Source organism: Grampus griseus (genome assembly GCF_964374135.1).
Source record: "Grampus griseus genome assembly, chromosome: 8".
Taxonomy (NCBI): Eukaryota; Metazoa; Chordata; class Mammalia; order Artiodactyla; family Delphinidae; genus Grampus; species Grampus griseus.
The window spans coordinates 102,157,990-102,279,885 of NC_139002.1; the positions used below are offsets into that span (position 1 = coordinate 102,157,990).

The window sequence follows — 121,896 nt, forward strand, 5'->3', positions numbered from 1 at the left end:
CATTGTACATCTTGTTTCTGTTTCTCCAAGCACAGTGAGACCATCTGATTTGCTGCTGATGGCTGCAAACATGCATTTGAGATCTTTGAGGCAACACAGCCCACCAGGGAGACTGCGATGATGACTCCTGGGGGATAATACCAAAAGACTGAAGTACACTCCTTAGCCAGGGCCCCCATAAACCAAACCAGTTGGTATCAAGTAAATCAAAGAATGTACCTGATGTGGTACCAATGTGTACCTGATGTTTTAGCCAAGTAGCTTGTTTGTTCATTTCTTGTATTCGAGTTTTTACAACACCAGAGGTGTTAATTCAGGTACAGCAGGAGGTGTTAGCTATGGCACAGACCCCTTGTCCAGCCAGCAAATCATCTAAAGCAATTTTACTATCTAAAACCCCCTTAGCTAGAGAGCCTAGGTACTTCTGTTGTGCACCCAAGGCCTTAGCAGTAGACTCAGCTATGGCTGCCAGCGTTAAGAAGTTTCTAAGCATATGTTTGTTTGTACTAACTCCAAGCCAAGGAAGAAGGGACCGCCCAAATGATGCCCATCCAGAGGTGTTAACATCTCCTGACAAACTTCTTTTTGCTCCATGGTATAAATTCAAGGGTGTGGCCAACATTGAGTTTCTGAGGTATCATGAAGGGACAATGGAACACTAAATGCAGCAAGAGCACAGTGCCCTGGGACTTCCCTGATGGTCCAGTGGTAAAGAATCCGCCTTCTAATGCCGGGGACACAGGTTTGATCCCTGGTCAGGGAACTAAGATCCCACATGCCGCGGGGCAACTAAGCCCGCGCGACACAACTAGAAAACCCACGTGCCACAACTAGAGAGAAGCCCGCGCACCACAGCTAGAGAGAAGCCCGTGCGCCCCAACGAAAGATCCCGCATACCGCAACGAAGATCCCACAAGCTGCAACTAAGACCTGACGTAGCCAAAAATAAAAATAAATAAAATATTTTCTAAATAAAAGAGCACAGTGCCCTTTCATCCGCCAGCTGTCAAGACAATGAGTTGCTCAAGCATAGAGGCCAATACCAAAGCGTCCACATATAAAGCCACAGCCAGGAAGGGTACATAGGGCTCCCTCGTAAGTATTAGCATCTGTGGGCTCATTGGTTGGTACAGAGGTGTTAGCATCATCCTACCAAGTCCACCTAAATACATGGGCCCGTCAGCAAGCCTATAAATGGTCTGACTTACATTGGCTGCTCTGCAGTGTTCTTTTTTTTTTTTTTTTTTTTGCGGTACGCGGGCCTCTCACTGTTGTGGCCTCTCCCATTGCGGAGCACAGGCTCCGGACGTGCAGGCTCAGCGGCCATGGCTCACGGGCCCAGCCGCTCCGCGGCATGTGGGATCTTCCCGTACCGGGGCACAAACCCGTGTCCCCTGCATCGGCAGGCGGACTCTCAACCTCTGCACCACCAGGGAAGCCCTGCAGTGTTTTTTATATATATATATTGAGTGAATCTCATTTTCCCATCCCAGGGTTGGATTAAATTGAAGCAAGGAATGGGGATGTGTAGATTTAGTATTTTTACCTTTATAAAAGGGAGCTGCCGAACAATTTAGGCACACAGTGGCATTTGGGATTTCAGTGAAATTACTTATAGGGTAAACTAAAGGGTCTCTCCCTTCATGTACTGATTTCGGTTTAGCATGACCAATCCAGCAGTTAGTTAAGTTTCCCGCAGTAGCTATTGTTTGTGAAATCCTCATTATAGTGTTATCTTTCCATGCATTAATGAAGAGAAAAAGCAGATAGCAAGGAGGTGAAAGGGATAAAGATTTCATATTGGAGATAAAGACCTTGACCTGTGACCTTGAGAGAGCTGTCCACCTCAAGATGCCATTTGTTTCTGGGGAGGAATCTCCCAACTCTAACTTTAGATTTCTGGCTAGTATGCCGTTCCAAGAGTTTGGAGGAGCCCTTTACAACTGGGAGATGTGGACCCAAGGTTTAATCTCTGAAGTTTGGCTGCTATCTGGGTAGTCAGGAGAACCTGAATGGTCCCTTCTAACGAGGTTCAAGGGCAGTCTTTCTCAGGTGTCGTTTCCTGAGAAGAAGACCCACTGTCCAGGTTCTAAGTTGTAGAAGGCTCGACGATCTGTAGGAGGGTCATGAAAAGCTCTTTTACCTGGTGGAAATATACTTTAGCGTAATACGTTAAAGCTTTACAATATTGAATCATATCAGAATTTGAGTACAGGAGACAGATGTGGTTCTATCACCAAGGGCACAGGTTTTCCTGTCACTATTTCATAAAGTATTACTTTATCTTTTCCCATAGGTGTTGATCTAATCACCATTAAAACGAATAGTAGAACTGCAGGCCAGGGCAGTCCAGTTGATTCTGTTAATTTAGCTAGCTTTAGTTTCAAGTTACCATTTGTCTGTTCAACTTGACCAGCTGACTAAGGACAACAGTAATGCCATTGAGTCAGCAGTGCTTTATTTGTTTAATTTTTTTGTCTGGTGAAATGAGTTCCCCTATCATTGAAGATTTCTCTGGGGAAGCGCCATGAAGGAAATATATTTTCTAAAAGTTTCTCAGCCACAGTTGTGGCATCAGCCTTTCTGCATAGGAAGGCTTCAATCAATCCTGAGAACATACAAGCAATTACAAGAACATATCCGTAACCCATTGAGGGAGGCAAGTGAATGAAATCCATCTGTAAGTGTCCAAATGGCCTGCCCAGTAGGTGGTGGGAATGCTCCACCTAATACCTTAATAGTCTTTCCAGGGTTCCGGGTTTGACAAATCAGGTATCGGTGGTAAACCAAATTTGTGACCTTGGAGTAGTCATTCCACCAATACTTCTTCATAATTTGGATCGTTTTATCTGTGCCATGATGAGTTGCAGAATGTAGAGCTTTCAGTAATGGCATTTTCAAGGATTCAGGAAGAACCAGGCGACTGTCCTGGCTCTCAGTGAATTGTTTAATATGAAATTTGCACCCTTGTTTGTCCCAACATTGTTGCTCCAGCTCAGATGCCTGATTTCGTCTTTTATGTAAATTATCATAAATAATTTGGTTAGAATCAGTCTTACGGAGTTCATTCAAGTTGCGTATTGGTACAACTTTAGTGCTGGCTGACTTAGCATGGAAGTCTGCTAGAGCATTTCCCTGATACTCACGTTCTGTCTTTCTAGTGTGAGCTTCAGTTTTAATAACTGCAATTCAGTTAGACAATAGAATAGAATGACAGAGAGCTGTTCATTTACTTGGGGCCGCAGTTTATTTTTTTCTTTTTTTTTTGCCCACCCTGAGCAGCATGTGGAAATTTCCCGACCAGGGATAGAACCTGCACCCCCTGCAGTGGAAGCACAGAGCCCTAACTACTGGACCACTGGGGGAGTGCTACTTGGGGCCCATTTTTTTTTTTAAGATTTTTATTTTATTTATTTATTTTTGGCTGCGTTGGGTCTTTGTTGCTGCGCGCGGGCTTTCTCTAGTTGCGGCGAGCGGGGGCTACTATTCGTTGCAGTGCATGGGCTTCTTACTGCTGTGGCTTCTCTTGTTGCAGAGCACGGGCTCTAGGCGTGCAGGCTTCAGTAGTTGTGGCACACAGGCTCAGTAGTTGTGGCTCACGGGCTCTAGAACGCAGGCTCAGTAGTTGTGGCACACGGGCTTAGTTGCTCCGTGGCATGTGGAATCTTCCCGGACCAGGGCTCGAACCTGTGTCCCCTGAATTGGCAGGTGGATTCTTAACCACTGCACCACCAGCAAAGCCCTGGGGCCCATTTTTGATCAGCCTTCCACCAGCAGTGAGAAACCTCTCTGTTTCCATAATATACCAAAGTCATGGACCACCCCAAAGGCATATTTACTATCTGTATAAAGGTTTACTGATTTTCCTTTGAATAGCTGACAACTCCGAGCGAGAGCATATTGTTCTGCTGGTTGAGCAAAGTTAAACTGGGGAAGGCTTCACCTTTCCAATAATTCCTATTGAGCTGTCATAGCATATCCTGATTGATTTTTCCCTTCCGCATTCTTAGCATAGGACCCAGCGACAAAGAGTATCAAATCTCGGTTTTCTAACGATGTGTCCTGTACGTCAATGCAAGGGGTCAATAACCATGACACCACGTCTACACAGTTACAGTGATCTGTACCACTGTCTGCAAGGGCAGCAGTGTTGAGAAAGTTGCAGCGCTCAAGAAGCTTAGATGTATAGCACAGGGAGAACAGCTCGATGATATGTGACGATATAGAGGAGTGGGATAGGGAGGGTGGGAGGGAGGTTCAAGAGGGAGGGGATATGGGGATATATGTATACATAGAGCTGATTCACTTTGTTGTCCAGTGGAAACTAACACAACGTTGTAAAGCAATTATATTCCAATAAAGATGTAAAAAAAATGTATATATATACACACACATATATGGGAATGAAATAAAACTATAAAATGAAAAAAAAAAATGATGGAGCTTAGAAAGTGAAAGCAGGGACTTCCCTGGCGATCCAGTGCTTAAGACTCTGCGCTTCCACTTCAGGGGGGATGGGTTTGATCCCTGGTCAGGGAACTATAAAATCCCACATGCTGTGCAGCTAGGCCAAAAAAAAAAAAAAAAGGGAAAGGAGAAGGATCTCAGTTAGTCGGCTTGCTGAAAAATGGTGAGTCTGTTGGGAGTTTAATAGACTCTCAACAGCATGAGGTATAAGTATAAGTCATATCCTAACATGAAATGGACAAATTCTTAGAAAAGTACAACCTTCCAAGACTGAACCAGGAAGAAATAGAAAATATGAACAGACCAATCACAAGTAATGCAATTGAAACTGTGATTTAAAATCTTCCAACAGGGACTTCCCTGGTGGCACAGCAGTTAGGAATGCACCTGCCAATGCAGGGAACAGGGGTTCAAACCCTAGTCCAGGAAGATCCTACATGCCACGGAGCAACTAAGCCCGTGCACCACAGCTACTGAGCCTGCGTGCTGCAACTACTGAAGCCCATGCGCCTAGAGCCTGTGCTTTGCAACAAGAGAAGCCACCACAATGAGAAGCCCATGAACCACAAAGAAGAGTAGCCCCCACTCGCCGCAACTAGAGAAAGCCCTTGCGCAGCAGTGAAGACCCAATGCAGCCAAAAAAACCTTCCAACAAACAAAAATTCAGAACCAGGTGGCTTCACAGGCAAATTCTAGCAAACATTTAGACAAGAGCGAACACCCATCCTTCTCAAACTGTTCCAAAAAATTACAAAGGGAGGAACACTCCCAAGCTCAGTCTATGAGGCCACCATCACCCTGATACCAAAACCAGACAACGATATCACAAAAAAAGAAAATTACAGACCAATATCACTGATGGACATAGAAGCAAAAATCCTCAACAAAATACTAGCAAACAATCCAACAACACATTAAAAGGGTCATACATCATGATCAAGTGGGATTTATCCCAGGGATGCAAGGATTCTTCAGTATATGCAAATCAATCCTTGTGATACACCATGTTAACAAATTGAAGAATAAAAACCATACGATCATCTCAATAGATGCAGAAAAAGGCTTTGACAAAATTCAACACCCATTTATTATTAAAAAAAAAACTCTGCAGAAAGTGGGCATAGAGGGAACCTACCTCAACGTAATAAAGGCCATATACAACAAACTCACAGCAAACATCATTCTCAATGGTGAAAAACTGAAAGCATTTCCTCTAAGATCGGAACAAGACAAGGATGTCCGCTCTTGCCACTATTATTCAGCATAGTTTTGGAAGTTCTAGCCATGGCAATTAGAGAAGAAAAAGAAATAGAAGGAATCCAAATTGGAAAAGAAGAAGTAAAACTGTCACTGCTTGCAGATGACATGATACTATACATAGAAAATTCTAAAGATGCCACCAGAAAACTACTAGAGCTAATCAGTGAATTTGGTAAAGCTGGAGGATGTAAGATTAATACACAGAAATCTCTTGCATTCCTATACACTAACAATGAAAAATCAGAAAGAGAAATTAAGGAAACAGTCCCATTTACCATTGCAACAAAAAGAATAAAATACCTAGGAATAAACCTACCTAAGGAGGCAAAAGACCTGTACTCAGAAAACTATAAGATACTGATGAAAGAAATCAAAGATGACACAAACAGATAGAGAGATATACCATGTTCTTGGATTGGAAGAATCAATATTGTATGGGACTTCCCAGGTGGTCCAGTGGATAAGACTCCACGCTCCCAATGCAGGGGGGCCAGGTTCGATCCCTGGTGAGGGAACTAGATCCCACATGCATGCTGCAACTAAGAGTTTGCATGCCACAACTATGGAGCCCTCCTGCCGCAACTAAGGAGCCCACCTGCCACAACTAAAGAGCCCACATGCTGCAACTAAGGAGCCAATGAGCTGCAACTAAGGAGCCCACCTACTGCAACTAAGACCTGGTGCAACCAAATAAATAAATAAATAAATATTAAAAAAAAAAAAAGAATCAGCATTGTGAAAATGACTATACTACCCAAAGCAATCTACAGATTCAATGCAATCTCTAGCATATTACCAATGGCATTTTTCACAGAATTAGAACAAAAAATTTTATGATTTGCATGGAAACACAAAAGACCCCAAGTGGTCAAAGCAATTTCTTTTTTTTTTTTTTTTGGCTGCGTTGGGTCTTTGTTGCTGTGCGTGGGCTTTCTCTAGTTGCGGCGAGTTGGGGCCTAGTCTTCGTTGCAGTGCACAGGCTTCTCATTGCGGTGGCTTCTCTTGTGTGGAGCACAGGCTCTAGGCATGCGGGCTTCAGTAGTTGTGGCTCGTGGGCTCTAGAGTGCAGGTTCAGTAGTTGTGGCACATGGGCTTAGATGCTCTGCGGCATGTGGGATCTTCCTGGACCAGGGCTTGAACCCGTGTCCCTTGCACTGGCAGGTGAATTCTCATCCACTGCGCCACCAGGGAAGTCCAGCATTCACGCACTCTGAGAGTTAAGAGCTTTCATACTTTAGAGTCTCAATTTCATCAATTCCTGCTTGCAGAGAGCAGAACACCTCAGGTTCAGGAGGGTCAGGAAATTCCTTCTGAGTTAAATTTTATGTAACTCTTTATTTTAGAATGCAAATCTCATCCTAACAGGCTTACTGGGGCCACGTCACACAGAAGGAAAGTATGGTTTCCCCAAAATGGCCCTAGTGTCATCTGGGCTAGTTTAGTTTAGACACAAATACCCTTTGCCTTTGGCTAGAAACTCCCAGTATGGGAATACTTTACTCCAAGGGCTTCGCTGTTTTGTGAAAGTGGGTTTTAATATAGATAAAGTGATAATAGTAAACCCCAATACTGTGCCACATTCTGCATTGTTTATCTTAGTTTCCCTTTTCTCATTTAGAGGAATCCTGGGGAGCAACTTACCAAAGGATCCCTCAGAGCCCCATCGATGCTTATTATTTCAGTAATCAAATTGTTTGACTTCCCCCAATGGAAAGGCAGTCTGGACTAATAGGTGGAGGTCTCTTAAACGATGGGTTCAGCAGGGGGCATTGCTTTTTTCAGTACCCCACTCGTGTACAGCAAAGGCAGACACTTCAGGGCACAGTATTCCTGAGTGAAGAATCTCTAGGTTCTAGCTTGAAATGTGTTCGTGGAGGTCCCCTTGGCCCTTGGAACTATTGTAACTTCAGGGCCGTAAGTTGGTTGGCTTTTTGAATTTCAGCTTGCTCCAAGGTTTTTTCAAAATGCTTAGCTAGGGCTATTAATCCAGCAAGAAAGTGGCTTCCCAGCACAGCTTGTGTCTCTTTATTAGGCTACTTAGTTCAGCCAGAGGTTGCTAATGAATAAGGAAGTGAAGGTGTTTTCTGAGCCTTCATTTAATAAAGAAAGCCCGAAATTTCACAGAGTTTCCAATTTTGTCTTATGATCTGAGACTGCTTTATTCTTTTTGTGTTGTTTGCAAGATTGACTGATAGACCAGTCAGTCTTCTGAGGAAATACCTTATCAATACTTTCAAATAGGCACTTCCCTGGTGGCTCAGTGGTTAAGAATCCGCCTGCCAATGCAGTGGACACAGGTTCGAGCCCTGGTCCGGAAAGATCCCACATGCCGTGGAGCAACAAAGCCTGTGTGCCACAACTACTGAGCCTGCGCTCTAGATCCCGTGAGCCACAACTACTGAGCCTGCACGCCTAGAGCCCATGCTCTGCAATGTGAGACGCCACCGCAATGAGAGGCCTGCGCACCTCAACAAAGAGTAGCCCCTGCTGCCGCCACAACTAGAGAAAGCCTGCACGCAGCAGCAAAGAGCCAACGCAGCCATAAATAAATTAATTAATTAAAAAATTTTTTTTCACGTAGGTCTTGGGCTATTTTTCTAGAGCCTTTTGGGCCATCCCTGGCAGAGCAGTTTGCATGTGGGTCTTTAATATCACTCTTGGGGGCTTCCCACTGGGCTTCAGTCATTTATTTTTGGGCATTGCTAGGTCCTAACGTCATAGGAATAAACTGGCAGCGATCTGGGAGCCCATATCGTAGGCTGCAATTAGAATTCTAAATTCCTCATAAATCTTTTGAGGATTCTCTTGAGGATTTGGAGAATCTTTTATGATGGCCCTAATTCAGCCTTTGACCATGAGAAAAGATGGCTACATTTAGTATTCAAGGCTCAGCAGAGGGCCTCACTTTAAAAGGCAATTGAGTGGGACTTCCCTGGTAGAGCAGCGGTGAAGACTCCACACTCCCAAGGCAGGGGGCCTGGGTTTGATCCCTGGTCAGGGAACTAGATCCCACATGCATGCCACAACTAAGAGTTCACATGCCTCAACTAAGGAGCCCATGAGCCGCAACTAAGGAGCCCATGAGTCGCAACTAAGGAGCCCACCTGCTGCAACTAAGTAGCCCGCCTGCCTCAACAAAGACCCAGCACAACCAATAAATAAATAAATTTTTAAAATAAAATAAAAGGTGTAAAGGGATTGGTAGGTTCAGAAAATTTAGGGAGGGGAGGTTTAAGGGAAGGAGCAGTTGGAGTCAAGTTAGTCAGTGTGCACTTCTTAGAGTTTTTTAGATTGACTGTCAATTTGTTGCTTAAACTTTTCATTTGTGTTTTGTAAAGAATCTTTTAAAGAAGCAATTTTCGATTCATTGTGTTTCTAAGATGCTTCAGCATACCAGTAAAAAAAAAAATGCACCCCATTGTTTTGGGGAGATTTGGGACCCTTTTTTTCTCTAGAGCACCTTGTAAAGATATGCTTGTCTAGGTTAAAAGTTCCCTATTGTGACCACTGCAATTTAAGGTTATCTTTGGTAAGTTTAACCCACTGGTTCAGAAAAACACAGATTCTGGGCCCATAATTTTATACATATAGTTAGCCAGGGTCCCAGACAGAGGAGTCCCAGATTTTTTGGACTCAGGGAACCAATTTTTCTCTTTTTTTCCCCCTTATTACCTGAGGCCTCACACTGGACCTGTTGCAGGAAGGGAGACACCTTCCAGGGCCCGAGAGTGGGCTCTTGTCTAACACTTGGAAATGAATTGTCCAAGGAGACACACGTGCTGACAAAGCAGGAGACTTTATTGGGAAGCGGTACCCGGGTGGAGAGCAGGAGGGTTAGGGAATCCAGGAGGACTGCTTTGCCACGTGGCTTGCAGTCTCGGGTTTTATGGGAATGGGGTTAGTTTCCGGGTTGTCTCTGGCCAATCATTCTGACTCAGGGTCCTTCCTGGTGGTACGTGCATCACTCAGCCAAGATGGATTCCAGTGAGAAGGATTCTGGGAGGTTGGAAGGAGAAATGGACTGGCATCTCCTCTCTCATTTTGACCTTTCCTGAATTCTTCCAGTTGGTGGTAGCTTGTTAGTTCTGTGTTCCTTACCAGGACCTCCTGTTTAAAATAACTCATGCAAGTGGTTACTATGTTGCCTGGTCAGGGCGGGCAGTTTCAGTCAGTATTTCCCCTAACAGACCCAGTCCAGCTTAAGTCAGACCTAATCTGACCCTGGACCCAGTCCAGTTTCTTTTCTTTTTTTTTTTTTTTTTACATCTTTATTGGGGTATAATTGCTTTACAATGGTGTGTTAGTTTCTGCTTTATAACAAAGTGAATCAGTTATACATATACATATGTTCCCATCCCAGTCCAGTTTCTTTTAAGTCAGCTGGCCCCCCAGACCCAGTCTAGAGAAAGAAATACTTGAATAAATTCAGGGAACTCTTTCAAACACAAAACCTGCAAACCTCAGACATGAAAGGAACTTACCCCCCTTTCAGATGTAGCAAGAAAGCAGTGAGCTCAATGGGCTCAGCAGGTACCTCTGCCTGGTTGCTTGTTGCTTCTGAGGGCCGTTTGGCATCTCTTTTGGATCCCACTTCTGACACCAGAACCGTTAAAAGATGAACTGAGGCCTACTAAATTTTTAGGGAATTTATTTGAGCAAAAATCAATTCAAATAAAGCAGTGCCAAACTGGACGTGGTTAGAAGTGCTCTGTTGATGGGAGCTGAAGAAAACTTTTATATGGAAAAACTGGAAGCAAAGTAAGGAAAGTATTGATTGGCTATAGCTTAAATCCTAGTTGGCTCTTTGTGGTTGTTTGTCTTTAGGTTTTGCTTTCATAACCTTGAGATATTCGCAGGCTTAGATTTTGGTTTGCTTCCATAGGTGATGTAGCATTAGAGCCCCCTCAGGCTAATGGCCTCCTTGCTTAATTAATTTCACACCATCATCTCTCCTGCACCACTGCATCAGCCTCCTCCTCTATCTCCCTGCCCCAGTCTTGTCCCCTGCAATCCATTCTACACACAGCACTAGAATGATCTTTCTAAAGAAAATCTGGTGCAGTACCTCCCTTGCTTAAAGCCCTCTGGCTTCTCATTGCCCTCAGAATCAGAATCCGTTCCTTCACAGCCCAGCTTACCCCTTATCCTCATCTCTAACTGCTAGCACTCCAGGACGCCTCAAGGAGGAGGCTGTACACATACAGCACCTGGAATGCATTTCTCCCTCTGCTCCTGGTTCAATTGTCCTCATACTTTAGGTTTCCTGTAGGCATTTCAAGGACCTATGGTGGTCTGCTGCAAAACCCAGTCAGGAAAACACAAGAATGTAATTACCTTCTTATCTGTATGTCAGAATAATGTACTGAAATGTTAATTTGTCTTCTGTTCTCACTGCAGTGGAAGAATTAGCAGGTCATTGATTTGAAAGCCTGGGTTCACAGAAGCAAAGCAGCTGGATTGTTCCAGAGGGGAAGGATCTCAGCAATTGAAGGTAATCCTGGCGGGATTCCAGGGGAGGCAGGGAAGAGATACCTGTGGACATCTCCTAGGTCTTGAGAGCAATAGAGAGGGTCTCTGTGGACAGGAAAAGGCTCACCTGAGAAAGCCAGGGTAAAGGAAAGATCTGAAGGCAGAGCAGGAGTGCGTCAGGGGAGTGAAGGTGGGGAACATCATTCTAGGCATTCCAGCATGTGCAAAGTCCTGTGGTGGAAGGAAACAGACTCATATAAAGAGGAAAGTGGCATGGATGAGATATGGCTTGAGGCAGGGCCAAGCATGAAGGGTTTTAAAGGCTTTGTTAAGGATTTTTGTCTTTTTTCTAAGAGTAAGAGGAGGTAACCGAAGGGTGTTTAAACATTGTGGGGGATGTTGACATTATCAGATTTATATTTTGAAAAGATAACTGTGGAAAGATATTGCAGGGGAACAAAGAGTAGAGGCTTTGTTGGAGATGGATAGAAAGCCTTTGAACTGGACCAGGAGAGAAAAGAGGAGCTGCTAGGAATACGACAGTGGACGTGGAAATGTAGAATGCAGGCAGATTCCAGAGTCACTGAGGAAGTTCAACAGAAATGGGGGAGGGACAGTGGGAGGAGAGGGAGGCTCCAGTGATGACGGTGAAGTTTTGATTTGCATGAAAGGAAAGGTGATGGTGTTAATTATTGAGCTGTGGGACGTTGGGAGAAAAGCAGGCTGAGGGGAGGGAGCAGATGAGCTGGGGAGCATGTGGCTGCAAGTACCAGAAGGCATAGGCTAAACTATAAGAGGCTGTTTATTGTTTACAGATGAAGCCTGGAGGTTGGAGTTTCCAGAGTTTTCTCAGACTCTTTCCACTCTACAGCCCCGTCATTTTTTGCATGCTGGCTTTTTACTCCTGTGTTTGTTGTCTCCTGACAGACATAGCTCCATATATCATGTGCTCACACCAGCGTTCCAAGTAAAAAGTAGGGTGCAGGGGCACAAGGTCCTTCCCTTCAGGGGCTCTGTCTTTTTATCTGGGAAGCAAAATCCTCTCCAGAAACTCCCCAGCAAATTTCCCCTTGCCTCTCATGGGCCGGAACTGGCTGCATGACCATACCTGGACACAGAGGAAGCTCGGAAGATCTGTATCAGTGACAAAGATTCTTCCTTGGCAAACTCCAGTCAGGCTGCTTTGAACTCTATTCTCATCTGTGCCCTGACTTTTGGGCTTCTGTATTCATCTCTGCATCATTCAGTTTTAGCAAGACTCTGTTAGGTCGGTTTAGCCACAATCCCGCCCTCACCCCTGAGGTTTCCATTTAGTAAATTTCCATCCACTGACCCCCACCCTGCTCCTTGACTATAAATCCCCACTTTTCCTTATTGTGTTCGAAGTTGATCCAGATCTCCCTCCCCGAATACAAACCCTCATTGTAGTAGCCCCTTGAATAAAGTCTACCTGACCATCGTCAACAATTGTCATGAATAATTTTCTCTTTAACACCAGTCATTTGGCAAAAAAGAAAAGGATTATCATTGGTAGTTTAGAGTAATCATAATGTATCCCCCGGGGCTGAGGGCAGAGCCTATATTCCTAAAATCAAGGGAGTGCTATCTGCTTCCTGTACCAAATGGGGATCTCTCAGCAGGGATAAAGGAGATGGGGAAGGGCTAATGGGTTGCAATGAACTGGGTGTGCACAGAGAGTATCAAGGTCAACTGTCATTTGTGCAGTCCACGTCCATGCTTCTTTCTGGAAACAGCACCTCCGTTTTTCCTTTTGGAATTGTGCTTCTCACACTTACACCAAGTGGTCTGGGTGTGGCTGATCTCATCCCCCACGTTGTGGGACTGGTGCGTGGCCCAGCTAATGTTGCCAGATAAAGTACAGGATGCCTACTTGGGACATAGGGATCTTCACATTTTATTCATTATTTATCTGAAATTCAAATGAAACTGAATGTCTCGTATTTTTATTCATTAAATCTGGCAACTCCAGATCCAGGCCTACCAATAGGACACAGACATTGGTTTGGAAAAGGCCATGAGTCCTAAGCCAGGCGGATGAGAACCCCCTTCAAACATTCGATGGAGCGCTCAGGAAAGAGGCTTTCTTATTTCACTGGGTTGCAAATCTAGCAGAACATAACTTCAGCTGCAGGAGTCAGCCTAAGACCTAGACCTGGCTCATCCAAAGATTCCTTCTCCAAATTACAAGGACTGGTTCATAGCAAGGCACAAAACCCAAGCAAAGTCAGCAAGACTCAAGCCTGGAGCTGATGATGGAATTATTGGTAAAACAGAATCTCTGTCTGTCTGCTGGAGTCACTGAGCTGGAAGCATGTAAGCCTGTTGGTGCTGGTGACCATCTCACCCTAATGTGAGGAGGGTAAGCCTAGAAGTTAAGTCAGCAGAGGGAATTCCCTGCCAGTCCCGTGGTTAGGACTCCACGCTTTCACTGCCGAGGGCCTGGGTTTAATCCCTGGCGGGGGAACCAAGATCCCACAAAGTAAGTCGGCAGAGAAAAAAGCAGAAGCAAGAGATGGAAAAACAGATGCTGCGTCTTGTCAATATCATTGAGCCTCTAATATCAATCAGCCAGGCCTGAAGTCATCCTACCCCTGGACTTTTCAGTTAACTAAACCAATAATTTTGCTTTACGGCTTAAACCAGTTTGACTTGGAGTTCTGCCCCTTGCCACCAAGGGAATACTGATTAGGGAAAGATCCCTGGTTCAGTTTTGGACATGTTGAGTTTGAGATGCCTCTGATGTCAAGTAGGCTGTTGCATGTGTGAATCTGAGCTAGAGGTTTAAATTATTAAGCCTCCTTTGTATAGTTGGTGATTGAATTTCCCACGCCTAGAACCCAGCCTGGCATGAGGTAGGCATTCAATGAATATTTGATGAATACGTGAAAGAATGAATATAACAGTCTGATAAATTCTTAGTAGCCCTTCAGAACCAGAAGTGCTGATCAGTCCAGGTAGATGGGATAAATAAAATGAATACAGCTGAAGAAAATGTTAGTGAACTGGAAGACCAAATTGAATAACTTTCCCAGTCGGAAGTTTCAAAAATAATTAGAAAATATAAAAGAAATAATACGAGTTACAGAGTATTAAAGTAGAAGTAAAAATATCCAGATATAAGACTTCAGAAAGAGAAACGAAGTTGGAGAGGAGAAAATATTTGAAGAAATAATGAAAGTAAATTATACAGAATTTAAGAAAAGATCAAAAAACTTCTGTTTCCAACCAGGATATAGAGGTTTTCAGCAGACCAATGCTCCCACTGCAGAAGTTAGAAGAAAAACAAAAAAATTGCAAGAATCATCTTTTTAAAGTCAGCAGAGAGCTCTGACTGAATGAGATGAACTAAAATTCCAAAGAGAGAAGAGCCTTCTTCCCTGAATAAGCTGAGGATCACTGGTCAAATATTTTTCTCTGGAGGCATTTGCCAATTCTGGACACAAAGGCTTAGCTCAGGCAAAGGAACATGACTGGGAGAAAGAGAAACCAGCCAAGATTTTGGTGGTCCTGAGGAGCTGGAGGCTCCTGGAAGCCCCTGAAAGCTGGAGGGAGCAAAATCTTCTGCAGTCGCGTGGTGTTTAGGAGCCAAAGTCCAATTACAGAAAGAGGGCCTGCCTGAAACAAAGGGGCTTTTGAAGATATGTGGGGCGGGAGGTGGGAGAGTTAAACTCAAAACCTCCGAAACACAGAATAAAACCTCCCACAGCCCACAGGCTGAGACAGAGAATGTTTAGGCTCTCATTCAAAAGCCCAGAAGGCTCATGCCTGAGAAATGAGGATGAAACAAAGGTAGATAGAGTATTCATAAAACTGGAACTTATCCCCAATCCAGCTCAGTCCCTAACTTGACGTGATCAAGTTCTCAGCGCAGGAGCCCAAAGAGTAAACGTAGAACATCCTCTGGTGAAAGATTAAAGTCATCCGGATAAAAGATAATGGTCGGGCTTCCCTGGTGGCGCAGTGGTTGAGAGTCCGCCTGCCGATGCAGGGGACACGGGTTCGTGCCCCGGTCCGGGAAGATCCCACATGCCGCGGAGCGGCTGGGCCCGTGAGCCATGGCCGCTGAGCCTGCACGTCCGGAGCCTGTGCTCCGCAACGGGAGAGGCCACAACAGTGAGAGGCCAGCGTACAGCAAAAAAAAGGTGAACAAACTGAAAACTCAGCAACTCTTCTTGATGTGTAAGAGAAGTGAGGTCACAAGTGACAGAAGGTCACAGAGAGCCAGGGACCTGTGACAGTGAGATTCACGGAAGTGAGGGCAGCAAACTGCCACGCCCCAAATTGGAGAGACAGACAGGCAAATATGGAGAATCAGATCTACCCAAGCAGAAGCCCACAAGATGAAACGTCCATGGGCACCAGTGCTGGGTAGGGAAACCCGAATTATAGTTGATGAATTGCTTGCAGCTCAGAGTGGACACTCCGAGTTAAAATCTCTAGGGGGACCCTGTCATAGGAGGATCCACTTATGGGAGATTTACCTCCAAGGGCTCCACCTGGTTCTCACAGTGAATAGCAGAGAAAAAGCCCTTATGCTCTGGCAAGGGGAGGGGAAAGGAACCATTCTGAAATATGCCAAATATTCTGTTCTTAACAAGGCTCGCCTTCAGGAGAAAATGTTGGACCAGAGCCTAACCTGCTGGGGTTTTATCAGAACCTAATTGACCTTGAGGAAGGGAAGTACCCAACTCCAGACAATTCTAGCCATCCTGTCCCACCCTAGAGGGGTGAAACAACGAAGAAACACGTGTGAAGTTCACAGTCCAGAGGCACAGGCTCACTAAAAGAGTGAGACCTAATCATGGGACTGTAGAATGCTTCCCCCCCCCCACTTTATCACCACATTACTGAAGGCTGATTTACAGCAGTTCCTTTTACCTAGTACATTATGCCTGTCTATCAAGAAAAAATGACAAGACATGCTAAAAGGAAAAAACAAAACCAAAACAAACAAAGAAACCCCATTACAGTTTGAAGAGACAGAGCAAGCATCAGAACCACTTGGCAGGGATGTTGGAAAGATCAGACCAGGAATTTGAAACAACTATGATTAATATGCTAATATGATGTCCAAAAGGGCTCTAAAGGATAAAGTAGACAGCATGCAAGAACAGATGGGCAGGGCTTCCCTGGTGGCGCAGTGGTTGAGAGTCCGCCTGCCGACGCAGGGGACGTGGGTTCGTGCCCCAGTCCGGGAAGATCCCACATGCCGCGGAGCGGCTAGGCCTGTGAGCCATGGCCGCTGAGCCTGCGCGTCCGGAGCCTGTGCTCCGCAGCGGGAGAGGCCACAGCAGTGAGAGGCCCGCGTACCGCAAAAAAAAAAAAAAAAAAGGTAAGCGGATTGAGAAAGATATTCCATGTTAACACTAATTAAAAGAAAGTAGTAGTAGCTATATTAATTTTAGACAAAGCAGGGATAAAGAGGGGCATTACATAATGATAACATAATATTGTACATTAACAACATTTCAATTTTTAAAAATTAACACAAAACGAATCAAAGACAAGTGTAAGACCTAAAACTATAAAACTCTTAGAGGAAAATATAGGGCAAAATTTTCATGACATGGCATTTGGCATGATTTCTTGGATATATCCAAAGTCACAGGCAACAAAAGAAAAAAAAAGACAAATTGGACTTTACAAAAATTAAACATTTTGTGCACCAAAAGCCAATATCAACAGAGTAAAAAGGCAACCCACAGAATGGGAGAAAACATTTGCACATCATATATCTGATAAGGGATTAATATTCAGACTATAATAGAGAACTCCTAAATCTCAACAACAAAAAAACTAAACAACCCAATTCAAAAATGGGCAAAGGACTTGAATAGACATTTCTCCAAAAAAGATATACAAATGGCCAAAAAACACATGAAAAAAATGTTCATTGTCATTGCTAAGTAGGTAAATGCAAATCAAAACCACAATAAGATACCACTTCACATCCACTAGAATGACTATAATCATAAATACAGAAAACAGCCAAGTGTTGGCTGGGATGCAAAGAAATTAAAACCGTTCTGCATTGCTGGTGGGGGTATAAAATGGTGCAGCCACTGTGGAAAACACTTTGGCAATTCCTCAGTAAGTTAAACACAGAAGTACCATATGGTTCCACTCCTAGGCATATACTCAAAAGTGAAAACAGGTGTTCAAAGGAAAACTCGTACATGAATGTTCATAGCAGTATTATCCACAATAGCCAAAAGGTGGAAACAACCCAAATGTCCATCGCTGATGAACGGGTAAATAAAATGTGGTATGTCCATACAGTGGAATATTATTCAGCCTCAAAAAGAAATGAAGTACTGATACAAGTTGCAACATAGATGAACCTTGAAAACATTATGCTAAGAAGCCAGATACGAAAGGCCACATACTGTCTAATGATTCTATTTATTTGAAATATTCAGAATAGGCAAATGCAGAAAATAGAGCAGGGATGGCCAGAGGCTGGGGCGAGGAGAATTGGGATTTCCTTTTGGAGTGATGAAAATATTCTGGAACTAGATAGTGGTAATGGTTTCATACATGGTGAACATACCAAATACCACCGAGTTATACACTTTAAAGTGGTTAGAAGGTCCCTGCTGGAGTGCCCCTGTGCCCCTGACCCAGCTTCCGGGAGCTTGGCAGACACAGATGAGAGACATCACGAGAGCTTCATGGTTGTGCTTCTGGGGACTTGTTCCCAAGAGAGCAGAGCCCTTGAGGAAGAGTAGGAGAAGCAGGAGAAGGAGGAAGAGGAGGAAGAAGGAGAAGGAGCAAAAGAAGGAGAAGAAAAATCCAAACAAAAGGCCAAGCCGCCAAGGACCGCTTGAAGAAAAGGATGCCACGACGGCCGCGAGCTAATTCCCCTCAAGGATTTTATCACGCCTGTGAAGTTCCCGGGGAAGGTGAGACACCGGCCTGCGGTGCAGCTCCCCTTGGAGGAGAGCGAGCAGAGAGCTCTGCTTCTGAAGAAGTGGTCGCTCTACAATATGGAATTGGAGAAGGACGCTGTCAGGTCCATGCTTGAGGCCCGGCAGGGAGTCTGCAGGAGCTGCGGCTCACATCCCCGGAACGCCACGAGGCAGCCACCGAGCGGGACCGCAGTCTATTCCCCTTTGAGAGACAGGGGTAGAGTACACGCCGCCGATCTCCAACTACCAGCCCCCGGAAGGCAGGTACCACGACATCACCAAGGTGTACACACAGGTGGAGTTCAAGAGTTAGAGCTGCAGGCAGCTGTCCACAGAACACACTGGCCCTGAGAGCCGGAATGACCAGGGCTCAATGCTTGACTTGGGCCATTTGGACATCTCAGAACATATTGATCTATTATAAGGGAGTCATTCTGATTGCACAGGAGGAGCAAGAAAAGTCTAGTACATTGGAAGCGTGGTAAGATGCGTGCAGTTTTTGTTGTTTTTTAATGGAGGTATAGTTGATGTACCATATTGCGTGGGTTGCAGGTGTACAGTATAGTGATTCACAATTTTTAGAGGTTGTGCACCATTTATAGTTATTGTAGAATATTGGCCGTGTTCCCTGTCTTGTACAGTATATCCTGTGGCTTTCTTTTTCTCTTTTTTCTTCTTTTGGCCGCACCACGTGAGTTGTGGGGTCTTAGGTCCCCGTCCAGGAATTGAACCCGAGCCCTCGGTAGTGAAAGAGCTACATCCTAACTACTGAACTGCCAGGGAATTCCCTTCATCTATTTTTTTAAATTGAAGTATAGTTGATTTACAATGTTGTCTTAGTTTCTGGTGTACAGCAAAGTGATTCAGTTATATACGTATATTATATACACACACACACACACACACACACATATATACATATTCTTTTTCAGATTCTTTTCCATTATAGTTTATTACAAGATATCGAATATAGTTCCCTGTGCTATACAGTGGAACCTTGTTTTCTAATCTCTTTTATATATAGTAGTGTGTATCTGCTAATCCCAAACTAATTTACCCCTCCTGTCCCCTTTCCCCTTTAGTAACCAAGACATGAAAGCAACCTAAGTGTCCACCGACAGATGAATGGATAAAGAAAATGTGAGATATATATATATATATATATATAATGGAATATTACTCAGCCATAAAAAAGAATGAAATAATGTCATTTGCAGCAACATGGATGGACCTAAAGATTATCATGCTAAGTGAAGGAAGTCTGACAAAGACAAATATCATATATCACTTATATGTGTAATCTAAAAAAATGATACCAATGAACTTATTTACAAAACAGAAACAGACTCACAAACATAGAAAACAAACCTTGTAGCTTATTTTATACATAATGGTTTGTACCTCTTGATCCCCTGCCTCTGTGTTGCCCTTCCCCACTTCCCTCTCCCCACGGGTAGCCATGGGTTTGTTCTCTATATCTGTGAGTCTGTTTCTTTTTTGTTGTGTTCACCAGTTTGTTTGTTTTAGATTCCACATATGGGTGATACCATACAGTAAAAACAAACAAACAAAAACAAATAAATAAAATAAATTGGTTAAAACGGTGAATTTGATGTTTTGTGTATTTTAGCACAATTTTTTTTTTAAGTCAAGAGAAGGTACTATAAGTTTAGATAATTCAGCTTCTCAACTAAGGCAGATTGATGCATTGGCTTCTCTGTGAATCTCACTTTCTCTTCATGGTTTCAAGAAGCTTTAAGCTTCTCATCTTCCCATGACAATATCCAAAGAATGTAGGCAGAGGCTTCTCCTTGATGTCCTCACTTATTTTCTCAGGGAGGAAAATATTTCCCAGGAGCCTTCCAGCAGCCTGCCCCTTAGATTCTCATTGGCTAGAGCCAGGTCACATGCAGACCCACAAACCAATCACTATAATAGGAATGGGATTCCAGGCCTTGGGTTAAACCAATTATGATTCATCCCGAGGCTGAGTGAGGGGCTCTCCTTCCCTTACCATCTAAAGAAATTTGGACTCTGTTAGCAAGGAAGAAGAGGAACACAGCTGGGACTTCCCTGGTGGCGCGGTGGTTGAGAATCCGCCTGCAACTGCTAGAGGACGCAGGTTCGAGCCCTGCGTCGGGAAGATCCCACATGCCCTGAAGCAACTAAGCCCGTGCGCCACAACTACTGAGCCTGTGCTCTAGAGCCCGCAAGCCACAACTACTGAAGCCCACACGCCTAGAGCCCGAGGTCTGAAACAAGAGAAGCCACCACAATGAGAAGCCGGTGCACCGCATCGAAGAGTAGCCCCCGCTCTCCGCAACTAGAGAAAGCCCGTGCGCAGCAACGAAGACCCAACAATGAAGACCCAATGCAGCCAAAAAAATTAATTAATTTTTAAAAAAGAGGAACACAGCTATTTGTTAGGCGATGGTGTATGCCACATCCTCCTCTTAAAATAATATCATCTCAAATATCCTTTGGAAATACCCATACATCACTCTCAAAAAAGTCGTTCATTTGGGGTGATCCCACCCGCAAAGCAGCAGAAGTGGACAGTGAGCCAAAAGGGTGGTCCAAGGACGGGTGTACGACCTGGCCTCACTAATAATAGGCATCCTCTGAACTTTCCTAGAATTTGCTGGACAAGTTGCATTCACTCCCTGCTGAGCTTGATAAACTACCAGATTATAAACCTGAAGTCACTATGTGTTCGTCTCTGCCACCACATAGCGGATTCTCCCTGAAAATGAAGCCAATACAGAGGACAGAGCCTGGAGATGGTGAGAAATGACATTCCCCAAAATAGGTGTGCTTCTGAATCCAGCTGTGCCTGAAGCCAGTGTAGCTCAGGACTTTTCGTATATATGGGCAAATACTTGCTCTTTTTCACTTGACCCAGTTTGCACTTGGTTTTTTTATCATGTGCAGTTGAAGAGTCCTTAATAATACAGGCGACCAGCAGGGACAAGATCATAAAAGGCTTGAAAGTGAGGCTAATCATTTTGGACTTTATCCTTGAGTAACTGGGAACCATGGATGAATTTTAAGTAAGGGGAAGACATGACCAGATATATGAGACATGGTCCTCATTGTGGAAATGGGGAGTCCTTCCCTCTGCCCTAGAATAAGCCAAAGCCAGATCGGCCACATGTTGTACTGTTTAAATCAGGAAGAATTACCAAATCCCCCAACGCCACCACTATCAACTTTATCAGAGGGAGACTCTAAATCAAAAGAACTTAATGAAAACTACTCCCTGGGTCGTAAGTCAAGCAGCCACTGAAAGTGGGTATGGATTGGGGCTTCCCTGGCCGTCCAGTGGTTGGGACTCCGCATTTCCACTGCAGGGGGTGCGGGTTCGATCCCTGGTCGGGGAACTAAGATCCCACAGACTGTGCAGCGTGGCCATAAACAAACAAACAAATAAATAAAAGTGGGTATGGATTAATGATGCCCCCAAGACCCAAGCAGTGCAGGAAGGAATACGTTCTGAAAAGAGAGAGAGCCATGCAAATGGGGAAAACATTTTCCTAGACATTTATCCTTACTGCTTCCAGAAAATTTTGGGGGGTGTTTGAAAGATGTGCTTACCTAGGAATGAAATCTAATAAGGGAACCAGTAGGCCCTGCAGCTTTCACTCTTCCAGCCGAGCTAATAAAATTGGTGGCTCCACCATAGGCATCCTCGCTCTGGGTCCTAGAGGCCGTTCATCACCCATAGTTGCTGGGCTGGCAGGAAGCGAACATCAGTGCCCTTCCGGCTGAAGCCCAGGACCCTGCTCTCTTTAGACAACAGGATGCAGGAAGGAACCCAGAAGGAAAACCTCCTCCTGTGGAAGAGGGCTGGAGCCTTCCTTAGGAAGACAGAAGTCGTCTTACATAGAGACTAAGAAGGAAGTTCATGTACACTTGCTCCGTGCATCTGAGGACGGGAATGCCAAGTCAGAAGAGGAAACATCCATGAAGATGGAGATAGAGACAGACAGTCATACAGTGCTTTTCTGTGTGATGCAAGGGAATGTTCAAGTGTGCCAGGGCTGTAATCTCTGCTCCTCTTATGATGTAAATTCCTTCAGAAAACACCCTAATTCAGTGTTTTGCAAACTTGTTTAGTGTGCATAGGAGTCACCTATAGGGCTTGTTACACGTATAGATTCCTGGAATCCTTCTATAGATTCTTTTTTAGTAGAAAAAGTGGGTAGCTGTTGTTTATACCTGTTCAGCATCCTTCACCCCTTCTTTTGGTATCTTTGGGGAAACAAAGTGAAGGACAGATGTGTAAGCACTTATTCATTAGCTCCCATCCCTTTTGGTCAACGATGGCCCCAGGGGCATTCATTCCACCCTCTTCTAGGGTGCGCATATATTAGTGCGGAGTGGGTCTCCAAGCATCCCACACTGAGGGGTCAGAGAAGCCCCAGAGCAAGAAGTGAGAGCTGCAAAGTATGGGCAAAATGCAGTCGGGCTGTACCTGTGCGAAGCTGGCAACAGTGGCTAGTAAAGAGGCGTGCGCCTGAGAAATGTGACGTAATGCACCAGAGTCTCCCGTGTGGTCCACATCCTGACTCTCAGATCTGCTCGGGCCCTCCATTAAGGCCAATCCATTACGAGGGCATGTACGAGATAAGCTATATTAATTATCCTACTGGTCTATACCCATCCTTGATTTCTCTCGCCTCCACCCAGCATTGTGCTCACCTGGCAAGTGACCCTCAGGTGAAGAAAACACCACCATTAAGTGGTAGCACTAGTGGGGTTTTGAACCCACACAGTTTGTCTCCAGAGCTTGGGCTTTTAACCACTACAATGCCTATAGCACAGTGTTGAGGAAAGTTTCAAGGTAGGTGGCATCCAGTTTCGGTGAGAAAAAAATGCCATAACTGCTTCGGGATGTCGGCCACGAACAAGGAGGCTGGTAGACACACCACCAAAAGCAAAAGTGACCAAAGAAAAATAAATTGGACTACATCAAAATTTAAAACTTTTGTGCTGCAAATTAATTCTATTCCACAGAATAGAAAATATTTACAAATCATATATCAGAGAAGGGTCTAGGTTCCAGACTGTATAATGAACACTTACAACTCAACCATACAAAGAGTAATAACCTAATTTTAAAACAAGCAAAGAATTTCAATAGACATTTTTCCAAAGAACATACACAAATGGGGAAAGAGCACATGAAAAGATGTTCAACATCATTAGTCATTAGGGAAATGCAAATCAAAACCACTATGATATACCACTGTGCACCCACTAGGATGGCTGTAATATAAAAGATGGACAATAACAAGTGTTGGCAAGGATGTGGAGAAATTGGATTCCTCTTACACTGCTGGTAGGAATGTACCGTGCAGCAGCTGTGGGAAACAGTTTGGCAGCTCCTCAGTAAGTTAAACATAGAATTACCGTATCACTCAGCAATTCCACTCCTAGGCATACACCCAAAAGAACTGAAAACAGATGTGCAAACAAAAACTTGTACATAAATGTTCATAGCAGCACTATTCACAGTAGCCCAAAAGTGGAAACAACCCAAATGTCCACTACTGATGAAGGGATGAGTAAAATGTGGTCTATATATACAACTGAATATTGTCCAGCAATGAAAGAAATGGAGCTCTGATACATGTTACAACAAGGATGAACCTAGGAAACATGCTAATTAAAAGAAATCAGCCACAAAAGGCCATACTGTATGATTGCATTTATATGAAATGTCCAAAATATGCAAATGTATAGACAGGATGTAGATTAGTGGTTGCTGTGGGATGGGGGGGTGGGGACAATGGCTAGTGACTGCTGATGAGTCTGGAGCCTCTTTTAGGAGGGACAAAAGTGTTCTAAGATTAGATTGTTGTGACGGTTGTACAACTCTGTGACTATACTAAAAAAACATTGAATTGTACACTGTAAATGAGTGAATTGTATGGAATGTAAATTATATCTCAATAAAGCTTTTTTTTTTTTTTTTGCGGTACGCGTGCCTTTCACCGCTGCGGCCTCTCCCGTTGTGGAGCACAAGCTCCAGACGCACAGGCCCAGCGGCCATGGCTCACGGGCCCAGCCACTCCGCGGCATGCGGGATCCTCCCAGACCGGGGCACGAACCCGTGTCTCCTGCATCGGCAGGCGGACTCTCAACCACTGCGCCACCAGGGAAGCCCTCAATAAAGCTATTTTTAAAAACCTGCAAGTCCCATGTCCTAGGAAACCCCTCAATCATTCAGGCAAACCAAGAGGGTTTGTCCCCCTAATGCCACCCTCAGCTATATAAAATTTTTTTCAAAAAAGAACAAGGGGATTGGGGAGAAAATGCAGGATCTGGAGTGTTATTCAGCTTCTTGCTGTGGCAAGGCTGTGTAACAAACAACCCCAAAATGCAGTTGTTTAGAAAAACAAACACTGGGGACTTCCCTGGCAGTCCAGTGGTTAAGACTCCTCGCTTCCACTGCAGAGGGCTCGGGTTTGATCCCTGGTTGGAGAACTGTGATCCTGCATGCCGCGTGGTGCAGCCAAAAAAAAAAAAAAAAAAGAAAAGCAAACATTTATTTCTTGCTCACAGGTCTGTGGGTCAACTGTGCCTCTACCGGGCCAGCTGGACTTGGGTGTCTCCCATTCTAGGACCCAGGCTGAAGAAACAGCGTTTCCCTGGGGCATGCTCTTCTCATGGTGGGTGGCACAAACAGGAAAGGCCAAGGCAGGTCACACAAACATGCATGAGGCCTCAGCTAGGATATAGCTTACCTCATGCCCGCTTACACTCCATTGGACAAGGCAAGTCTGCCAAGCCCAAAGTCAGTGGGATGGATAAATATTCGTTGCCTAATGAGAGGCACTAAAAAGTCTCAAGGCAGCGGGGCTGGGCCTGTAATCTTATGGGGGGAGTGGAATAGTTGGAAATAAGCCAATCTACCACAGCCAATGGGCCAAATACTTGCCATTCCTGCACTATGAGACATTTGTCTAATGTCTGCTGCATTGGGAGCCTTTTTTCTTTAATAGAAATGACTGTATATTAAATTCTGATTGTAAAAGTAAAAAGAATCAGACAATACAGAAAACTTAAAAATGTAAAAGCTATAATCCCACCATTAAGGGTTAACCAACAATAACAGCTTAGTGTTTATTGTTATATAATTTCTTACATATATATATATAATCACACTGATGTTATTTTTAACATAATTAGGATTACGATCTACATACCGTTTTGTAATCTCTATTGTCAGTTAAAATTTCATGAATACCTTTCTATATAAAAATGTCATCGCAATTTTTAAAATAAACTTATTTATTATTTATTTATGGCTGCATTGGGTGTTCGTTGCTGCGCGGGGGCTTTCTCTAGTTGCGGCGAGCAGGGGCTGCTCTTCGTTGCAGCATGCAGGCTTCTCACTACGGTGTCTTCTCTTGTTGCAGAGCATGGGCTCTAGGCACACGGGCTCAGTAGTTGTGGCTCACGGGCTCAGTTGCTCCGCGGCATGTGGGATCTTCCCAGACCAGGGCTCAAACCCGTGTCTCCTGCATTGGCAGGTGGATTCTTAACCACTGCGCCACCAGGGAAGTTCCTATCATCGCTATTTTCAATGTTTATATTTTTTCACCAATAATTCTGCCATCATAACAGACTTATTTCCATTTCTCATGTTTACTTCCAATCTGTAGCAATGTTATTCAATTTTTTGCTTCAACGTAATCATAGTGTACAGGTGGTCCCTGGCTCACGATCGTTTGACTTATGATTTTCGACTTTATGATGGGTGGAAAATGATATACATTCAGTAGAAACCATACTTTGAATTTTGATCCTTTCCCAGGCTAGCAATATGCAGCCTCTCTCGTGATGCTGGGCGGCGGTAGCCACAGCTCCCGGTCAGCCACATAATCACAAGGGTAAACAACCATTCTGTACTCAGACAACCATTCTGCTTTTCACTTTCAGTACAGTAGTCAATAAAACATGAGATATTCAACATTTTATTTTATTTAGTTATTTATTTTTTCCGGTATGTGGGCCGCCCACCGCTGCCCGCTCCACGGCACGCGGGATCTCCCCCGGACCGGGGCATGAACCCGCGTCCCCTGCATCGGCAGGTGGACTCCCAACCACTGAGCCACCAGGGAAGCCCAACATTTTATTATTAAATAGGCTTTGTGTTAAATGATTTTGCCCAACTGTAGGCTAATGTTTAAGAAAGGCTAGGCTAGGATACGATGATCAGTAGGTTAGGTGTATTAAATGCATTTTCTACTTACAATACTTTCAACTTGAAACAGGAAGGAAGGGAGCATGGCGTGATCTTTAAAAGAATGACATAGCCATAGGACATAACAAAAACTGGTTAGAACCAACTAGGTCCAAGATGGAGGAAGATTCGACTTCCAGTAGACCTTGAGCCTCACTACGTGCTCATTGTAATACATTAGCATATGCTAAATGACACCCCCACCAGTGCCATGGCAGTTCTAAGGCTAACCATAAAAGGTCGAAAAGTGGGCGATGTCCCAATCCCTGGGAATCTCTGCCCCTTCCCCAAAATAGTTGGAATAATCCTCCCACTCGTTAGCCTATGAAATTACCCAGCCCATAAAAACTAACCACAGCATAAATATTTTGGGGCCTCTTGCCTTCTGAGATGGCCCACACTCTGTGACGTGTGTTTCTCCCAAGGCCCTTCTCACCTTTTGAGACAGACCGCGTTCGTCTATGGAATGTGCATCTCTCTAAATAAGTCCACTTCTTAATAATCGCTTTGTCTCTCACTGAATTCTTTCTGTGATGAGACATAAAAACCCTGAGCTTCATTAAGTCCTGAGGCCAGCTGTGTGATCTCAATTAAAAGACCGTGGGTTCAAGTCCGAATCTGAGTTGCACCGTTTCAAACTTAAGAAGGGTTTATGGGGATGTAAATCGAGGAAGATCTGTGTATGTTTGTGGGTTTGCACACTTAACATTATTCCATAAATGATCTTCCATGTTGTTACAATCTGGAAATTTGTTCTTTGTGGTGCTATCACACCACCATTTAATTAGCCAATTCCTATTATTGGGCGTTGTGGCTATTCCTAGTATTTTACTATTATATTAATTCATTCCAAAAATTCCTGTTGCATTCGATTGGCTGAGTTTTTTCTCCCTTCTTTTCCACCATTCTTCCCCTCATGTCAAGTGGAGGAGGGATGGCCACTGGCAGTTCCCAACTGTTGAGTTCAGTAGCGGTGTAGTAGTTCGGTAGCAGGGGCTTACTGGTATAGTGTGTATCGTTCGTAGCCACTTCCCTATACAGTTACTGACAGCTGTCCTGAGTAGGCATGGCTTCCAGAAACTCTCCTACTGCCCACTAAGCTGACTCAGGTCACTTTGTGACACCAAAGTGCGAGGCCAGAAGTCATCTGGTGATAGGAGTGTGGTCTACAGCGCCTGGCACCCAAGGCCCATGTGGGCAGTGGACGAGAAACAAGGTTTGAAATGTACTGAGCTAGAAGCTAGTGGATGGGAAATGGTGGGAAATCTCCTGCTAAATGGGGAAAAAAAATAACCATCTAACAAGGAGAGAATAAGGCTGATGGACAGAAAGAGGCAGAGACTAAGATGGAAAGATCGTACTGGTGGCGTTTGCATCCTGCCTGTCTCCCTGCCCTCCCCATGATCAGGCACTCAGCCCTTCCCTGAATTCATGAGCCAATAAATCCATTTTGTTTGAACAAGATCTTTGCGGTGTAGACACCATAGCTCCTGGAACAGTGCTGGAACTAGAAAGGTGCATGAGAAATAAACCTGCCCTCTGGGAACCCACAAACTGAGGGACTGGGAGATGCTGACAAGTGATTATAGCACGAGTTACACAGTAGAGGTGTTGAAACTGACTCAGGAACCAAGAGAAGGGGACCCCGGGCTACATGCAAGAACTGAATAAGATTTCAGCAAGGAATGACAGTCTAAGTTCTAGGGAATGAATAGTTCAAGCAGTGACCACTATGACATCTTTGTTAGGTTATCATTTTTCTGCTTTCAGATGACTTTAAGGTAACCTATGGTAATAGGATTATTGAGCTAAAGAGCATGGACATATATTTATTATGGCTTTTGTAGGCAGCTACAAAATGCCGAGGAAGTTAGGAGTGAAGCCACACCCCTCCTCTTAGCCTTCAAACAGCCCTCTCATCATCTAGCTTCATTTCCCACAGCAGCCCACCCCACCCGCCCCATCTCATCACCAAGACCCCCAATGCCAACAGCAAGAGCTGTATCAAAAGGAAATGCTTCCATTCCACGTCTGGTAACAACCTATCATGGAAAAGTATATAAATGTATATATATAGGGGCTTCCCTGGTGACACATGCCAACGCAGGGGAGACGGGTTCGAGCCCTGGTCTGGGAAGATCCCACATGCCGCGGAACAACTAAGCCTGTGCACCACAACTACTGAAGCCTGCACACCTACAGCCTGTGCTCAGCAACAAGAGAAGCCACCGCAAAGAGAAGCTCGCGCAGGGCAACGAAGAGTAGCCCCCAGTCACCGCAACTAGAGAAAGCCCACGTGCAGCAACGAAGACCCAACACAGCCAAAAATAAAATAAAATAAATTTATTTTTAAAAATAAATAAATATATAAAAGTCAACAACGATACCCATTTTAAAAAATATATACTGAACAATAAAATTTGAAACAGTTTGAATCACTTTGCTGTACACCTGAAGCTAACAACATTGTAAATTAAGTACAATTTTTTTTTTTTTAATGTTAAAAAAAAAAAAGGCAATGCTTCATCCCAGCTTGGGCCTCCAACCCAGGGGATGATGCGGGGAATGGGCTGGAGCAGCTAATTACTGGAACAGAGGCCATTGTTTTCAACTCTCCGATCTCCAGTCTGTCCTTCCCCTGTTTTAGGAATCTGATAATCCAAGGCCAAACTCCCAAGTTGCAGACATACCTGTCTAGTAAATCTCGACCCTCTCTCCTCCACATGGGGCTAGCTCAGCAATTAAAATTCCAATTCCTTCAAAAAGGACTCAGCACGGACTACGTAGCTGGGATGGGAACTGGTAACAACTCCATCTAAGATGGTCCAGAGTTTCCCCTCGGATGCTTGGTGCAGAGAGGGCTCCCTCAGCAGCAGGCATGATGGAAAAGAGCCGAAGCTTTGCAGTCAGAATCGCGCTGTGACTTGCAAGTCGTTTGATCTCAAATGACTCCTCTCGGATTCTGTTTCTCTCTGTGTGTGTGTGTGTGTGTGTGTGTGTGTGTGTGTGTGTGTGTGTGTAAAAGCTAATAATATCTACTTTTTTATTCATTTAGCAACTATTTAAAGTTCACTGTGAGGCAGCGTGGTGGTGCTGTAGTGGAAAGAGCAAGGCCAGGGAACTGGCAGAACCAGAGTTGAGTCTTGCTTTTGCAACTGATTGGATTTCATTCTATCTAGGGAAAGATGCAACATGAACCATTATTTTAGGCAACCCTAACAAAAAACGCTGCCAAGTTCTGACACAATGATTTCTTATCTCTTGGAATTGGATTTTATAGTCATTAAAAGAGGTCTTTAGACTTACTGATATCTTGAGGTAGATTTTTATCATATATCATTCTTCATATATCTAAAAATAGAAAATGTAAGCAAAATAAATTGGTTAAGGTTGTCAAAGCCCTTGACCAAAGACCACCAGAAACACACTCATAGTCAAAAAAAGTCAGGTTTATTTAACTTGAAGCAGTAAGGAGAGTGCATCCTGGGGACACCCTTGTGTGTATCTCCTTAAATCTGGGTTTTTGTTCCACGGTTCTGCGGAGGGATTAGGAAAGTAGGGACCAGTTCTGGATTAAATGCTGTCAAGAAGAAGAGGCAATTCAGACTGGGTATCTTTATAATGCTTACCTAGGAGGCAGGAGGATTCACAGAGGGCTAGAGTTGTATCTTTGGTAAAGAAGCACCAATCGGGAATTCCCTGGTGGCCTAGTGGTTAGGATTCCGGGGGGGCCCAGGTTCAATCTCTGGTCAGGGAACATCCCACAAGCTGCGTGGTGTGGCCAAAAAAAAAAAGGACCGGGCTTCCCTGGTGGCACAGTGGTTGAGAGTCCACCTGCCGATGCAGGGGACACAGGTTCGTGCCCCAGTCCAGAAGGATCCCACATGTCGCGGAGTGGCTGGGCCCGTGAGCCATGGCCACTGAGCCTGCGCGTCCGGAGCCTGTGCTCCGCAACGGGAGAGGCCACAGCAGTGAGAGGCCCGCGTACCACAGAAAAAGACCCAGTCACTCAGAGAAAGGCCAAGTCATTTTTGTGGTCACAAAGTGGCCCCACCTGAGCATCTAAGCATGTCTCATTCTAAGCACTGATAAATAAAAAAATTCAACTGAATAAATCTGAAGATTTAATTGGCTTTATTTAATGATTCAGCATCCTATCCAGTAAACAGAAAAGTGCTCTGCGGAACTGTACAAAATGGAAGGGTTTTACAGAAGGAAGGACGGATGGGTAGGGAAGTTATTAGCAAGAGGAAAGAACTGTTTCAGACCAGGTCATATTCTTTTTGGGGGGAAGGGAACGGAAGGGGTCTTTATGCAGATTACCTCACTCGTGCTGATCAGGAAATTTCAGATTATCTGTTCATAGGTCACATTCCTGGGAGAGGTTGAAAATGCAATTAAGTCTTGGTTTGCTGTCATGGGGGCAAATGACTCTGTTCTGGGGCCTGTTGTTTCTTCTTCTTCTTCTTTTTTAACAGCATGGTTTATGTTCTGCTGGTATCATCACTATCTGAATATCAGAAGGGCCATCTTACACTTTCTTAGTTCTGGACCAGGGATCCAACCCACGCCCCTTGCAGTGGAAGCACAGAGCCCTAACCACTGGCCTGCCAGGGAAGTCCCCATCTTACACCTTTTTGATAGTCTTAAAACTTCACGTTGATGTCCATTAGAGGAAAAGCACCCCCATTTCAAAGATGTTAACATGTAGGGAAAAATGCTCATGCTAGATTTGATGAAATAGGATTCATGCTGTATTGCCCTGGGGAAGTAATTTAACCCTCTAAGGCTCAACTTCCTGCTCTGTAAAATGAGACCACAGTCTACTACATAAGACTTGTGAGGTCTAAGAAATAATGTCTACAAAGTGCCTGGTACAATACTGGCTGCATCGCTCAGGGTCCAACCACACAAGCAGGAACCACTCTAAGAATGTAAAAACAGAGAACTTAATGCAGGGGATTGGTGACACGGGTGATGGAAGGGCTGAGAAACCCCACAGCAGACAATGAGGCAACCCAGAGATTAGCAAAAACCAGAAGCTGCCCACACTCCTTAACTGGAGGGACAAACAGAGGAGATGGAATCAGTGGAGCCTGGCGGGGAGGACCACCATGGGAAGTTGGAACCACAGCAGCCTATCCAGTAGGAGGTGGCACCGCAGGGGAGCCTCGCCTGCTGCTGGAGACCTGCCAGAGCCCGAGCAAGAGAGAGAAAGAGAAGAAATAACCTGGCTTTTTCATCCCTCCTAACTTCCAGTCTCCTGCCACTGTCTCCCATTGGCCAAACCCAAGCCTGAAAGGCAGCTGTCCTGGAAGCCTGAGAAACTGCACCCTCCAAGGCAATACAGAGCAGAGCAGAAGCGCAAGGAAGGGGTCTGTAGCAAAAGGGTAGAGAACAACCATTAGATAGAAATAGGTTAAACAGGCTTGGTAATACCTTTATTTGTAAAACCTTTAAAGTACTGGATACACGTGAAAGTAACAAAATCATTCACTTAAAACCATACTGTAGTCCACATAAACTAGTTCACATCTCCCCTCCCACCCCAACCTACTACATTATTCTGATTACTACTGTGTCTGGTCTAATACAGTGGCATTTTAAGACGGATTTTTAGTGTCAGGCATGTTCTCCACTGAAATTTCATGAGGGCTTCTACAGCAGAGGGAGATGCCCATTCTATGTCACAGAGGTCAAAGCTCAGCCACAACAGAATTATGCAGCAGCGTCATGGCAACTGGACGCTGGTCTTGGCGCTCTCAAGGACTTCTGCGTGACCTGTGGGGAGGGTCACAATCTCTGGATTCACTTTTAAAAAATGTAAATCACAACCCTCGGGGTGGTTTACGCGCGCCCCCAACACTCCACTTGGCTCTTCATCTTTCCATTCCCTTGTCCAGAAGGCTCCACAATGTTTTTTGAAATAAAGGATGAAATTGTCTAAGAAAACAGATAACGTACCCAAGATCACAGCGCTAGCAAATCGGAAGGAATTCATTCTCTACTCTTCCCACGCCAAGGCGCTTTCCGCTCCCCCACCGGTTCTTTTCGCGCCCCGTACATCCTCTGGCGGAGGAAGGCTTGTTCAGGGAAAGGCAAGAGAGACCCCGCTCAAAATCCTGGGGCACTTGGTAGCGCTCTTCGTGCAGCCAACGTGCCCAACTGGCGTCTCAATAAACGGCGACCCGCCAGGCTCGGCCGGCCGACTCAGGACGCTCCCGACTCGGGGTAGCGCAGGGTCCTCTCCCGCTGGCCCGAGACCCCCCCACCCCCGCGCCGGGGTGCAGCCGGAAGCAAGCTGCCCTGCCCGCCCCCTGCGGGTCGCGGGGTTTCTAACGGAGCCGCGTGCCCGGGGCGGGGCCACGCGCGATTGGCCGCTCGGAGTCGGGGGCGGGCCCGCAGCGGGCAGGCCGGGCGGGCGCCGACAATGAGCCTCCATAAAAGGGAGCGGCGGGGGGCTAGAGCCCCGGATTGAGCCCTCCCCGCCCGGGGTCCCGACGCTCTAGGTCTCGGGGAGGCCGAGACGCGCCCGTCGCAGGCCGGGCCGGCGAGCGGCGGGCGGCGGGCGGCGGGGAGGGGGCTGCACGGGGCGGGAGGCGGCCGCCGGCTTGCGCGCAGGCCTGCGCGCCAGTCCTCCGGCGTCCGGTCACCGAGAGCCCCCCAGGCCGCGCCATGGCCCTGAAGGCCGAGGGCGCCGCGCTCGACTGCTTCGAGGTGACACTCAAATGCGAGGAAGGGGAGGACGACGAGGAGGCCATGGTGGTGGCCGTAATCCCGCGGCCCGAGCCGATGCTCAGAGGTGAGAATGGGAGGGGAATCCCACTTCCGCGTCACGGTCCGGGGCTCGGGCTTCCCCCGCCACACCAGTCGGGGGTCCGGGTACCCCCTCCCGCGCCTCCAGTCAGGGGCCCAAGCGCCCCCACTCCACTCCGGCCTGGTGCCCGGGCGCCCCCTTCCCCCTTCTGTCTGAGGTACTGGCGCTCTCTTGTTCCACCCCCAGCGGGGTTTGGAATCTCAGGCCTCCCCGAATTCCCCCTCCCCCGCCCAGGGTCTGGAGCCTTCGATCCACGCCCCGCGAGCTCCGGATCTTCCGGTGCCCGAGCGCCCCCTCGCCCGGGCCCAGCACGACGGCTTCGAGGTGACGCTGGCGGGTCCCACCCCTCCCCCCTCCCCCTTCCCTCTACCCCCACGCCGCGGAGGCAGAGACAGAGGCAGGCCCAGGGGCCTGGCCGTGTTCTCGGCCGAGGGCCGAGGGGCGGCAGGGCCTCCACGCCGGAGCTAGGGGCCCCGCACCTTGGTGTCAGGAGTGATTCGGTGGGTGGAGGCAGGCGCCGCTGCAGCCCGCCAAAAGGTGGATTTTAAGGGCGCTCTGTGCAGAATGCTTTCCTACGCCCCCCTCACCATCCCCGGGCCTTGCGCTTGCATAAGCCACAGGTGTCAGATTCTCGCGCTGCAAGGGTGAAAGGGGTTGCATAGGACACCTAGTTTTGGAAAAGGAGTGCTTGCTACGGGCGCCCTCAGCCACTCTAGAAGGGGATTGGCCTCGGGAAGGGGTTTGAGGAGCAGTCTGGGAGCACTCGCTTTCCCCTCCTCCCTCACCGATTTCTCCAGTCCTCAGGATCTTGCAAACTCTAAGAAAACAAAGAGCCACCTTAGTGGAAGACACACTATTCATGAAAATGCAAAATCTTTTCATTCCTAGATACCCCGTCCCTCAGGGGGACAGTACCCAAAAGGTTGAGAGCAAGGCCATTCTTTAGCCTCAGCAGGACATGGTGATGTCTCCCTGCACTGCCTCTCCTTTTTGGAATCAAGAGTGCTATAAAATGAGGGAAATAAAGGCCACTACCTTTCTCAGAGCTTTCAATCCAAAAGAGAGGTTCTTTCTGTACTTCTGCTAATATTTCTCGAGTGCTCAGTGCCAGGCTGTCTCAGTTAACCCTCTCAACAACCCTGCGAGAGCATCCTCCTTCCCCAGAGAAGTGAATTCATTCAGCAAGTATGTGGGGGCACCTCTTATATGTCAGGCACTGTTTCAGGCTAGGCATGCTAATAGCTATAAAGAAAGTCGAAACTTTGCTCTTCTGAAACATAGATGTAGATACTAATGACCAAAGATAAATGAAGATAAATAAATGTATAGCATGTCAGGTGGTTCAGAGAACAGGAAATCAAAGTAAGGAGAAAAGAGTGAGGGTGTTTCATTTGGAATATCAAGTGGTCGGGAAGGCCTTCTCTAATAAGGTGAATTTTGAACACAGACCAAAGGAAGCGAGGGAGAGAACCCTGTAGATAATTGGAGGTTAAGAATTTTCGGCAGAGAGAATAGTAAGTACAAAGGTCCTGAAGCAGAAGCTTCTTGAAAGATTTGGGGTGGGAAAGAAAAACAGACGAATTCAAGGTTTTTGGCCTGAGCGACTGGAAGGATGGACTTCCCATTTGCCGAGATGGAAAGACTGGAGTGCAGGCCTGTGGGAGATGGGGAGTTAAGGTTTGAACATGGCAAGTTTGAGAAGTTTATGACACATTCAAGCACAGATGTCAGATGGTAAGTAAGGCATGTGAATCTAAATTTCCTGGGAGAGTCTGGTTAGAGGTATAGACATGGGAGTTGTCAGCAGGCGGGCCCTGGGATGAGACCACCAGAGGAAGGAGGTAGATATAGATGGGGTCCCAGGACCGCTGTGGAATGCTCCAGTGATTCCAGTTTAGAGACTGAGTCATTCCTCATCAAACACTGCTGAATGCCACTACATGCCAGGCACCGTGCCGAGTGCTGGAGATACAGTTGTGAAGGATCAAAAATCCATGCTGTCTTGGACCTACAGTGCAGTCAGGAGACAAAGGGAACGAGTAGGAAATGAAGCAGTGAGGGGAGCAGGGAGCTCAGGTGGGGCAGATGGCAGCTTTCTAAGGGATGGCAGACAAGCCTTGGGTGAGAAGACGGCTCTGTTCCGGAGAAGGGACTGGCACGGGTGCCCGAAAAATAGCTCCAGTGAAGTAAGAGAAGAACCAATAGAAGGTGGTGCCCTGGAGTCCAAGGGACAAAAATCAAGATGGAAGAAGCCATCTGTCAAAGGACAAAGTTGAAGAGCTGACCGCTGGGTTTAACATTGGTGACCTTGACAAAAGCTGTTTTCGAGGAGTGGTGGGAAGGAAAGCCCACCTGCAACCAAGGGATTCCTGCCCACAGTCACATCTGAGCGGGGTGCAGCCCAGCCTTGGAGCTAGACCTGAGACCAAGCCGGTTCTCAGACCCAGTGCAAATGCCACCTCTTCCAGGTAGTCCCCAGGGGTTAGGGTCTCCCATGTTTGTCTTTCGCTCCATCTTCTCAGGTGGGAGGGAGGTGCAGCCACAAGGGATCAGAAACCCTGAGCTGCCAGGCTAACGTGGGTCTGAGCCTGCATCCTTTGCTGAGCTGAGAAGGGTTCCCATCCTGTCGGAGCTTATGGGCCATGTGCACAGGGAACAGGTGCTGAGTCGACCAGTAGGGACGAGCTAGGTTACTGCTGTAAAGGCTTTGGGAGGGGAGGCTGTTTCCGACAGGATGGGAGGCCTCTTGAAGGGACCTCAGCAAGTGGAGGAACAGGCATGGATGCCATTCACTGACCCAAGAAGGCTCATTGAGCGTCTCCTCTCCTACGTGCCAGGCCCTGCGGGGACAGTAAGATGACAAAATTTACCATTCTTGTCCTCAAGGAAGTGCTTCGCTGCCGTGGCCTGGTTAGTCGCATATGGATATAATCACCTGCCAGGGGTGGGAGGTCAGGAAGGCTTCACAGGGCTGAGGTTTTGAGCAGGGCCATGAAGGAAGTAGAGGACTTTGCCAGACTGGTGGGCTGCCAAGGCCGTAGACATGCAGGAACGCAGTCTGTGGAAATGCCTGTTGGACCTGTGGTCGGAGACTAGATTGAGGTAGCAGGATGCCGAGGCATGTAGGCTGTGTTTATCGCGGCTAGTGCCTTGTGGGCTTCAGGGAGAGGGAGAAAGAGACTCTCGGTGGGAAAGTTCCTTCCCTACATATGCCACCAGGTTTGGGGAATCCTGTTGTCTGTATTGTTGGTTGTGGGCACCTTTACTGACAGTACCCGCCCCCTCCTCTCCCTCCGTAGTGGCCCAGCAGGAGAAGACCCCACCGCCAAGGCCCAGCCTGCTAGAGGCAGGCAGCGATGGCTGTGAGGAGCCCAGGCAGCAGGTGTCTTGGGAGCAGGAGTTCCTGGTGGGGAACAGCCCGGGAGGCAGCGGGCGGGCACTGTGCATGGTGTGTGGGGCCGAGATCCGGGCCCCCTCGGCGGACACGGCACGCACCCACATCCTGGAGCAGCACCCTCACACCCTGGACCTGAGCCCTTCCGAGAAGAGCAATATCCTGGAGGCCTGGAGTGAGGGGGTGGCCCTTTTGCAGGACTTCAGGGCCGAGCAGCCGTCCCCGCCCCATTCAGGTAGCTGGGCTGGGGGAGGGGAGGAGGGGGAAGGAACAGTCAGGACTCTTGTTGCTCACTGGCGTCTGCCCCCTTCAGACTCAGGCCAGGAGGTCGAAGTGGACCCAGACTCCGACCCGGACCCCGAAATGCCAGCAGAGATTGTCGTTCTCCTCGACTCCGAGGACAACCCTTCCCTCCCTAGAAGGAGCCGGCCCAGGGGACTCCGCCCTCTGGAGCTTCCTGGTCAGTCATCCCAAAGCCTCAGAGGCTGAGTTGGGGGGAGGGGAAGCATGGGCCTTGCCATCTGGGTGGAGAGAGGCTGCTGGGCAGGTACCCTCAGCAGCCCTGTGGTTACGGCAATCAGGCCTCTTAAAAAGGTCTTGTCTTTTGCAGCGGCCCCTGTCCCAGAGCCGGTAAGCAAGAAGCCACGTGGTCAGAGATGGAAGGAGCCCCCTGGGGAGGAGCCGGTCAGAAAGAAAAGAGGCAGACCCATGACCAAAACCCTGGACCTGGACCCGGACCCGGACCCAGGTGAAGGCGAGGAAGGTGTGGGCTCCAGGAGGAAAGCTAGGCCCCTGGGGGGGGTGGAGGGATGCGTGGCAGAGGGCACCTGCACCTCAGCTGAGGCCATGGGCTCAGCCCTTGGGAGTCTGACCTCACAGTTCCATCCTGTCCTCCCTTCCAGATCCCCCCTCACCCGGCTCACCCACCGAGACTTTTGCGGCTCCCGCCGAGGTCCGACACTTCACCGACGGCAGCTTCCCCGCTGGCTTCGTCCTCCAGCTCTTCTCCCACACCCAGCTCAGGGCCTCAGACAGCAAGGACTCGCCCAAAGAGGGGAGAGTAGCAGAAGGAGGTCTTCTCCAGCCGGAAAGCCCCTCCCCAGGTGAGCTCGTGAGAGGGGCTGACAAGTGCGGGGTCAGGAAGGCCGCATCCCTGGGGTCTGGCCTCCACGAGGCTGCTTGGCAGCAGAGCCCAGGCTAGAGGTGGCTGGTGCTCCAGTCCCCTGGGAGAGGGGCCGAGGGCAGGTGGATTTAAATACAGTAGCCAGCCAGAGAGCTGAGTTTTTTGTGAGCTCCTTGGGAGTGTCCTGGCTGGTTGGTAGGTTGGGTTAGGCCAGTGCTCCCCAAAAGCCCAACACCCATCACCGCAGTTAAGGTTGATTCCAGCTGGAGCCTGAGGTGCCCACCTTGGCCCCGGTGGACCAGGGGCCTAGATGGGACCGATAGCAGAATAGACGGGGCGAGCACTCAGCAGACACCTCAGCTCAGTTTACGTCTAATAATAGCAGTAAGTGCTTGTGTTTTTATCATGTTCTCAGATTTTAAGAAACTCATATGCAGCTCATCTGGCCCTTATAAAAGTATCTTTTCCAGATGGACCGACTGAGTCTCAGAGAGATGGTTCCTCCTCTACGGTCCTTGTATTCATTTCCTGAGACTGCTGTAACAAACTACCACAAACTTCGTGGCTTACAACAACACAGATATACTATTTTCTAGTCCCGGAGGTCAGAGGACTGGAATGGGTCTCACTGGGCTACAGTCAGGGTGTCAGTAGGGCTGGGTCCCTTTCTGGCTCCTAAAGGAGGAAGTCTTGCCTCTGCCAGCTTCTAGCAGCCACCTGTGTTCCTTGGCTTGTGCCCTCCTTCCATCTTCAAAGCAGGCCGTGGCCAGTGCAGTCTTTCTCAGGATGCCACGTTTGGGTCTGACTCTTCTGCCTTCTCCTTCCCCTTTAAAGGCCCTTGCGATTACACTGAGCCCACCCAGACCATCCAGATCTCTGTTTTATTTTAAAGTTGGCTGATTAACAATGTCAGTTCCATCTGTGGTCTTAATTCTCCCTTGCCGTGTAAGATACCGTACTCACAGGTCCTGGGGATTAGGACTTGAACGTCTTTGGGGGACCGGTATACTGCTACCACAGTCACGTAACCTAGCAGTAGCAGAATTGAGATGAGACTGGCCTGTGTTCCAGCAGGGCAGGGCTGAGCCTGGTTCCTCTCTCTCTTCATCTCGCCAGGCCAGGCCCTGCTTGCAGCATCTCAGACGCAAAAAATGTTTTTTCTTTTTTTTTCTTTCTTTTTTGGCTGTGTTGGATCGTCGTTGCTGCGCACGGGCTTTCTCTAGTTGTGGTGAGCAGGGGCTAGTCTTCATTGCGGTGGCTTCTCTTGTTGCGGAGCACAGGCTCTAGGTGCGCGGGCTTCAGTAGTTGTGGCTCGTGGGCTCAGTAGTTGTGGCTCGTGGGCTGTAGAGCGCAGGCTCAGTAATTGTGGCACACAGGCCTAGTTGCTTCACCGCGTGTGGGATCTTCCCGGACCAGGGCTCGAACCCGCGTCCCCTGCATTGGCAGGCAGACTCTTAACCACTGCGCCACCAGGGAAGCCCCAGAAAGTGATTCTTGAGGGAGTGAATGTGTGACGCAGAGAGTGCCTCGTCCCGCCTGCCTGAAATGGGCATTTGGAGTTGGAGCCCTGAGAAAGATGGCGCACGGGGTGCTGGAGGCTCCCCAGAGCAGGGCTCTCAAAAAGGAGGTGTACTTTTTGCCTAAAGAAAAAGGCAAACCTGTCACTTCAGCCCACATCACTCAGTGGTGACCACTGTCAAAAGTTGGGCTTGCGTCCGTCGGACCTTTTCCGAAGCTCTGTGCACGTCTCTGCACGTGTGCTTTCATGTATTTATTCTTCACCACTTTTTCTAGTCTGGAGGCAGGCCTCACCCCTGTGAGGTTGTAACTGTCTCAGGTTTCAGCTTGAGTCACCTTCCAGTCCTGCTTCCCCAGGACTGTGCTCGGCCTGGACTTGAGGGTTTCCCGGGCCCCCTCGTATTGTCAGTGGACCCCTGCTCTAAATGGCTGACCTCTTCCACTGGCTGATGAGTCCTCTGGTTTCATTCTTGAAAGTGGGGGCTTTATTTTGACCCCTGGGGTACCCTGTGCCCAAACCCCACCTGTGTGGAGTGAGCAATAGGTGAGAAGGGCATCCTTGAGATCTCAGGTTTATTTGGGCTGAGTGGGCAAAGCCTGAGATTTGGGGTTCAGCAAGCTGATTGAATGAGTGAGAGGGATGGAGAGGGCTGAGAGGTGTTCCCGGCAGAGGCTGGGACCTGTGGAGGTTGGAGACAGTCCAGAAACTGCAGGAGGCACTAAGTGACACAGCAGCAAGTGTTCTGCAGCCCAGCTATGGGAAATGACAGGAGTGCCACAGCCTTTGTCCCCACGAAACTCACAGTCTGCCTAAGGGTACAAGTCAGCAAATAGAGAATAGTGTGGTGCCCACGATGGTTCTGTGCCGAGCACAGGCTCCAGACCAGTGGTTTCAGGTCGGTTTGGGGTTTTAAGTCCCCAAAGCTCAGATTTCCCAGAAACCTGTGAGGCTTCAACCAGAATGTCTCTACTTTGAGTTGTTTTATTTATTGAAACTCTCCAAGGATCTTATTTGAGTAAAGGTCCTACCACTTTAAATCAAGGATATAAGAGTTGGGGGGCGGGGAGTCACTGTGGTCAGGTCAGCTGACCTGGTGGATATGTGTGTCAAGCAGTCAGGGACGACTTGCTGGACTTTCAGGGGCCTCCCAGGCTGAAGGTGGGGACCTGGCCAGGAGAGGAGGTGAGCCCTGAGGGCCCACTTGCACACAGTGGAAAAAAGCCTCCTGCTGGGGGGGTGGGGTGTGTGTGTGTGTGTGTGTGTGTGTGTGTGTGTGTGTGTGTGTGTGTGTGTGTGTGTGTGTGTGTGTGTGTGTGTGCGTGCGTGCGCGCGCACGCGCGCGCGCGTGCAGATAGTGGGAAAAAGCCTCTTTGTCCTGCTGGGGTGTGGAGGGGGGGGTGTGGGGGTGGGAGGTGTCAGCACCTAGAACAGGGCCTGGTTGTGTGTGTGTGTGTGTGTGTGTGTGTGTGAGTGTGTGAGTGAGAGAGAGAACACCTAGAACAGGGCCTGGGTGTGTGTGTGTGTGTCAGCACCTAGAACAGGGCCTGGTTGTGGTGTGTGTGTGTGTGTGTGTGTGTGTGTGTGTGTGTGTGAGTGAGAGAGAGAACACCTAGAACAGGGCCTGGCACCAAGAAAGCCCTCAGGGAAGATTTTTTGACAGATGAGTGGATGGCGGCTGCCTTCACTCGTCATCCTGGTGGTGACATGTCCAGAGTCTCTGCTCAGAGACAAGCCTTAGTGAGAAACGAGAGAAGTGGGCCCAGCCACCCCCTGGAGAAGGCGTACACATTCACACACATGCACACGTGTGGAGGAAGGGGAGGGGAGGGAGTGGGGAAGCAGAGCAGTTTGGGCCAGGAGAGAAGTCGGGGCGGTTCTGGGGTGGGGGTGCTGCTGCTTGTCCCAGGGACAGAGAAGTCCTCTTGGCTTGCTCTCTGACGGCCTGGGGCTCTGCTCACGCACTGCTTTTGAAAGGAGATCTCTCTACCGCACCTCAGGCCTCGCTCTCCTGAAACACCCCTCCCCACCACCCACCCCTTTGCCCTCCCTGCTGTCAGGAAGAATTGGCACTTAATTCCAATGTACTGAGTTCTTTGAATGTATTTTTTCCTGAAATCCACAGGACCACCTTATAAAGGATTATTATGTCCACTTTACAGAAGAGGAAACTGAGCCTTGGGCAGGTGTGTTTCACCCGTGCGACTCCCCGCCTGCAACGAGGGCCAGGAATCAGTTCTCTTGTCAGACCAGGAGCTGTTCTTTTCTCTGGGTCTTCCCCATCAGCCTACGCAAAGCTGCTCTTTCTCCCTTCTTGGCCCCTCATCCCGTCGTAGCCACCGTCCCGTTTATCCCCGAGCCTTTGCAGCAGAGCTGGAGCACTCTTCTGCACTGTCTCCAGTCTGTCTTTAGAAGCCACTTGAGTCAAACTCATGCTCACCACCCTACACTAAAATGGCCTTTTTGGCAACATTGCCATTGACTTCCGTAAAGTTAGATCTGGTGGTCATTTCTCAGTCCTTATCTTTCCTGACCTGGCAAAAACAAGGAACCCCTCCCTCCTTCCCTCCTTCCTGGAGACCCTTTCTGCCCTTGGCCTCTCGGGCAGCAGCATGCCTGGGTTGCACCTGCCTCTCTTGCTTGTTCTTTCCTAGCTCCCCAAGTGGGATCCTATGGTTGTTTTTCTTCCCATTTCTGGAACATATGTTCCTTTGGGTCAGGATGTTTGCCTGTTTCATTTACTGTGATATCCGCAGTGCCCAGCACAGAATAGGTACTGCTGCTGTATTTGGTGGATGAATGAATGACCCAACCGTGGGTCAGGGTCTGCACTCAGCGCCCTGGGTGATCCCGTCCAGGCTCACAGCTTGAAGGACAGTTCCTGGGCTCACAGTCCCGCCTTTCTCCTCCACCCCAGACCTCTCCCTTCGGTTCCAGCCTCTCTCTTACCCGTATGACGTGTCTGATTGGTTGCCTAAAAGATCCCCCAAACTCGGAGTTTCTGACGGCGTTTCTGAACAGAACCCCCAGTCTCCTCCCCTCCCCTCCAGCCACTCTATTCGCCCCCAGTCTTCCCTTACGCAGGAAGCTGGCAGCCCCGTTCTTCAGTTTGCTTGGACCAAACCCTCAGAGTCATCATCTTCTGTCTCTCTCAGACCCCACATCCGTCCATCAGCAAATCCTGTTAGCCCCACCTCCAAGATGCTCAGAATTGACCCCCTGTCACTACCCCTACTGCTGCTACTTTCATCCAAGCTTCCTTAACAACCTTTGAACTTGTCTCCTAGCTTCTGAGCTTTGCCCTCTGTGGTCGGTCTCATACAGCAGCCAGAGCCCCTGTTGAAACACAAGTGGGATCCTGGCACTGCTCTGCTCAGAGCTCTCCAGCACCGTCGCTGTCGCACTTCAGATAAAAGTCAGAGTCCTCGTGGAGACCAGTGGTCCTCAAACCAGGATCTTCACCTCTTCTGCCCACCAGGGCATCTGCATTTGCTCTTCCTCCCGTCAGGAATGCTGTTCCCCAGCTAGACACGCCGCTGACTCCTCGCTTCCTGTATGTTTTGCTCGCGCACCAGCTCTGTGAGGCCCTCCCTGCTACCCCGTCCCCTTCCCTGGTGTACTTTACTTTGCTTCTGTCTGTATATGTCACACTGCATTCTTGCTTTGTTCATCCTGTTTATTGGCTCTCACCACTGGAATGTAAATTCCAGGAAGGCCACTTGGCCTGCTCCATGTTCTGGGGAACCCCCAGCAACTGGACTAGTGTTGGGCACAGTATAGTTGCCCAGTAAGTTATTGTTGAATTAAGGAGCCAGTGAGTAGGCTCCACTTGCCCTCGAGGAGCTTAGAGTTTGTCAGGGAGACAAACCAGCTCACGTGACTACAAAGCAGAACTTGTTCAGTCGCACGACCCAGTGGCAGCCATTGAGTCATTGTAAATCCCGGCAAACAGTACAGCAGAATTGTACCTGTTTTCTCTGCCAGATTTTAAATCACTGGGTCTCTAGAAACAGTGCAGAAGAAAACCACAAATAATACAGACGCCGCAACAGTTACAGTCACCGTTTTCTGGCTTTGTTTTTTGATGTAACTTTTGCGTGTGCCCGTGCCAAACCGGACATTTTGGTACCTGAACAGTGGCTGTCAGCAGTTCATGTTCCCTGTCCTAAGGCCTGGTTTTGTCCATTGTGAGTAGCTCCTCCACGCTGCTAAGTTGGACATCTGACCCCTGCGTGGTAGGTATTGACTCGGAGATGAAGAGCCTGGTTGAGCTTCCAGAGCAGAGCTGAACGTTAACCCAGGACTCTCTGTCCAGTGCTCTCTCCTCCGCCCTGCATATTCACCTGGTTGCTCCTTTGTGGGCACAGTCATGTCTTTTTCTGCTTTGGGGTGTTCCCCACCCCACCACCTCTGCCCACACAAGGCAGAACCCATCAGGCTAGGGTGCCCAGTACGTCCTAGATGAAACGGAGTCAGCTGAAGGTAGTTGAGGGGAGCGGAGTACAGCACTAAGCGTCCGTGTGCCACAATACTTGAGGGAGGAAGGCTGCAGAGGGCCTGCACTGATGCCTGCGGAGGCGCGATGCCCTTGCGGTTGGTGCTGGTCCTTGGATGATCCAGGAGCACAGCCTCCCACTGTCCCCAGGCTTCTCCTCAGACCACAGGTCCTGGGCTATGGAACTGAAGGCCGGGAAATGGGGGTGTGGTTTACAGAGACCCTCAGGGGACATCCTCAAGGTGCGTTGTCTGGAGGTCCCTGACTCTCTCTCTGCTCCCATCCTTGCCCAGCTCCCCCTCCGGGGCTTCGCGGGACGCTGGATCTCCAGGTTATCCGCGTGCGGCTGGAGGAGCCCCCGGCAGTCAGCCTCCTGCAAGACTGGTCCAAGCATCCCCAGGGCACCAAGGGTGTGGGAGCAGGTGACAGCCCAGAATGGCCCGCGGTTCTGTCGGAATCCAGCACCACTGTCGGGGGGCAGCCAGAGGCAGGGAGTGGCCTGTAGGTTCTTGCTCTTCAGGGCGGGGAGAGGAGGCATCGTCACCCTTCGGCTCATCACTCAGAGCTGCCCAGCTCGGCCACCTGATGGAGAGTAAAACCAGGTGCCAAGGCAGGATGGAGAAGAGGAAGGTGGGCAGCATCCGCTATGACTCGGGGACGCTGGAAAATGTCTCCCCGAGTGAGGCGTGAGGCCAGGCCCTGAGGGGGACGGGGTGCCGAGGGCTGTCGTGCGGTAGGGCATTGGGCCTTTGGAGAACACCCACCCGATCCTTTTGCTGACCCAGACCTCTCTGTCCCCCTGACCTCCTCCCACCTTCTCAGCCCCCCACCATTCTCCCTTGGCACAGTGCCTTACGCAAGAGGTGGTCGTGACGGTGTTGAACTGAGTCCCACTACCTCGGGGGACGCCTCTCCTCCCCCACCCGTTTCGGCTCCTAAACCAGGAGGCCTCCATTACCTCTTCTTCCTGCTCCATCCCTGCAGGTGGCTGAAGTAGCCTACCTGGGGGCTCCGTCACTCACACTCTCCTCTTCACCCCTTTTCCTGTTGTATATATCTCCTTTGTTGACAATAAATTATTTTTTTTTATTAAGAGAGTTCCGTCTGGGCCGTCATTGGGGGAAGGGGTTTGCTAGCAGGATATCCGGCCTCCTGGAGCGACCTTGAGGAGGGCTAAGAGGTGGTCCTGGGTGTGAGCCAGAAAGCTGCTGCCCCAGAGGCTGGAACAGGGTCAGGGCAGGCTTTGTTGGGCCAGCAGACCGAGGCCGAGTCAGTGAGCAGGGCACCTCGCCCCCTCCCCTTACCCGTGCCCTCCAAATGGGGTCGGAAACACCTTTAACAGGTACCTTCTGACTCACTTGGTAAGCCTCTGTCCAAGACAGGCCGCACTGGGGGGCCCAGGGGAGGAGCTGAGACTTAACATGGCCTTTACAAAGTGCCCTGGCTGTGCCCAGTGTGCAGGGGCAGAGAAGCCTCCCCTCCCCCTGCCCCAGGAAAGGAAGGCAGGCGGTGGGGTCCTGAACGCCCCCAGCCTTTCAGCGCTGAACGTTCAGCCTCATGGTCTGCCCGCCCTCTCCTCGGCTTAATTACACCGAGCCTTTGGCTGGTTTTCCTGTTCCCCAGACCCAGAGGTGTGAACGTTCAGCCTCATGGTCTGCCCGCCCTCCCCTCGGCTTAATTACACCGAGCCTTTGGCTGGTTTTCCTGTTCCCCAGACCCAGAGGTGTGAACGTTCAGCCTCATGGTCTGCCCGCCCTCTCCTCGGCTTAATTACACCGAGCCTTTGGCTGGTTTTCCTGTTCCCCAGACCCAGAGGTGTGAACGTTCAGCCTCATGGTCTGCCCGCCCTCTCGGCTTAATTACACCGAGCCTTTGGCTGGTTTTCCTGTTCCCCAGACCCAGAGGTGTGAACGTTCAGCCTCATGGTCTGCCCGCCCTCTCCTCGGCTTAATTACACCGAGCCTTTGGCTGGTTTTCCTGTTCCCCAGACCCAGAGGTGTGAACGTTCAGCCTCATGGTCTGCCCGCCCTCTCCTCGGCTTAATTACACCGAGCCTTTGGCTGGTTTTCCTGTTCCCCAGACCCAGAGGTGTGAACGTTCAGCCTCATGGTCTGCCCGCCCTCTCCTCGGCTTAATTACACCGAGCCTTTGGCTGGTTTTCCTGTTCCCCAGACCCAGAGGTGTGAACGTTCAGCCTCATGGTCTGCCCGCCCTCTCCTCGGCTTAATTACACCAGGCCTTTGGCTGGTTTTCCTGTTCCCCAGACCCAGAGGTGTGAACGTTCAGCCTCATGGTCTGCCCGCCCTCTCCTCGGCTTAATTACACCAGGCCTTTGGCTGGTTTTCCTGTTCCCCAGACCCAGAGGTGTGAACGTTCAGCCTCATGGTCTGCCCGCCCTCTCCTCGGCTTAATTACACCGAGCCTTTGGCTGGTTTTCCTGTTCCCCAGACCCAGAGGTGTGAACGTTCAGCCTCATGGTCTGCCCGCCCTCTCCTCGGCTTAATTACACCAGGCCTTTGGCTGGTTTTCCTGTTCCCCAGACCCAGAGGTGTGAACGTTCAGCCTCATGGTCTGCCCGCCCTCTCCTCGGCTTAATTACACCGAGCCTTTGGCTGGTTTTCCTGTTCCCCAGACCCAGAGGTGTGAACGTTCAGCCTCATGGTCTGCCCGCCCTCTCCTCGGCTTAATTACACCAGGCCTTTGGCTGGTTTTCCTGTTCCCCAGACCCAGAGGTGTGAACGTTCAGCCTCATGGTCTGCCCGCCCTCTCCTCGGCTTAATTACACCGAGCCTTTGGCTGGTTTTCCTGTTCCCCAGACCCAGAGGTGTGAACGTTCAGCCTCATGGTCTGCCCGCCCTCTCCTCGGCTTAATTACACCGAGCCTTTGGCTGGTTTTCCTGTTCCCCAGACCCAGAGGTGTGAACGTTCAGCCTCATGGTCTGCCCGCCCTCTCCTCGGCTTAATTACACCGAGCCTTTGGCTGGTTTTCCTGTTCCCCAGACCCAGAGGTGTGTCCACTTGGATCTCTTCAGCAGATCCCTAACCCCTTATCCTCCTAAATTAACCGTCACCAACCGAATCTGTGTAGGGTTGTGTTTTTCCTCTTTGGTGAAGGGGGCTCTCAAGAGAGGCACAGAGGGCTCTCAGATCCCAAACTTCACTGTCCCGTTCAGAATCCGGGGGTGAGTGGGATAAATAGGGCCATCCACCCTCTGCACCTGTACTGCTGATGGATCCCGTGCAGCCGGGGAGGGGCGGGGCGGAGGCAGGGCTCACAGGGCAGTTGTTCCTGTGTGACACCAACCCCATCAGGTTTTGAGACTGACCAGAGAGCTGGTCCCTAAATAAGGAAGGGTGTGGGCTTGAGCGCGCTGTGCTGTGTGCCCGTCTGAGCTGGTGTCACCCGTGGGCTCAACCAGGTGTGAGTGATCTCAGCGTGGTTGACTCATGGGAAGTGGTCCTTTCTCCCCATCTGACGAGCTCGGGAGAAAGAGCCCAGGGACATCTGGGGCCCTCTTCCAGGGGAGACCAGAAGATTTGTGGTGTGGTGGGGGGAAGAGGGCAAGGATTCAGGACCCCTCGTGTCGAGGGCGGCTGCACCAGCGCGTGATGTCAGGGGGCCATAGAACTACCCTGTATCTCTACCACCATTTCGGCAAATTGGCAAAACTTGTATCCTTCCTAATAGGAAGAAATAAGTAATGCTGAAAGTTTGGCTCTGAAACACAGACTGAATTGTCACAGGTGGTCGCTGTCCGTCCTTTCAATCGTGTGACTGTGTTTACATTTATGCCAATGTGCTTTTAAAACAATGTGGCTGTGTTGCTGGGTGTTGACAGTTGGGAGAACTTACATAAAAGCTCCTCGTGCAATTGTGAAGCTAAGTGCACCTTTGCGGCTGTTAATTATGATTGAAGGTTTGGCCCGCTAGACTGTGAGCTCCTTCCGGGCGAGGGCTGGATTGCATTGACTCCATTTTCCTAGCGCCCTGCATAGGGTCCGGTGCACAGTAGGTGCTTAATAAATGTTTGTCTGCTGACCTCTTGGTGCGTATTCCTGTGCGACGTTTGTGCAGTGCAGGCCGGTCCCTGCAGTGTGGTCCTCGGCATGAGGTGGCTGCCATGGTGACTGCTGGTGACATGGTTGTTCCACGGCTTAAGCCCCACATCCTGGGTGGCAGGGATCTGCCCAGCCTCGGCCAGGACCCCAGGGACTGCGTGAGCATGTGTGGCTGGGAGCTGCCTGTGGGCACCTCTGGGCTTCCAGGGAGAGGTGGAGAGAGTGGAGCCCGGGGAATGGCTCCACCCAGAGTGCAGAAGGGAGTTTCTGAACGTAGGGGTCTGCCACCTGGGCCAGAGCCACAGTCCTAGAGCCTGTGACACCAAGAAAGCCTCCTTTGCAAATATCAGCGACCCGAGTGGCTGATGGTGGTGACGTTCTCCAGGTGTGATGCTGGAGTCCAGCCACGACCAGGTGAAGGAGCTGGGGAAGAGGATGCCGCCGCCCGACCCCTGAGCCGTACCCCCGCCCCTAGTCCCCAGTACTCCTTTGTGCTCTGAAGGCGGCCACCTGCCACCCTTCACAACTGCCCTCCTTGGGGTCCAGTCAGGGAGCTCTTTTTGGAGACCAGTAACAGCCCTGAGGGCAAAGGCAGTCCGAGACCAGGGAAGAAGCAGCCCCTTCCCTCCTTGAAGAGAAACTGCAGTGTGTACGGCCGTGGTTGCAAAGGGGGGAGCGCGGTTGGAAAAGGGGGAGGGTCACCGGCTGGGCCCCCGTGCAGCACCCAGTCCCGTCACTGCTCTGGTCCGGACTCCGCGGCTCCTCCAACCCGCTCTCCCTTTCCAGGGCCCCCCCCACCCCATTCCTCACACACACAGCCAGGCTGCAGAGCGGCTGGAATGAGACTGCCTTCACGGTGTGAAGTCCTGCACACCCCTGAGGTGTGGAGGAGGCTGGGGGCTGGGGTGCGAGAGCGTCTCTGAGGGGATTGCAGCCTCTGCGTCTGTCCCCACGGAGGGTCTTTGGGAAGGGGGCACCCAGCTGACCTCCCCAAGGCAGGGTGGGGGCTGCTGCTTGCAGGTGTGACAGGTAAGGTGACTCCACAGCACACCAGTGTGTCTGTTTCCCACCTTCCTGGAACCAGGTGCCTTCATATCACCGAATCTGGCCAGTCCCTCTCTTACCTCGAGCAAATAGCCTCGCTCCGTGGACAGAGTACACCACGAGAAAGGAAGAGAAAGGAAACAGAGCCACCTTTCTGGCCTCCCTAACACCAGCAGCAAAGCCTCAGGTCTCCTCAGGCCCCGCACCTAGGAGGCCCGGGGAAGCAGAGGCTGGGACGAGCACCCTGCAGGGCCAGCTTGCACAGCCGTGGATGAAGGCCCCTGGGCAGCCACGGTGCTGGGAACTGTGGGGTGCAGACAGGACACCTGCCCTGGTCTCCACTGTGGGTCACCCGACCTTGTGCCCATGATACAGGTGAGGAAGCTGAGGCACCTTGAGCTGCATGTGGTACCTTGCCTGCCATCCCAGAGCGGCTAAAGGAGCAGAACCTGGCTGAGCCCAGGTCTGTCTGACTGCAGAGCTGTTGTCTCCGGCACGCCATGGCCTGTTTGTGCTTTAGGAAGACCCTGGCACACCTTCCCTCCAGAGCCTGGGGACCCACGGTGGGTTCAGGGGTTGGGGCTGGAGTGGACGCAGATGGGAGTCAGGAAGCTCGTTCGAGACAAGTGCTCACACCTCCTTTGCTCGGGAGCATGATAGTGGTGCCCAGTGCCCCTGCCTTGCCAACTTCCAGAGCCCTCCAGGGCCTGGCCCCTGCTGGGATCATGCCCTGTGCCTGGCAGCACCCACTGGAGGGGCTCACAGCAATGTGGAGGGGTGCTCATCACACCTGTCTCAGGTGATGATGTTTGGGAACCAAGCTGAGGGTTTTGAGGGTGTTGGGAGCCCTGTCCCTCACCTGCCTTTCTCCTGAAAGGCTCCTGGGCCCCTGCTGGGTCCCGCCTGCTGGCCCTGGCCTCCCTCAGCGACCTCTGACCCTGGCTCAGGCTGGACTTGGTATTCGGAGGCTACAAAAGCAGTGCCAGGTACAATGATGTCCACATGAGCTCGGGCTGCCCTAGGGGACAGGGCAGAGGGAAGGGCTTCTCCTTTCCAGACCCTGCCCTGTCCCTTCCACTCCCTCTCCTTAACCCAACCACTTGCCCACCATGGCACCCACATCTTCCTGGGTGAGCAGTTGGCCTCAGAGAGACTAACCCATGGCCCTCCAAGGTTAAGATCACTGTGCTGTTCAAAGCTCAGGCTCCAGGGGCCACGCAGACCCGGGCTCACAGCTGCCAGCCGGACGAGAGGCGTTCACGGTTCAGGTGTTTTGAATATAGCTGTGAACAAGCGAGAGAGCACCCCGGCTCTCCCCACACCCCCATTCCAGGGGAGGCAGACGGCAAACTAGGGGCTTCTCAGTGTGTCCAGCAGGGAAGAGTACTGGGCGTGACGGAAGGGCACTATTCTTTTTTCTTTTCTTTCTCTTTCGATCATGGACTTTTTTTTCCCACACTGCGCGACTTGTGAGATCTTAGTTCCCCGACCAGGGATCAAACCCCCGGGCCCTCGGCAGTAGAAACACGGAGTCCTAACCACTGTACTGCCAGGGAATTCCCAATGGTGGACATTTTCAAACACACCCAAAAGAAGAGGGAGAGAGAGAGAGAGAGAGAGAGAGAGAAACAGTGAACACTGATGTATCCCAGCTTCAACAAATATGGCCAATTTTGGTTTATCTTTATCTCCCCACATCGCCTTCTCTTCTGGATTATTTAAAAGCAAATCCCAGACATTGTATCAGTTCATCTGTAAATAGGTCTGTTTGTATCTCTAGGAAATTCAGACTCTTTTCAGTAAAATATATATCACACTTTAAAAACTAATAATCCCTTAATGTCGTTTAATATCCACACAGTGTTCACATCCCCCAGTTGGTCCATGAATATCTTTAAAAAAACCTTTTTTTAATTGTGGGAAAATACACATAACATGAAATTTACCATTTTCAAGTGTCCAGTTTAATAGTAAGTACATTCACATTGTTGTGCAACCGATCTCCAGAACTCTGCCATGAATCTTTATACAACTGATTTCTTTGAATCGGGGTCTAAGTACATTCCACACACTGCATTTGGTTGATGGATTTCAACCTGTAACAGCCTTTCTTTCCTCTTTGTCCATATTTCTTTTCTTTTTTCTTAAGAACACAGTGGCTTGTTCTGTGGACAGAATTTCCTCCGTTCTGGACTTGGCTGATTGCATTCCCATGATATCCTTGCCTGTTCATTCGTCAAGGGATGCAGTTTTGAGTTGGGGGCTAGAGAGGGCTTCCTCTGGAGACATTTAAGCACAGAGAGAGCCATGCAGTTACATAGGGGAAGGGAGTTGAGGGCAAAGGGAACAAGGAGGGCCAAAGTCCTGTGGCTTTCTTTCCCCAGGGATTCACAGCCTGCTATGTGCCCAGCACTGTTGGAACTACTAAGGACACCGCCAGGGCCAGAAAATGTCCCTGCTGTCCTTGGGGCTAGGGACCTCAGGCACTGTCCTCCCTAGGGAGGATGGTGAGGTGGTAGGGAAAGTGGGAGTGTTCCCCCAGACACACCTGCTGCCGGCCAGCCAGGAGCAACCATGCAGCTTTGGGTACGCGGGGACATCATCTCAGACACTGATGAGTCATTGGCCGGCCTCCCCCGCCCCTCATCCTCCAGGAAGCCAGTTACAGCCAGCTGGTACCGACTCCCCTCTGCCAGCTCCAAGTCTGAGGCTGCTCTTGGCCCATCCCTGTGAGATGGGAACTCCTTGAGAGCGGCCTCCTTCATGCCTCCACGGGCTGCTCCTATTTCTGCCAGGCCTCGCAGTCCTTTGCTTATCCTTGGGGTCTGACTCTGCATCACCTCCTCTAAGAAGCCTTCCTTGCTGCTTCTTCCAGTCCCCATGCTCCCACGGGCCCCAGATCATCCACTTTGGGTATCCCCCTCTGAGCCCCAGTAAAAACCGCCCACTTCTGCTTTCCCCTTCGCCTCCCACCGACGTTGCTTCTGCCAACGTGGCAGCCTGGCTTTCCATCCAGAATGCCCAACCTTAGCGATGGAGGTGGCAGAACTCTGCCTGTAGACAGTGGCCCAGTATGGGAATGTGAGCCGGTCCAAATAGCACCTCCTCCCAGGAGAACAGACACTGAAGGTGGCCTCCCTGCCTGATGCCCCTTCCTCTCCCCCTCTCCTCTCCTCCCCCCTTCCCCCCAAGTCGGTATACAGTGACCTCCGTGGGCAGCTGGACTTTCCTGCTGCGCTAGGCACATATGAGCAAGGCTGGCAGGAACACTGTCTCCTCCACCCCAGGCACAGTGCCAAGTCATGGGCGAAGAAGGACAAGAGTGACATTGTCACTGGCTTAGGGTTTGGGAGATTATCTTAGTCTGTCCGGGCTGCCGTCACAAAATACCATAGACTCATGGTTTATAAACAACAAAAACTTATTCCTCATATCTCTAGAGGTTGAGAAGTCCAAGATCAAGGTGCCACCAGATTCAATGTCTGGTGAAAGTCCACTTCCTGGTTCATAGACAGCTGTCTTCTTGCTGTGTCCTCACTCGGTGAAGGGACCGGAGAGCTCTGTGGGGTCTCTTTTATAAGGGTCCTCATCCCCTTCATGAGGGCTCTGCCTTCATGACATAATCACCTCCCAGAGGCGCCACCTCCAAATACCATCAGCTCGGGGGGATTAGGATTTCCACATATGAATCTTGGGGGGCAGACACACATTCAGTCGACAGCATTATGGAAGACCACACAGACAGCAAAGAAGAAGCCTGAGGCCCCAAGTGGGCGAGGGAGTTACCTAATGGCTCACATGATCTATTAGTGACAGAGCTGGGGCCAGGATGGACTCTCACATCTGATCCAGGGCTGTGCTTCTGGGACGTGGGGAGGATATAGTAGAGAGACTTAAAAGAAGCCTCAGGGAGGCTGGCTAGTCTGCCTAATAATAACAGCAGCCCGGACAAAGCGCTGGCTGTCCACCAGGCTCTGTCCTGGCCTGTTTCATGTATCGTCTCATTATAGCCTCACAAATCAGCCCTGTGAGGTAGGTACTTTTATTATCCCCATTTAACAGATGGGGAAATTAAGGCAGAGAGACGTTAAGAGGCTTACTTAAGATCACATAGCTGCTAAGGAGCAGCCTGGCAGCAGGGTCTGTGTGTTTGCCCACCACTCTACGCAACCCACCTCTCGTGGGCGGAGAAGCCCAAAGTTCATTCCCCTGTTCCCACTCCCACTGGCAAGGGACCAGGCTTCTCTATGCTTCAGTTTCCTTCTGAGAAAAATGAGGGAAATAACAATGCCTTCCACTTGTGAGTGTGAGTATATCCACATAGGATGCAGCTCTCCATGTGGGTTAGCCCTGAGAAAAGGGAAGGAGCCTGGGAGTTCCTGTCCTAGTGTAGCTCACATCCTGGTGGAATAATAAACATATTCTAGTCCATCAGTTCTAAGATGCACATCTGCCCACACTCTAGCATCTCTGAAATGTCCTCAATTCAATATGATGTATGGTAATGGCGATAAAGTGCATGATGGGGCTTGCCTGGTGGCACAGTGGCTAAGAATCCGCCTGCCAACGCAAGGGACACGGATTCGAGCCCTGGTCCGGGAAGATCCCACATGCTGCGGAGCAACTAAGCCTGTGCGCCACAACTACTGAGCCTGTGCTCCAGAGCCCGCGAGCCACAACTGAAGCCCGGGCGCCTAGAGCCCGTGCTCTGCAACAAGAGAAGCCACTGCAATGAGAAGCCTGCGCACTGCAGCGAAGAGCAGCCCCTGCTCGCCGCAACTAGAGAAAAGCCCGGGCACAGCAACAAAGACCCAATGCAGCCAAAAATAAATAAATAAAATAAATAAAATTTAAAAATAAATAAATAAAATGCATGATGAGAGTTCAGAGACATGAAGAGAGAGCAAAGCTCAGCGAGATGGGAGGGTCTCTGTGAGTCAGAGGGCATGTGTGGGTTTGCCACACCCTGTTACCTGACTCTTGATCAGAGGGCAATTCTGGACCACTCTCCTTACCCCCCGGCCTCGCCTGCCTGAGCAGCCTTTCTGGCTTCACTGGTTGGGAGGAGAAAGATGGAGAAGAGTTGCAATGGTTCACAGGGGTGAGAATGAAGGTGTCTTCCATCCAGCACCTTGGGCTCCCTTTGGCTTTTCCCCTCCTGGCCCATCCATGCAGGGGACTGCTCTCCTAAGGCCCCTGTGCCTCTGGTGCTGGGGATCTGTAACCCCTGCCTTCCCTGATTCCAGTGGGCAACATGGCTGCCCTGGACCACAGGTCCTATCCATTGGTTTCTACCTGGTCTGGGGCTTGTGGTAGAGCCTTTACTTTTGTGTTTGTTTTGTTTTCAGTTATTCAGGTTGGAAAGCTTGGAATTATCCTTAGCTCTTCTCTCTCACATAACTCCTAAACCAATCCATCAAGAAATCCTGTCGGGGGCTTCCCTGGTGGCACAGTGGTTAAGAATCCGCCTGCCGGGACTTCCCTGGTGGTGCAGTGGCTAAGAATTCGCCTGCCAATGCAGGGGACACAGGTTCGAGCCCTGGTCTGGGAAGATCCCACATGCTGCAGAGCAACTAAGCCCGCGAGCCACAACTACTGAGCCCACGTGCCACAACTACTGAAGCCCGTGCGCCTAGAGCCCATGCTTCGCAACAAGAGGAGCCACTGCAACGAAAGGCTCGCGTGCCATAACGAAGAGTAGTTCCCACTCGCCGCAACTAGAGAAAGCCGGTGTGCAGCAATGAAGACCCAACGCAACCAAAAGTAAATAAATAAAATAAATAAATTTATTAAAAAAAAAAAGAATCCGCCTGCCAATGCAGGGAACATGGGTTCAAGCCCTGGTCCAGGAAGATACCACATGCCGCAGAGCAACTAAGCCCATGCGCCACAACTACTGAGCCTGCTCTCTAGAGCCCACAAACCACAACTACTGAGCCCGTGTGCCACAACTACTGAAGCCCGCGTGCCTAGAGCCCGTGCTCTGCAAGAGAAGCCACTGCAATGAGAAGTCCGCGCACCTCAACGAAGAGTAGCCCCCGCTCACCACAACTAGAGAAAGCCCCTAAGAAGCAAGGAAGACCCAATGCAGCCAAAAATAAATAAACAAATTTATATATTAAAAAGAAAAGAAAAGAAAAGAAAGCCTGTCCGGGGACTTCCCTGGTGGCACAATGGATAAGAATCCGCCTACCAATGCAGGGGACACGGGTTCGAGCCCTGGACCGAGAAGATCCCACATGTCACAGAGCAACTAAGCCCATGCACCACAACTACTGAGCCTGCGCTCTAGAGCCCGTGAGCCACAACTACTGAGTCTGCGTGCCGCAACTACTGAAGCCCGCGTGCCTAGAGCCCGTGCTCCGCAGCAAGAGAAGCCACCGCAGTGAGAAGCCCGCGCACCGCAACAAAGAGTTGCCCCCACTCGCTGCAGCTAGAGAAAGCCCATGCGCAGCAACGAAGACCCAACGCAGCCAAAAATAAATAAATAAATTGATTTTTTAAAAAAAGAAAGAAAGAAATCCTGTTGGCTGTATCTATCACAAATCTGACCAGTTCTCACTACTTCCACCACTGCTGCCTTGCTCTGAGCCATGGTCATCTCTCACTTGAATTGTCATAAAAGCCTCCTCAGGGTTTCCAGAAGGAAACCCTGCCCTGCCCCTTCACTCTATTCTCAGCCAGTCAGGTCACGTCACTACAGTGGCTCCCCACCTCACTACAAGAAAAAGCCAAAGCAGCGGTCCGCCAGGCCTGACTCCACATCACCTTTCTGCCCTCTTCCCCTACTGTTTACCCCCACACTCTCAAACAGCCAGGCCCGCACCTGCCTCAGGACCTTTGTACTGGCCGCACCCTCTGCCTAGAATGCTCTTCCCCCAGACAGCGGCAGAGCTCACTCCCTCATCTCCTTCAAGTCTTTGCTCAAGTGTCACCTTCTCAGTGAAGCCTGCACTGACCAGCCTAAAACTGCAACTTGTTTTGCATCCCTTCACCTCACTTCTGCAATCCTGACCCCCCTTAGCTGACTAGCTTTTCCCCATGGCACTTAATATTTACTATCATGTATTATGTTTGTTGCCTGTCTTTCCCCAGTCGAGATGTAAGTTCCCCAACGGCAGAGATCTTTTGTTCACTGATATATCTGAAGAGCTTAGAACAGTGCCTTGCACATAGTAGATGCTCAACAGAGATTTATGAATGAATGAGTTTGCAGATTAGAGAGAGGTAAATGTGTGGTAATAATTAATCTTTGAAGAGGACTAGGTGGGTATGAGAAGACGATATTTGAACTGGATCTTGAAGGACATCTAGAATTCCAGGTGAGGGAGGTGACTGGCAATCGATCAGCCTGAACAAAAGCGTGAAGGTGAGAGAGCTTGGTGGCAGGGCACAAACTGCAGGGAGGTGTCAACCAGTGATACCTAGTTGGAGAGGATATTCACAAGGTAAGTTGAGGCCAGACTGTGCAAAGGTTTCAATGCAGGCCAAAGTCTTTTCCTAGCACCAGGACCAGGTACAAAATTTGTGGGGCCCAGTGCAAAATGAAAATGCAGGGCCCCCTTGGTAAAAATTTCAAGAGGGGTGACAGTAGAGCATTAAATCAAGCTCAAAGCCCTTCTTAAGTGTGGGGCTTTTATGTGACTGCACAGGTCACAGGCCCATGAAATCAGCCTGCCTAACCCACAAGGGAGCTGGTGAGAGCCTTCTAGCAGGGCAGAGATGTAACTGGGGCTGGACTTTAGGAAGATTATTCTGGCATGGCTGGTGGGGCAGGTTGGAGGGACTCTAGGCAGGGAGACCTGTTAGACAGCCTTGTGAGGAAGAGGAGAGAACAGGTAGGATGGAGGCAGGGACTAAGGGGCAGAGTGCAGGGATGAGAACTTGAGTGAGTAGAAGCATAGAGGATGTAGAGTTTGCTTAGTCAAGTTTGCTTAGACAGGGGCCGGGGAAGACCCCTGAGTGCACCTTCCTTTGCTCCTCCAACCCCCTCCCCTTTTCCCTTATTCCAGGGACCCAAGCCTTGGAGGTTACACGGGGCACAGGAATCACCAGTGAGTCTCCCTTTGGCCACCAGAGGGCACATCATTCTCATGGATTTTTCCGGATGAATTTGGGGTCGGGGAATGTCCTCTGGCTTCACCTCTTCCTCTTTTTTCCCCTCTCACCTCCTTCTGTGTTCTTTCACCGACTTCTTCCTCAAGGGCTGGATGCCTGAATGGAGCTGAGGTGGGGCATGAGGAGGTGTCATGGAGTCCCGAGCATTTACTAGGACTGTAGGTCATACCTGTTGCCTTAGGAAGTATGTTCATACCATCCTCTCGTTGCTTCTGTCTGGCTGCCTATTTCTCTGGTTGACTTAGCCAAGGGCTCTGCTCCATAAGCTGTAGCTGGAGTTGGAAGTCAAGTGGCAGAGGTCCAACCAGCACTTTCCCCACAAGCCCTTGGGCCTCTCTCCTCCTGTACCTTTGGGAACTTGTTACTTGAGCTTGGTCTCTGGCTCTTGTGGGGACTCTGGCTTCTGCCTACCTTATCTGCTGTTGAACTTAGGGTAGGTTTGGGAGTGGTGGTTTTTCAACATGTCCAGGATACAATGGGTGGGGGCAGCTTAGAGCCCGAGGAATCAGACCAGTCAGCCTACTGCCCCTCCCTGGTGAGACAGTCTAGGAGGAAGTGAAGAGTGAACTCAGGTTGCCACATGGACTTCCTGTTAAAGTCAGGGGCTCTCCAGAGATGAGAGGGACCTCAGAGCTCATGAATCTAGTGACCTCAATTCATTGATGGGGAAACTGAGGCCAGAGAAGAAAAGGAACCTCTCTAGGTGTCCATTCTTTGTGCCATCTTGAGGAATCCTCATTTTCAACCAGTTTCTCTTTTCTTTCCCATGAGTTCCTTGTCTTAGAAGCGATAACTGAAATGTGAATTAAGATAATGTCTCTCCTGCTCTACCTCACAGGGATAGTTAAAAGGGAACTGGTGAGACTCATTGCCATAGTGCAATGCCGTTTTGTGCTGTTTTGAACAAGCAAAAGACTTTTTCTGAAAGAAAAAAAAGGTAACAAATTCAAAGATGTTATTTAGAATGTCATCACTGGAACAAAGGCATGGATTCTGTCAATATAGGAACGTTGAGGAGTCTAAACAGAGATGTTATGTGATTTTTCCAAGATCACACAGCATTTTCACTACACACAGCTGGAGGTGGAATGCAGGGCTGGGGTATCCGTGCAGGTCCGGCAGCTGGAAGCCAAGGACGTTTACCTGGTGCTTGCCTGGTACCTTGAGGAGCCCTGTGGACTAGATGTGGGGTGCATGGATAGATAAATAGAAGCCAAGATAGATGACAGCAGGTGATGAACAGTAGGTAGACAGGTAATAGACTAACGCTGCATCTGACAGGTGACACACTTGTTGATAGACAGGCTGGATGATAAACAAGATGTATTTAATGAGCTAGCTGAGAGACGAAAGGACACACAGACAGGAAGTTGCCTTAGAACCAAAGGATGCCAACAGCAGGGATGGCTAACAGCCTTATTTTCTGTTTAGTCAAATGGTAATACGCACACGTGATCCACGCTCCCTGTTCAAGGTTTGAAAATACCCGAAAACTGACGGAAAGAAACGAAGAGTCAGACTTTGGGTACCACCCGAGGGAATGACCCGACGCTCGCCCGGCCTCGGGTGTTGCCGGAAATGGCCGACGACCGCCGGCGGTCGGCGGGGCGGGATGCGGGCGGGGCCGGCTCAAGGCAAGCGGGGCGGCTTCGGGTGTTTCCGGAAACTGCCGAGAGCCAGTTGGAAGTGGGCGGGGAAAGGCCTGTGGGCGTGGCTGGAGTACCCGGAGTCCCTTCGTGGATTTCCGCAAACAGAGCCGAAGCTTGGTCTTCGGAATCGAGGAGGCGCGCGCGTCCCCGGGATTACCTTCTTCGGGTGTTTCCGGAATTCACCAGTAGTCCGTGGCCGGGAGGAGAAGGCGCGCCCCCCTCCCGTTTCTAGCGGCTTCGGATGTTTCCGGCTGCTGCCGGCGGAAAGAGCCGAGGGCCGGCGGTGGTGGCGGCCATGTTGGGAGCAGCAGGTCCGGCGGCGGCTGCCTGTGTGCCGGGCGCGGAGCAGTGCCGCTGAGGGCAGGGGAGGAGCGAGGCAGGCGGCCGGCTGCGGCGGCAGAGAGTAGGCGGAGCGGCGCGGCCCGGGCGAAAGGCGGCACAGCCCAGCCGGGGGTCGGGGGGGTGCGGTCCGGAGCCGCTCGGAGCCGGCGCGGCCTAGCCCGAGCGGCGCATCCCCGGGCTGGCGTGAGCGGCAGTCCGGCCTCCCCGCACCCCCGGCCGGGGCCCATGCGGCGGGTGCCCCTGCTGTGAGAAGCCCCGCCCGGCCGGGCTCCGCGCCTTCCCTTCCCTCCCTTCCTCCGAGCTTCTCGGTTCCCTCCCCTGAGATACCGGCGCCATGTCCAGCGCCCGGACCCCCCTACCCACGCTGAACGAGAGGGACACCGAGCAGGTAAGGAGCCCTAAGGGCTCCCCGAATTCTCTGGCTGGGCCCCTGCACCTTGCAGAGCCTCCTCCCTCCTCAGCTCCCCTCGTGCCCCTGCTGCCATCCTGTAAGCCTCGGCTGCCCTGTCATCTGGCTCCTGGCCCCGTACATCTCCCTTCCGAGTCCTCTCCTGGGACCCACCTCGTCCAGACTCCAGGCTGTACACTTGTCTTTCTGCCGACCCCCCCGCCTTCTCCCCTCACCGCCCTCCTGCGCTCTTCCGTGTTACCTCCCCAGCTTCCTCTTCTCTTCCCTTTTTCTCTCGGGGGCCTTTCTGGTCTTCCTCCACCCACGCTTAAAGCAGCCACTCTCCTGTTCCTCGACTGGCACCCTGCGATTTGCCCCAGGTCGTTGTCCTCCTCCTCCTCCTCCATCCCTCCAGCCTCGCTTCCCCTCCGCCCGCACCGGTTCTCCCAGTCCCAGCTTTCACCCTCAGGGTCCTTGCCCCGGAGTGTGTTCTCGATGCCTGTCCCCTTTCAGTTCCCCGGCTTTCTACCCTGCCTCTTGCATTTTCCAGATTGTGCTCTCCCTCTTGCTTGCAACCCACCAGCTCCACCCTCATCACCTTTCCAAATCTTTCGCCTACTCTTTGCTCATCACTTTCCCTTCTCTTCTCCAGGAGCTCCCTGGTGCCTCGCGCTGGCATTTGTTGCTTCCGTGTTTTCCCGTAGAGCTGTCATGAGCATAGTTTTCCCACAGGTTGTCTTTGGGGTTCCAGTCTTCACGCCCTTCAGAGTCTTTGGTTCCCTCACGTTCTCTTCCTCTGGGGTTTGTGTTTTTGAGTCTTGGCCTCCTGTTTCTCACTGTGAGTGCTGTACCAGCCTTCTCCCTGGGCTCTCCCTACCGAGGGAAAGACAGTCACTATTTCAGCCCCACTTCGTTTACACAACCTGTTGCTCGGTCCTTTCCCCGGCCTTGCCGCATCCCCGGCCTTGCCGCATCCCCGGCCTTGCCTTTCTGTCCTCTTGCACCGCAACACAAACCGTGAGGCTTTCTTGTTTCTTCACTCCTGGATCTGTCACTTTACATCGTTTTTCCCCCTTGCTTGTTGCCTTCTGGTTTCTCTGCCCTCACCCCATCTTACTTACTATGCCTCTTAATTAGGATTGCCTTTAATCTTCATGTTAGTTTCCTGCCTTCTTCACTTCATGTTTATTTTTCCCATATATGCCCCTATCCATGCCCTTGTGATTGGCTAGTCTTTGTAACCCCCCGGGCCGGGAACTTTGCACGCTAGTTTCTTGAGCTACACACTTCCCCCTCATCCTGGCAATCACTGCTATCATCTGTCACCCAAGCCTTAGCCTTTTCTGTGTCATCTCACCTCTTAGCCGAGAGGCGTCCACTTTCCACCCCTCCCCTTTCTTTCACCATCTCTAGTGTCCCTTGCTGCCTGCTCTGTGGAGAGTCTCCTGCCTGTCATACCTTGGTGGAGAACTTTACTAGGCCAAAAAAACTTGGTGGAGAACTTTACTAGGCCAAAAAAACTTGACCTGAAAAAAGAGCTCTTCTCCTGTGGGGCTTGAAGTGCTTTTTGCATCCTTCTCCCTCACTACATTATTTATGTTTTCATCTTGTTTCCTTCTTTCTCCTTAGTGCAATAGAACTGTTGTTATATTCTCTTGCATATTAACACCTTTCTCTGAAAAATCCACCCTCTTTTCATTTCTCTGATGTTTTTCTCTTTTGTTACCCCCTCACTCTCTGTCATCTGGGCAGTCAGGAACTCAAGAGGAGTTCTGGATAAGTTTTTCTGCAGTGGTTGACCCTTTCGTTACTGATGGATTGACTGCTTGCTTCTGGGGTTGAGATGGGTTGAGAGGGAGTGATGGTTGATTTCCGTTTCATCAGCGGGTTTGGCAGCTGCTTCTGTATGGGACTGAGGTGTTTGGAAACTGGAGCATGGTCTGTATCTCACCGTCTTTCCCTCCAGTGCCAGCTGTTTCTCTCCTTACTGGGAACCACTTTCTCGAGGCCCTCTTGAGGTTGCCTGTTCCATTCCTTTTCCTATCACAGCCTTTATTTAGCAGGTAAACCCTGCTTAACCAGAGGACTTTCCCAGGCTGTTGATTCTGAGCTGGTAGGAGGAGGCCAAGTGACTGACTGGCACCCTCAGGCATCTGGGGAGTGGCGGTGGAGTGCCTACTCTCTCAGCAAGGCTGTGGGGGGCATTGTATTCAGCAAAGTAGAGTAACAGAGTGCCTCAATGTGGTTTCTTTGTGCTCTTTACTCCATGGAAATGTATTCTTGCCTTGGTCTTTTTCTTGTGATGTGTGCATTGATTTCCTCTCTTCCCTACAAGCCTCACATAATGCTGAGCGCATAGTAGGAACCCAGTGCACGCCTACTGATTTTGTGATAGCAGAACTCTGTGAACCATTTGGGAACGTAAGCTGCTCCTGATAACTTTGTCCAGAGCACTGGCTGCATACATTGTCACCCTGTTCCAAATTATGAATTACTCATCCTGTTTCCACTCCATGGATTTAGGTTCCCCTGAGCCGCTTCATTGGTCCTTCTGTCGTTCTCAGGGTAGCCACACCATTGACTTGATATTAAGTCTCATTCCAGTAAAAGCGTGGATTTCGAAAAACATAATGGGCAGATGCAGTATTTTTTAAAACAAGAAAAGAGACAAGTAGCACCTCCTCTGGTCATACGGCTAGAGAGGCCTGAAGCACTGGTCTCCTTTGGGCTAGATCATGCCACCAGGTGAGACCAGAAAGCTCTTCTCGGTCCTGTTGCGATTCTAGCTAAAATGGTCATTGCATAAGCCTTAATGTTGTGAAATAAAAAGGGGATTTGGTTGGTTTGGTTTCTTTCCCCCAAAGGCCCTCTATTATCTGGGCTTGCCTGGTGGCGCAGTGGTTGAGAGTCCACCTGCCGATGCAGGGGACGTGGGTTTGTGCCCTGATCCAGGCAGATCCCACATGCCGCGGAGCGGCTGGGCCCGTGAGCTATGGGCGCTGAGCCTGCGCGTCCGGAGCCTGCGCTCCGCAGCGGGAGAGGCCACAACAGTGAGAGGCCCGCGTACCGCAAAAAAAAAAAAAATAATAATAAAATAAAAATAACAAAGTTCCTCTATTATCTTATTTAGATTTAAATTATTTTAATTGGTTTCACAAGAAAATAGGTAAACAAACTGTTGGTTGTCTTCGAGCTCCAATCTCTTGCTCTTTCTCTCTCCCTTTCTTTAAAACATGTGGCTGATGAGAAGCTGTTTCTAGGAGCTCTTTGATCACATCTGAATTAAACAGACATACACACACACAAAATGTTGAAGCATAAAAATAAACCTAGTGTTGCAGAGAGATTGCCTGTTTGCTGTCGACTCTGCTTCTAACAGTGAAAGTAGGAGATAAAAAGAAAGTTAAGCCCTGTCTTTATTGTGATTTTTGTGACACCTGATTGCAGATGTGCTTTTTCACAGTCGTAGACTCTTCCTTTTGCAGAAAGAGGGTTGTGACCTGGGGCTGGTAGTTTTGAGCATTCTTAATCTGAGAGCTGAGCTTTCTGTTCACTTTTCCAAATGGCTCTGTTGGCCTGGAGGCTTGGCAGTGGTGAAAGCAATCAGCAAGATGACTGTTTGTCTTCCAGCCAGCAGCAGCAGTAATAGGCAAGTGGAGAGGGGTCCAACTTGCGGAGTCCACCTGCCGCTGGCGAAAGCTTCCTGTAACACCTGGTAGAGGGCCTACATTGGCTTCATACCTGCCCCACCTCTGGGCCTCAGGAACCACAAGAGAGGGCTCCTGAGAGAAAGCACCTGAGAGAAAGCAAGAGGCTTTCACTGCCCACCTGCCTCTGCCTCTGCTGCAGTGGGCCAGGGAGGGGTCTGCTGTTGTCCTTCCAGGGAGTGAGTGGCATTGTTTCTTCTCTCAGATGATTCTGGGAAGAGGAGTTTGGAAGTGTGGGTGAGAGCAAATCTAACTTTTAGAATCCCGTACAGAACCACTGAGCCGCTCCAAACACACATATCCCTGGATCCCAGTGTTGATTCTGGCTGAATGTTTCACTGAGTGATCTGGTTTTAGTGTTGTCTTGTAGAGAGCTCGGTTCGCTCTCCCTTCACTCCCTGTCCTGCAGGCTGTGCAGCAAGCCCCATGCTCTGGGTGCTGACTCCGACCTCTGCCCTTTGACCCTGGCCAGGGGCTCCTTGGTGGTGCTGCCTTCTAGTCAGGGGTGTGGGTGAATGTCAGACCATATAGTCTTACTTTCTGCTTCACCCTCGAAACAGGGAAGAGGTATTGTTAGACCAGGGGCTCCTAGAGTTGCCATACTACAACCTTTGAACCTGGTAAAGGTAGCTACCTAGTAAATTGTAACAATTTCTCTCTAGTCTGTGGACTTTGGGAAGTAGCTAAACAGATGGATACAAGGCAGTCATTGAAATTCGGCCTGCTTCAGATTAAAATCAAGTTTGCACGGGGATAACTGAATCTTTCGGATGGCGACCAAAGATTGGGCTTGAGTTTTCTTCAGCATAAATGTCTTAAACAGAGTTGATGCCTGTGAGGCAGGAAAAGACTGAGAATTTGTTTTCTGAGAGGTTTGCATGGTTAGAGCTCTTGGGAGTCAAAAACATCTCAGACTAGACTGCTTCCCCTTTGGACAGAACAGCCTAATTCTCAGTGGGCATTTGACCAGGACTAACCCATGCCTTCATGAACTCTTTCCCATTGAGCACTTAGCCACCTGGCTGGCATTCCTCTTCTCCCAGGAGCTTCCATGACTTTCCTCATATGTACTATGTCGACTTAAATGAATATTTTATGCCTAGAGTGCAGCTAAGCGTTGGACCTTGTGGCCCATTATCGACAAGCGAGGTGGGGGCTGGACGCCACCCTTGGCCCCAAGATAGCGTCTCTGCTAAATGGACTCCCCCCAGCAGCACTTTGAAGGTCATTAATGGATTGGGATGAAGTAACCTCAGCAGATGGAAAGGGCAAGGAGGGTGGTCATCCTTCCTTCCCTAAGGCTGCCTGATGAGGCTTTCCTGCAGTAACCAGGTCCAGCCCCAGCTCCTTGCGCTGGGTTAAGCTGTAGACTGACCACTAGGCCTCTGCTTTGGGAGGAGACGTGGAAAGGGTTTGGTTCTCTCTTAGCCATGGTGACGCTGCCACATTTGCCACTTTCCTGCATCAAAGCAAAAATTGAGAGGGCTATGGAAAGGGTGGGTGGAGCTTAAACCTGGCCCTTCCTCCTTCAGCGGAAGTTCAGCAAAATGACAAACCAGATAGGTGGCTGGGTTTCCTTTTCTTGATGGTAGATTCCAGTATTTGTACATTTTGCACCTGAAGCTTGGATTCTCCAGGCTTTCTCCCAGCCTTCATCAAGTATGAGTCACTGAAGTGTTATCTATGCATTTTCCCCTTCTGTCTCAGCAAAGGGAAGAGTAAGGCTTTACAAACCTTGTGGGGGAGGAAACACCCATTTCCCACTTGTGGCATGGGAAGAGGCTGTCTATTGCCATGTTAACTCTGAAAGTTCTAGCTCTCGGAGCAGAGCGTCACTACCCCGCCACAGCCCTTTTAGTGCGGACTGTTGAATGTCTTTGCTGTTTCTTAGACTTTGAGATGGTACATCTGGTTCTGAAAAGGCACCAAGAGAACATCTGGCCCCCTTGGCTTCCAGTTCTCCCTCAGAGGAGGGGTCCCAGGGCCTTCTCTGGCCCACTCGACCTGCTTCTCCTTTGCCGGGTATAAATAGGCTAGATCCCTTCATCTGAATGTCCGTTTTGTCTAGAGTGTTTGAAGTTTTTTTGGTCCCTTTGGGGAGTTCTTTCCACAGATGTCTGTCTTTGGGTTGGCACTCATTCCCCCTTACTTTCATTTATTCCTTCTCATTGGAAAAGGGCAAAAAACAAATATAATTCCTCTTGTGCAGCAAATGATTGACTTTAGGCTTATGAAGTCATAGTATCACAAGTAGGAGGGAGGGTTAGATGGACACTGGTCTTGGTGGCTAGGTGGATCCTGTGGGACAGTGAAGTGGGGGAGGGAGAAGGGGGGTTCAACGTCTGGCTCCAAGCCACCTTTTTCTTTTTAACATAAGGAAGGCGGAGCAGACCAGCGGCTTCTCTGTAGAACCAGTCAAGCTAGTTTTGAGCTGCCTCGGCCTCTTTTCCTCTGTGCTCTTTGGGAAATTGGCAATACAGAGATCTGCCTCCTCTGGGGCTCTGCTCATTGAGGCATGAGTTTGGAGGAGGTCTGTAAACAACCACCTTCCCTCCTAATTCTGGATGGGTCTCTGACCTGGGCCTCTCCAGTGAGTGGGCTTTCTCCACACCTCATGCTACTCAAAGCAACTTGGTCTTACACACCTTTCACTGGAAGCTCTAAGATAGAGCTCCTTTTCTTTGCAGTTCACAGCTTGGCAAAAGGCCCTTCGTCTGGCCAGGAGGTCTGTGCTTGGCTCCCCACGTGTGGATCTGGAAGGGAATCGGGACTCCTGACTCCTGGCTGTCGTGATCTGGCTGCTAAATCCAACCAGACCCCAGACCTTTTGGATCGGTACATAGGTACTGTCTGTCCAGGCCTGCTGGCTGTCCAGGCCCGCTGGAGAAGAAAAAAGGAGAGAGAATAGTTTTTGATCTTTGGCAGTTCAACAGGTACTTCAGCCATGGGGAACAGTTTGAGTGTCCCTGATCAAGGGACCCGTAGGGAAGGTGGGAGCCTTCAGTCACCACGTACTGGCACTTCCTGAACACAGTAGGGAATCTTTCTCAGGGAGGGGACAGAGCAGGGTTCTGAGCCCCCTGCAACTGGACTGCAGGTGCTGCTGACGTAGCCGGATTGTTTTCTCAGTCTCCCACTAAGCAGAAAGCTCCCAAGTCCAGAAGCTTGGTGATTAATGAGTGCAGCTACCTGCAGGCAGAGCTCTAGCTTATGTCCTTGTTGCTGCTACCGTGGTTTACTCATTGCTTCTCCTGAGGACCATTTTACTGAAGGTTTTGTTTTGGTTACTCATATCCTATATGCAGGGTGGCCCCCTTTTTCCTTCACCTTCTTTAGACCCGAGTGTCTGCTGGTTTTCCCTTACCCCATCACTTCCTCACCTCCTCTCCACAGATGGCCATCTTTTGACTGCCTTTGCACATAGCATTGGCAGCATTTTTGGCTTCTTGCTTTGTTTTTGCCCAAAAGAGTTTGAATTACTGGTTCTCCAGTCACAGGAAGTGGGGTCCCTTAGGCCCTCTTGGTCTAGCATAGCATTCTGATTGAGTTGAGCTTATGGCAGAGTTGAAAGGAGATCCCAGCACTTTCGGACTTCCAATAAATGGTGTCACTGTGGTCAGAGCAGGCTCTGCAGCTAGAGTCCCTGTATTGGAATCTTGGGTCAGCCCCTACTGTGACCTTGGGCTTATTTTATCCCTCTAGGCCTGTAAAGAAAAAGGAGCAATAATAATACCTATCTTAGAGATATAGTTGTTGTGAGTATTAAAAGGATTAATGAATATAAAGCGCTTACATTAGTGCTGGCAGGACGTAATAATTATCGTCATCGTTGTTTCAGTTGAGCAACTTAGTGAATTTTCTCTGAGCACCACACAACTCCAGGTCAGTATAAGGGACGTAGTTTGGAATGTCTCTGTAATGACTGGAAGAATCTTGGCCTCTTCCAGCCATTGGGGTTCCATAGGTGCTTTTCCTAGCATTTCTGGGTTTTTTAATTTGTTTGTTTATTTTAGCTTTCTTTTTTAATCAGATATCTGAAAGAAAATAGGATGCTGTTGGAGAGGTTTATGTACTTTTGAAAGCACTTTTTAAAAAATACTTCGTTTATTTATTTACAAGATATCAATATTAGGCAACTTTATTGATTAAAGGGGAAAAAAAAACACACCACCCTCTGCCTGCCCATTATTTCTGTGGTGTGAATGGTGGTGGTGTTGGTGGTGGATGTGCAGTCTCTTCATTGGCTGGAAGGCCAAATCCAAAGTTACTGGAGCATGGGCTTTTCCCAGCTGTTGGGATCCGGGTGTTAGAGGAGGCCCCACCTAGTGCCAGGATTTCTTTCATTGTGTTCCTTTATTCACGTGCAGTATTTACCCTTTGGCAACAGGAGAAAGCTCCCTGTTTCTCTTAAAGACCACATGGGAACTTAGCAGCTGATGATTTTAGGTTCCTTTTTCACTAGCAGAGGGGCCTTCAGGGCAGGTTCTTGTTACCTTTGTTGGCTTTTCTGAAGTGAAAAGAAAGCCTCCCCTTTGTGAGGCCTGGGAGGGAGGGTGACAGTCATTTCTCAGCGGCTCCTGTGGATTTGTGGACTTTGAATCTTGGGCCGAGATTTTGGTCTCAGTTGGTTCCTGTTGATGTTCCTTGCTTGCCACTTCTAGAGCCTGAATGCCTTATCAGAACAGCAAGTAAGTTGCTCAGTTTTTTTTCACACTGCCACTGTGGCCAGGGAGAAAGGTAACAGTGTCGCCGCAGAGCTCATCAGGGAATGTTTCTGTCAGTGTACTTTCCTCTTCCTTTTGACCCCTCTGCTGACTTGTGTCTCACTTCCTTTTTTTTCTCTGTTTGGTTTCTTTGAACTCTGTTCCTTCCTTTTCACTGTCCATCTTGGGTTTTCATCTCCATGTACCACTGCCTTACCTGTTTGTATGCCTGTGTGCCTCTTTTTTTTTTTTTTAAGGGAACTTCTAAAATTATTGATTGATTGATTGATTTTTGGCTGCATTGGGTCTTCGTTGATGCGCGGGCTTTCTTTAATTGCGTCGAGTGGGGGCTACTCTTTGTTGCGGTGGGCGGGCTTCTCGTTGCGGTGGCTTCTCTTTCTGCGGAGCATGGGCTCTAGGCACGCGGGCCCAGTAGTTGTGGCTTGCGGGCTCTAGAGCACAGGCTCAGTAGTTGTGGCACACGGGCTTAGTTGCTCCGTGGCGTGTGGGATCTTCCTGGACCAGGGCTCGAAGCTGTGTCCCCTACATTGACAGGCGGATTCTTAACCACTGTGCCATCAGGGAAGCCCTGTAAGCCTCTTTTGTGGCATGGCTCAGGAGAGGAATTTTGCTAGTCTGAGATCGCCTTCATGTATAAAATCCCAGAACCACCCAGTCCTTTCTTTCTCCTATTCCTCTGATTTCTGTAAAGTTAAGGACTCACTGCTTTAGAAAGCATTTTATTTTTGTGTCTCTGGAGCCACGTTCCTCAGTAAATCCAGGCTTGGCAACTTGACAACTTATTAGGGATGGCATTCCAGTTTCCCTGGTGACAGGGTCTAAGCTAGTTCTAGGCTGTTTCCTCTGACCAATCAGGAATGCCATAACTCTAGATCCTGTCTTGGGAGAGATCTGGGGAGGCACTTGTTAATTTTGGTAGCACAATATTGAACTTGGTTCTCAAAGTGTAGTCTGGGGACCCTTGGGGTCCCTAAGACCTGTTTGGTGCTATACAAAGTCAAAATAATTTTCATTGTAACATTAATGCAGTATTTGCCTATTTCACTCTCATTCTCTCACCAGTGTACAGTGGAGTTTTCCAGAGGCTAAATGATGTGTGTTGACGTCATCACTCTTGGCCAGTGGAATGTGTACTTCTTTATTTTTGTGTTTCCTAGAATTTTTAAGGTAGTACTTTAAGGCATAAATATGGAAGTTTTCTGGGACTTCCCTAGTGGCGCAGTGGTTAAGAATCTGCCTGCCAATGCAGGGGACACAGGTTCGAGCCCTGGTCCGGGAACACCCACATGCCGCGGAGCAACTAAGCCCATGTGTCACAACTACTGAGCCCGAGCTCTAGAGCCCAAGGGCCACAACTACTGAGCCTGTGTGCCACAACTACTGAAGCCCACGCACCTAGAGCCCGTGCTCCACAACAAGAGAAGCCATTGCAATGAGAAGCGCACGCACCACAACAAAGAGTAGCCCCCGCTCGCCACAACTAGAGGAAGCCCGTGTGCAGCAACAAAGACCCAACGCAGCCAAAAGTAAATAATATAAATAAAAATAAATTTATAAAAAAATATGGAAGTTTTCAGTGATGAACTCGATTTGTTCTCAGTACTTCTGCTGTGCTCTTACTAGTTTTCTTCGGTTATACCTGCTAATCTCTGTAAACCTCATTGTTGTACAATAAGTAGTTATTTTAAAATCCCAGCATTTTCCTTCACCTTTGAAGAAACACAAGAAGTAAGTACAGCCTGCAACACTTACTTGTAAAAACTTTTTGGAAAACTAATAATTTTTAAAATTTTATTTATAGTTTATTTTAGCACTTAATTCTGTTTTATTCTAAAATAGAAGGAAGTTTATAGTATTTCTCTTATATTTAAGGATTAATTGTTGGCTTAAAAAAGGGAGGTTGGAAGTCTTGCTTTCTCAACGTACCTGCCAGCTCTGTTTACTGCAACTGGACATATCAACAAGTGAAAGGGAGGGATCTACTCTGAAGAAACTGGGCGAAACTGTAGACAAGAACTGAAAAAAATAATTAAAAGAAATGAAAATCATAATGAAAGTTATCTTCTCAGCTTTATAGATGCAAATAATGTACTTTATTGTATCTTATGCAACAGAGCGTTTTCATGTAGTATTAGGATGCCAGTTAGGTTGAAGCATCATTTCAAGACCAGTCAGTCAGAGTTTAAAGAAGAAGGAATTACATGTTTTAAGCGTACACACCATGGTCTCTTTCAAAGCCAAAATTTGTTCCAGCTTTTCCACCTAGAAATGACAAAGTCACTGAAGCCTCTTACAGGATGAGTTATTGCTTTGGCTAGAATAGCCCACCCAGTAGCTGAGCGACTAATGACGTTTTGAACAGCTGACGTTCCTGAATGCCCACTGAATGAAAAGTCAGTAAAGTTCAGGGTAGTGCCACTTCATATGTTACCGTGACTTGTCGAATTAAAGATTTAGCTGCAAACATGAAGACTGAGGTAATATTTATAAAATTTTACTTTCACCTTACAAATGAGCGGATTTATAGACATGGCTCAAGTTGTATCAGCACCAGGTATGCTTCAAAAAATATTTTCTTTTGTGTGAATGCTCAACAACAAACACAAGTTGTGATAAATATGCATAGGGTTGAATAACTTTTTTGACTCTCATGGTTTATCCTGAAACAATTTCATTTCCATTTGCACTGTTGGTGCAGAAGCAGTGACAGTGAAAACTGCTGGTGCCATAACATGGATCAGGGCAGTGGCACAAAACTGCTGGTGGTCGTAGTCATGGACTTTCCTGCTACACACTTGTGGTTTAAAAAAAAGCCATTTTCACTTAAGAATGCCTTGGATGAAGCACTAAAAATTATTATTTTTGTAATTAAATCTCAACCCTCCGATAATAAAGGTCTTTGATGCTCCAAGTGAAGAAATGCAAAGTATCCATGGAGCACTGCTGCTGTGTATACCGTAGTCCAGGTGCCTGGAGAAGATGCACTTGCGCGTTGGAGCCGAACCGTCTACGTGGGTCATCATTTTTACTTGAAATAACAGTTGATGGACAGACTATAGTTGTTCGTACTGCAGTATTTAGTGGACGTTTTATTGAAATTGAACAAAGCCTGTCACCATTGCCGGTGATAAAATTCAAGTTTTCAAGCAAAATTTAGAATTTTGGAAAACTTGTATTTGTCAGACTTTTTTGATGAGATCGGTGATAAGATTGATGGAATGTGATTTTTCTGATGTTGTATGAAATGCCAGTATTTGGAAATTCTGCATAATTCGGTGAAGGAATGTTTCCTAGATTGTCAGTGGGTAAAAGAGCCATTCAAAGTGCAGGATGACCAGTGGAGTTTAATGTAAAAGTACACAAGAGGTTCATTGATAAAATTTCAGATTGCACATGGCAACTAGTCCTTAAAAACTGCTACTTGTGGAGTTTTGGTCTAGTATCAAAGAAGAAAATCCTCAATATTTGAAAGGCTATTAAACTCCATTTTCCAACTACACATCTGCGTGAAATGAGATTTTCTTTATATCTTTCAACCAAAATAGCATGTGGAAACACACTGAATGCAGAAGCAGATATGAGAAGTTGGCCCTCTTCCATTAAGCTAAACATTAAAGAGATGTACAAGAATATAAAGCATGTAACTCTTGTTGCAAATTTCATTTTGTTTTAGAAATAGTTTCTTTGTTTAAAAAATGGGTTAGTTGTGTAAACAGGTAATAGGTTTATTGTTGTTTTGAATGAATAAAAATAATTTTAAAAATTATCAGTTTCAATTTCTAATAAGGTAAACTGTTGATATCTATGACCCACATAAACAAAAGATCTTCATAGTCCTTGATAAATTTTTTAAGAGTTTGAAGAGTTCTTGAGACCGAAAAGTGAGAAAACCTTTGTTGTAGACAAAACCTGAGTTGATTTTCCTCAGTCTTGGGCTGGTTACCTGTGATGACTTCACAGGGAGCCCTTGTTTGCAGTTCCCAGCCCTTGTAATAATCCCTGCCTGGGCCTCAGAGACTTTGACCCGAGTGAGCTTATTTCCTTCTTCTAATACATATAGCATTGGCCTTGTGAGGTTTTTTGTTGTTGTTTTATCTGTGGTTTATTTCCCCCGTTTTTTCTCTTTATTCCCTAATTTTTCTTTTTCTCATTTTCCCTTTCTCTTTATTCTTTTATTTTTCTCATTTTTTCATTCTTTAGTTTGTTAGGTTTTTTTGGTGGGGGGGTCTGGCATTGTGTTTTAATTACATGATAAAAATCAGTTCATCAGGTGGACTTCCTTTAGTATGTGTGAAGTTGTGGTTTGGAAAATATAGTTTCTTCACTAAAAATAAGTAACATGTTTATATGTAATGGGTTTATTAATGTTCTTTTAAATGAATGGAGACACTGATGGATATAACCCATATAAACAAAAGCTTTTGGGGAGCTCAGTTATTTTTAATACTGCAAAGGCTTTCTGAAACCAAAAAGTGTAATAAGAACCACAGCTGTAGACAAAACCTGGGTTAATTCTCCCTGGCTTTGTTTGGTTGATTTCTTGGTAATTTCATTAAAAAAAAAAAAAAAAAAAAAAAGAAAGTTTTGCAGGTCCCAGCCCCTATTTAGTCCTGGCTGGGCCTCAAGAAGGCACTTGCTACCTTGGTTTGCTGTTGTTCTAGCCGAGGAAGCTGGTTCTCAGTGACCAGAGGGACTTTGACCAAAGTTGGCTCGTTTCCTCCTCTGAATACATAGCATTGACCTTGCGAGTTTTTTTTTAAACAGTTAAATTTGATTTTTTTAAATGTTGAGATAATTTTAAGCTTAGATAAGTTGCAAAAATAGTCCAAAGAGTTTTTGTACGTTCTTTGTCCAGCTTCCCCTTATATTAACATCTTATATAACCATAGAACACGTATCAAAACTGAGAATTAATCTTAGTATCATACTGTTAACCAACCATCTTCAGATTTCATCAGTTTTTCCACTGATGTGCTTTTTCTGTTGAGAATCCAGTCTGGGAGCCCACATTGCATGTAGTTCTCCTGTCTCTATAGTCTCCTTAGTCTTTCCATGTCTTTCATGACATTGACAGTTTTGAAGAATGCTGGTTATTTTTATAGAATGTTCCTCAGTTGTGGTAGTCTGAAATTTTCTCATGGCCTTGTGCTTTAATTCTGATTTTTCATTGTGGTCAAATACACGTAACACAAAACTTATATTTTAATAAATTTTTAAGTGCATAGTCCAGTGGCATTAAGTACATTCATAATGTAGCCAGCGTTACTATTTGTAGAACTTTTTCATCATCTCAAACAGAAACTCTATATCAATTAAGCAGTAATTCCCCATATTCCCTTCCCCCAGCCTTTGGTAACTTCTTTTCTGTTTTCTTTCTCTATGAATTTGCTTGTTCTGAGCACCTCATATAAGTGGAATCATACAATATTTGTCTTTTTGTGTCTGGCTCATTTCACTTAGCATAATGTTTTCAACATTCATCTATGTTGTAGCTTTAATTACGTTTTAAAAGTTAACCTGGATTTTACTGTCATGGTATGTATTAACTTGATATGTTGGAAAATATAGTTATTAAGACATAGTTGTAATGGGTTTAGTAATATTATTTTAAGTGAATTAATAGATTAACATTTTCTCTTTTTTTTCTCAGTTTTAGTTACAATAACAGTAGCTATAATCCACATCAACAAAAGCTATTTGAGGTCCTTAATAATTAAGGCATAAAGGATTGTCCACACAGGAGTGTGAGAATTGCTTTTGTGGCTCATCCCTGTCCTTGATTGGCTGGTTACTTGCTGTGACCTCATAATGAGCCTTTGTTTTGCAATTCCCAGAGTCCTGGCTGAACTGCAGGAAGGCACTTGCTGCCTTGGTTTGCAGTGTATCTGTATGAGGAAGCTGGTTCTCAGTGACCTGAGGGACTTTAACGAAATTTGGCTTATTTCCTCCTTCTAAGACAGAGCACTGGCTTTTTTTTCCCCCCCATTAAAAAATCCTTTGGCTTACTTGGATTTCATTATGACAGTAGATTTTTTTTTTAAGCTTATATGTAGGCTATTGGTCAATTCCAAATTTGAAAACTGCAAAGCTTGCTTAGTCTCTATCCTTGAAAAACCTTGGTGCCTATAATAGCTGAAGGCTGGTAGGCTCCAGGCACTCACTGAGGCCAGAACACCCAACAGTCTGTTCTCAGGGTGGCTGCAGAGCCTACACACTTTGTTCCTATTTCTTCTGTACTTAACTCTTTGTTAGTCCTGTTTCTTAGTGAAACACGCCTGCCAAATCCCGCTTTTATGTAAGAGCACTTTATTTTCTCCTGGAAGAGGTAAGCAGATTTGTTGTGTATGTAACAGCGTGGGAACTTTATCTTTGCTTGAAGCATCTTTAAGAGATACAGTTGCAGTAAATATATTTCTGAACTACTATATTATTTTCCACCTTGTTCTTTTGCTTGTATTCATTCTCCAGTTAACATAGCGCCTCTTTTTTTAAAAAAATTTATTTATTTATTTTTGGCTGCGTTGGGTCTTCGTTGCTGTGTGCGGGCTTTTCTCTAGTTGTGGCGAGCGAGGGCTACTCTTTGTCATGGCGCGTGGACTTCTCATTGCGGTGGCTTCTCTTGTTGCAGAGCACGGGCTCTAGGCACCTGGGCTTCAGTAGTTGTGGCACACAGGCTCAGTAGTTGTGGCTTGCGGGCTTGAGCGCAGGCTCAGTAGTTGTGGCACACAGGCTTAGTTGCTCCGTGGCATGTGGGATGTTCCCGGACCAGGGCTCAAACCCATGTCCCCTTCATTGGCAGGCAGATTCTTTTTTTTTTTAATTTAATTTTATTTATGTTTTTGTACAGCAGGTTCTTATTAGTTATCCATTTTATATATATTAGTGTATATATGTCGGTTGGCAGGCAGATTCTTAACCACTGCGCCACCAGGGAAGTCCGTATCTCTTACTTTTAAAAGCTCTTCTTAGTACCGCTAATAGTAGACCTTTGGGCCTCCTATAATAGTCACTCAGACCAACTTTAAAGCAAATCTTTTTATACTCATCTTATTTGCTCAGAATCACTTCTCATCAGAATCATTAAAAAAAAGTTTAATCAAGTGCTTACCTTATGTCAATTTGTGTCTACATATAGACTTGCAGGATTGTAGCTCCATTTCCCATCACTCAGCAAGTCCCATAAGCCTCTGCTTTTTACACAAAGCATATTTCTTTCCAGAATTCAACTTGATGTGCTTTTTTCTCTCTCTTCAGCCACTGGTCTGTATGGAAGATAGACTTGCTTTCAAAGGAGATTTGTTCACTCTATTAGCTAAGGCAGTGCAGTGCCTCCTGGATGGCCCTCAAAGTACATTACTCTGTTCCCAGTGGTTGGGGAACTCTTAAAGGCAATGGACTGAGTACTTGAAGGGTAGATGTCTCACGGGGCACAGTTTGCCCTGAGGCTAGTGTCTTCAGCTATAGACATAATAATAGCCAGCATTTATTGAGCACTTAACTTTGTCCCAGATACTTGTTTAATTAGCTGTTTTACATTCATTAACTCATTTAATCTTTGTGAGATAGTAGGTCTTATTATTTTCCCCACTTTGCAGATGAGGAAACAGACGCCCAGAAATGTTGAGTAACTTAAGGTAACAAACTCATGTGGTTTAAAGTGTGTGTTGGTGTCAGAACAAGACTTTCTTGACCGTGGAGAGCACTTTGACTCTGGCTTCAGTTGTGTCCTGGCAGTGGAAGATAGATCCCTTAGGATTAGCTCACAGCCCGTGTGGGGCAAAACATGGCTCCCAGGCCGGCTTCAGAGTTGTGCGTGCTCTCCTCTGCCCCACCTTGTTTCTTTCTGCCCTCTGTGGCCTGTTGTAAAGGTGCCACAGTGTTGGAGATGCAGCTCTTCGGGTTTAGCTCCCTGGTCTTAACAGCTGTGGGAAACAGTTTTTTGATCTTATTGTTTAATCCTGGCTTCTGGTTTTCCTCTTCATCTCTTCTTACCTTCTGGAATTCCAAGAACTCCTTTAGAAAAACCAGGGTCTTGAGATCTGAAATTGGTACCCAACAAGTAAATACCTCACAGCATAGGACAGTTTGGATTCTTAGATTTGACTGTCCTGCTCAGTAGCACCTCACTAACTCCCAAAAAGAAAACTTTTGTTTGTGGATCTTAACTATGTACATTTTATCCTTACGCAACTAATATTTTCTTTTTATATACCATTATGTACACTTACACACGCAGAAGCCCAGAGCTACTTGCTTTTAGCCTTGACTGCCAAGGACACTGAGAGCACTGTAGCTGGTAGTGCCAGGCCTCTGTGTGTGTTTGGGACTTGCCAGTCCAATCCTGGGAGCTGAATTCTGTCCGTCCTGCTGTGTCTCTTTATCCCATCGCTTGTGTAATATGCCACTACTTCCTGTTTGCATTTGTCAGCCTTTCTTTTGGTTCACTTCTCTCTCCTGAAGCTGTGCATGTGGTCCTCCTAGACATCTGGAGTTGTTTCTTCGTGAGAGTGAACCTCTGAGGAATTTCAGTTAACTTGAGTTTATGAGTTTTTGGTTTGATTTACTTGCTTGTCTACCCCTGGCAATATAGTGCCTTTTCTTTTATCCTGTTAGAGGTTTTGATTTTATTAGCAAACTTCTGAAATTTTGAGCTGATTTAAAGATGCCAGCATGGGGCATGGGTAAAGGGGGTGAGCTGCTGCCCCTGATTCAAGCATCACTTATCCACTTGCGCCCCTATTGCTGCCCTAGCAGAAAAAGAGGAGGAGTTCAACTTATATGATTGTATTTGTGTTCAAACCTGATTCACTTCTCTAAGATCACGGTTGCATGCCATTTCTAAATTACTTTAGAATCCATCTTTTTGTTACAGTGGAAAAACCAAGGTCCATGTGAATTACTTTGAGAAGCACAGCCTGTTGGGTTTCTTATGAGTGGTTCTCCCCCTCCCCACTTCCCACCTGTTTTTAAAATTTATTAATTAATTTATTTTTGGCTGTGTTGGGTCTTCGTTGCTATGTGCAGGCTTTCTCTGGTTGCGGCGAGCGGGGGTACTCTTCGTTGTGGTGTGTGGGCTTCTCATTGCGGTGGCTTCTCTTGTTGTGGAGCATGGGCTCTAGGCGCCTGGGCTTCAGTAGTTGTGGCACGTGGGCTCAGTAGTTGTGGTGCACGGGCTTAGTTGTTCTGTGGCATGTGGGATCTTCCTGGACCAGGGATCGAACCCGTGTCTCCTGCATTAGCAGGTGGATTCTTAACTGTTGCGCCACCAAGGAAGTCCCTCCAGCACATTTTTATCTCTCCTCAGAGGTGGCTGCTGTCACATACAGGTGTTCTTTAGTGATGCAGGCCACTGCTTCCTTGGAGAGTGCATGGCAGTGTTCTCTTGCTAATGAAAAGGCTGTCATAATGGGTTAGGTCCATAGGGGCTCTGCCCTTCTGTACCTGTATTCCTAGGGAGAAAAATCTCTACCTTAATTACCACATCATGCTGGCAGAGAGGTGTGGCTGCTAATCGATTAGATGACAGTCCTTTGCATTGGTGTGGAACTGTTGAGGTTGTTTTGTTTTTAAATAAAATAGATTTGAGCCAGGTAAGTTTATTTTGAAGAGATAAAGATTTCCCTTTATTAACCTCATGTCTTTTTTTTTTTTTTTACAGACTGTCTTTTTTCTCTTTTTTAAAATTAATTAATTAATTTTTGGCTGTGTTGGGTCTTCATTGCTGCATGTAGCCTTTCTCTGGTTGCAGCAAGCGGGGGCTACTCTTCGTTGTGGTGCACGGGCTGCTCATTGCAGTGGCTTCTCTTGTTGCAGAGCACGGGCTCCAGGCGTGTGGGCTTCAGTAGTTGTGGCACACGGGCTCAGTAGTTGTGGCTCACGGGCTCTAGAGTGCAGGCTCAGTAGTTGTGGCGCATGGGCTTAGTTGCTCCGCGGCATGTGGGATCTTCCCGGACCAGGGCTTGAACCTGTGTCCCCTGCATTGACAGGCAGATTCTCAACCACTGAGCCACCAGGGAAGTCCCAGACCTCATGTCTTTAGTGCCATTTCTGTGTCCTTATCTTCTAACTTGGTAGTAAGAAGCACTAAGTTGGCTTTTCTTGTCATTCTGGTGCCGGTGGCAAACAGTGTCTTTTCCTCTCCTGCACCTTTGGTGTGCTTTCTTTCTGTTTGGTAGCACCAGATTCCTTTATTTGTTTTGGTTTTCCTTCTCTCCTCCTGTCTTGGAGTGGTTGAACCCTATTCTGAAATATATTTTTAAGATAGTGTTTAAAAGCAAACACCCTGCCTTTCTTGAAACCACAGAAACTGCTTGTGAAACAGCCGATAGAGCAAGCTGCCAAATCCACACTGTTAAAACCAAGCCCTAACTGACAAAATGTCAGACACTGATGTTAAGCCTTCTTTATGATTAGGGTGTGAGGGTTTTCTCATTAATAAATGTTTAGGTGCTGAACTCCCAGTTTCACATTTGGAATGCTTTACATTATAAAATTCTGCATAGTAAACCATTCCAAAAGAATCTTGTGCAGCTAATCTGCTATCTGCTGTAGGAAAGGTTTTCAACAAAACAATTCCCATTCCCCGTCCCCTACTTATTTATTTTTTTTACTTTTAGAAAATGATTTTCTTTGGAGGTGATTTGGACCAAGTCTCACTAGCTTTACCATTTTTTGATAGAACTATATATAAAATATATAAACAACAAGGATCTACTGTATAGCACAGGGAACAATATAACTATATTCAGTATCTTGTAATAACCTATAATAGAAAAGAATCTGAAAAAGAATACGTATATATGTGTGTGCAGACACACACACACACATATATATATAACTGAATCACTTTGTTGTACACCTGCAATATTGTAAATCAACTAAACTTCAATTAAAAAAAAAATAGAACTAGCTTCAGAATTATTTTTCCTTCAACAGAGGAAGACTGGGGCCTTAATCTTTATCCTTAGGCCCTGAATTACCTTTTTTTTTTTTTTTAGGATGGCATAGAATCTTCTGTTTGTCTAGGGAATTTCTTTCCAAGTACTTTCAGAAATAAGTATTCGTTCCTTCTTGAAACCTTCCAGAAGAACTCTGACAGTGCTGGTAGCCTGCTGAGTAAGGGTACAGTTTAAAAACTGGTACTAGTGTATACATCAAGCTATAACACTGCTTGAATGGGAGTTGATGAGGGAGACCAGGCTTGACAACCAATAATTGGGAAAGAAAAGGAAAAGTATATTAACGTGCCTCCAGAGTCACAGCCAGCACTGAGATATGGGCCTCTGGATGCAGAGCTTTACGAAGCCCTTCCAGGTTTTCCCCAAGAGCACCCTCTTCTGTTCTAACGCTAAGGGCTTGTTTTGATTTCATTTCCATGACCTTAGCCCTGAGCAACTTTTCTGACTTTGTGCTTCAGCCCTTCCTGTATCTTCTTTGCTTGTATATTGGGCCTGTCTCTGGTTTCTACATGGGGATGAGACAAGGAAGGCTAAATGATTGATTCTTCAGTGAGTCTCCCCGGGTTGACTTCCTTTCATACCAGCGTCTCACAGCTCTCATCATGGTCCACTCAGTGGGTGGACATCCCCATTCATTGAAGTCTCAGGGTTTAATATTTATTATTTATTTGGCTGCTCCGGGTCGTGGTTGTGGCATGCGGGATCTTTTAGTTGCGGCATGCGGGATCTAGTTTGCTGACCAGGGATCGAACCCAGGCCCCCTGCATTGGGAGCGCAGAGTCTTAACCACTGGACCACCAGGGAAGTCCCAAGTCTCAGGGTTTAGATAGATCCTGGTAGAACTCATGGTCGTAGCTAGAAGCAAGACCCAGGATCTTCAAATCTCTCAGCGCATGGTTCCTCTGAAAAATAACAGAAGCTACAGACTTCTAGTAACTTGGAGGGCACAGGCAGGCTGTAACTTTAGTTCGCTCCTGGATTTGGTCCTGCGTTGGACGGTGTGATTTGTGCTTATCTCTCCAATTAGGTAGTCAACTTTTTTGAAGGCTGGGCTGTATTTTACCCTTCTCTGTATCCCTTCCTCCCCCATAGTCTCTTAGAGTGCTTTGCACATGATCATCTCTCAGTGAATTATTTGTGAAATAAAACAATAAGAAAAATTACAACATGGGTATTATTCTTCATTTACCACCACCCTTGGGGAAGTGTGTCCATATTGATTTGTGAATCAGACATTTGTCTATCCAGTTTTTGGCCATATAAGTCACAAGTCTTAATTGGTGTCTTAATAGGTTCAATAATGTCTAAAAAGAACAACTTTTTCAGGATGAGAGGATAAGGGGGACTTTTTTTTTGCGGTACACGGGCCTCTCACTGTTGTGGCCTCTCCCGTCGCGGAGCACAGGCTCCGGACGCGCAGGCCCAGCAGCCATGGCTCACGGGCCCAGCCGCTCCGCGGCATGTGGGATCTTCCCGGACCGGGGCACGAACCCGCGTCCCCTGCATCGGCAGGCGGACTCTCAACTACTGCGCCACCAGGGAAGCCCTAAAGGGGACGTTTTACCCTATTACTGGATTGTGTTAAGAACTCAGAGAGGAAACCACAGCGGGGGAGTGCACTGCTGAGGAAACCCTGTCTGGCTTCCCGAAATAGGGAAGAGAGTGGAAAAGCCAGGCCCTCCCGGTTTTGCTGAATTCTGTTCTTGCCCCTGACACACAGCATCTCTGGCTATGTTGTTGCTTTTGGTTAAATTGGCCTCATCTTTCCTGCTTCTGCAATGGGTGAACAGAGGTACACTGGGTGTTGGGAATTTTGTCCAGAGCTGGAGAGATCATGTGGTCTGTATCAGAAGGCTGGAGTTATTTATAGTGGGAGAGAAGCTAAGGAGCATGGCACAGAAAGAACTGATTTCACACCACCTCAGCACTTGGTGGTGGTGCGGACCCAGATTTCTTTTTGAGCATCTCGGGGGAGATCAGGTGCTTTTCTGAATTGACCAAGAGCTGTGAGGTGTCAGGGACCACATTTTCCAGGACCATTTATGGGTAGGGCAAGAATGCGATGACTGTTTTCTACTTTCCTCTTGATTCCTTGGTCTTTGTGACGCAGGGTGTGAGAGCTCCAACTGACTTTTTTTTTTGCGGTACGCGGGCCTCTCACTGTTGTGGCCTCTCCCGTTGCGGAGCACAGGCTCCGGACGCGCAGGCCCAGCGGCCATGGTTCACAGGCCCAGCCGCTCCGCGGCATGTGGGTTCCTCCTGGACTGGGGCACGAACCCGTGTCTCCTGCATCATCGGCAGGCGGACTCTCAACCACTGCGCCACCAGGGAATTCCTCCAAGTGACTTTTGAAGCTCCTGGTTTTGAACCAGTGCAGAAGGCAACAGCTGTGTAGGATGGTGGAAAAAGGACCTGTTGGACTGGTCTGCTTGGACCCGCCTCCCCCTTCCCCCACTCTGGGCAGCAGGGCTGAAACTGCTGCTTGCTGGGCTTTGCCAAGTTGGTTTCTCCTTATGGATCGGCTACCATGGCAGGCAGGCAGGCAGCTCCCCATCCGGGAGCCCTCCAAGGAGCTAGGCTGCTAGGGAGTCATGCTGCGGGGGCGGGGGGGTGGGGGGCAGGTGCTGGGCACCAGGTGTGCCACCTACCCTACCAGGGGCTGTGCCTACTCAGAGCTGCTCAGACTAAGGCTGCAGAGCCCTGAGGCCTGCTGGAAGTAGACTGTGTGTCACGGTACCTTTTCCTGCACCTTGTGGCCACATTCGTGGTATGCAGAGAGGCTGGGAGTGGTGAGGAGCTTGTAAGTTGTGGGTAAATGAAGTCTAGAGAGGGAGAGGATTCTTGCCTAGGGCACACTGAGTTCAGGGTTGTAATGTTTCTAAGTCCAGAGTTGTCACCTAGCTTAACTTTAATTTTCTCAGCCCTAGGTGGAAGAGGTTTTCCAGTGTGCGAGCTTGGTGTTCAAGACATGTTAGGTGAGGTTTACTTATGGAGCCAGACTTCTGGCAGGTTGACTCGATGTAAGACAAGGTCAGGATGTGGTCTTCAGGACGTGCAGACCATGCTCACTTCCTACTGTGGTCTCAGGGACAGGGCTGGAAGGCTTATGAGCACAGAGGCACTGAGAGCCCTCACATCCACCTAGGACAGACCCTCACAGCTCAACTCTAGCCCCTCATTATACAAGTGGGGAAACACAGGTCACAAGAGGGTGAATGACTGGCTCAGGATATGTAACTTGTTTGGGTGGAGCTGGATCTAAATTTGCTCTCTCTTGAGGACTTGGAGCTGTATCCCCCGTTGCTTCCACTTCAGAAGCAGTCCTCTTGCTTAGAAGACCTGTGCGGGGGCTACCTGAAGCCCTCATGGCAGAGGGGAGGCTGGGGAAGGACAGGTGAAAGGGCAGTAGGCCCCAGCTCCGCACACTGGCCATGAGCTCTGAAATCCTGCCAGAGTCTGCATCCGTAGAGACACCAGAAGGCCCTCGAGAATGGATTGAAAGCAGTGGGCACCAGCATTCTAGCCCTGGCCCAGGGTGAAGTAGTCACGTGGAGCAGCGATGTGCTAAGAGCTATTGGGTAAAGAGTCACTCCGAAAAAAGCAGGAAGACCCTGACCTTCTCTCGTGAATTAGGAAAGCATTGCTTGAAAGCCTGCTAGGTGCCAGGCACTGTGCCTGGGCACTGAGGACACAGAGTTGACTTAAGCCCTGGAAATTTCTCTTAGGTCGCTCCCACTCTTGTGCAGTGGTGAACAAGACAGCCACCAAGAGTTGTGAAGGAGACAGGCCGTTCCGCAAGAGCGAAGTCCTAGTGCAAGAAGGCGGCTGTCTTTGGGACACCTGGAGTGATGTGTCAGGGACCCTGTGAAGTCAGAGAGGTGGAGCAGGGAAGAATTCCTGGAGGACGTGATGTCTGAGCTGAGGCTAACCAGGAAGAAGAATGGGAACGGAGGATGGAGGCAAAGGGTTCCAGGCAGTAGGAGGCCGTGGCAAAGGCCTGGAGGTCTGAGAGAACACTTGAAGACAAGTGGCAGGAGCCCAGAGTGAGACTCTAGGGCGGGACGAGGGCAAGGCTGGAGCTGCAGGCAGGGAAAGGGAGCTGCTAGCTGAAAGAAAAATCCAGAAACGATTTGGGTCTGCAAATCAGTTTTACAGTGTGTGTGTATATATATATGTATATAGACATTTACCCCATGTATGTGTATGTATACATATAAATCGTGTGTGTGTGTGTGTTTAAGGGGAGCTTTGAATATGAAGCCATCACTTCCTGTTCCCAGTGCTGGGCGTCCTGCTGAGGTGCCTGTGGATGCCCCCCACATGTGGCAGAGTAAGAGGACTGGTTTTTCTACATGCAGGTGTAGGTGGAGGGTAGGCTGTCCGAGGTTTCCGTCCTGGCAGGTGGGACTGGTTTTAGCTTTGGAGCAGAGCTGGCTGAGGACACTGTGGGGCTTCTTCAGGCCCAGGGACAGGACCAGTTTCCCTCTTCTCATGGGGGAGTGACTCACAGGCCGTTGCTGACACCGGAGGTTCTGCAGGCTTTTCAGAGGCAGCCTGTGGCGGCTGGTGGTAGCAGTTGGTGAGAAAGAAGTACGTGGTGGCCATTTCTCCTGCCACTCCTGACAGACATTTCTGTCGCTAAATAGCACCTCTCTGTGGCAGCCTTGGGCTCTGCTCTGGCAAAGGAGGAGCATTTCCTCTCCGTGAGAGGGGCCATCCGAGGCTTCTGCTCGACCCTATACGGCACGCCAGCGAGAGTCCGCCTTCCCTCCTGCCACTGGCAGTCAGGGGCACAGGTCCTTAAGTGGTGGACCTTAACTTACGGGGTCATAGAAATGACCATGCTCCAAACGGCAAAACCAAAGCATGTGAAAAGCGACCTGAGGTTAGAGTGTAGACTGTCTGCCTCCGAAAGGTGGAACGGGGACAGGGTCTCACTTGACTGTATATGGCTGCTGCCTTGCAGATAGCTGGGCTGTCCGCTCTCCTGCCAGGGAGCAAGTTTTGTTCCCATGCTAGTCCGGCTTTTACTGTTTCCCCTCCTGCCCTTCCCCAGAGACCATAAACCTGCCTACCTCCTGTTATGTTCTAGTTCTGATAGGAGTACCATTCAGAGTTCTTGGCAGGAGACCAACTCACTTCTCTCCGGGTTGGTTTCCCCTCCTTTTCCCAGCGTGTTGGATGTGCATGTTCCCCAGAGTTCTCCATATGCAGCTGTAGTGCCCAGAGATTGGAGCTCTCCCGCAGTGGGAACCCAGCTGCTTCCCTCCTCGGTTTTAGGGGCAGGGCTTGAAAATAGAGAATCATAATCTCCCTTCCTCCTCCTCCTCCTGCCCCCCTCCCCCCACAATACACCAAGCAAACTGGAGTGACCGGCTCAGGGGCTCAGAGCGGGACTCAGCCCGCCTCACTGCTCTGCATGACAGCAGCGATCTGGAGGAAGATTAATGGACGCGTGAGTATGTGAACCCCGGAGCACGTTACCATCTCAGGCTGGTCCTCGGTGGCAGGTGTGGACTTATTCTGGTGTTAGGGACACCAGGGCTTCTGAGGGGAGATGATGACCCAGCCAGGTGTGTGTCTGCCTGAGGCCACCCTCCTCTCTAACGTGGGGAAATGGAAAGCGCTTCTAAATACCCCTGCTCTTCAGAAGAGCTTGGTGGGCGGTTCGGGGAGTTTGTTCTTGGAATCCTTTGCAGCACAATATCCCTTTCTTCCCTAAGCCAGGTTCTTTAGCTCCTAAGCTGGACTTAACTACCTTCACTTCTTGTAGGATGAGTGCATCTCCCTGGCCGGGGTGAGACTGTGGGTGGAAGGTTAGGAAGGGTTAGCTGCTCCTTGCTAGAAAGGGGAGCTTGGAGAGGGAGCACAGGTTGCCAGCAGGTATTTTGCATCCCCCTCTGGCTGGCTAGAGAAGGGTGCCACCCCTAGTTCCCGTCTGCCGACCTCTCCAGACAGCCAAGGGAGTACCCAAATGGAAACATCCTCTTTCTGCCGAGGCTTGAGTGCCTAAGGCAGAGACCAGATGGTAGCAGCTCAGGCCTGCTAAGAGGGGAAGATTGGTTATTTAGGGGCTGTGACAAATGGTTTTGCAGAAGAGCAGGGGAGAAAGGATCTAATTTAGCAAAGCCAGGGGCCAATTTCTACAGTAACCCTGTGGAGAGCCCAGACGGCCTGGAACCACAGGGCCACAGGCTCAGGTGCTGACTGCCTTCTCCCTTCCTTCCTGTGTCTGGTGGCTAGTGATGTCATTGTGAGGTTAACCCTCTGGTCAGAGAGGACACCCTGACTCTCTGCTGCCTGAGCCCTTCTGCCCTGGAGCTGTACCTAAATGGCCTCCCAATTCTGACTTTGTATAGGGCAAGAAATGGTCATAGGAAGTTTTGTTTTGATAGTTTGACTTCTGATTGGGCATTTAGCCATCTGAGAACTGAGTGCTTGCTTTCTTTTTTTAAAAAATAAATTTATTTATTTTTGGCTGCTTTGGGTCTTCATTGCTACGCGCGGGCTTTCTGTAGTTGCGGCGAGCAGGGGCTACTCTTTGTTGCTGTGCACGGGCTTCTCATTGCGGTGGCTTCTCTTATTGCAGAGCACAGGCTCTAGGCGTGTGGGCTTCAGTAGTTGTGGCTTGCGGGCTCTAGAGCGCAGGCTCAGTAGTTGTGGCACACGGGCTTAGTTGCTCTGCGGCATGGGGGATCTTGCTGGACCAGGGTTCGAACCTGTGTCCCCCGCATTGGCAGGAAGATTCTTTTTTTTTTTTGTTTTTTAATGCACAGATCTTTTTTTAAAATTTATTTTATTATTTATTTTAGTTTTGGCTGCGTTGGATCTTCGTTGCTGCGCAGGGGCTTTTCTCTAGTTGTGGAAAGCGGGGGCTACTCTTCGTTGCGGTGCGAGGGCTTCTCATTGAGGCAGCTTCTCTTGTTGCGGAGCACGGGCTCTAGGCATGCGGGCTTCAGTAGTTGTGGCTCGCAGGCTCAGTAGTTGTGGCTTGCGGGCTCTAGAGCGCAGGCTCAGTAGTTGTGGCGCACGGGCTTAGTTGCTCCGTGGCATGTGGGATCTTCCCGGACCAGGGCTTGAACCTGTGTCCTGCATTGGCAGGCAGATTCTTAACCACTGCACCACCAGGGAAGCCCCTGAGTGCTTTCTTTATGCAAAAGTACCCTGGAAACACCCCTCTTTCTTAAGCCCTATGCCACATGTATTTCTTGGTGAGACAGAGAGCCTCTGCTTGGGTATTATTTTAATTTGGGACTCTTAATGGGGCCCTATATTGCTCATCCTTCTAATCTCCCGAACCCGCCCCCCCCAAAAAATCCCAAACCTTTTATACGAAGAACTTTGGAAAGATGGAGCAGTGCCTCAAAGTCACTGGATCAAAAGTGGTATTTGGCACAGTTAGCTGGTTTGGTGTTTGGTGAGAGATTTCTGCTTTATATTTGAGCAAAAGATCTCTTGGCAGGAGGCCTCTGTGTGGTGTTCCCAGTGATTGCCCTGTTACAGGGTTTGCCCCCTTCCCTCCCCTGACAGGTTGTTTGAATCCTCTTGCCCATAAACAAGTACAGCAGAACATGTCGGGCCAGCTCACGTGACCTTGGTTATCTCTTAACGGGGTAGCCAGCATCAGCTTTATTTTTTTAATTATTTTTTAAAATTTACTTATTTATTTATTTTTGGCTGCACTGGGGCTTCGTTGCTGCTCACAGGCTTTCTCTAGTTGCGGCGAGTGGGGGCTGCTCTTTATTGCAGTGCGCGGGCTTCTTATTGTGGTGGCTTCTCTTGTTGCGGAGCACAGGCTCTGGGCACGCGGGCTTCAGTAGTTGTGGCTCGCGGGCTCTAGAGCGCAGGCTTAGTAGTTGTGACGCACAGGCTTAGTTGCTGCGCGGCATGTGGGATATTCCCGGACCAGGGCTCAAACTCGTGTCCCCTGCATTGGCAGGCGGATTCTTAACCACTGCGCCACCAGGCAAGCCCCAGCATCAGTTTTAGATACCACAGTATCTGTTTGGCTTCAGGGGCAACCTAGGCCTAAAGTCAAGCTGCCATGTACTCAGTCCCAGTGAGAAACTTGTGCTTTCCAATCTTCTCCACCCAGCTTCTGACAAATGAGCCCTCCTCCGTTTATCTGACGAGCTAGCCAAGGCACCTGCCCAGGTCATGGCCACTTAGTAACAGGATTCAGCAGTCTCTGCCCTTGGCCCGAGGTTGAGACTGCGGTGGTAGCGGCGGGCCCAGTGAGGTAGAAAGGAGGTACCCAGTAGGGAAGACAGTCACTTGATGTGTTAGAGCTCCACAAAAATGTGGAGATGCCAGGAGGAAGCCTGGGTCTGTCAAGAAAGGGAAACAGGAGTGTTTATGATTCCTTAGTGAGGACCAGGTAGGAAAAGTCAGCTCTTATGGGACAGGAGTGAGAAAAGGACAGCTAGACAGTTTCATTCCTTCTTACCTTTATCATCCCTGAATTGCTACTTCTGGTATCTCATTTATCTTTCTCCTGTATCTCAAATCCTGTCTGCCGGGGCCCATGACATGCAGCTGTTTCAGGAAACTGCCCCTCAGACAGATGCATGCCAGCTTATGGGATACAAAACCCAACACCGAAAATCCCATCTTCCCAAACAGTGATCTTGTTATGTTGCGTGAAGGACAGCTGGTGGTGGGAGCCTGGCTGCCACGAAGGCTGCTGAGTCTCCAAGCCAGACACACTCAGGAGCTGGGGGTGCAGCTAAGTTTTCACCACCACACTCACCCCCACTACCCTGGCTCTGAGTTTCCCTCGTCTCACTACGGAAGAGGCAGTGCTCTTCAGTACATAACAATCAGGGACTCTGGCCACACTGTGTGAGTGTGTGTGTGTTTCTTAAATACCGGTCACATTTCCCATTGTGACTATTAATTTGCAGTTTCCAGTTCCATATACCTAGAAAATCTTGGCAAGATTGTTGACATTGTGTGTCTCAGGAGCTGTGGTGTGTACTCTGGATTTTCCTAGGGTTGGATGTGTGTGTTTAAAGTGCTTTTTATCAGGGACAAGTAGAGTGGCCTTTTATGGAAGGGATAAAACAGTTGAGCTGCTGGAGCCTTTTCTGGCTCTGCCAGAAACCCACGTCCAAGTCTGAGCTGTGCAAATAGGTGACCAGAACTTGGTCTTCCAACTCTAGCGCTTTCCTAGGCCGGTTTGAAAGATCCATCTCTTTTTGGAGAATAGAGAATTTGTGGTAAGCAGTGGGTAAAGAAGTTAAAGCCAAAAGCCGTATCTGGGCTTCCCTGGTGGCACAGTGGTTAAGAACCTGCCTGCCAATGCAGGGGACATGGGTTTGAGCCCTGGTCCGGGAATATCCCACATGCCTCAGAGCAGGTAAGCCAACGCACCACAACTACTGAGCCTGTGCTCTAGAGTCCCTGAGCCACAACTACTGAAGCCCGCACGCCTAGAGCCTGTGCTCCACAACAAGAGAAGCCACCACAATGAGAAGCCTGTGCACCGCAAGGAAGAGTAGCCCCCGCTCGCCGCAACTAGAGAAAGCCCACACGCAGCAACAGACCCAATGCAACCAAAAATAAATAATAATTAATTTTTTAAAAATCTTATTAAAAAAACATAAAAACTTATGCAAAAGCCATATCTTTTTCTAGCAACCTACAGAATAAGTTGGGAAAGCATATGGAATTATAGTAATAATAGCTAGCATGTCATGAGCATTTAATATATGCCAGGCATTGTTCTAAGTGTTTTGGATGGTGTTGGATAATTTCTGACTTTACCCCTTTGTTTTCTCTTGATAGAAACCCCGTTATGACTATGGGGTCTTTGTCCTTGTACTCGGTGTTTGCATGGACTAGATAGAACAACAGGATGGGTAGCAGTGACCTCCTGCTACGCAGCCAGACTCTTCTGACCGGAGGTATCCTGGGTGGGTTTTTTTCTCTCAATCTTCCGGTCTTTATTTAAGCCACCATGCCTGTTGGCAATTAGAGCTGCCCTTCAGGATTTGTTGGGGAGGATCTGTATTCCTTTTGCAGGCATCCTTTCTTCCCTGCTCTCTCTGAGTGAATTCGGAGGTGGAGAGCTAGAAACTTGGCTGCTTGCCTCCTTCAAAACAACCAGCATTCTCTTGTCTGCAGTCTGTGTAATAAATAGTGCATCTAACAATGCCCCGAAGTGGCCCCCTTCCTCCCCAGCACCACCGGTCAGTTGGTGAATCTAGTTCCTGAGGGCTTCCACCAGCACATGAGTTAATCTGTACCATAGGGCCCTGCTCCCGTATTCAAATCACAGACGTTAGAAAGCTCAGAACCTCCAGCAGTGAAGTCTGAACCCACATCTCCCCGTTGCCTTAGCCAGGGCTAAACTGGCCTTTTCTGGACCACTCCTTTCTCTTAGAAACCAGTACAGTCAGACTCTCTTCCTCGGACTCTGTCTCTGAGAAGATGAATTAACTATAAAAGTGTTTTTTAAGAAGGCACTTACAATAGAAAATAGCTGTAATCTCATTTACCATATTCTCTGCTCCTAGGTCATGCACACAAACAGCTAGGGAGGAGAACTGTCGTTGCTACCAGAAAACGAACAGTGTTTGGCTTCAGAGGCAACCTAGGCCTAAAGTCAAGCTGCCATGTTCTCAGTCCCAGTGAGAAACTTGTGCTTTCCAATCTTCTCCACCCAGCTTCTGACAAATGAGCCCTCCTCCGTTTATCCGACGAGCTAGCCAAGGCACCTGCCCAGGTCATGGCCACTTAGTAACAGGATTCAGCAGTCTCTGCCCTTGGCCCGAGGTTGAGACTGCAGTGGTAGCGGCGGGCCCAGTGAGGTAGAAAGGAGGTACCCAGTAGGGAAGACAGTTCTAAAGAGTGTTTCCCCTGATATGTCAGGGGACTGTCCCAGGCTGCCTTCTCTCTCTCTGGAAGTTCTACTTGGCCTTCCTTTAATTAGCCCTTCTCTCCTGTAAGGCAGTATCCATTCAGAATTCCTTTCCTCCAGCCTTATTCTTCATCTCCACCTAGGTTCATATCTCCTTAGACCCTCCCTCCTACCCAGCCACCCCCAGGTGCTCAAGTCCTTTTATGTCAAGCCCTCACCCAGAGTTTGAAGGTTAAGAAACCCCAGTTTCTACGGCCCACGCTCCTTGGAGAGCAAAGATACGTTCCTAGGTCCCATGTTGGAACACTGAATTCATTTTCCTATTCTGAACTCTGGTTTAAGTGTTAAGTATGGTTAATACACTACTTCAGATACAGTGGTGGGCCCTGATGGGGTGGGCTGGCCTGAGAATGCAGCCATCATTTGTAACATGCTTCTATGGAAAAATAGAACAGAACTTTTGGTAAGTTGGGGATTTCTTTTTTTAGTCTTTTGCCTGTTTTTTTTTAAAGATTTTTAATGTATTTATTTATTTATTTTTTTATTTTTGGCTGCATCGGGTCTTAGTTGCGGCTCATGGGATCTTTGTTGAGGCATGCTGGATCTTCTGTTGCAGACTGTGGGCTCTTCCTTGCGGTGCACGGGCTTCTCTCTAGTTGTGGTGGATGGGCTCCAGGGCGCCTGGGCTCTGTAGTTGTGGTGCACGGGTTCCGGAGCGCGTGGGCTCTGTAGTTTGCAGCACACAGGCTGTCTAGTTGAAGTGTGCAACCTCAGTAGTTGTGGTGCTGTGGGCTTAGTTGCCCCATGGCATGTGGGATCTTAGTTCCCTGACCAGGGATCGAACCTGTGTCCCCTGCATTGTAAGGTAGATTCTTTACCACTGGACCACCAGGGAAGTCCCAAGTTGGGGGTTTCTTGACTAATGTGCTGCAGCAGATTTGCATGTGCCTTGTGGGAGCATTCTCATTACTTTGTAGTCATAGCACCAGCTATCACAAAAGTTGTCTTTCTAGATGCCAAGTGCCAAAGATAAACACGCATACACCACTTCCTACCCAGAAAGTTTGCTAGAGAGCTGTGTGCAGCTCCTGTGATTGTTCTGGGAACAGGTGAGACTGAATTCTCAATTTTGACTGATTCGACCCATTGTCAGGTAGCACCGGAAACAGGGGCGTCCCTCATTCCACAGCTCATGTGTCCTCACCTGCTTGGGTTTTCAACGATCTGTTGTAGGAGGAAGATAGCACCTCTCCCTGTGAGCAGGAACAGCGCGATGGGGGTTTGCTCATGGAAAGAGCAGCCAGTTGGAGTTTTAGTGGTCACGTAAGTGGAAGAGCCACATTGCAGCCCGGCCAGGTGGAGACAGGTTCTGAGAGTGGTGGTGCCAGCCTTAGGTGGTTTCTATTACTTCTTGTCCTGCTGGAGCTCTGATCTCTGACCATGGTGACTTCTGGGGCAGCAAACTTGTCCCAATCTTTTTTCTGATATTTCCTCTTCCTTCTTCAACTCCCTCTTTGAAACTGGAGGAGTAGGAAGGTAGTAGTTTTTCCACTTCCAGAGGAAGATGCAGTGGAAAGAGGCACATGTCTTATTCAGCACCTTCCAGTGTAGAGCTGGAACCAGATAAGACCCGGAAGGCCTGTTTCCCGGCCTCAGCATAAAAACATTTTAAGGAAACCGCATTGGAAGGGGCAGAGACAAAGGGTTAAATCTGCACCCAGGTAGAAAGGCTGTTGCATAAACGCTGAGAGAGGGGTTTTTTGTTGTTGTTGTTGTTTTAGATCTCGTGCTTCTTTTTTATTTTGTGTTGGCAAAAACCCCAGGAGAAGATTGGAGATTCTGGGAGGAGGTGATTATGCTGGGTGAGTCACCTGAGCTCCCCAGCTGCCGTTTTTAGTCCCTCTGCTTTTCTGTAACAGGAGGCAGTTTGGGGAGGGTGGCGGCTGGGTGGGAACGCCGTTTGTGCATTGGACAGAAGGCAGGTGTATATGGGTGAATTTTTTGGCTCTCTAGGGTTGACAGGGCCTTGCAATCAGTACATTGGTTCAAAGAGGAAATATTAAAGCAGCTCTCGGTGTGGCAAACAGTAAGTAAATGTCTCCTAAAGTCACTGTCACTTCCCCAAATCAGTAGCTCTTAGAATGGCTCAAGCTGCATTGCATTGTCACAGCAAGACACAGTGGTTTTGGTAGCAAAGCAGTGGAGGGATTGAATGTGGAGAGGCAGAGAGAACTGTCTGAAGTGGGAGGGCCTGGTGGTTGTTGGGCAGCAGGAAGTTCGAGGAGAGGGATCCCCCTCTGTGATGAAAGGAGGGCTTAAGCTTGATTGAGGGGAGCCAGGGATGGGGGTGGGGGCTGCTGGTCCTCAGCTGTGCCTGTATTCTGAGCCTGCCTCCAGTTCTCCTAGGTGACCACCTTTGCCTCAAGCTTTGTGACAGATGAGAGTTCCAAGGGGCTTGTCCCACCTGAGAGAAAGCTTGTTAGTAGAACTGACGCTCCATGGATGTCATCCATTTTGGGGAGAGAGGATCTCATGACCCACTGCCCACTTGGATGTTGTGTGCGGAGTACACTGATATGGGTTATTGGCATGTATCCCAGAGACTGTCACGAAGATGCCCCAACATGTTTTCTTATTTATTCATTCGTTCACCTTTATTCATTCATTACCTTACTGAATACTTCCGCTCTGTGTTATAGACATTGTTGTGAGCCATGAATCAGACGGACCGGGGGCCTTCCCTTTATGGTGTAGTCTAGTGGGAAGGACAGACAGTAACCAACCAACTTCAAAGGGCAGTAAATGCCCTGAAAGAGGGGAAAGGGGTCTTCTGGCCAGAGGTTTTGATCTTCCTTCCTCTGCCCTTGCTTATCTCCTTGGGGGAGGAGGGGAGCAACTTTAGGGATCAAAAAGTTGTACCACTTTTATTCTGTATATATTCCATGAGTATTATAACGTGGGGCACTGTTAGGCACTAAAGGCATACAACGGTGACCTCTGACTTCTCAGAGCTCAAAGAGGGGGTGAAGGCATAGAGGCACAAAGTCAGAAGAGCTGAATGGGTACAGATAGGATGCTGTGAGAGTCAGAGAAGGGAGAGATCACTCTCAGCTAAGAAGGTGTCTGGATAACTATTTGAACAAAGGGATTTGGGATAAACAAGGGATAAGAGGGTTTACTTACCTGGATCACTTAAAAGAAGGTATTATATGAGATCTGGAGCCTTTTAGTGTGTGTGGATCTGTGTAGCTCTTCATACCACAGTTCCAGTCCATTCCCTACGCAGCAGCCAGAGTGGTGGAGCTGGGGTCCCACCGCGGGTCTGTCTGACTCCAGAGTGACACCCTTCACTACCACACCACATACAGCCAGACAATGAATGTGCTAAAAACAAACTACTGGGCAAAGAAAAGGAAGTTGGAGGGAGGCCCAGGCACCTCAGCTTCACTGGTTAGTCTCCCATCAGCTCCCCACAGTCCTCTGTAAAGCGAGCCAGACCTTCCTGCTGCAGGCTGCCTTCTGCCTCCCCCAGAGCCCTGGGCTGCTGGCAGGCAGGCTCTCCTGTGATATGGAGGAACTTGTTGGTCTCCATGGTTACGGTAACCCACTGGTAGGGAGGAGCCGAATGGAGTGCGAGGCTGGCAATGTGAGCTTCCCCCAGCCCTTGGCACCATGTGGTACTGGTATGTTGGCCGTTTCTTGGACCTTTTCTGAGAGGAAGGAGTTAAGGAAATGATGAGGAAGGGAAGAGTGGGCACACCTTCCTCCCGCCCTGGGCTGCTCAGAGGGCAGAGGCGTGGCTGCCTTCTCAGTCACCCACTTCTCTTGGCAGGAGTGGTGTTAGGAAGGAGGGTCCTTTTTGTCTGACAGCCCAGCCATGGTAGAAATTTGACTTTCCTCATTCTAGAAGGAATACCAGCTTTGCTACACTGGTACTTGTAGTCAAGTTCTTAGAGATTATAGCTCTTCTCGGGGCTCAGAGAACCCCTGTAGATGGGAGACAAAGGTCCCTGCCTGAAAGTGAAGAGAGATCTTAGAAAACATGGTCGAGACCTTACTGCGCACCAGTGACCGTGGTCAACGCTGGCGTGGATTTTCTCATTTCATCTTCACACTAATCCTGTGAAGTGGGAACAGCTAGTGTCCTCATGTCCCAGGTGAGGAAACTGAGACCTAGAGGTGCCAAGTGATCTTGCTGGTGGTGTTCGGTGAGCTGGTAAGGAGGGAAGGCAGGGCCCCCACTGCCTCCGGCTGCCTCCAGAGCTCTGCTGTGCTATCCTGCCTGCCTAACAAGTAAGCAGAGATACCATCGTGAGTCGAGACGTGTATGGTTCCCCTCCTCTCAGTCTCTAGAAGGCAGGAACCAGATCTCTCTGTACTTTGCAACAGGCTCCAGAGGTGGGTGCTCAATGAAGGTTTGCTGAACAGGGCAACAGTAATTGGGGACTGAGATAGAGACCAGGCCCCAGTGAGCAGATTCTCAGGGATAAAGTGTGGAAGCTTCTGAGGCCGTGGTTGCTCAGTAGAATCCACCATTTTTGAAGAGGACCCCAGCATTTCAGGTGGCTCAGAAGACAGGAGATTTGAGGGGTGCTCCTTGCACCGCAGCTTCCATGCATGAAGGGGCTGTAGGTGGCTCAGCTCGGATCTCACTCCAGGTCAGTTCTCACCTGCCGGAATTCCCAGGCAGGCACTGGCTCTGCTGTGGCAGCTTTGAGGCGCATGGGCTCCCTGCATGGCCCAGGCTGCAGTGCTGGTCTCCCAGCCTTGGGGTGAGACTTGCAGCTTAGAGAGCTGGAGGGCAGCGAACCACCTTGCTTTTGGCTTTGCTTCGGCCACAGGCTGTGCTGGCCTCCTTTGTCAGGGAGGCATCTACCCTGGTTGGAAAAAGGGAGCAGCCCTTTGGCAGTTTTACACAAGCCCACCTCCGCTCTGCGACGGAGTATTAAGGGATGGTGGGGGTTCCCCAGGTGGAGACATCACGGTTCCTTCTAGGGCTGGGGGTGTACATCCAGACTCTGCACTGGTCACTGCTTACCAAGCTTTACCAGAGCTCTCCTACCCAGAATGCTCCGCTGGTGTATTGACTCTTGGCTGTTGAGAGTGACAGTTGCTCAGGATCAAAGGATGCAAAGAAGACTCCTGGATGCAATGAAGGAGGAAGGGTTAAAGAACTAGTGATTTGCCATGTGACGTTTCAGCTCAGTCCCATCCTGTCTCTCCCCAGCCTCTCTGAGGTCACTGCTTGGTACTTCCTCAGTTTACAAAGCCCCTTACTGCCCCCCAACAAATAAGATTGAGGAAACAATCCTTCTGTCACATTGCAAAATCCTGGAGACTGGAAAATGAAGCCATTTGATCCCGCTCTGGCGTCTGAGTGGAGGGGCAAGCCTGAGCCCAGGGTCCAGAATAAAGCCTGACCTCTTCCACTGAGATGAGGGCCCACTTTGGGAAGGAGTGAGAGCAGGGGTGCTGTGGGACCACCTGGGTAGGCCTTTAAAACAGCCCCAGCCCCCCACTGGCCTTAATCCGGATGTTGGCCTTCCTGCTGTCCCAGGCACCTTTCCGGAATCTTCACATCTTTCCCCTCTTCCTAATCTGTGGAGGAAGAGCGAGGGACTCATTCTTCTGGGAGAAATAAGAGCAGATTAGGCTTCAGAAGCATTGAAGAGGAGCTGGTGAAGGGGACCGTGAGGAACAGCAGAGTGCTGGAGTGGGCGCGAAAGCCCTGGGCTCCAGTCCCAGCTCTGCACTGGGAGGCTGACCCTGGGCAAGTCTGTTAACTTCTGTGCTTAAATTTCTCATCTGTAAAATGAAGATGCTCCCTATCCTGTAGGTTTACGGTGTGGAGAACATGGGAAGTATGTGCCAGCAGATGGTAGTACCAGAAATGCCGAATCTGTTGACCAGGGTTCATACATAAGGTGAACACTGAGTAGCACGGTCTCCCAGGTGTCTGTGCTCAGGTGCTGTGAGGTCAGTGGGCGGCTTTGCCCTTCCCTAGAGGGGTTTATGGCTTCCCAGCATGAGATCTTTAAAGAGTTGCCTAGTGGGAAAGACCCTAGCCTCGAGTAGTGGAACTATGTGAAGTTGATCTGGCAGCCAGAAGAAAGGCCGAGACCAGAACACAAACGGGGAGGGCTCCAGTTTGCCACAAGGACAGCAGATGCCTGGACAGCAGGGGCTTGGCTGGAGGCAGGTGTGAGGAATGGCTTCCCCTGCTGCCCCCAGGCCCTCAAGAGTTCTCAAAGAAAGCAGTATTGGGGTGGGGTGGGGGGTGATGGAGACTTGGAGGTGGGTGGGAACCTGGAGATAGACTCCCAGAATCAGGGCTGGAAGGGATTTAGAGAAGCATTTGGTTTGTTCCCAGCCTTTGGGCAAAATTTAGGATTAAGCATCTCATTCTCTATCAGTGACAAAGATTCTTAGTCTAGAACCCACGGACCTAAGGGGCTTCACAGGGTTCCTGAATCTCCTGGTATTATGTCCGGAATACTATCTGTTTAAGTGGAATGTGCATTTTTCTAAGGTCAAACACTGCTTTTTGTGAAGTAGGAGGTCCACGTGCCACTGTTGGATGGCTAGTTTCTGCTCCCACCCCGCCCCACGGGTGGTTTGCTGGCGCTCTCTGGGTCAGCGCGTCTGATTCACACATACTCCTCCCGCAGATTTGAGCCCGTACCCAGGTCCCACCTGCTGCAGGTGAGATAATGGCTTTATGACAACCTGGGCTGGCGTTAGTCTCCTCCTCACCCTCTCCCAGCTGTTACCCAGCAAAGCACCTTGGGGAGGGTGGGGCAGCCCACTTCCGGAGAGGGGGAGGGGAAGGGAGAAGGAAGTTGATCTAAACCCGCCTCTTACTCTCTCTGTCTCCCTTCCTTCCCGTTAGCCTCCTGCCCCTTTCCTCCCACCTTGCTCCTGGGTAGTGTCCGAGGACTGCATGCATCTTCTGGCTACCAGACCCTGGCCCACAAGAAGCCGCAGGGCTTTGTCCCCGTTGCTCTGCTTGCCAAGCCTGGGCTCTCTCTGCTAGTGGTGGTTTCGGTTGCGACACAGTCCAGGTTCCCAGGCAGGAGCCGCTTGGCCTGGCTGCTTCGCTGCTTTTCACTGACGAGGTGGTGGAAGGAGTCGCCTGCTTCAGCTGAGTAAGGGTGGCTGACGGAGCCAGGAGCCCCCGCCCTGGGCCTGGCTCTTCCCGGCCTCTGTACTTTGCCCTCACTGCCTGACAGATCCTGCTGTGGGCTCTGCTGAATGGAAGTCGCTGGTAGTCCTTGTCCCTTTCTCCAGCCGGGTATGTTTCCCCCCCTTTTTTTTTTGCTGTGGAATTGCCCCCTCCTCTTTCATCCGTCTCACCCCAAACACAGGATCTTTGAAGGGTTGCTAAATGGAGCCAGGCAGCAACTAGCACAGGGAAGTGCTCCTCCTGGGAAGAGGCATTGGCTGAGAAAGGAAGAGGCGGCAAATGCCCAGAGAAGACTCTCCCCTTAGGTCGAGTGAGCAGGCCCAGCCAGAGTAAAGGGAACGGGCTGGTGACAGGCAGAGGCCCAGGGAGGGCGCACGAGCGCTACAGTGAGGGGAGACGGGTCTGGGGCGGCCGCCCAGGGCCGGTGCCCAAGGGACACTTTTCCTCCATTCCACAGTGCCCAGGCTCACTCTGCCTCTGGCCAGGGAGTACCTGTCTATCCCCCTTCCCAGCTTGGCCCCCTCCCGGCCCCAGGGAAGTCTCAGGACACTCGAGGCCAAACCTGAGTGCAGAGCCCCAAAGCGTGAGCTTTTCTAGGGGAGAACTGTTGGTCAGGGCCTCCAGCATTAGGGAAGGGGCCCTGCCTACCTGAGTCAGCGCCGGGCCTCTCGGGGTGGAGGCTGTCTTCCGGGCAAACGTGGCAACATGCCTAGGCTGAGTTCTGAGATCCAGGTTGAAGGGCCCATTGGATATAAGACTTTTTTTTTCATCCTCATGTCCTGCCTTCTCTCCTCTCGATTGAGGACCTCAGAGCTGTTTAGGCCCTAATTCTGAATCAGGCCTGCTTAGTAACCTGCGTGTTCTGCCATTTGGTTCCAAATACTGCCTCACAGGGTGACCCCTTGTTCTTTCTGAAAGCTGCCTGACAGCCGTGGTGTCTGCTTTCAACAGACTGGCCTCAGACCTTTGGGGCCTGCCTATGGTGTGATGTCAGCCAGAGCTTTGAGGATGTCTGGTGTTCTATGTCTTACTGTGTGCAAGGAGGATGGAGGTGGGGGGCAGAGCATGGCTCTAGCTAGATTCTGCTTAGTTGGCCCAGAAGGGCAGCTAGTCTTCAGCCCCCCACCCTGTTGGTGAGATCTGGGTCCAGGTTACATGGGCCTAGTCGAGAACCAGGGATGGGACTCTCTCTCCGTGATAGCCACCCACACCCCTACCTCCTCTTCAGCCTTCAAAGAAGCTGCCTCTCGTGGGGCCTTGGTCCAAGGAACATTTCCTACTAGAGACTTTCTCCTTTCTCTGCTTCCTCACCCTGTCCCACATCCCTGCTGTGGGAAATATCTCACAACATAGAAGAGGCAGAAGGGGGTAAGAGAAGGACTGTGTCTTTTGAGTCCTGAGAGTTGGGTAGTTCGGTCCTGAAACGGGAGTGTGTGACTTTTAGAGCAGGGAATCAAAGAGCACGCACCAGTGTTCTCTGCTTCTCTGGGTCCCAGACAAGCAGAACCTTCTCTTTGACTGTCCTGGATACCTAGCTTGGAATCAGCCCTTCACAGCCGCCCTGTCGAGTCCCCTCCTGTGAAGGCTGAAGGTGCTGGTGCAGGCCAGGTGGCTGATGCTCAGCCGGGAGGGCCAATACGTAGCATCTCTTGGCCTCCAGATAGGCTGCAGCTGGCTTAGGAGGGCTTGCCTGAGATGCAGAAGTCTTGTTGACAGTGAGACTTCCGGCTTTGCAAATAGGCTTTGTAGTATTTAGGAACTAAAAATAACGGTATTCACGGTGGTTCTTTTTTGAGCATTGGATAAGGCATTTTACATATTTTCTGTCACCTAATGAATGTGAAATAGGGACTACTTTATCACCACTTTACAGATAAGGAAACTCATGCTAGTGAGTGAGGGAGCCAGGACTGGAACCTAGTTCTGTTGGACAGAGCTCCTCGGCACCCACTAGACCATCTCCTGACACCCACGTGTGGGATCATCCCACGTCGGTCATCTTTTAGATGATTTCCTTCCTGCTTTGTAATAATCTCATCTCCATCTTAAGGATGTTGTTGATAATAATAGAGTTAACACGTGTTGAGTGAGCGGCAGATTCGGGGCTTGAACCTGGCAGTTTGTCTCTGCGTCTGTACTCTTAAGCACCCTCTCTGTCCCAGTAAGGAGGAGGGTTGTTGCTGTTCCTTGAAGTTCTGTGTGCAGCTGAGCCTCTGGGTGTGGGGAGGATGCTGTCCTGCTGGGCAACACAGAGCAGCCCCTGGAGCAGGAAACGTGGAGAGGGATGGGCAGAGCAGAGCTCAGGATAGGCAGTAGGGTTCCCAGATTTGGCTTCAGGGAGCAAAGAACCCAAATCCTCAGGTAGACACTAAATTCTCATTGCAAAACTTTGAGGACTTGGGGACTGTCAAGACCCTGCTGCCTTGGCTCATATCCTCAGGAAACAGGAGAGCGACAGTTTAGGAGGTGATTTAGAGGTTGCCGAGGAAACTTTTCACCCATCTTCCGATCTTGGAAGTTGGGGCAGAGGGAAGTGTTTTCCTATTCATAGCCCCTTAGGGCTGAAAAGCAACAGGTTGGGGAAGCATGCTTCTTGCCAAGGAACCCTGGACAGTTCCTTGGGTGGTAGCAAGTCATTTCTTTTCTCTGTGGTTTTTGAGGGCTTCACTTAGAGCCAGAAAAGGACAGTGAAAGAAAGAATTTTGAGTCACACTTCTCTGGTCACCCTGCTCCCCTCCAGATGGTTTCCTTGAAGTTTCAGGGCAGCTCTGGATGGTTCTGCGATGAGGCTCTGGCAGCACTTTATCCCCATCATGCTGGAGCAATGGCATCAGGTGTTCTGGAAGAGGCAAATCAGTGCTCTCGACCAGAGTTAGGCCAGATGCTTAACAGTGGGATTGTTCACCCGTTAAAGTGTACAATTTAGTGGCTTTTACTAAATCCTCAGAGCTGTGTATCCATCACCACAGTCAGCATTTCATTAGAATATTTTCATTACTGCAGCCCTTAGTTGTCACCCCTAAGTCCCCTCGCCCTCCTCAGCCTCCTCAGCCCTAGAGTCTCTCTCTTGTCTCTTTGGATTTACCTACTCTGGACATTTCAAATAAATGTAATCATATAGCCTGTGGTCCTTTGTGAACAGCTTTGTTCACTTAGCATAATGCTTTCAAGGCCCATCCATGTTGTAGCATATGTCAGTTCTTTTTTTTGTTTTTAAGTTATTTTCTTTCTTTCTTGTGGGGGGCGGGCGCTGCGTTGGGTCTCCGTTGCTGCGCACGGGCTTTCTCTAGTTGCAGTAGGCAGAGGCTACTGTTTGTTGCAGTGTATGGGCTTCTCATTGCGGTGGCTTCTCTTGTTGCAGAGCTCCGGCTTTAGGCGCTCAGGCTTTGGTAGTTGCAGCGTGTGGGCTCAGTAATTATGGCTCGCGGGCTCTAGAGCACAGGCTCAGTAGTTGTGGCTCACGGGCTTAGTCGCTCCGCGGCATGTGGGATCTTCCCGGATCAGGGGTGGAACCCATGTCCCCTGCATTGGCAGGCGGATTCTTAACCACTGCGCCACCAGGGAAGTCCCTTCTTTTTTTTTTTAATTGCCAACGAATATTCCACTATGTGGATATTTCACTTATCAATTGACAGACATTTGTGTTGTTTCCACTTCTTGGCTATTATGAATGTGTGATACTACGAATGTACATGGGTGTGCAAGTTGCTCTTGGGTATGTAACTAGGAGTGGAATTGCTGGATCACATGAAACTCTACATTTAGCCCTTTGAGGACTGTACAGGTCTTCATACAGATGTATGTTTTCGTCTGGACCATACCTTTTTTGTGTTATGTTTATATACCTGTTGGTGCCAGTTGTTGTCATTTCTGCTTCCTCACACCCTTATTTGAGCTATGGGATATCTAAGGAAGGCAGAGGGTGGCCTTGCGCAGACCCTGTCATTCCATTTTTTCATTGCACAAGTATTCATTGAGCATCTACCCTAATCCAGTCTGTCTAGGTGCAGGGATGTATCAGTGAATAAATGATACATGCCTGTCTTCATGAGCTTCCATTCTTGCCGGATAGACAACAAATCAATGTAAAGTGATACATAGTAAAGAGAAATGTAAAGTGTTGGGAGGCAGTGAGTGCTTTGCAGTAATTCTGATCGTGCTCCTGCGACTTTGAGACGTAGCCTTATCAAAGTGTGAACAGGCGACGGGGAGGACGGTAGACGGCGCTCTCCCACATGAGGTGGAGGAACTGTTGGGTTGTTACAGGGGATGTGTTGCCAGGCAGTGGAGCCAGTGATGGGACAGCTTAGGTCCTAAGCTCCAGCGCCCACAGGATGTTGACGTTGGACCTTAGGCTGTGCTCTTTTGGCGTGAAGGTGGGCGCTCTTCCCACCTCCTTTTATCCCCCTGCCTTATGATTCTTTCTTTGCATGCCTGCCAGCCTCCTGGAGTCTGCCCCCATACCCCAGCCTCTTGCGTTTTTTGCAGAGAGCTAAGGGCAGTAGTATGGGGAACCGGAAGGGCAGCATACTCAAAGGTGTACATGTTTCTACCCTGCAGCCCACCTTGGGACACCTCGACTCCAAGCCCAGCAGTAAGTCCAACATGCTGCGGGGCCGCAACTCAGCCACTTCTGCTGACGAGCAGCCCCATATTGGCAACTATCGACTCCTCAAGACCATCGGCAAGGGTAACTTCGCCAAGGTGAAGCTGGCTCGGCACATCCTTACTGGGAAAGAGGTGAGCTTTGGGGTTGGGGACGTGGCAGCATCTCCCAACTGTTGATACCCCAGCAGGTAGTAGTGGGACTTCTACCACAGCCAGCCTTTTGTTTATCAGGCAGAAATGAGATCTGAACAGATAGGGGTGCTAAGAGGGATAGGGCCAAAAGGAGGCAGAAGTATAAAGGAGGCAGTAGATTCGAGTCCTGAGTTTAGCCTGGTCAGAGAGGTAATCTTGGGCTTTTTATCTCTTGTTCAGGTAGCTGTGAAGATCATTGACAAGACTCAACTGAATTCCTCCAGCCTTCAGAAAGTAAGCACACAGTACCTCCTGTCCCTTTCTAAACCTCTGTCAGGAGTTAATGATCTGCTGACCCCATTTGGACCTCCTCTTGAACCCCTAATTCAGAATCTCTGGTAGTTTCACTGTTCCCACCATCCCTTTCCGTGGCTCTGCTATCTTTAGGGTTTGGGTTGGATCACCTGTGTTGGCTTCTCCTGATTGAGCTTCCTGGCCACAGGCACTGGCTCTTTTAGAAGTCTTTCTGCCCCTTTCCTGCCCCTTGGCCTACCTGTCTGACCTACGTCCTGCATCTTGTTTTCTTCTGGCCTGTGACCAGCCCTATACACATGTATATAGCCATTACTAGAAACACATGCAGTTAACTGTAAGATCTGAATGATCCAGGGGAGTGGCTCTAGAAGTACAGGGGTAAGAGGAGGCAGAGAACCTGCCACTGGATTCTGTGCCAGCTACATTTCAGAGAATGGGTATGGAAGGCTGGGGTTTTTCGAAACTGAACTCCAGTTTCAAGCCTCTTACAGTGCGTGCAGATTAATGACAGGTCCTCCCAGTTTTCCTTCTCACTTCTAGGCTTCTTTTGACTAACAGTTGCAGAGTCCTTTGCATGTAGTCTTTGCTAGATGAGGTTGAACTTTTCCTTCCCTTCTTGACTTACAGTGGAAAACTGAGGTCTTACTTAGCTGGTTGGGGAACCCTCCAGGTGAGACCACATATGTAGGAGTGAGAAAAGAAGGCTTTCATTTGCAGAGGAGGGACGGCTTACTAGTGACTGGTTGGTGTAGAACTGGAAACTGTCTGCCCTCTGCCCCCACCCTGGGCTCCGTCAGTTAGGGGAAGGAAGAAATCTCCCGTCAGGCTCCCAAAAAGCTGTCCCTGTTCAGGTCAGTGAGATTTCCTCATACTCCAGCTGACCCTGGCTCAGATTTTCTGACCTTGATTAACCTAGTTCTTTGCATCTTGTGGCAGATTGAGTTTTTCTTTTCATGAGCACGTTGTTACTTGAGTTAGGAGAGGGCATAACCTGATGCTAACAGCCAACTACAGTGAGATTGGGAAGCTTGGGACTGGAGGTTGGGAGCTGTTGCTGAGAGAGACACTCACAGAATTAGTGTGAGTTGAGGTGCCCTGACATGCTGACAGCCAAAACCAAGGTGTTTCCTATTTTTTGTTACCCCTGGGATCCCCTCACAGTTCTTTGACTCAAAGGAAACATGGCTGTCATCACCAGGGCTTCCCTGCTGCTGGGAGCTTTCCGGAAGAAAGGGAAAGAGGGCTACTCTTGACATGTTGGCTCAGACCTCACAGAGTAGAAGCCAGCTTGGTGTGGGCCATTTGGTCTTTGGAGCAGTTTAGCCTGCCAGAGTCAGCTAGGCCATCTTACTTCCCACCTCTTTTTTCTCCCTGCCTCTTCCTGACTGGCTGGAAGCAGCAGCACCAGACAAATGCAGCCATTTTTAAAGCCTTTGAACACACTCCATTGCCAAGGCCAGTCTGATTCTGGCCAAATCACTCTGTTTAAATTTGATCCCAGCAATGATCCCTAAAGGACAAACGCTGAAGAAGCTAACCTCTTCAGGGTTCTAGACAAGCTCAGAAAACTCCACGCTCTCCTAGGAGAACGCCCTTTCCAGGCCCATTATTGCCCCTGAGGTGGCGTCCAGGATTTTTTGCCTCTTCATCCAAGATAACTATTGGGCCTGGGAAGAAAGCAAGAAAAACCTGGGCCCTAACAAGAAAAGGGAGCCAAGGTCAGAATCAGGTTCTTGAAGATTGGAAAACCTGTCTCTTCTTTTCCTTTCCAGCCCACAAAAGCTCTGGGATCTCATTAAAGGAAAAAAAAGAAAGATGTGTTCACTTTTCCCCATAAAATATAGCCTAAATTAGGTCTCCATACCTCCCCTCTCCTTAAAAACAAAAACAAAACACAACACAACTAGTTCTGCTCCTTGTGCAAACGGTGAGGCCTAGAAGTTGCAAAAAACCCCACCTCCAGTTCTCTGGCCCCCGCAGAGGGGATGGAGTTCATTTCTGTCATCTTTCTTCATGGAAATGTATGGTTTGGAGTCCCTGATTTTGTTTCACAAAGAGAGCGTGAGTGTGTGGAGGTGGATTTGATTAAAATTGGCATCAGCTATATATAGGAGTGGCTTCTTCTGTCACCACCCCGAGGCCCAGGAGAGAAAGGCGTACCCACTAGTGCAGAGCCCTCTGACTTCTGTAAGTCAGAAGGTGGTGGGCCTCTTCAGAGGGGCCCCTTCAGAGCTCCCCTACCTCTTCACACAGACCAAGCTAGAGTCTGCCTTGTCAGTGAACTGTAGAAGCAGCTCAGGTTCTAAACGTTCATGTACGTGGGCTCACGCGCCCTCTTTCAGAGGCATGCAGCCAAAACCCGTCTGCTGTTTGGGGGCTGGATTTGGGGAGACAGCACCCAAGGGTGCAGCTGGCTCGTCCAGATGCTGCCCCTGAGGGTACAAGTCAAGAGAGCCCAGCTTTCCTCGCACTGACCCTTCTTGCTCTCCTTCCCCGCCATGTCCTTCTCAGCCACTGGGGATGGGCATGGAGGATCTGGACAACTACTCTGTTTCTTTTCCCTGCCTGTTTTCTCTTTTGGAAAAAGAATCTTAGCAGTGGCTCTGTTTGGAGGGGACCTGAGGGGAGCAAGCTGAGCAAGCATGACCCCTGGTATTTTATTTTCCAGCTGTTCCGTGAAGTAAGAATAATGAAGGTTTTGAATCATCCCAACATAGGTGAGAACCAGTCATCATTCCTTTCCTCTTCCCCCACAGCAAGGCTCCACTTCCCAGCATGTGGCCCTTCTCCCTGAGGCACATGGCCTTCTGGAGTCTGTAGTCTTCAAGGATGCCTCTGGGGAACCCAGCTCAAGATCCAGCTCTGCCTCTGGAGCACAGGGCTGTCCTTAGTGGTGTGGCTGCCTCGAGAGGAACCTGTCTTTGGGAGAGGAGGAAACTTTGATTCCTGGGATGCCCCTGTACGTGTTGGGGCTCGATGTGTGGCCCCTGCTGCTTCTCTGACTCATAGCTTGGCCTTTTCTCTTGTAGTTAAGTTATTTGAAGTGATCGAGACTGAGAAAACTCTCTACCTTGTCATGGAGTACGCTAGTGGAGGTAGGTATGGAATTGCCTCTTCCTGCTGTGTCCCCACCTTCCCCAGCCCCAGCAAGCTCTGATGTACACCCTGCCCCTGTCACTTGCAGGAGAGGTGTTTGATTACCTAGTGGCTCATGGCAGGATGAAAGAGAAAGAGGCTCGAGCCAAATTCCGCCAGGTGGGTGTGACTCCCTCCGTGGAGTGTGGGCCCGACCTCTGCTTTGGGGGGTTTGGCATACAGGGAGGAGCTGCCTGTCTGTAAGCGGCATCTGGAGGGTCCTTTGGGCTTTGCTTATCTATGTGGCTGCTTCGAACTCGGTCACAGGATCACAGCTCCACCAGCCCCTGTAGCCCACCTTCAGGTGCCCCTGAGCTGACCCCTCTTCCTTCCTTTCAGATAGTGTCTGCTGTGCAGTACTGTCACCAGAAGTTTATTGTTCATAGAGACTTAAAGGTAAGGCGTGCTCTCATCTCCAGTGTCTTTGAGTCAGGGCTGGGTCATTCACCCTCTGTTAACTGTGACATAACCATTACACCCTGAGTGTTCAAGGAAACACCAGCCTTTAATTTTTTGGAGATGATGAGGAAGCCCCTAGGGCTGCTTCTGAGATAGGCCTTATGACTGGACTTAGGATCCCATTCCAGCTAGCGAGGAGAGGGTCTCTGCCATTTCACCTCTCAGCCCTTCACCTTCTGGTGCAGCCAGGCGTGGCAGGAGGGCTGCAGGCAGCCTGGCGGCTGACGGAGGAAGCAGTGCTGACTGTTCCACAGCTGCGTCACAGCTGCTTTGCAGATGTGCAGCACACTCATCTCTTTCACTGAGCTGTCAGCATGTGAGACTACCTATGAGTCTTCCTGGCCCCTACGTCCTCGCAGATGTGACCATGATTAACCCAGGCCTGACAGGGAAGCTTTGCACAGCTCACCGCGTCTCTGAGCCTTCAGATCCCAGCTCTCACGTGGCTGCCTGTGTGAGGAGCGGCCTGCGCGGCCCTCCTCCAGCCCAGCCCAGCCTCTGCACACTGATTGGAGGCCTGCCCTGGAGTTGGTGGGAGAAGTTCTAACATTGAAGATGACTTCCTGTTTGTTCTTCCATTGCGCTCAGCTCCTTCCTGTCCGGTGCCTTAGTGTGGTCCACTTGGTTCCCTGACGTTTTCCTTCTTACCTCCCAGGCAGAAAACCTGCTCTTGGATGCTGATATGAACATCAAGATTGCAGACTTTGGCTTCAGCAACGAATTCACCTTTGGGAACAAGCTGGATACCTTCTGCGGCAGTCCCCCTTATGCTGCCCCAGAGCTCTTCCAGGGCAAAAAATACGACGGACCCGAGGTGGATGTGTGGAGCCTGGGAGTTATTCTGTATACACTGGTCAGCGGATCCCTGCCTTTTGATGGACAGAACCTCAAGGTGGAGTGAAGTGCAGGCTTAGATCATGTGTACTCTCATTTCTTCTCTTGGCCTCTGGTTTTATCCCTGACCTCTCACCTTTGCTGCTTTTCTACATTTTTCCTGAGCCAGAGCTTCAAAGAAGGGCTTGCAAAAGGTAGCAGCTATTAAAAGCCCTCTGCACCCAGCAAAATAACCTCAGTTCCTCTCTTGAGGGCTGGGATAAATTGTATGTCCGTTCACCCCTCCAAGGTCCTCAGAATAGCAAGCCTCGGGCTGATCAAGCCAGAGGGCGTGGGGTATTTGACATCACCGCCTCTCTAGTGAGGTGCCTTGTCCCAGGCTCTCTGCCTCTTAACCATATTTCATTTATATCTGCCTGGCCAGTCTTAAGCTGTTAGGAGCCTGGATATTAGGTTCCTTCCCTTGGCCTTGGGTGATTCAAATTTCCCTCCTACAGGAGCTGCGGGAGCGGGTACTGAGGGGGAAATACCGTATTCCGTTCTACATGTCCACAGACTGTGAAAACCTGCTTAAGAAATTTCTCATTCTCAATCCCAGCAAGAGAGGCACTTTAGAGGTGAGCAGCCTGAGCCCATCTGGTAGGAGGTCCTGGGTTCCCGAGGAAACCTCCAAGCTGAGTCTCCCTCTCTGCCCTCCCCCTTCCCTTTACTCCCCAGCAAATCATGAAAGATCGATGGATGAATGTGGGTCACGAAGATGATGAATTGAAGCCTTATGTGGAGCCACTCCCTGACTACAAGGACCCCCGGCGGACAGGTGAGGCTGTGCTGGGCCGTGAGGTTGAGCCTGCCTAGGACTCAGGACCAGCCTTAACTGTATGTCCCCCCACGCAGAGTTGATGGTGTCCATGGGTTACACACGGGAAGAGATCCAGGACTCGCTGGTGGGCCAGAGGTACAACGAGGTGATGGCCACCTATCTGCTCCTGGGCTACAAGAGCTCCGAGGTGTGTGCCCCCTGCTCCATTCCCCGTCTAGCCAGCCTCTCTGTCGGTAGTATCCCCATGCTTCTAGCAGCTATTGAGGGCAGAAGCTCATCTCTGAGTAGGTGTGCTCTCTACTGACTAATTTTAAGCCTCATCTCTGGTGGTGCTAAGGTCCCCTGGCTTTTGCTTTCACTAATTTCCATCAATAGTTCAGTAGGGAAGCTGGTGGGGTCTGGGCCTGGGTCTGGGTTTCCATACGGGTGAGTAGATCTGGCTCATTCTGTGTTGGTTAGACTGGGTCTAGGTCATTCTGGCTGGGTCAGTTCTGTGTTGGCTCTAGAAGTCTCTGACTGTTTCGATATGTTTGTGTCTCTCTGTATCTGGAAGTCTGGGTTCCTGGGTGCTCTGTGTCTGTCTTACAGGAATCTTGAGCCTGTGTGTTGCTTCTGCCTAGAGCTTGTGTCTGGGTATATGTATCTGTGTGCATGTACGTCCATCCTCCTGTCTGTGCATCTGGAGGCTTCGTGATTATTGTTCTGCTCGTATGGGTACCCATGTCTGCGCCTGAATCCCTGGGTCTCTGTGGGAGTAGGGCCTTGCTCACCATCTGTGTGTCCCCACCTCCACTCGTGGCCTCCCCGTCCTGCGCTCCGCCTGGCGGTGCTGGACGCCCTTTCTTGATTCTTGGCTTAGCCTGCTCAGGAGGTGTTGGGGGTGTCTCTGAGTCTGAATGTGCACTCTTATGTGTGTGGTGTGTGTACCCCACTCTGAGGGCGGGGCTCTTTTTGGGGAGATTGGTGTGTCTTTGACTGTGTTTTTCAGGGTCTGTGTTGGGACTTGTCTCCGTGAGTCTGTATTTAGATGCACGTTGGTCTTGCAGGGGGTATGTCTCGTGGGAGCCTGGGGTGGATTTGTGTCAGGCAGGAATGTGTACGTGCGGTCATCCCTAGGCAACTGTTCATGACTTCTGCCCTCCCTTTTGTGTTCTTGCAGCTGGAGAGCGACACCATCACCTTGAAACCCCGGCCTTCAGCTGATCTGACCAATAGCAGTGCCCCTTCCCCCTCCCACAAGGTACAGCGCAGCGTCTCAGCCAACCCCAAGCAGCGGCGCTTTAGCGACCAGGGTGAGTACTTCTGGGAGCTGCAGGTGGGGGACTCACCCCTCTCCTGATGGGTTCTTGGGGCTTTGGATGACACAGCTGAGTTTCCATCCCTGTTCAGCCCTTATTAGTAGCATGTCCTTGGGCAAGTCACTTAACTTCCCTCCAACTTGCCCTTACCCATTCCCACTGTCCTCTGGCCCAGCAGCTGGTCCTGCCATTCCCACTTCTAATTCCTACTCTAAGAAGACTCAGAGTAACAACGCAGAAAACAAGCGGCCTGAGGAGGACCGGGAGCCAGGGCGGAAGGCCAGCAGCACAGCCAAAGTGCCCGCCAGCCCCCTGCCTGGGCTGGAGAGGAAGAAGACCACCCCCACCCCCTCCACGGTGAGCCACGCCCACCCCCTCCCTCCTCCTGGCCAGCCCCACCTCTCCTCCCCATCCTCCCGGCTCCTGCTGTGGGGCCTGCCCTCTCCAGGCAGCTCTTTCCTTAATGCAGACCCAGCTCCCTTTGGCTGCCTACCTGACCTTCCGCCCCGGGGCCACTTCAGCTTACTGTAGAAAACCCTGCCCCACAGGGTAAAAGCAAAATCCGTTCTTTTCCCAGCCCGACTGCTCGTGGTGGAAGGGGGAGGGGGAGCAGGTTTTGTGAACCTGCCAGTAGAACACTTTGGTTTTCTGTGATACCACTCTGCCCTTTATTCCCCACAGAACAGCGTCCTCTCCACCAGCACAAATCGAAGCAGGAATTCCCCACTTTTGGAGAGGGCCAGCCTTGGCCAGGCCTCCATCCAGAACGGCAAAGACAGGTGAGCAGGCCTGGGCCCTGCCTGCCGTATTTCCCGGGAGCCACCTCTCCCAGCGGTGACGTCTGTCAGCAGCACCGTCTTCCTGTCCTGCCCCCTGGAGTCCCATCCTGGCTCTGTCCGGTCCAGCCTTCCACACGCCAGCACCTCCTCCCTGCTCTCCCCACCCCCTCCTCCTCTCCCCTGTGCTCCTGTGACCGCTCCTTACGGTGGACCGAGTGTGACTCCATGGTCATCTCAGCTGCCTTCTTGCTTCTTGACTGCAGCCAGGGCGTGGCAACTGCACTCTTCTGGGCGTCAGTGCCTGAGGGGCCCCAGCTCAGGGCAGGACCGAGAGATGCCCACCTGAAGCGTGCACACATTGAGGGTGACTCTAGCTGTGCCCATGAGAGCAGAGCCCCCCTAACCTTGACCGTCATGTTGAGTTCCTGGCTCCTTGTCTTCTGAGCTTAATGAAAATTCCCCTTAGCAACACGCTGCTCTTTCTGGCGACAACACATCCTTGTTCTTAGAATTTCTAGGAGACCAGTGCAGCCCGGAGGCAGTTGCCTCCTGTTGGCTTCCCTGCACTCTGGGTTTCCTTCCCTAGGCTCTGGCCTGCCTCGCCTTCCTTACTCCCTACTTACCCTGCCTCCCTCGGCTCTGACTTGTGCCCCGTTGCTGCTCCTGGGCCTGACCTGCATCCTGCCGAGGCTCCCCAGCTCTGACCCTTCCCGCCCTGCCTGTGCTTCCTAACCGGAGCCTCCTGCCCCCACCCACCCCTAACCCAGGCCTCTCCACTGCTTTTGTCTCCTAGCCTAACCATGCCAGGGTCCCGGGCCTCCACGGCTTCTGCTTCCGCCGCGGTCTCTGCGGCCCGGCCCCGCCAGCACCAGAAATCCATGTCGGCCTCCGTGCACCCCAACAAGGCCACTGGGCTGCCCCCCACGGACAGTAACTGTGAGGTGCCGCGGCCCAGGCAAGTGTGCTGGGGCAGCTGATACACCTGCTGCCCTCAGCCCACCCCCACCCCCCCGCCCCCCACAATTTCTTCCCACCTGGGGGTCCTGCTCTGTTTTTGGCATCTTAGCCACAAGAGATGGCTGTCCCCTGCAGCCAGGAAGTAGAGGACACAAAAAATAGCTTAATGCCCCTCTTTTCCTCCAGTTCTCCCTCTCAGAACAGATATGCAAGAAGCCGTCCCGAGGCTCCAGAAGGAAGCCTTTTTGTTCTGAGCCTTCCTGGACTTCCTTAGGACCCCGGGGACAGTCAGCATCACAGGGACTCAATCCTTGAGGGTTGGTCAACATTGTCCCCTTGAGGTTCCAGACTGCCTAGCTCCCAAGGAGCCTCTTCTCTCCATCCTGTACTGCTCTCCACACACATATCCTTCCCTGCCTCCCCTCCCTTCCCCAAACCATCTCCTTCCCCCTCCACCCAAACATCTTCCTTACTGGTGTCCTCAGTGGTCACACCCCTTCCTTCTGTGTCCTCTGTGATGGCTGCCTCTGCCCTAGCGTCCCCCTTCCCTTTCCCACGCCAGGGAGCTCCAGATGCTCGGTGCTGATGGCGTTCTCATGCCCTGATGCATTTCCCCACCCCCCACCTCTTTTCTCACAGCACAGCCCCCCAGCGTGTCCCTGTCGCCTCCCCCTCCGCCCACAACATCAGCAGCAGCGGTGGAGCCCCAGACCGAACTAATTTTCCCCGGGGTGTTTCCAGTCGAAGCACCTTCCACGCTGGGCAGCTCCGGCAGGTGCGGGACCAGCAGAATTTGCCCTACGGTGTGACCCCAGCCTCTCCCTCCGGCAACAGCCAGGGCCGGCGGGGGGCCTCGGGGAGCATCTTCAGCAAGTTCACTTCCAAGTTTGTACGCAGGTGAGTAGGGGGCCTAGGGCGGCAGAGAGGCTGAGGCCAGGCCTTCCACCTTGCCTGGGGGTGGGGATGAGGACACCGGGGGTTAGAGCTGGGATCAGGTCCCAGCGTTAGAAACCTCAGGAAGCCTAAGAAATTGAGTCTTTGTTGGCACCTGAGATGCCCAGACCCATCCGTCCCTCTCAGGCCTCCCCAACTCCTTGTTCTCTGGCCCGAGCAGATGGCCGATGCCGCCTCCTCTCTAGGAGAGTGTGAACTCAGATGCTAAAATAAAAGCCCCCCTCGTCTCTCCTGGGTTCCCATGGAAACTTATATTTGGTGACGCAGCTGCAAAGTCATGAGGCCTGAGCCAGGCTGGGCCGGCAAGGAGAGTTTCTCCTGGTCTCTTGTCTTGCCCCCTTTGACCTCCTTTCTCCCCACCCAGTCGGTTTTGTCTGGCTGCAGCCACTCCCCTCTGCCACGTTCCTCTGCTGGGGGGCTGGGGGTTGCCAGGATGAAGGCCATAAATGAAATAGCTGGTGGGGGCCTAGGATGGCTCCCTTGCAGCCTGAGGCACTCTGACGCTTTCCTACGTCAGGGTGGGAACCAGGGTGAAGGTTCTCTTCGTGAGGTTTCTCACGCCTGGCCCCTGATGACCCAAAAGGACAGCGTTGATTCTTGAGGTGCATCCAGTAATGTGGCCTCTTGGGCTGTTCCCTGTCTCCATCCCACCACTTCCTCAACCATCTTAGTGTAGCTCAGGAAGCAGCAGGAGCCTTGGAGAGAACAGGTTTGTCTGCCCTTCCTCCTGCACTTCATTCCACTCAGCTAGAGTAGCCAAGCCATGCCCCTTTCCAGCCCCGGAATGCGGGTGTAGGGCTGCAGGGTGGGGCGTGAGCAGATGGGGATGTCTGGGACTCTAGTCTCGCTGAGCGGCTCTTCCACAAGTGGGGTAACCCTTGAACCTGTAAAGCCCACTCCCCACCTGCTTATCCACATACCGTCTTGTTGGTTTTTTTTTTTTATTTCTTTTTTTATTTTGTCTTTTTTTGTTTGTTTTTTTAGAAATCTGTCTTTCAGGTTTGCCAGAAGGTAGGCGTTGAGCCCGCTGTGTGTGCGTCTGTGTCCTGTGTCCTGCCTCCATCACTAACTCCCCTTTTCTGGCTCTTGCTCCCTCCTGCATCTGCTAAACCATGTCTGTGGGGTCCTCTCTCTGCCATCTTAAAGGGATGAAGACGGCCTCTGCCTGGGCGGCCCACAAGGCCACGTTTGCCCACTCAGGGCAAATGACTCTGAAAACGATGGGCCTGTCCCCAAGCAAGGGGGACCTTCTCAGGGAATTCTCCCTTTAAGATTGTCTCCTTCCCCCCAATCCCCTACCCTGGGTTTTGGTCCCAAGCGCGTTGGGTTCCTTTTCCAGCCCTTTCTCGTGTCTGTGCATGCGCTCTGAGGAAGCTCCACCGGGGTCGAAAGTGCATCTGGGATGGTATCTCATTCTGGGTCTCCTGGGCTTCCCCTTCCCTGGTGCCCTGAACTTCAGGGCTGTGTGGCCTCTTGCCCCTGTCCTCTGGGATGGCAGGACTTTGGAGGTACTACAGGGACACTGGGGTCTCAAGACTTCAGCCTGACGCCTCCAGGCCGAAGGAGCCTTTGCCTCACGAGCGGGGCACAGCACCCCCTTCTGGCAGCTCCTGCAGAACTAGGCCGACCCCACCCCCACCCCAGCATACCTCCTACCTCCAGACGTTTCTGGATGAATCAGGCTGCGTCCTCTCTGGGCTGTGTTCTCCAGTTATGGCCTGTGACTTCCGAAGAGCCAGAAGCTGGGACATTCTAGGGCAGGGGCCGTCTACCCCTAAGCCCTGGCCAAACAGTGGGAGATCCCCCCTCCCTCAGGCGTCTCCCTTCCTGGGCCAGCTCCTGGCTGTGCCACTCCTGGCCCTGTCTTCATCCTCTCTGGTGGCCTGGGTGGGCCAAATACCAAGCTGAGGACCAAGGGCCAGGTTGGGAGCCCTGGTTCCCCAAGGCCGTCAGCCCAGCCCCTTTGGTGCCCCAGCTGACAGAACGACGGCCAAGACAGGGTGTTCAGGCTTTCCCCCTTCCACCCGCTGCTCGCCACCCAGCTCTTCACTGCATGGCTGGCTGTTGACTCATGGGGCCCCAGTGGGGGCCTGCCCTGCAGGGTACCTCCACCCACAGGGCAGGAGCCAGGTGGGGCCGGAGAGAGCAGCCAGGCTCCTTCCCCTGCACGGCCCAGGCTCCCTGCTCGCAGTGCACTTGTTTGCATTCGTGTGTCTGTTGTGTCTTTGTGTTCCTTTTACATGTGCTGCCGCTGCTCTCTCTCACTCCTCCTTACATCCTTGCCCTCCTCTGCACTCCCCAATTTCCCAGCTCCAGGCACCCATCTTCCAGCCAGGAGCTGGAGAAGCCGCTCAGCGGGGCCAGACCTCTTCCCCACCCACCCTCCCAAGGTGTCTGCCCTGCTCTGCCCTCTGTCCTCCCTTCTGTATCAGCAGATGGCCTGGCAGGCAGGGGAGTTATAAAAGAATGGGGGAGGTGGGCTTGTCTACAGCGGGCCTCAGGGCCCATCTCCTCCCCACCCAGTCCCAGGCACTGAGCCCCAGGCGTACTCAAAGGAGGTCCGGCCCTTGGCCGTTTGAGCCTCCTGAGAGAGACCTCTATTTATCCCCCCCCCCCGCCCTTCCCTCCAAGAGGACTACAGTTCTGAGACCCACTCAGGGGGTGCTAGTGCAGAAGCCGCCCTGCGCGCGAGCCCTGGCTGTGGGCTGTGTGCGCCATGCGTGTGCCCGCACGTCCACACCCTCCTCCTCCCCTGGCTCCTCCCGGCACCCGTCTTTGAGAGTGTGGGGAGGGGCAGGCCCCGCGTGCTGGGCTCCCTGTTGGAGAGGGACAGTTGAGCTGCCATGTTGGCCTGCTAGGTGGTGGGCGAGTGGCCTCTGGGCTTGGGTCCCGCCCGCCCGCCCACCGGCGGCACCTCCCCCAGACCCGCCCTCACAGAGGTCCCAGCACTAAACTCTCCCTCGCTCTGTTTTTTGAGGAACCTGAATGAACCTGAAAGCAAAGACCGAGTGGAGACGCTCAGGTGAGAGGGGGCCAGAGCCAGCGCCCACCCTGCCCGGGCCGCCGGCCCTGCCACGAGCCTCCCACTCCTCTTCCTTCTGCCACCCGGCTCTTCCTCCCATGCTTGCGCCCTGTCCTCCCCCTCTTGGGGCCTCCCTTTCCTCAGAGGACCCCCACAGCCCCGCTGCGGTGGGTGTGGGCCCTTCTCCTCAGGTCTGATGTGTTCTGGAAGCAAGAGCCCTGCCTGGGCCAGGCGGTTGGGACTCTAGACTCCTACCCCTCGACAAGCTCCAGTCACTTCTTTCTGTCCAGTCTGTGAACTGCTCAGGGCTACTGAGCGCGTGCTCCCCTTTCTTTCCTGACCCTGCCCTCTTCCCAGGAAAGCATGGCGCTGTCACCTTGTCACCCCCTGCCAGGGGCTGGCTTCTCGCCTTCTCTACCCTGAGAGATGAGACCGCCCACTCCTCTGCTCCCTGGGCCAGGTCTAACGCTCCCTCTTCCAGCACTGCCGCCTCCCGGGCACCCTCCCGCTCTCCTCTCTGGTCTCGGGGTCCATCTGCCAGGGGGGCTGTCCTGTGGCTGGGGCGCCTGACGCCCGCCTCTGCCCTCTCCGCAGACCTCACGTGGTGGGCAGCGGCGGCAGTGACAAGGAAAAGGAGGAGTTTCGGGAGGCCAAGCCCCGCTCGCTACGCTTCACGTGGAGCATGAAGACCACGAGCTCCATGGAGCCCAACGAGATGATGCGTGAGATCCGCAAGGTGCTGGACGCGAACAGCTGCCAGAGCGAGCTGCACGAGAAGTACATGCTGCTGTGCATGCACGGCACGCCGGGCCACGAGAACTTCGTGCAGTGGGAGATGGAGGTGTGCAAACTGCCGCGGCTGTCTCTCAACGGTGTTCGGTTTAAGCGGATATCGGGCACCTCCATGGCCTTCAAAAACATTGCCTCCAAAATAGCCAACGAGCTGAAGCTTTAACAGGCTGCCGGGAGTGGGGGCGGCGGGGGCGGCCAGCCGGACTTAGCTGCTGGGGCCGGCGCTCCGCCTGCCCGGGCGGGACTGCAGAGACGGATTGGTGTGTCTCCCCTCCCCGCCCTTCTCAGTTTCTTCTTCCATGTTTGTGGGGGTTGGGAGATGGTTCTCTCCCCCCCACATTTACCCCTGCCCAGATAGTCCCCCTTCCCCCCTCTCTCCCACAGGAGGCAAAGGAAGGGGAGGGAGGGGTGGGGGGCAGGGCTCCCCCTCGGTACTGCGGTTGCACAGAGTATTTCGCCTAAACCAAGAAATTTTTTATTACCAAAAAGAAAAAAGAAAAAAAAAAATCCCAGCGGCCACCTTTCCTCCCTGCCCCATTGGGACAGTCGAGACTGGATCTGTGGGGTTTCCCGGGAGGGTGGCTCAGGGCTGGAACACTCTCAGGCAAGAGTGGTGGAGTTCCCTGTCAGGCCCTCCGCCAGGCCCACTTTGGGCTTCTCCCCTCTCCTCTCCTTCCCCTCCAAGCAAACCACCAGAGGTGGCCTTCCCCTGACCTCAGGCCCCTGGGCTGGAGGCCTGGGCGGCTGGGGGCTGGGGGCAGGGGTGCCGCACAGCCCTGAAGCGGTGGGACTGGCGGCTGCTCTGGGGCTGGCAGGCTAGGCGCGGGGCTCGGCCTCCCTCCACACTGTATCCTCTGCCCCTCCTTCCCCAGAGGCTGGGCATTTCCTTCCACAAGCTGCTGTGGGGACTTTTGTTCCCCTCCTCAAAAAGTCTGTGCCATCTTCTCCCACCCCCTCCTGGGTAGAAGGCGGGGCTGACCCCAGGGCTGGGAGAGGGGAGGGGACCGCAGGGCAGATGGGCTCCTCGGCCCCCAGGGGGCCGCCTGGGCTGCTAGTCTCCGCAACAGGGACGCTGGGCATTCTCCGTTCTGGGAGAGCCTTTGTCTGAAAGCACAGCCCCCCTCGCCGTCCCTCTCCCCACTGCTCCCCTTCATTGGCATTAATCTGGGCACCAGCTAGTTCCATAGCAGTGACTTCCCTCACCACTCATCTCTCGGCCTTGCCTTTTCTTCCTCACACTGTCGCCCCTCCTCTCAGGAGACACTGCCCGGGGGCCCCCGTGGCCGGCCGCCTGGCGGGAGGCTGGACAGGGCAGCAGGGCCGGGAGCCTCTGCCCTCCACAGGGTGGGGGGGACAGATAGGCCAAGTGACTCCCAGCTTGCTAACCTCTGCAGCCAGCGTGGGAGTGGCTGGTTATGGGCGCTTGGCTGGTGGCAGCCGCTGCATCCCTTAATTTATTTCTCTGCTGTTTCTGTTCTTGAGAAATTGGGGGAGGGGGTCCTGAACAGAGGCTGCCTCTACCCTCACCTGAGTTGTACATTTTTTGTGATGGGTTTTATTTTTTATTTTATTATTTTATTTTATTTTTTTTTTTTGATTTATGATGACTCCACTCCTACTCATCACCCCACTCCCAGGCCTGGCTCCGTGGCAAGTCGAGCCCTTGGTTCCCAGGAAGGGGCCTCGCCAACCTCAGCCCTCCTGCCCCAAGCCCTGAATGCGGGCTCCGGCTCCCACCAAGGGCTCCCCCTCCCTTCTTCCCTCCCCCCTCCTGCCCTATGGAACAGCCCGGGTGCTCCGAGGGGCCGGGAGGGCAAGGCTTGGCTCCCAAAGGGGGTGGTGGCCAGGGGCTGGGGGGGGGCCTCCCAGGCAAGGTGGCCCCTCCCCACCCAGCCCCCCTTCCTGCACTTAGTTTCTCCTCTGGATCAAACACGTAATAAAGAGAATGTTTGGAATCTGAGCTGCCTCCTCCTGTTTCTTCCTACCGGGCAGGGACCCAGTCCCCCTGGGCAAGATGTGGCCCAGCCTGCCTGCCTCACAGGGGAGAACTGATTCCTGTCTGGGGCCTGGGGAAAGGCCGGTGCTGGGCGGGATCCCTCCCCACCCTCATGGCACAGACAGGAAGCAAAGCCCAAGACCCTTAAACCAAAAGGGAAAGAGGATTCAGTGAGCTTGAAGGTTTTATTTATTTTTTAAAAACATTGAAAAATAAACCCATGTCTGCATATGTTCCCAACCCTCCTTTCTCTAAACTTCTGGGCGGTGGGCACAGTGGGCACCCTCAGGGCTCCTCGGCACTTTCCACCCGGCCCCCTGAAGACTGGAGAGCTACCTCTTCAGCCTCTGCTGCTGTCAGGCCCCAAGGAACCTTTCTGCCCACTTCCCCCCTCCAGCTCCCTCCCCACCTCACCCCAGACTTATTGCTAAAAGAAGGGGAAGAGGAAGAACAGCCAACACACTAAACTGTCCTCTCCGCCCCCCCCCCAGGCTATGGTCACTACCCCCTACACACGAAGGGCAGGACCCCTAGGCCAGGCCCTGGCAGACTAGGAGGCAGCCGTTCCAGTCCCAGCCAGGAAAAGTACCCTCGGGCCAGCCTCAGAAGGCCCCAGACCCTGGCTGGGGTGGGGGTGGAGACAGGCTGGCTGCCAGAAAGACGTGCAGAACCCGCGGGGGTCCAGGCTGTGCCCCTGTCGGCAGCGCTGGGTCTTCGAAAGACCTGGCGAGAGCTCTAGTCTCTGCTGTCCTCAGTGAAGCTGGAGGTCCCCGAGGACGTCCGGCAAAGGGGTTCTGGAGCCTCTGGTTGGTGGAGGGCCTCAGGGCTCAGAGCGAGGGTGCTGGAGGCTCCAGGGGGGCTCCAGCCAGGGTGGGTGCGGGCTGAGGGCCGGGGCGGGCACCGTGGCGGGAGGCAGCCAGGGCAGGGCGGATAAGAGGTGGTGGGGGCTGGTTGGGGGCCAGCCGGGGCTGGAGGAAGCGGCCCTGCTGGAGTGGGGGTGGCTGGCGGAGCAGGGTGGGAGCCGTGGGCAAAGGTGGCCTCAGCAGTGGCGGCGGCTGGGACAGCGAGGTGGGAGGCGGAGGAGGGGGCGGCGCAGGGGGCCCCGTTCGGGGTCCTGATGTCGACACAGATGTAATCTGGACCTGAGAGGGGCGAGAGAAGAGTGAGAAACCAGGCTCAAGCACACCCTCAGCCCAGGCTAAGGACGGAGGCGGTTCCTCTCCTCTGTTCTCTGAAGCGTTTCGCGCTCTCTCCCCTTCTCACCTCATCGTCTTCCTCTAGGGCCGGGGCTGGCAAGGGAGCCCCTCTCCTAGCCTCCTCCATGGGGACCGGGGGGGCTCCAGGGGCCCCATCCTGCTCGGCCTCCCATTCCTGCAGCACCTCCTCCAGATTGAAGCGGCGCCGGTAGCTCACAAAGAAGGTCTTCACCTGGGTCAGAGTCTTGTTCCCAATCACCTCTGCAATAGCCCCAAAGTCTTTGCCATACCTACGGATGGCTGCAAGGGTCAAAAGGGCAGCAGGTGTGAATACCCCCTTAGAACTAGTTACTTCCCTGATCTTCCCCCTCTGCCCCAGCTCCCCGGAGGGCAGGAGAGGCTCCTGGGGCGCTCTATTCTCCGAGTCTCACCCACCTTGTACTGCCAAAAGCTGCTCATCCGTGGTCCAGCGGGAGTTGAACTTGGTGTTGGCCTGAGGCGCAAGGAATATGTCCTTGAGACTCAAACATATGGGAACAGAGGCCCTGCTACCCAAGAGAAACTCCCCTTTCTGCCCCCTCCTGCACCCGGACTTGAAGCGCAGCCTCACCTCGGGGGGGCGGAGCGGGTCGATGCCCCCCTCCAGGGCCTGGCGGAGGCTGCTGTTGGTCTGTTTCATGCTTTGCACCTGGGAAGGCAAGGCAAGGAAGGGACATCAAGTTCCAAGCCAGGGAGGCCGTCAACACCAACCCTCGCCAAGGCCCCACTGCCCAGCAAAGCTCTTTGCCACCCACCGTCTACCTCATCTCTCCCTCACAACCATTCAGTAGAGGAGACACTGGGGTTTGCCCCTTTTCAAAGACCAGGTTGGTTTGTTTTTTTCAATGTCCAGAAAAGAACACTAAGTTACCCAGAAGCCCAGAAGATGGGGCAGAGGCAGGCTTGGCATCCACACGACCTCCCTTACGCCTCCAGCTGCCCCCAATCATAGTTCCCAGCTGCCGACTGTCCCCTTTGCCTGGCCCCTTCTTTCCTCGGGCCCCCCACCTGGCGCTTGAGGGAGATGAGCTGGGAGTCGAGGCCTCGAAGTGTGAGGTTGGCAAGGTCCGGGCTCCCTGACACGGCAGTGAGGCCCTCGGGGCTCAGGTACATGCCCTTGGGAGGGCGCCGCCGAGTTCGCAGCGGATGGTGGCGGTACTGAGACCCCTGGGCCTCCTTCTTTCCTGGACCTGGGCGGGCATTCAGGGGCCGAGAGGGCAGAGGCTGCCAGGGAAAGGAGAGGAGGTGGGTGGTGCAGAGCCCAGGGAGAGGGCGGGCAGGCGGGCAGGGCCAGAGGAGCTCTGGGACCTCACCTCTCTCTTGGGGTCTCCAGCGTCCGGCTCCCCCTCACTCACGGCTCCTCGTCCCTCTTCAAGCTCATCACTGCTTACACGGGGGCCAAGGCCGGGTAAGGCAGGGGCCAGGACCCCCAGGAGCTCAGTTTACCCCCACCCAGAGCCTCCCCGAGCCCCCCACCTGTCTTCTTTGTCCTTTCGGCCCCCCAGCCGCCGAGCCTGTCTGTCCATCACACTGGTCCGGCTGCGGGTCTTCTTCCAAGAGTAGTAATACTTCACCAGGCTGGGTATCAGCTTGTCAGGCAGCTGGAGGGGCAACGCCAGAGGCTGGGGCCCACCTAAGACTCTGGGCCTCGGTTAGGCTTAACAGAAAGAAGGGGCCAAGGAGCACTGGCGGGGGTGGAGGGCTTTACCATCTGCTGGATCCGCTGGAAACATTTGCCGTGGAAGCCGAAGGCCTGTTCAAACAGCACCTTGTCCTCTACCGTCCACTCGTCCGGGAACGGGGTGAAGTTGGCCAGGTCAGCCAGCGACTTCTCTACGTCATGCTTGTGCCACAGGAGCATGCCCAGTGCCTGGCCCAGGAGAGGGGACAACTCAGGCTCAGCTGCCCGCAGCACTGTCCCGTCTCCACCCCAAATCCCTGCGGGGCCAAGGCTCACCTGCTCGATGTTGTAACCATGCTTCTCCTTGGCCATCGCAATGTACTTGTCAACTGCAGGGGCGGGAGGAGCCAGGTCTTGGAGGAGGGGTTACAACCCCTAAGCCAGGCCTGCCCGGAAAGGGGTATGCCCCCAGGGGCTAGGCCGCTGAGCCTGAGCCCCAGGACAGGGGCTGAACCCACACATCTCAGCCTCCAGCCCACTTCTGAGAAGAGCTGGCTGCCAGCTGGCATGAACCCCAGGCCCCAGCCCCCAAGGGTATGCATGAGCCCAGGGTCCCACCCCACTCACGCTTGGCATCTGACACACAGTGGTTGGGCGACCACACCAACATCCCCTTCAGCTCCTTGTTACTGTAGCGTGCGGGGCTCTCTGAAAGGCAACGGAGCAAAGGAGGGAAGACATCATCAGCCTGGTGGCGCTGGCCTGGACCCACGGCCAGAGGGCAGCGGAGGAGTGGGGCCCGCGAGGTGAGGCCCAGAGGGGAAGGAGGGACAGAGACCCAGACAGGAAGGCAGAGCAGGAAAACTAACCATGCCACAGGGCCGGCCACCCACCCCCGCCTGTCCTTACAGTGGGCGCCAGCCAAGGGTTCCCCCAGGTGGGGCTCAGGGCCAAGCCATGGGCCCTCCAGTCCCCTCCCTTCACAGCCTGTCCTGCCACTCACCAGGCTTGCACTCCGGAATTACGGCCTGGTAATTGGTTCCAACGCGGATCATGCTGTCTGTGGAGCCGGTGGGGGGTGGGGGGAGGCAGTCAGGACTCCAGGGAGGGAGGGAGGACGGGAGGATGTGGCGGGGGAGGTGGCTGGCCTGGAGTTCTCCTTCCTGACCACCCAGGGCCCCCATCTTCCAGGAGGCTCACTTTTCCCTGATCTTCCCCTCAGTTACCCTCAGCCACAGAAGAAACTGGAAAAGGGAGAGACCTGCCTAGCCATAGCCATGGGGGGTGGGGGAGAGGACAGGGGCCAGTTTTCAAGCCCAGGCCCAGCAGAGCCCTTTGTTCTGACGGGGGGGGGGGGTGAGTTGGGGGGGGTTGGAGGGCTGCCCCTAGACCTGGACCACAGCCCTCCTGCAGAGAATCCAAGGCTCCTCCCCACCACAGGAGCCCCACAGCTCGGTGTGGAGGTGTCTTTCCAGCTCCTGCCCCAGTCAGACCTCAGCCCCCTGCAAGGTGGCAGGGTACGAGGAGCCCAAGCTGTGAAAGGGAGGGACGCCTGAGTCCCTCGGGGACTGAGGGCAGGGAGGGGGCAGGCAGGACCGCCTCCTCGGCAGCTAGGGGCCCAGCCTCCAGATTCCCTGTGCCGGCTCGGGGGAGAAGCAAGGCACAGGCTCCAATACAGGCAAGGCAGGAACCATCCGTATAATACCCCCGTGGTCGGCAACTCTCCCCCACGCCCTGCTCCGCGCCCCCCCCGGGCCGGTGCGCCTTTAACCCTAGGCCTCCGGGCTCACCGTGCGAGTGCTCCTCCTCGCTGCTGTCATCCTCCGAGTGGGGTTGTCCGCCGTTGGGCGCCGTCTTGGCCCGGCTGCGGGACAGGATCCCGGAGCCCGCGCTCGGCTTCTCCATCACCGAGGGCATTACCCCGCCCAGCTGCCCCGGGGGGCGCGGGAGCCTTCGGAGAGCAGCGGTCGTTGCCGCGCTCGCCTGGGGTGCCGTGCCCGGCCCGGCCTGGAGAGGTCGCCACTGAGGCTACGAGAGGCAGGAGGTCAAGCGTGGCTAGGGTCCGGCGGGGCAGGAGCCCAGCGGGCAGCCCAGCGCTCTCCGCGACCCCCCCGGGTGAGGGTGTCAAAAAAGTTTGTGTAGAAGTGGGGTACGCGGGGGATGAGCGCAAGGTCCGGTGGGGCTG

General features: G+C 50.5%; 3 protein-coding genes and 1 pseudogene across 9 annotated transcripts; 3 read left to right on the forward strand and 1 right to left on the reverse strand.

Annotated features, from left to right (window-relative positions):
* The first annotated feature begins 17,865 nt into the window (after window positions 1-17,865).
* LOC309826161 (large ribosomal subunit protein mL40-like) lies at window positions 17,866-18,438 on the forward strand (annotated as a pseudogene). The gene has a single exon. The product of its transcript is annotated as a large ribosomal subunit protein mL40-like (transcript).
* Window positions 18,439-33,044: 14,606 nt separating this feature from the next.
* On the forward strand, window positions 33,045-44,808 carry SPINDOC (spindlin interactor and repressor of chromatin binding). Of its 2 annotated transcripts, none has more exons than XM_082659100.1 (6): window positions 33,045-33,178; window positions 36,493-36,822; window positions 36,901-37,047; window positions 37,198-37,350; window positions 37,490-37,690; window positions 44,015-44,808. In XM_082659100.1, the coding sequence occupies exons 1-6, from the start codon at window positions 33,052-33,054 to the stop codon at window positions 44,224-44,226; spliced, it is 1,170 nt and encodes a 389-aa protein (XP_082515226.1). In that variant the 5' UTR covers window positions 33,045-33,051; the 3' UTR covers window positions 44,227-44,808. The 2 variants fall into 2 exon arrangements, with proteins under 2 accessions (XP_082515226.1, XP_082515227.1); XM_082659101.1 differs by having other exon boundaries at window positions 37,198-37,335.
* Window positions 44,809-59,149: 14,341 nt separating this feature from the next.
* On the forward strand, window positions 59,150-116,640 carry MARK2 (microtubule affinity regulating kinase 2). Of its 5 annotated transcripts, none has more exons than XM_082659084.1 (19): window positions 59,150-59,321; window positions 101,315-101,494; window positions 101,735-101,788; window positions 104,478-104,526; window positions 104,839-104,904; window positions 104,994-105,064; window positions 105,284-105,340; window positions 106,059-106,295; window positions 106,735-106,854; window positions 106,955-107,054; window positions 107,132-107,244; window positions 108,217-108,349; window positions 108,531-108,712; window positions 109,037-109,134; window positions 109,928-110,089; window positions 110,731-110,988; window positions 112,030-112,056; window positions 114,023-114,067; window positions 114,662-116,640. In XM_082659084.1, exons 1-19 carry the CDS (start codon window positions 59,268-59,270, stop codon window positions 115,020-115,022), a joined length of 2,367 nt encoding a protein of 788 aa, XP_082515210.1. In that variant the 5' UTR covers window positions 59,150-59,267; the 3' UTR covers window positions 115,023-116,640. The 5 variants fall into 5 exon arrangements, with proteins under 5 accessions (XP_082515210.1, XP_082515213.1, XP_082515214.1 ...); XM_082659087.1 differs by having other exon boundaries at window positions 108,534-108,712; XM_082659088.1 differs by lacking the exon at window positions 112,030-112,056 and having other exon boundaries at window positions 108,534-108,712.
* A 1,042-nt stretch (window positions 116,641-117,682) lies between these two features.
* On the reverse strand, window positions 117,683-121,628 carry RCOR2 (REST corepressor 2; the record flags this gene model as incomplete). Its single annotated transcript, XM_082659098.1, has 12 exons — window positions 117,683-117,997; window positions 118,119-118,351; window positions 118,487-118,544; window positions 118,662-118,739; window positions 119,099-119,314; window positions 119,404-119,473; window positions 119,567-119,691; window positions 119,799-119,960; window positions 120,048-120,100; window positions 120,339-120,419; window positions 120,715-120,771; window positions 121,502-121,628. The coding sequence occupies 12 exons, from the start codon at window positions 121,626-121,628 to the stop codon at window positions 117,683-117,685; spliced, it is 1,575 nt and encodes a 524-aa protein (XP_082515224.1).
* Window positions 121,629-121,896: the final 268 nt, after the last annotated feature.

What these genes read in the sequence shown, in the direction of transcription:
- SPINDOC (XM_082659100.1), top strand. Translation starts at nt 33,052, where the DNA reads ATGGCCCTGAAGGCCGAGGGCGCCGCGCTCGACTGCTTCGAGGTGACA. An exon ending in GCCGTCCCCGCCCCATTCAG is followed by an intron (nt 36,823 to 36,900) that starts GTAGCTGGGCTG and finishes TGCCCCCTTCAG; the next exon opens with ACTCAGGCCAGGAGGTCGAA. An exon ending in CCCAGGTGAAGGCGAGGAAG is followed by an intron (nt 37,351 to 37,489) that starts GTGTGGGCTCCA and finishes CCTCCCTTCCAG; the next exon opens with ATCCCCCCTCACCCGGCTCA.
- MARK2 (XM_082659084.1), top strand. Translation starts at nt 59,268, where the DNA reads ATGTCCAGCGCCCGGACCCCCCTACCCACGCTGAACGAGAGGGACACC. An exon ending in CTCGAGCCAAATTCCGCCAG is followed by an intron (nt 105,065 to 105,283) that starts GTGGGTGTGACT and finishes CCTTCCTTTCAG; the next exon opens with ATAGTGTCTGCTGTGCAGTA. An exon ending in TTGATGGACAGAACCTCAAG is followed by an intron (nt 106,296 to 106,734) that starts GTGGAGTGAAGT and finishes TCCCTCCTACAG; the next exon opens with GAGCTGCGGGAGCGGGTACT.